Source organism: Dama dama, chromosome 32, assembly GCF_033118175.1.
Source record: "Dama dama isolate Ldn47 chromosome 32, ASM3311817v1, whole genome shotgun sequence".
NCBI lineage: Eukaryota > Metazoa > Chordata > Mammalia > Artiodactyla > Cervidae > Dama > Dama dama.
This window is the reverse complement of record NC_083712.1, coordinates 22479464-22592559: the sequence shown is the minus strand read 5'-3', so window position 1 is coordinate 22592559 and position 113096 is coordinate 22479464. Positions and strand designations below refer to the sequence as shown.

General features: G+C 41.8%; 2 protein-coding genes across 10 annotated transcripts; both read right to left on the bottom strand.

Moving 5' to 3' along the window:
- Positions 1 to 4914: 4914 nt before the first annotated feature.
- On the bottom strand, positions 4915 to 42063 carry FAM149A (family with sequence similarity 149 member A). Of its 5 annotated transcripts, none has more exons than XM_061134769.1 (15): positions 41348 to 42063; positions 23133 to 23243; positions 22691 to 22829; positions 22101 to 22235; positions 20500 to 20642; positions 19027 to 19152; positions 17466 to 17636; positions 16720 to 16910; positions 15766 to 15920; positions 13217 to 13320; positions 12593 to 12802; positions 10100 to 10220; positions 8373 to 8501; positions 8208 to 8286; positions 4915 to 5147 (listed from the first exon to the last, which is right to left on the bottom strand). In XM_061134769.1, the coding sequence occupies exons 1-15, from the start codon at positions 42046 to 42048 to the stop codon at positions 5074 to 5076; spliced, it is 2589 nt and encodes an 862-aa protein (XP_060990752.1). In that variant the 5' UTR covers positions 42049 to 42063; the 3' UTR covers positions 4915 to 5073. The 5 variants fall into 5 exon arrangements, with proteins under 5 accessions (XP_060990752.1, XP_060990753.1, XP_060990755.1 ...); XM_061134770.1 differs by having other exon boundaries at positions 4915 to 5118; XM_061134772.1 differs by lacking the exon at positions 41348 to 42063 and adding an exon at positions 28169 to 28290.
- Positions 42064 to 62630: 20567 nt separating this feature from the next.
- On the bottom strand, positions 62631 to 81512 carry TLR3 (toll like receptor 3). 5 transcript variants are annotated; one of them, XM_061134442.1, is made up of 6 exons: positions 81184 to 81512; positions 79964 to 80064; positions 78528 to 78979; positions 68783 to 68974; positions 64162 to 66011; positions 62631 to 63387 (listed from the first exon to the last, which is right to left on the bottom strand). In XM_061134442.1, the coding sequence occupies exons 3-6, from the start codon at positions 78969 to 78971 to the stop codon at positions 63159 to 63161; spliced, it is 2715 nt and encodes a 904-aa protein (XP_060990425.1). In that variant the 5' UTR covers positions 78972 to 78979; positions 79964 to 80064; positions 81184 to 81512; the 3' UTR covers positions 62631 to 63158. The 5 variants fall into 5 exon arrangements, with proteins under 5 accessions (XP_060990425.1, XP_060990426.1, XP_060990427.1 ...); XM_061134443.1 differs by having other exon boundaries at positions 81194 to 81212; XM_061134444.1 differs by lacking the exon at positions 81184 to 81512 and adding an exon at positions 80828 to 80909.
- Between the last annotated feature and the right edge of the window lie 31584 nt (positions 81513 to 113096).

The window sequence follows — 113096 nt, the reverse complement described above, 5'->3', positions numbered from 1 at the left end:
AGTCCTGACTCTCGTTTCCCTCTCTCCTCTTGATACTTCCTGGTAAAGGGGCTGAGAGGGGAGTGTGCCTCTCCTAGCAGCAGGTCCCTAAGCTGTAGGAAAACTGCCAAGGAAGGTGAAGCGTTGCGAATACCCTGCATTTTTTTTTTCTTTTTTAAATTATGAAAGTATGATAACACATTTACAGGAGACGTGAGAAATACAGAACAGAGTTACATTCAGTTCCACTATAAAAATTATTTTTAAAGTAGATAAATTAAGATTTTTACTTGGAGTTTCAATATCAAAAAGTAGATAAATGAAGATTTTTTTTTTGGTTGGAATTTCAGTATCAAACTCTCAAAAATTAATAGAATAGGCAGAAAAGTAGAAGGAGATAGTAGACCTGAAAAGCACTATGAACCAGTTCAACATAATTAAGATTTATACAATTTTCACACAACAGCAGGATGCAAAGAGAACACCCTGCATTTTTACTTTGCTTAATTGGATTAGTTTGTGAGCTACTGTATAGCGTGCTCACAGCCATTTGCAGAGAAAACCTAAGACTTTTCTCTAACTGAATTTCTTCAGGTCATCAACATATCCTGACATAGAACAATGTTTGTGAAATATTAAGTGAAAAAAAAATAAGCAAGTCGCAGAACCAAGTATATAACCTAATGCCCTCTTTGGGAGACATTTTTTCCTCTCTCTCTACCGCTAGACTGATATCTGGAAAGAAAAATACTGATCAACTTGATCATTTGGGAATGGAGAAGAAACTTGCGCTCTTATGTGATTCACGTCTATATTGTTTAAGACTTTAAACAAGTGTATCTGTGCAATATCTGTTAGTATATCTTCCTGGGCTTGCATTTCCTCCTCTCTAAAGGACTGAGGGTAGAACTTCCCGGTGGCCCCGTGATTAAGACTGCACTTCTACTTGGTCAGGAACTAAGATCCCACATGACTAAGATCTCTCCAAAAAATGGATCGAGGATGAACTACAAGGCCAGTTATACATATAAATGTTCAGGGTTTGTATATATCTGACTCTCTGCTCATCTCTGTGGACAAAACAAGGACTATAACATACAAGCGCTGCCCTCGGAAGTGGAGAAAGAGGGTGGGCGGGGAGTGGGGGTGAGTGATCCCGGGAGCAGCAAATGTGAGCCAAGAAATGTCCCCACTCAGGGGAGGATATGAGAGATTCAAAAGTCAATAGAGGGTCTCCTGTTTGCAGCACAGGTCAACTCATAGTGACAAGAGCAAGATAATTTGACTGGTGGCAGGGAGCAAGCTGAAGTAGAGTTTGACTGCCAGGTTTAAACATTTGATTTCTATTTTGAAGGCAATTTGTGAGTGAGGAAGAGGCACTGAAGTTTTTTTTTTGTTTGTTTGCTTGTTTGTTTTTAAAGGGGCAACACAATAAGAACCTTCTATTTTGTTCCTTTTCCTCTTTCCTATGGTTTCCTTGTTACCAGATGGGACCTTCTCATACTGCCTTGGAATATTGAAATTTCAGATGAAACCAGTCAAATGGCCAGGCCTGCAAAAAACGTACAACACCATCCTTCTTTCCTGGAGACAAAGTACACAGTGAGTCCACCATAAAGTGGAAGGATCCTCTGTGTAGGGAACAGTGCCCTGCCAAGGTCAAGACTATCAACCTTTGTAACCGTGTTGATTGTCAGCCTCGCAGAATGAATCCGACTGAGTAGGAAGGTGTGAACCTTCCCTCCTGAAGATTCATTTTAGATTAAAGGATGAATTCCTTCTCACTTGGAAGGTCTTTGTTTGCTACTCTCTCCAGCTTGAAATAAGTGCTGTTGACAGTTAAAGTTGTAGGCCAGAATATTTTATAAACTACAGAAGGGCTTTGTAAATGTTGACACTTGGATTTACTTAAATTTTCTGTCACTTGGAATGGTTCCCAATATGAAAAAGGTATTTTAGACTGAAAAACAAATTCTGGCTGGATACAGAACTATGGTATCTATATACTCTCACACATGAAACCATCAGTGTTAATTCCTATTGTCTTCAATTCCTCTCCATGTATTCTCTCCTGAAGCCTCTGCAGTCAAGAGTTTTGCCTTGACTATTCTAGCACAGATCTTGTCAAGATCACTAATATCTTCCATGTTCTTTTTTATTTTAAGTCACTCAGTCCTGTCTGACTCTTTGTGACCCCATGGACTATATAGTCCATGGTATTCTCCAGGCCAGAATACTGGAGTGGGTAGCTTTTCCTTCTCCAGGGCATCTTCCCAACCCAGGGAAGGAACCCAGGTCTCTCGCATGGAGAGTGGATTCTTCACCAGCTGAGCCACAAGGGAAGAATACTGGAGTGGGTAGCCTATCCCTTCTCCAGGGAATCTTCCTGACCCAGGAATCGAACCAGGGTCTCCTGCATTGCAGGAGTATTCTTTACCAACTGAGCTATGAGGGAAGCCCTATCTTCCATGTAGCTAAACCTTTAAGTCATTTCTCAGACCCTATCTAAATTGACTTATCAACAGTATTCAACATACGTGAGTGCTTATTACTTCCTTGAACCCCTGCCCCGTCTAACTTTGAGGATTCCATATTCTCTGGATTGTTTTCTCCCTCACCAGTCATTCTTTCTGCTTTGCTAGTTTCTCTTCGAACCACACACCACTAGATGTTAAAATACCTAGAGCTCGAACTCTCCCTTTTCTCTGCTTTTCCATTCTCCACTCTCGGTTAGCTCATCCATTTCAGTACTTAAATTATACCAGTATAACACACACACACACACACACACACACACACACATATCTGGGGGTATATGTATCTATATGTATATATATTACCCCAGTCTGAACCTCCTCTCTAAACCCCAGTGTAACATCTCCACTTAGACATCTAATAGGCATCAAACAGACACATCCCAACATGCTTCCAAATCTGCTTCTCTTGAATTCTTTCTGATTTTGGTAAAGGTCAACATCATCTTTCCAAGTATTAAACCGAAGCCTTGGGGTCAACCTAGATTCCTTTTGTTGTTGTTGTTACCCTCCTCATCCAATTCAACAGCAAGTCCTATTGTTTCAAATTTGAGAACACACCCAAAGTTCCTGACTTGTCACCAGCTGCCCTTCTGTCATCTAATCTGAAACATCATCTCACATCAGATTACATCACTCTGTCCTCAAAATTCTCCAATGGCTTCTGGTTTCAGGTAACTTATAACTCCCACCGCCAAAAAGAATCTTAATCCCTTGCCCCTGTTACTTTACTGATCTCATCTCTTATCATTTATCCCCTTGATAAGTCCATCCCGTGTCCCACCAGCCTCTTTACTGCTCTCTAAACCTCCAGGTATGCTCCTGTTTTAGACTGTGTGTTTTCCCCTCTGTCTGGAATTCTTTTTTTCATCTCTTTATGACTTCTTTTCTCATTTTCTTTGAGTCTTTGCTCAAATACTCTTTGCAATAAAGCCTTTCCTGATTATTCTGTCTAAACTTGCAACTCTTTCCATCCCGTCACATGGCCGTATTTTATGTTTCTTTATAGCATTTATTATTATCTGACCTTATATTTCTATTGATTTGTTTATACTGTGTCCTCCATGAGAATATAAATTCTATTAGGGCAAAGTCTTTGTCTTGTTCAGCCCAATGGTCCAGAATCTTACGCGAAGAAGGTGCTTGATAAATATTTGGTGAAGTAATAAATCCAGGATGACTGTCACACAGATGCTTAGGGCATGTATTCACATTAATATATGAAAGTATATTATTTATGAATATGCCTTTTTATCTAGCAGTATATAACTGTCTTGACTTTTTTTTGGTCTTGTTCTATTGTTAATGCCATCAAAATCCTAGTCACTAATAGATTTTACTCCCTCCTTTAGAAAAGTTGGTACAGTATGCCAGGTTGACTGATAATCAGATTGTTCTAGTCATTGTGCTTACTTTCTTTTACCCTTTTTTTACAGGCACTTTATATGCATAGACTATACTTCTCTGATAGAAAAGAAGACATTATGGCCATTTGAGATCCGAGAATATCTGAGTCCAAGGATTTCAGTCACTATTAAAGGAAAACAACAGTAGGTAGGGGGAAAAGGAGGCAAAAGATTAAGGACCCTGGAGGCTTGCCTCCAATGGATACTGCTCCAGCACCTTCTCTGTTTAGTTTTCTATATTAATATCAGGTCAGGACATGTGCTCTGAAGAAAAATAAGGCAGGGCTAGAGGGCAGAGGGTGGAGAGAGCTGCTGTTGAGACAGAGAGGTCTGGGAAGGTTTTCTGCACAGGTGACCATTTAAGCAGAGATCAGATTGTGATAAAATGAGGAAGATGCTGCTACAAATGCTTCCCACCAGTGGATGAGCACTTCTGTCGTTAATAGTAAAGATGAAACCATGTGCAATATGGTTTAAATACATTTATATTCAGCTTTTACGAAAGCAATCAATTTGGGATACTTTTATTTTAAATAGCCTGCCTGAATTTGAGCATGAAAACTAGTAAAAACAAAATTGGCTTAAGACACTTAGCCATTGACCTTCCTCCAAGTCAGCACAATGACGAGAACAATCTGAATATCAGTCAACCTACCATATTGTACCAACTTTTCTATTTTCCAAAGGAAGGAGTAATATCTATTAGTGCCTAGGATTTTGATGGCATTAATAATAGAATGAGACCAAAAGAAAAGTCAAGACATAGTTATATACTGTTAGATAAAAAGGCATATTCGTAAATAATATACTTTCATATATTAGTGTATGAATAGCCGCATTAAGCCTGTGGATGTCTGTGTATAACTGATAAAAGGATGGATTATAAACACATATTAGATTCATCTGAGCAAAGCCTAAAGAATCTGTACTGGAATGCTTCCGATAAAGGAGGAGGTTGGTAAGTTTGACTCATACTCTCTTAACAATGCAAAGTGTTCAAAATTAAATTGTTTATTTGTTTGCATTTCTCTCAGGCAGTCTAACATCTTGGACTGTCAGATACATAACATAATACTTCTTCCATTTTTCAAGTGATAAATGGTGTGCTGAGGCTTTGCATGCTTCAGATGGGTTGTAGTTCTGGTGACGTCACATCAGGAGGCCACTTGGAATCTCTTTCTTAAAGTCAGTGTTGTCCTCTGAAAAGATTTAGGTGGATACTGTGAACCTGAAACACCAAGCAAAATTCTCATTCCAATGTTCTTACAAACCCCAGCTCTCAAAAGGATCATGTTTGTATGTTCCATGCAGATGATATATATTTTTTAATTAAAAAAAAACTGTAATGTCACTTTTACACAAATCAGGGAACAGTCATATGGAGAAACTGCCATCTGGGGTGCTGAGAAGAAGGAGGGGTGCTCCTCTTAACCGGGCCTGGGTCCCAGAGAACTCTGTCAGCTGCCTTAAGAAGTCCTTCCCATTATTGGCCTCTCAGTTTCTCATTTCTTTTTTTCCTTTTTTCCTGCTACAGAACAAATGTTGGTAAGTTTATAGCCCCTGCTGCTTTTGGATCTGGGAACAAAGGTAAGCAGAAACCACATGCCTGCTTGTCAGAGAGTAAATACATCGTTAGAAATACAGGATCATCTCTCTTATGTACCTTTTGTTGCTTTTTAAAAAATCATATTACTACTTTATTTTACTTTAATTTTATTTTGGCTCTGCCTTGTCTCGGTTGTAGGATCTGGGATCTAGTTCCCTGACGAGGGATCGAACCTGGGCCCCCTGCACTGGGAGCATGGAGCTTAGCCAATGGACCACCAGGCAAGTCTCCCTTCCATCCCTTCTATAGACATGAAAGAGGGCTCCAACCAGCAATAATAATAGTTGTCAGAAAGTTATTGATAAGAGAATACAGTAACTTAGTATTTGGTGAAAAAGTAAGAGTGTAGATTTTAAACAAATTCAGAGCTTGGTTTCCTCTTCCTAACCTCTCTTCCTGTGTGCTATTCCATTTTTCCACCTAGCACACTTCGGTCAACATCTCCAAAATCAAATTCATTCAAAACTCCTCAAGCACCAACATCTGCAGAGATCACATTTATCAACCCTCACTCTCCTGTCACTCAAGTACCATGGCTGCCGTTTACAGAAATAACGACTGTCACTTAAAACGACAGCAAACACTGCTGGGGAACGTATAAGGAAAACAGCAACAAAAAGGCCTGGCAGCTTAGAGGAAATTTCAAAAGAATAAAGAATCTTTGACATCACTATGCTGGGCTGATGTAAACAGTGATAAGCCTAGACTGTCCCAATGCTTGAATTATACTAGATTTATTTTAAAATGACACTATATTAAGTATTTCCCTTAAAACAGCAAATTATCCTCGACATTTCAGATTATTTATAATATAAATGGTTCATAATTTTTGAGCGAACAATGTATCCCTGACATCTGGCTAGGTCCTTTCCATCTGTTTTTCCAATAATTACTCTATCTAGTCTATTATAAAAGAATTAAGAGCCAGAGAGGTGGTTGTCTTTGCTTAGCTGCTAAATCGTGTCAGACTCTCTTGTGACCCCATGGACTGTAGCCCACCAGGTTCCTCTGTCCATGGGATTTCCCAGGTAAGAATACTGGCGTGGGTTACCATTTCTTCCTCCCAGAGATCTTCCTGACCCAGGAATCGAACCTACCTCTCTTGCATCTCCTGCATGGCAGATAGATCCTTTATCACTGAGCCACCAAGGAAGCCCCTCAGGAGAGAGGCTGAGGCTCTCCTAAAGTGCTCAGTCAATAGGTACTAGAGTTAGGCCTTTGATTCCAGAGTGACACAGCTCATGACAACACTATGTGGTGGTGGTTTAGTCACTGAGTTGTGTCAGACACTTTGCAACCCCATGGACTGTAGCCCACCAGGCTCCTCTGTCCATGCGATTCTCCAGGCAAGGGTACTGGAGTGGGTAGCCACTCCCTTTTCCAGGGGACGATGCCATGTTACCACCTTAAATAAAAATGCTGATAATGGTTTTGGAAATTAAAACATCATTGGCCTGAGTTCAGTCTAGAAACTTCATTCTTTAAATGGCATACTAGCTGAGAATAAGTATTTATCTGTAAAACTCTACATCATAAAATAACTGGAATGTTTGTATTATTACTTTTGTGAAGCATTTTTATAATTAGATCTTCACAGAGAATCTAAAAGCAGAGTTTCATTTAGAAGAAAAGTGTAGAAACTCTACAACAGAGAAAGACATTGATTTCTCATAAGACAGCATTTTCTTTTTTACGTGGGTGAGGCCCTAAGTTATTCAGAACCTTTGGGCATTTTCCCCTTTCAGATTATGAAAAGTAATAAAAGGAAACCTCAGCCAAAGTTGGGGTCAGAGGACCAGTAGAGGGAGCTCTCTGGCCTGCTTACCACTCACCTTCAAAAAATCCCAATAGGAAGACAGCTGGTAAAGAATCTGCCTGCAAGGCAAGAGACCCAGTTCGATTCCTGGGTTGGGAAGATTCCCTGGAGAAGGGATAAGCTACCCACTCCCGTATTCTTGGGCTTCCCTGCTGCTTCAGGCAATAAAGAATCTGCCTGCAATGCGGGAGACCTGGGTCTTTTCCCTGAGTTGGGCAGATTCCCCGGGAGGAGGGCATGACAACCCACTCCTGGAGAACCCCACAGACAGAGGAGCCTGGTGGGCTACAGTCCTTGGAGTCGCAAAGAGTCAGACACGACTGAGTGACTAAGCAGAGCACAACAGGAAGAAACTATCTTGGTCTCCCAAAGCAGCCCAGCCACATTCCTACCCCGGCAGGAGGAGGGACGACTTCCTTGTTGCCTAGCAACAAGCCCAGCCAGTGGGAAACCCAGCAGCTCAGCCAGTGAGCAGCCATCATCACTTAAACCTTTCCTTTCCTCCAATGAACTTTCCTTTTTTCTTTGCTTATGACTTCCTTTCCTAGTCCTGCCTGCCTTTTACAAAAGCTGTCCATGCCCTGAAACTCCTCAGAGTATCTGTTTGCCAGATGAGATGCTACTGGATTCATGAACTGTTTAAAAAAAAAAAAACCCAGTTAGATCTTCAAATGTACTCAGATTTTTGTTATTTTAACCAACAGTAGAGAAGTGCTTGTCTTTGTATTTTGCTCTTTATAAAAATTCCTGAGATACAACCAAAGACTACAAACACTTGCTCAAAATCGTCCTCTCAAGGTAGATAATCTTGAAAACTTGAAACTTCATATACGACTTCGTTTCGTTTGTATATGGAAAACACTGACCTGTTAAAAAGCCTTGACCTGTCCACATGTGCCCAGCAAATTCCATCAGTGTCAATGAACCTTTTCGAGGTGTATCTGACTGTTAGAAGAAAAATAAAAGGAAGGATGAGTTTTATTGTTTCGAATATTTTTAAGAATCAGAGTCATGGTTTACAGAGAACCTACCCGAAATGTATGGGTGGTGCTGGGCCTTGAAAACTGCTCCATCGTTAGAGATCTTTCTCGAAGAGGTGACCGTTCTACACCATCAGGCAGTGCACTCAACCCATGGTTTTGTGGCTGTCTTCCTCTGAGCTAAATAAAGGATAATACATTCTTGTTAAAACAAATGCAGTTCATAAAAAGACAAAAGAAAATCTGTATATACTTCAGTCAGTCTCTCATTATTTGAAATTCTTTCACTTATTTGAAAAACTTTTATTTAGATCATGCTAAGTATAAGGTCTACTAAACGCAAATATCAAAATATACTTTAATTGTGTAACTAACTGTATCTTTTAATCTGATACAGCCCTAATAAGTAAATATGGATTAAAACATTAACCACATACAATTCTTAATATTAAATTATGATAGAAATGTTATTCTGCATTTGTGAAGCATCTGACTTTTTTTAAATGTGATGTTTGACTGCTTTTATGATTCCACTCTAAGCCACAATATTCTAGGGTTAAATATTAAAGCTTTGCAACTCTTGCCTTCTGGGAATGAGTTTTATTGCTGTGCCCAAGGAGGCAGAAGGAATGTGAGAGAAAGCACTGCCTCAGTTGGTTTTTCTCTCTCTAGGCTTTATGTTCCCATGGTTGGTATTCTTCTGTATTTTATCAAACAGACACAAGTTAGGGACTTCTTTGGCTGTCCAATGGTTAAGGCTCCACACTTCCAACATAGAGGGTGTGGGTTCAATGCCTGGTCAGGGAACTAAGATTCTATATGCTACATGGCCAAGAATAAATAGTCACTTATATTGGAGTGCAGTGAGCAGTCAGTATAAATCTGGGGGAAATCTGATTATGCTTCCTGCCAGCAGCATAGCTTCCTCAGGCTTTCTGTAATTGCTTGGCTGAAGAAGATGGTGCCTCTATACTGCAGTGAATATGGTAAAGATTAGCTATAAAAATGAGAGTTTAGGGCTTCTCTGGTAGTCCATGGTTAGGGACTCGGCATTTTCTCTGCCATGGCCAGGGTTCAATCCCTGGTCAGGGAACTAAGATCCCTGATGTCATGTGGCAGGGCCAAAAAAAAAAAAAGGAAAGAGAACTAGTAAAAATGGCAGAGTATTTTACTGTGCTTTTAATCTATGCCAGGCATTATTTAACATCTATAACTTCATTTAATCCTTATAGCAATTCTTTGAGGTGGGAATCATTATTGCTCTTTTATAAATAAGAAAATTAAGGGAGATTAATTTGTACCAAATCATACAGAGAGTTTGTGTGACAGGCTTCAAACACTGATCTACCTGTCCATGGGATTCTCCAGGCAAGAATATTGGAGTGGGTTGCCATGTCCTTCTCCAGGGGATTTTCCCAACCCAGGGATCGAACTCAGGTCTCCTGCATTGTAGGCAGATTCTTTACCATCTGAGCCCCCAGGGAAGCCCCTCCTGACCCAACCTTCACACTGTTTTTCCTTACTACACCATCCTGACCATCAGATATTTCCTTGACACCTGGACTCTCTGATTTAACTCAGGCCATGTTTCTTTTTCACAAAATATTGAATCAACCTTCTGACCTCCTGTAAATTCTCACAAGCCACTGACTTTCAGGAAGCAGATCAGGGAGATGTTTTATGCTACTGAGCTCTTGTGAAAGTGTTCCAATTATGCTTGCTTGCTTTCCAACAAACAGTGAAAATGGTGCACTTGAGTATTAAGAAATTTGTCTCACGGAAACAGGGCGCGATCCGGGACCTGCCACGTGGTGCTCTCCAGTCTCTGAGCCTATCGGGGGCAACCTACTCCGTGAGGTTTGAGTCGATGGGGAGCCCACACGGTCCATGCCAGTTTGCCTGTAAACACAACAACGTCACCTGAGCAGGGGCAGAGAGACGAAAGACTTTTCCACAAAGCTCTTCACCTGAACTATTGGTCACAGCCTGCCTCCAACGCCTAGCAGAACGAGCTAAGTTTCCTGAAGATGAATGTGGGTGGGGGACTGAACCCCAGCTCCAATCACTCCTGTGTTTAGCAAGGACTACCAGCCTGTGTTTAATTAGTGCTCAGCAATGCGCAGAACACACAAGTTTCTGAAGGTCTAGTTCCTCCCCTTAAGGAGATTTGTTGTTGTTTAGTCTCTAAGTTAGTCCAACCTTTTGCGACCCCGTGGACTGTAGCCCACCAGGCTGCTCTGTCCGTAGGATTTCCCAGGCAAGAATAATGGAGTGGGTTGCCATTTCCTCCTCCAGGGGATCTTCTGGACTCTGGGATTGAACCTGCATCTCCTGCCTCGGCAGGAGGATTCTCTACCACTGAGCCACCAGGGAAACCCTCAGGGAGATTACAAATCATTGAAAACAAGATGACGACACATTAAGTAATTAGATTACAAGGCAATGCAGTTGCTATAGTGCTATGTCCAGTATCTGGCTCTTACTACAACTGCTATAGAAATTTAGGGAATAGAGCAATCGATGCAGGATAAAATTAATTCTACTGTGCAGGGCTCAGGTGACGAAAACCACAAAATTTTATGTAAGGTCATAAAATCAAGAGGCAAAATAATGTCCTTTGATGGGAAAACTAAATATTGTGAAAATGTCAACTATTTATTCCTACATTTTAAATAGATTTAATGCTATGAGGTCCAATGTGATACTTTTTAAAAAATTTGACAACCAGATTGTAAAATTTATCAGGATGGATTAGAAATTTTAATAAAAGAAGAATAAGGATGATAAGACACCTTCCTTACCAGATAATAACATTGAAAAATTAAATGATCCAACTCATGCACAAGAAAAGAGATGGATACTCTAGAAATGAATTCTAATTCATTTTTCATTTGACTAATCATAAACTTATGAAAATTAAAATATGACAGGTTTTGATCCATCAGGTTTTAAAATACACACACTACCTAAAGTTTACAGGCTGTAAGGAAAGACTCTTGTCTGTTGCCAGGGGATCTATAAAACTTGGTAGAATCATTTTTAGAACTTTGAAAAATTATTTCAAGAGCCTTAAAAATATCCATAACCTTTGACCTGGTAGCTTTACTTCTACGACTCACCACCAGGAAGCAATTTTAAGACACCCTAAGATTTATGTAAGATAATATTCACTGCATAATAGTGAAAATATACAAGAAATGAAATTTTCCAGTAACAGGGCAACACATATACCCACATAATTATAGTCATTAAAATCATGCTTTCAAAAATATGTAATAACATGGAAAATATGAATAATGTTTAAGTGAAAAAGTGTATGAAAAAGTGCTATATTACAGGACTTCCCTGGTGATCCAGTGGTTAAGAATCTGCTTGCAGATGCAGGTTCGACCTTTGGCTGGGGACCTACTGATAAGATCCCATGTGCCACAATGTAACATCTTGTGTGTGGTGACCAAGACCCAAAGCAGCCAAAAATACATTTTAAAAAGCTCTAGCTGTTCTGGGAACTTCAAAGCAATCAACAAGACACTAGCTATTAACCTAAATATTGCCTGACACTTGAGTGACTGAGAAAACTATTCCTCTGTAATTCTACAATTAAAAGAAGCAACAAATGCCTTTTTAATAAGGCAGTGATTTGAAGTTGATCCCTGAGGCCAAAAGATTTTCTGAAATTCCCTACACAGAGTGAAACTTGTCCTTAGAGATAAATAAAACTAATAGGTATGTTGTTGTTGAGTCTTTAAGTTGTGTCCGACTCTTCTGTGACCTCATGGGCTGTCCATGGGATTTCCCAGGCAAGAATACTGGAGTGGGTTGCCATTTCTTTCTCCAGGGGATCTTCCCAGTCCAAGAATCGAACCCACAGCTCCTGCCACGTCTCCACATTGCAGGTAAGGTTCTTTACTGCTGAGCCACTTACTCTAATAGCTACATACATCAATTATGTTATTTAAAAGCTAATAATTAGCTAATTATTAGTTTTACTGAGTTAGTCACTGAAACCCATCCAAGACCCTCTCTCTCAAAGAGCTTCCTTTTGTTTGGCTGCCTGTGCTATAGGTACATGGCCTGACTTTATATTCTAGTATCCAACTAAGTGTACTACTTTAATTCATGTTAAATATCCAGAGTAATGAACCACTTAGAAAAATGTTCATATAAAATTTGACAGCGGATGCTCTGTCTGGAATAAATCACAAACTAACTGACAAGCATCTCTGTCCTCTGTGATCTTTGCTTTACCACCAGAGAGAAACAAGACTTACAGTTTTGTCCCCCTAAGAACTTCATCACTGTACACACTGGGGATTTTTAGTCTCTGGGAGTCTGAGGTAAGAGAAGGCAGCCTCCTGTGTGCCAGTGTTTTCTTTGCGGAGGTCTGTGGTCCACGAGCATCCGTGATCCGGGCCAGACGGTTCGGGGCTGAGGAAAGAACAGTGGATCCTACACCCAGTGGTTTGTCCTCCTGCTCACTCCTGGGGGAGAGGAAGCAACTTACTCACTCAGGTGTAAGCTCTATGAGAATAGGGCACTTACATATTTGTCCTTTACCAGACTATCTAGAGCCTGGCATGCAGAACATGGTCCCACTTGTTCAATGAATGAACAGACTAACATTTCCAGTTCAATTTTAATTTCAATGAAGGATCATCAACAGGGAAAAAAAAGATCTAAGTTTCTTCTTGTTTGCATGAAATCATATAGCCCACAAGATGCAGAATTCACAGCTACAGTGCCCTTTTCTTGTCAGCCCCAAGCTAACAGAAATTGTTTTGTGGCTGATATCAGAATATGGTCCTTTTACTTTTACACATTGACTGCATGTGGTGTTTAGTGCTAGAATGCATCCAGCACAGGGAAGAGGGTGGGTCACTATTTTTTATACGCACTGTGTTCTATCTGCAAAATAGGTAGGTCTCTGCTGAAGTGGTTTTGCTTGAATTGTCATCACACCATTCAAGTCACTATAAAAATTGTTGGAGAAGCGATGTATCTGGGGAAAGTAAACACAATAAAAATTAAAAAGTATCCAGGGTCACTGCAATTACTGTCGCCTGTCAGGAACCTGCAGGGAAAAAAGGACACCTTCAAACTGGCTAATTGGAGGTACATTTAATAAAGGGACTCTATTTTCTAAAAACATGTAGAGAGAAATTAATAAAGAATGACTGAATTTCTGAATAGTTCCCAGTCGCTCCGCAGTAAAGAATCCTCCTGCAAGGCAGGGGATGCAGGTTCTATTCCTGGTTTAGGAAGATCCTCTGAAGAAGAGAATGGCAACCCACACCAGTATTCTTGTCTGGAGAATCCCATGGACAGAGGAATCTGGCAGGCTCCAGTCCATGGGGTAACGAAGAGTCAGACACAACTGAGTGACTGACACTCACTCAGTCTTTATGTTGGTGATAACAAGTGCTACTTCGTAGAGTTATTAGGAGAATTCAATTTGATAACCTTGATGAAAGTGTGAAGTAAAGGCTAAATTATTACTAATCTCATATCTGGCCTGTAATACGACCAGTAAGATTTAAAATAATATTTAGTTTCAGGCGAACAGGGTTTCTGCAACTAGAATTCTAATTCCAGAAAAATGTGGCAACAATCCCATTTTCCTCAAATCAAATACATATAAAAATAAATGTCAGAGGCATAAATTAAGACCTACTGTGATTACCACAAAATGCTTTGCCTATTTCAGAATAAACTCTACTAGTATTTTATTTTTACTTTTAACTTTGTTGCCCATTCACTTTCTTTTACATTTATCCAAATCAAAACAGCTGTAAAAAACATTTTTAAAAACCATAAAAAGCCATAAGTACAACAAAATATCTGTTTAAAAAATTCCTTAGATTTGAAAATTTCTGTATTTCTCAAGTATATTTATGTTGCCTGATAGTTAAAGATTCTCTTCTATGTTGTCATAACTGTTCATTTGTATGTGATTCACATTTCATATTTTAATATGAAAAGTGGGAAAATATTATTGAGCCTGTCAGCAATTTAAAGAGACCAAAAAGTACATTAAGCTGGTAGCACTTTCAAAAGTTTCTCTGGAACAACACAAGCAAAGACTAAGTGGAAAGCCCTGGCACTGGAGAGTAAATTCTATTAGTTATTTCTGTTTTAATCCACGGCTCCCTGAACCTCACGCCCTATTGCTCCTAAGCTAGGTGCATATTTTTGCCTTTGCTTTGTCATCCTCCAAAGTTGTAGTCTATATCTAAACTACAACTGTCATCTACTCTAAACATATCTACTAGATTCCCTCTGTGTGTGTGTGTGTGTGCGTGCATGTGCATGCTATACTCTTTGTCATGGCTTGACTCCTTCCAACTAACTTGTAAGAACCAGGAATTTCGTCTTCTCTCTTGTCTGCTTCCCCACACCAGATGGGCTGTGCAAACATAAAGTCCAAACTCCTTAGCCCTCCTGAAGGTCTCCCATGAACAAGTGCATCCCTTCCAGCCTCACTTTGCACTAGATCTTTGAATAGGGACATCATTCAAGAAAACCGTACTGAGTTCCCAGTACATGTTTGTATGATTCTGTGCTCACAACAACCCCTTGCACAACATGTGATTGTCCTCATGCTACAGATAAAGAAACTGAAGTTTAGAAAAGTTGAACAACAGGTCCAAGATAATCCTCCTTACAGGTCTCAATTCCCAATGTCATGTCCTGCCATAATACATTAAGCCCACATTCTCTTACAACCCTTCTTTTGCACATCACTTAGAGAAGACACTGCATCTGACCTGTATCATACTTTCCACTTGACTAGTTCAGAGAATATGCTGTGATCATCTCTGTATGTCCCTAAAACACCTAATACAGTTGGTGTGTGGGTGCTCAGTTGTGTCTGACTCTTTGCAACCCCATGGACTGTATCCCACCAGGCTCCTCTGTCCATGGAATCTCTCAGCCAAGAATACTAGAGTGGGTTGCCATCTCCTATGCCAGAGGATCTTCCTGACCTGGGGATTGAATCTGAGTCTCCTGCATTGGCAGGCAGATTCTTTACCACTGAGCCACCTAAGAAGCTCCAATATAGTTCACTTAATACAAACTCAATAAATGCTGAATGAACTCAATGCATACTCATTGATCGAGTATTTTATTGCTTTGGTGGGAGGGAAGGAGAACCTTCAACCTCTCTAGAAATACTGGGGAAAGCATTTTTTCTCTTCAAAAATTGTGGTATCAGTTCTACCACTCCAAACAGCTGGAAAATCTCAAATCTGAGTGTCCCTGTTCTATCAAACAATCTGGCGATTATATTAAACTTCATAAAATATTTTAAAATTTTGGTCTTATTGGCCAATACACCCAAATATCTTGATAACAGAATTTAACACTGGACACTGTCACTCTGGACAAACTGAGGCCAGATATATAAGGACTGAAAGAAAGAGAGAGCGAGAGGCAAAGTAACTACCTGAGGTGGGTTAAGATGAGAAGCCAGGGATACACTTCGAGTTTCTGAACTTCTGGATGGCGGAACACTGGACACATCAGCGTTAATACGGGAAATGACTGTGGGTGGAGATTTACTCTCAGCTACTTGCAATTTTTCTTTCTGTTTTTTTCCTTCTGTGCCAAAGAAAAACCAATATTATTAAGAAACATTATCTAATACTGTATATGTACTTAAAATTCACTGTTCAGAGAGAGTATTTCTTCTTGATATACTTTGAGTCTGCGGTGGCCACTGAACCTTAAAGAGGACAGACCCCACAGAGTAATGGGCTTTGATACTTTTCCAAGAGTATCTAATGAAATGCCTATCCTTTCAGGGGTAGGTAAGAAAAAAAAAATCAGAATTATACACTGGGGCAAGATGATTCTTGGTATTTTATAATATCCCAATTGATCCCTTTGACCATAAAAAGTAATATTTAATTAATATGATTATGATACTGTTGTGAAAATTGGTTAACACAAGTCATTACTGTCCACCACTAACATTTCTATCATTTGTTTCTGCTCAGTTTCGAGAACATTTTGTACAGGTAAATGAAGTGATTAATAAATTAGCTTTGTTGACCTTTTATTTTCTAAATAATGTCTAGAATTAAAAACCAATATTCCATTACTAGAGATTAGTTAGGTAATTTTTTTTAAATCAGAATTTAAAAAGTGACTTCTAGCTTCTCTCTAATGTATTTCTGTATTTTTTCAGGAATACCTCAATCTTATTTTTATAGCTCAAAACATGAGAATGTCCTTTCTGAGGTGAGTAAAGGTTACCTGTGAATAAAGGCAGACAGACCCACTCCCTTCTCACCCCAGTCATGTCCTAGATTTGGCCAAGTCAAGCAAGTGGGTCAGAAAGCTGAGGAGCACGGGTTACTTTTTCTTTTCAATACATCACATTCTACAAATTAAGTACCTGTAAGGGTAATTTCCCAGTTTTTTCTGGTCAGCTTTTCCAACACCTCCACCACATTCGTCCAGACGTGGTCAAACACTTCGGCAGCCACCGCATCTCTGATACAGGCGTGCGGCGACACGGGAGGAAGTCCGCGCTTACGCCAGGTCCCGCGACGACGAGCTGGTTTTTGTTCGAGACAGTCCTCGTCACTAAGGACAAAACCCATTCTCATGACTAAGCTATCAATGGTTGAGGTTAAAAGAATGCTACTCCTCTATCTATCTGACACACATGCATATATGTATATTGGATGTATATAAACAAACAGCATTTTTTTAGTACCAATTTTTAATCAGGAGGCAAATTTTCATTATACAACACCAATAGCTTTTGTCTAAGAATCAGATACGCATTTAGAGCAGAGACTGGACCTGGACCTTTACCCCTTTGCTCTCCTGGGCAGCCGGATACAGAAACCCTAGGGGACAAAGGCCAGTAGGAGCCTTTCCACTTTCAAGAAGGCACTAAACGCAATTCTTGTTTGCTGTCGGTGCCACTTTGTCAGTAAGAAAGGGAAATACTGCTCTAACATATCTATATCCTGCCAGGAACTGAAAACCTTTGGGGAGCAGAGGGCTCTCAAAAGAATGGAAAATCTTTCAGATAAGTGAAAAATGCACAAAACATTGAATGAGCCTATAATCAACATACATGCCCAATAAATGTTATTGCACTAAGTCAATGCTGAATAAAATTCTATTTACTCTTGTTTTCTGTCAAAAGCAAAATACTCTTCAATCTTTCCATCCACATCGAAAACCTCTTCTTCCAGAGAGGAACGTGCCGTGAGGTCCACAGCCCCGGTACCATCAGGGCGCAGCAGGGAGGGGGCTGAGAGCACGGCCGGGACTATCTGTGAGCCGGAGATGCGCAGCCTGTGAGGAAAGGTAGATTCTCCATGAGGGTCAACAATACAACGTTTACATGATCAGGGTGGGCCTTTAGATTAGCCATAAAGCCACAGATTTCCACATTTTAAAAAGCACTAGACATTACATTTGACAAAAGTCATGTGCTTAAAAGCAACATTTTAAGCCAGGCATCATTAAAATTTTTAAGGGCTTCTTAAAAGTCTAAATTATTCTACAAGTTTGTGTCTTCTTTGCAATGATGAAGGAGCATCATGGCATAGTCCCTAAGATGTGTAAATGGCATAAGGGATGATTTACCAAAATCTGTTCATGAGCAAAAGAACACAGAATAGAGCTTTATTTCTTCTGCTACTGTCTTGAGGCTTAGTATCCATCACCATGAGGCAGTTTTTGCCTCTCAGAGTATTTGAAACAACAGTTTAAAAGTTAACTGTCTTGATATTTGTATTACATGCACACAGCATCATCAGTTTAGAATCAGAAGTATCTTGGATAAAAAAAAAAAATTGCTCTGTACTTGCTCTTTATTGAAATCTAAATTTCTAAGTTGGTGAAGCCAAGGATCATGTCTGAGATAGACATGAAAAAGTATAACTAAAATGCATTTGGAAATACTTTTTAGGGCTTCCCACATGGCACAGTGGCAAAGAACCCACCTGCCAATGCAGGAGACACAGGAGACTCGGGTTCCATCCCTGGATCAGGAAGGTCCCCTGGAGGAGGAAATGGCAACTCTCTCCAGTATTCTTGCCTGGAGAATTCTATGGACAGAGGAGCCTGGTGGGCTACAGTCACGGGGTCGCAAAGAGTCGGACATGACTGAGCATGAGCACATCTGCTCATAACAGTGGATGGATGTGTGTGTGTGCTAAGTTGCTTCAGTCATGGCTACAGGGGTCCCCAGTGGCTTAGCAGTGAAAAATCCACCTGCAATGCAGGAGCCACAGGAGATGTGGGTTCAACCCCTGGGTCGGGAAGATCCTTGAAGGAAGGCATGGCTACCCACCCCACTATTCTTGCCTGGAGAATCCCATAGACAGAGAAGCCTGGCAGGCTACAGTTCATAGGGTCGCAAAGAGTCAGACACAACTGAAGCAATTTAGCACATTCACACTCTGGCTATTATTCATTTAAATATATAATTTAAAATATGCTTCCCAGGTGGCTTAGTTGGTAAACAATCTGCCTGCAATGCAGGAGACCCGGATTCGATACCTGGGTCAGGAAGATCCCTTGGAGAAGGAAATGGCAACCCACTCCAGTATTGCCTGGAGAATTCCATGGACAGAGGAGCCTGGTGGGCTATGGTCCATGGGATCGCAAAGAGTCAGATATGACTGAGCGACTAACACTTTCACACTTTCACTTTCGAAAGTAACTTCTAGCAACATACTCTCTGATGTTGCTGCTGTGTCCACAGTCGTCAAGGAAGGGTCCGTGGATGGCAGAGGCAGGCCCGCTGCTCTGGAAATGCTCAACTCCTTCATCAGCCGGCGGGATGAGCTGTCTTCCTAACACTCTGAAAATGGGGGGAAAAGAAAAGGAAACTAATTTTTTGTATTGGGAAGGGGAAGATGTTCTGAAGCAGTTTTGAAGGTATGAAGCGATAAGGTAAATACTGGTACATGAGCTGTGCAACGGGATCACAGGAAACGTACGGGCTTTGAGGGGGACATACTCCACTGTTCTTGCCATTGATGGAGAGCCCTGAGCCAAAGTTTGCAGGCTCCTTGAGCCACTGATTTCATCTGTTCCATTTTGTATGCAAAGTAGAGTAATAGTTCCCTTGTAGGATTAACAAGTAGCTTAGAGACAGTATAGCTGTCTAGCTGAGAGACAGTATCACATTCAGACAACTAGGGTAATGCTAGGCACACAGAAACTCCCTATAAATGTTAACCGATACATATGCAACAAAGGAAGATAATGTGAATATATGTACTTGGTTTATGGTCCTTGCCATCTTTTCTTTTCTCTATCCTCTCTTTCATTTTTATCTTAAGTATGTAAGACAACACTGAAAGAAACAGATTTGAGCTCCTGGGTTTAGGCAAGTGCACCATGATGCCTAGGATAGTCCACGCACATTGTTAACGTCTAGTGGATACTAAGGCAAGGGCTTACAATGGCCTGGAGACGAAAAATTAAACCTACCGAGTAACGATTTTTAAAAATCTTAGTTAAGTCAGGATTTTAAAAAATCTTAGTTACTTAGTTAAGATAACCAGATTTATCAACATGTGTATGGAAGTTCTAACGTAGCCTCCCCAGATATAACCCAGAGGAACGTCAGAAAACTGACATGGATTTTTTTTTTTTTTTTTTACCATCTAAGTAGGTTTGGCTGAGTAATTGAAGGAAGACTATCTTCCCTCTTTACTCAATCTATATCCTTCGTCTTTGATATTAAAAAGAAATAGATGACCTTCTCCTACATAAGGGATCTTGATGAGATGGTCAGATTCATCCATGCCGTCACCCAGCAAATAATCTCTCTGTTCCTGCCCAGACCTCGCCCCACATGTTGCTCCTCAAGGGTGGATAGACAACAGCTGCTCACAGACTAGGGGGTGGGAAGGCAAGGATAACTCCCTCCCTTCTTCCATTCTTGCATCTGTGATACATGCAATGCCTTTCTGAGCATGAGCTCCATTTGCTTCTCACAAATTAACAGTGCACTTGGAAGGTCTCCAGATTTCCTCAGACACCATCATTTCAAAGAGAGTGATTTCTCAGTACAGCACATGTGTTCTGGGCACATATTTTGACAAGCACTTTCACTCAAAATATACCGATGTATTGAACAGGTCAACAGGGAGCAGTTCCCAACCCCCTTCTGGAGAATTGCTTTGACCAAACTCCTCACCTCAGATGCAGGGACCTGCCCGCCCATTCACAGCACTCAGCCTGGAGATTCTGGGTCTGAGGGCTTACTTTCCCTTCAAACAACATTTCCTCCACCTCCCAGAACAACTGCTGCACTTTCTGTGCACTGGCTTTGTCAAACTCCTAAAATATAGAAATGCACATTTAGTTACAGGACTAGAAGTTGTCAATAAGGGCTTCAGAATCAATGATACTTACAAATTTATACAGGAGGGAGTGTGACTGGATCGAAACCAGACATACCAGGGCTCCAATTTTTACTCTTCTGAAAAATTACATCCCAACTGAGAGTTTCCTTAACTGTTAAATAGAGATAATCTCTACCATGAGAAAGTCTCATAATCCAAGATTTTATATAAACATATTTACAGCTATGAACATACATATTGACATAGATATTGATAATGATAGAAATACACACACCATATATCCAAGCACATACACATGCACATATATGTGTGTACACAGACATGTGTCCCTCATATAGTTGTGCATTGGACACCTAATTACATTTGCAAATTACATTAATCTTTTTCTAATGAAAATATTATTTCATGGAAAGGATCATTCACTTTCTTTTAATCAAGGAAAACAGAAACACAAACAAACTAAAAACCACCTTAGGTATCCTAAAAGATGTGGTTATTAGGATGAGACCAGAGTATTCGTTTTTCCTGTCTGGCCTTAAGAGATTCTTGGGCTGTGGGCGCAGTGAACTGTCAGTGAGAAAACCCTTCAGTTTTTCTGTATATTGGAAATGATTGAGAACAGACCTAGCACCCTTACAGTCAGTGAGGAAAACATGAACAGAAGTACAATTGGAAGAACCAATTACTGGCTTACAGGGCAAGGGTCCGTTTTCTCCCAGGGCGGGTGTGTGAACTTGAAATCTAACCCATAAATTCAGCCTGACATATCTGATCCAAAATGGTCAATTCAGGCTGATTTTCACAGACTGCTATTCCATATTTTCCATGTTACTTCTTTCCCTTAGTTGATAAAAAACTAGATTCCCAGACTGCAGGGTAGCTGAATTACCTCTTTTAAAATGCAAATAAGGAGAAAACTCAGAAGAATATTTGGCTGGGGTGTGAAGAGGGCTTATTTTCATTTTTCTCTCTTTTGTATTTTGTTGCTTTTACAAATATTACCTATCGAAAAGTAAATAAACGTTTTTAAATTCAAAGCAAAACAATGTTTAGGGACTGGAGTAATTTAAACTCTATAAATGGAAGTCATAAGACTCTCTTTGGATAATTACTTGAAAATTGGTAGGAAAGGAACCCAGCATTTGGACGGTGATACTTCATAAAGCAATGGATCTCAGCCTTCTTCCCATCTGCACTCTTTTGACCAAAGAGTGTGGGGTGGGAGTGGGTGGGTGTGGACGTGGGGGTGGGGGCAGTTTATCCCAGTGACAGACTCACACCTCCTCCGAAAAGTGCTCCAGTGATTCAGGGCTGACTCCCTTTTAGCCGCCCCCGAACCCCTGCCCTGCACCCCACAACCCTCTCCCTTTGGCCCCTTTGGAGAACCGCTGCTATAAAACCATGTAACACCATCCCTGGGGAGCGGACCCACCTGCACAGTCCAGGGCGGAGCGCTGCTTTTAAAGAAAGCAAAGAAATCCAGAACACAAACAAGAAAGCAGCAGGACTTAGACCATCCAAGGAGCTGGTCTGGACTCTTCCGTGGCCACAGGAGCATCACAAAAGCCTGTGTTCCGGAATTCTCGATGTAAAATATCTGACTTAGAATATTCAGGGAAAATTCCCTAATCATGATTTTTTTTTTTTAAACAACTTTTATTTTTCCCCAATTTTTCTCTTATTCAAGTTCCTAATTGTCGGAATCTCTCCTGAATTTCCAACCACAGATATTTATGCAAGAAATCATATATACCAACCTGATGGGGGGTTTGGAGGTGGGAAAAACAGAACTGTTAACAGCTAAGATGCTGCATTGTATGGTTATAGGAGCTTTGATTTTTTTCTTAAGAGTGACTGTATTTTCAGTTTTACGTGTGACATGTCAGTGCTTTTATATTTATGTGTATGTACGGGTGGACCAGGTAATGCTTTTAATTTGGTAAAAACTTAAAAAAAAATAAGAAAGTAGATCATCATTATGAATTGTAACCATGAGATTATCTAAAATTTTGTGAGACATACATCATCTCTCCAGGAGTAAATGGAACTCCTCTCCGTAGATAAACCAGTGGTTGAACTCTGTGTCCCAGACCCAGACCAGGAGTTGGGGGCTTCTGTAGGCGTGGGGCTTCCACTTGATGAAAATGATGACCCAGATTCCCTGCAGGAAGAAATGCAAGTAACATAAATGACAGTTACTGGAAATAGGTTTTACTGGGAAGCGGCTTCGCCTCTCTGAGCTTACTTCCTCTTATTTTCTTTAAATATACTAGTTAATTTTCACAGTACACTGATTTTAAAAGATTTATGCAGTGTAACATTTCACTTGGCTAAAAATAAAGCTTTTTTTTTTTTAAACCTTGTAGAAATCCATGGCCCATCAGTGATTCTGTTTCCCATATTCATTCAGGCAAGTTTTGATTTGTGATCAGAAGCATTTAAAAGGCTAATGGCTAATTCTTACCGGCTATATTTAGCAATGGCTTTCTGTACATTTTTTGTAAAATGGGTAGGTAAAGGATCTTTGCTTTTCACAGCAAAATTCTGCTTTCCAGATCCTTCTGACAGTCCTCTTCTGAAAAAATAAAATATGAAAAGTAACTGTAATATAAGTTTACTCATTAAGATATTTAAAATTTCCTTTCATAGAAAGTTGCCCCTCTCTTCCCATCGTGTCCCCCTAAACACACACATGTATTCGCACACACACACCCCCCACACACCTCAAGACACTGAGGCTTAGTTCCCTACCATTTTTATTTTTCTTAAAATCAAGGTTGTGGGGTTGGGGGGGACCTGGGAGGGGGGTTCAGGATGGGGACACATGTGCACCCATAGCTGATTCATGTCAGTGTATGGCAAAAACCACCATAATTTTGTAAAGTAATTAGCCTTCAATTAAAATAAATTAATTAATTGAAAAAATCAAGGTTATTATTAACCTATATGCACTGTTTCATAAACTAGGAAAAAGCAGCTTCTTGTGACTCAACCAGGTTGGTCTAAAGGTTGCCCCAAACCTAGGTGGACACAGCCTCACTCCAAAACTTGGCGATGGACACATGAACTGGATTTCAGGTCCCATGCATTCCTTGACCCCAGGCACCCTTGGGCTTGCAAAAGCCAACCAGCCTTGCACCCAAAAAAAAAAAAAAAAAAAGATTGTTTTAAAATATTAAAAGTAATGGAAAACTAAAACAGAAGAAATCTCTCAATTTTAAATATGGCATTAAACCTGGCTGGTGTAGCCAAGTTAATGTTAATCATTAAAATGTCCTTTCAATGAACCTCTTAAAACATTTACTTCCCTCTAATCAAAATACCTTTCTAACTGTAAACTTTCTGTTCTTTTATCAAAGTCATATTTTCCCACATGTTTTATATTAACTTTAGATATGGTAGTTATTTGAGGAAAAAAGTCAACTTTCAATATTTCTAACAGGGACGCCACTCTAGCATTCATTTAAAAATCTGCTTTTCAAATAAATGGTATGTAATTTTCAACACTTGTGTTTCTGAATGTAAATGGAGTTTTAAAAAATATTAAGATGAGGATCAGTTTTGCCCTTTGTTATATACTAAAGAACTCTACAACAAAGAGAATTTTTAACAAGTTCATTACTGTTACTTTTAATTACTATTACTATTACTTTGTGTATTATTACTACACAAAAGTGAGCAATCATATATATATTTACAAGGGAGAATAACAGAATTATAGGATTTTTCTCCTCCCTTTATTGTTTAATAGTCATAAGTATAAGCAAGCAATCCTAAGAATAAAACTGTTAAAGAAAATGTAATGGAGAAAAGAATATAGACAAGCTTTTATGCTAATACATTGCCTTACCTCTAACCCTATCCAGTCACTTCCACATGACTCTAAAACTCTAGATAAACATAAAAATACTTATGACATAAGAGACAATAAAAAATTATATCAAATAGATCTGTGTTGAATGTTATAAAATATATACTCATGTATAAGTTAAATTTGCTTGTTATTGAGAAAGAATTTTAAACACCAGGGTGGTATATTAGATAAAATATTATTCTTTGGTAATATCTATAGAATAATAGCATGGGTTAGAATCTTGCCCTGTCACTGACAAGACTGTGTGCTTGACCAAGTTATTTCTCCAGTTGTTGAGAGACTTAAATTACATGAATATGTGAAGTGTCAACATAATCAGGCCAGATAAATCACTACTTTGTTGGCATATGCCACTCGATGAAAACACCGTGTTCTTATTTTATTTCACTTCTCCCAGCAGTTCCTATTATACATCTGTCTTGGTACTTTAGTTTTTTTTTTAATATTTATATTTATTTATTTGGCTGCACCAGGTCTTAGTTGCGGCATGTGGGATCTCTAGTTGTGGCATGTGAACTCTTTAAATTGAGGCATGTGGGATCTAATTCCCCAACCAGGGATCGAACCCAGCCCCTCGCACTGGGAGCGTGGAGTCTTAGCCACTGGACCACGAGAGAAATCCCTACTTAAGGTTTTTATTGGGATGATCCTGATACGTTATTAATATTTTCCATCTATAGCACCTAAAATACTGCCTTTCACTTAGAGATGCTCTCTGTTTACTGAAAGGATCCCTAGTTAGATATTAAATTACTACCTCAAACGAGCATGCTTTGGCCCTTTAATCACTCTGAATGTTTCTGTTTAATACAAAATGAAAGTATCCTCCACATCCAAGATATTGCTGGAGAATTCTTTATTCTTTATAAAGAAAGAAGATTCACAGTTCTTAGCATAGCTGCTATCTCCAAAAATGACTATTTATGGAGCACCTAATGCACTCAAGTCCACCTTTCTAGTTTTGAGCTCTTCTTCTGCGTTTTCTGCAATTGAAAGTTAAATTCACTAATCAGACTCATGCCAGTTTGCTTTGTTTTCAATGAACAGTAATTTCTTCTTTCAAAAAATTCACCCTTTTTCTAAGAAGAAACTTCTTAAACTAAGAAGAAAGCTGTTTACAAATTGAAGAAGGAATCCCTCTCTTCAGTTTGGTTCAGTTCAGTCACTCAGTCGTGTCCAACTCTTTGCAACCCCATGAACCGCAGCACGCCAGGCCTCCCTGTCCATCACCAACTCCCGGAGTTTACTCAAACTCATGTCCATTGAGTCGGTGATGCCATCCAACCATCTCATCCTCTGTCGTCCCCTTTTCCTCCTGCCCTCAATCTTTCCCAGCATCAGGGTCTTTTCAAATGAGTCAGCTCTTCGCATCAGGTGGCCAAAGTATTGGAGTTTCAGCTTCAACATCAGTCCTTCCAATGAACACCCAGGACTGATCTCCTTTAGAATGGACTGGCTGGATCTCCTTGCAGTCCAAGGGACTCTCAAGAGTCTTATCCAACACCACAGTTCAAAACCATCAATTTTTTGGCACTCAGCTTTCTTTATAGTCCAACTCTCACATCCATACATGACCACTGGAAAAACCATAGCCTTGACTAGATGGACCTTTTTTAACAAAGTAATGTCTCTACTTTTTAATATGCTGTCTAGGTTGGTCATAACTTTCCTTCCAAGAAGTAAGCGTCTTTTAATTTCATGGCTGCAATCAACATCTGCAGTGATTTTTGAGCCCAGAAAAATAAAGTCTGACACTGTTTCTGCTGTTTCACCATCTATTTGCCATGAAGTGATGGGACCCTTTCTTCACATCACACCATATTCTTGCTCAGATCAGCATTCCTACTCACCTCAAAGAGTAGCTGAGGACAGAAGGACTGAAAGATGCAGGGTTGCTGGGAGGGGACAGGTAGCTGGAAAACCGATGCCTGAAAATGCTAGCTACCTCCACACCATCTCCCCAACTCGTCTCTCCTCACCTCTTCCCTGCCTCATCTTCTCCAAGATCCCTGTATTTCTGTGGGACATCTTAAACATCAGAGTTCAATTGAACAGCAAATACATTTGACCACAAAGTTCAGAGGAATTCTGAAGAGGAATTTGAGCCCAACACACTCAATGACTGCTCAGAGTCATGAAGAAGAGAGGGTTGGAGCTGGTCCCGGGACCCAGGCCATCGAATCTGCATGTGTCTCCAGGAACCACAAGTTACTGATACAGTGAATGAAGGGTAAAATGTATAAAACTGGCCATGTTTCTTTTTACAGTTTATTTTGAACGTTGTGGTTTCTCTGTCCTCTAACCATGTACTGTAATAATATCAGACATAATATTGAGCATCTTTAATATCCTGTAAACTGTCGACTCCTCCGTCATCTAGAGTCCAGGAAAGTATACACAACTTAAAGTATGTCTTATAAATATCTTAAAACTTTAAAGGAGTGAGATGTCTAGTAAGTTGTATTACATGATAAACAGACATATAAGAGTTTTACACTAGTTCCTGTCCATTCTGTTTAAATTTTAGAAATAATAAAACGCTGCTAGTTGGTACATTTAAGGCTGTTGATCTGGTCACAGGATCTGGGTCTTCGGGCAGCCTGAAGGGCAACCACTGAACTCTATTGCACTAATTGGTTCCTATATGAAAGTTAAGTTAAGACTAAGGTTTGGGAAGATCCCTTGGAGAAGGGCATAGAAGCCCACTCCAGGATTCTTGCCTGGAGAACCTCACGGACAGAGGAGCCTGGTTGGCTACAATTCACCAAGTTGCAAAGAGTCGGACACAACTTCAGTGACTTAGCATGCACATGCACTCTATCTCCTTAAGTCACTCTATTCCAGGTCAAGGAAATGACTAGATAATGGACTTTTTTTTTTTTTTTTAAGTTGCCTCTTGGGAGTTACCTGGCAGTCCAGTTAACTGGACTTTCACTGCCTGGGCGGGTTCCGTCCTGGTTGGGAAGCTGATACCCAACAAGCGCCCCACAGCAGAAAGAAAAAACAAACAAACAAACCCTCGATAGCCCACAAACTAATGTCACTTTGCTCTACAGAAATTCAATTAGTAATCAGTAACCGCAGCTTTCAAAATGTATATTTCTGCTTTAAAAGGCCGTCTGAAATGTGAATGGGCTGGAATGCAGGATGATAAACCCTGATTTACACAAGCACATCCTAGAAGCAACTGAGGTTCTCTGCTCTCACGAGTGATGAAAAGTCATCTCAGACACCACGAATGCTCGTCAGACCAAGCGAGCATCTTGGCTCCGGGAGGCCGGATGATGTCAGCACGAGATTTCATGAATGGATGCCGGGGAACAGACCAGATGGATTCTGGCTTTGCAAGCAGTGGAAAAAAAAAAAAAAATCAAGCGCATGGCACAAAAATGCTATATGGAGACAACTTCATGCCTCCTACCTTCCCAGATCAGGACTTACCCAATCACCATCAACCCCAGGCCTGGGCTCGCGTCCTGTGGGCCGGGCCCGGAGCCCAGAGGCCTGGGCACCGCTGGGCGCTGCCAACCCGTGCCCGCGCCCTGCAGGCGGCGCCCCCGCGCCCCGGGGGCCTGGGGTCCCCGGCCGCCCAGGTCTGCGCCCCGGCCCGCTAGCCCTACACGTGCCTCCGCTGCGCCGCCGAGAACCGCGAGTCTCTAGGGGCGCGGCCAGGGGCGCTCCGGGCCCAGGCAGCGCGGTCCATGGGCACTGCGATCGCCGGGCGCCCAGCACTGCTCCCGCCTCCGGCTCCTCCGGCCAGATTCCGGCGCGGCGGGGCGACGCCTCCTGGCCCCGCGCCCGCCCTCCCCTCCGCCTCCGCGGCTGCCGCGCCCCTCGCAGAGGTTGGGCAGCGCCGGTGGCTGGTTCCCTGGCTGCGTTCCCCGCCTTCCAGAGACTCGCGGCGCTCCCTGCTCCCACCCGCTGCCCAGGGCCTCAGTCCGCGCCCTCTCTCCCTGGAAGAGCACGCGTGCCCCCTTCCCGCTGCCAGGGGCCACCTTTCACAATCCAGTGCCCTGAGCTTTGACCTCAGGCATCCACCGCTCCACCGCCCTCTCTGCGCCTCCAGGGCGAACCGATCTGGCCTTCACACCCCCTTCCCCCGGGTCTGTCCAGACAGGTGTCTGCCGCCCTTAACCTTTAAAAATAGAATTTTAATCAACAGGAGGAATACGGAACCATTTCACAGAGGGGGGTTTGATCCCTGGGTGGGGAAGATCCCCTGGAGTAGGAAATGGCAACCCATTCCAGTATCCCTGTCTGGAGAATTCCATGAATAGAGGAGCCTGGCCAGCTACAGTCCTTGGAGTCTCAAGAGTTTGCAAGGAGCGCGCGCGCGCGCGCGCACACACACACACACACACACACACACACACACACACAGTACTAGGTCTCATTAGGCACCAAGGTTCACTTCCTGTGCTGTCCTGCCTCTCCATCTTCAGATGCTTTCTCTCATACACCTTGTTTTGGTTTATTAATATGTGCTTGCTTCAGTCTTGAAGTCACACAATTACACCAGGACCAGAGTCACCAGAGGCTATGCTGTGAGGCAGCCAAGTGGCCAAGCTACTGTCTTCATAAACTAAAAGAAACAAGAGTGAGTGGGCTGAAGTAAGATACACTGTCAAAGCAACATGTCCAGAGGTGGGCACTACTTGGGGTGTGCCCTCTCCCACTAAGAAGTTCTTAATAATTACAGCGAATGAAGGGGATGCGGCCTGCCCTGGCCGTCCATTCCCCTGTGAGATCTGAGGCCTTCTAACCCTGAGCAGGTACGAAGAAGCCCATCTATTCCTCCTGCTGGAAGACAGAATGCCTCTCTCAGCGGGAAAAGGGTAAAAGAATCTGCAGACATCTTTACTCTGCCATCATCCTCTTTGAGTCTCTATCCGTCCCACATGCCCACTACACTCAGGCCTCTCAAGAATCCCCTAAAATATCATCACCCCAGTCCTGGCCAAGTGAGGATGAGGAGCCTCCTCCTTGGGAGCATGTCCTCTGGCTCTGAAGACCAAGAAAGAATTCTGCCGGCGGACTGCCTTTGGACTTTGAACTGCAACTAAAATTCTCCCCTGGGTCTTTAGCCTGCTGATCTACCCTGCAGGTATGGGATTTACCACCGCCTCCACAATTATGGGGGCCAAGTCCTTAAAACTGAGTTGTTTGCATGCAATACCGCCACACAAGCACTAGATGGCACTCTTCGCACTCTGAAAACCAAGCCCAATTCCATCTTAATTCCATTATGTTTTGCATAAGAAAAAGAGGAGAACAATAGAAAGGGAAAGACTAGAGTTCTCTTCAAGAAAATTAGAGATGCCAAGGGATCTCATACACGATGGGCAAAATAAAAGAGAAACGGTATGGACCTAAAAGAAGCAGAAGAGATTAAGAAGAGGTTGCAAGAATACATAGAACTCTACAAAAAAGATCTTCATGACCCAGATAACCATGATGGCGTGATCACTCACCTAGAGCCAGACACCCTGCAGTGCGAAATCAAGTGGGCCTTAGGAAGCATCACTACAAAGCTAGTGGAGGTGGTGGAATTCCAGCTGAGCTATTTCAAATCCTAAAAGATAGTGCTGTTAAAGTACTGCACATAATATGCCAGCAAATTTGGAAAACTCAGCAGTGGCCACAGGACTGGAAAAGGTCAGTTTTCATTCCAGTCCCAAAGAAGGGCAATGCCAAGCATGTTCAAACTACTGCACAATTGCACTCATTTCAGATGCTAGCAAAGTAATGCTCAAAATCCTTCAAGCTAGCCTTCAATGGTATGTGAATTGAGAACTTTCAGGTGTACAAGCTGGATTTAGAAAAGGCAGAGGAACCAGAGATCAAACTGACAACATCTGTTGGATCACAGAAAAAGAAAGAGAATTCCAGAATGATATCAACTTCTGCTTCATTGACTATGCTGAAGCCTTTGACTATGTGGCTCACAACAAACTGTGGAAAATTCTTCAAGAGATGGGAATACCGGACCACCTTATCTGCCTCCTGAGAAACCTGTATGCAGGTCGAGGAGCAACAGTTAGAACTGGACCTGGTACATGGACTGGTTCAAAATTGGGAAAGGAGTGCACCAAGGCTGTATATTGTCACCTTGCTTATTTAAATTTATATGCAGGGTACATCATGCAAAATGCTGGACTGGAATAAGCACAAGCTGGAATCAAGATTGCTAGGCAAAATATCAATAACCTCAGATATGCTGATGATACCACCAATGGCAGAAGCAAAGAGGAACTAAAGAGCCTCTTGATGAAGGTGAAAGAGGAGAGTGAAAAGGCTGGCTTATAACTCAACATTCCAAAAACTAAGATCATGGCATCTGGTCCCATCACTTTATGGTAAATAGATGGGGACACAATGAAAACAGTGACAGACTTCATTTTCTTGGGCTCCAAAATAACTGCAAATGGTGACTGCAGCCATGAAATTAAAAGACACTTGCTCCTTGGAAGAAAAGCTATAACAAACGTAGATAGCGTATTAAAAAGCAGAAAAATTACTTTGCTGACAAAGGTCTGTCTAGTCAAAGCTATGGTTTTTCTAGGAGTCATGTATGGATATGGGAGTTGGACCATGAAGAAGGCTGAGCACCAAAGAACTGATGCTTTTGAACTGTGGTGTTGCAGAAGACTCTTGAGAGTCGCTTGGACTGCAAGGAGAGCAAACCAGTCAATCCTAAAGAAAATCAACCCTGAATATTCATTGGAAGGAGTGATACTAAAGCTGAAGCTCCAATACTTTGGCCACCTGATGCAAAGAGCTGACCCACTGTAAAAGACCTTAACACTGGGAAAGACTGAAGGCAGGGGGAGAAGGGGACGACAGAGGTTGAGATAGATGGATTGGCATCATCGACTCAATGGACATGAGTTTGAGCAAACCCCGGAACATACTGAAGGACACGGAAGCCTGGCATGCTGCAGTCCATTGGGTCACAAAGAGTGGGACGTGGTTGAGTGACTGAACAACAACAATGCTTTTGCAAGATATAGTGAATTTTCATTATAGTACAGATATAGGCTTCCCTCATAGCTCAGTCGGTAAATCATCTGCCTGAAATGCAGGAGACCCAGGTTCGATTCCTGGGTTGGGAAGATCCCCTGGAGAAGGAAATAGCAACCCACTCCAGTATTCTTGCCTGGAGAATCCCATGGACAGAGGAGCCTGGTGGGCTACAGTCCACGGGGTCGCAAGAGTCGGACACGACTTAATGACTAAACTACCACCACCAACACAGATATGGAACCTAGTTAGATCAGAAACCACTGTCTCAGGGAACAATATCTAGTCTGCGCAGCGAACACAACGTGTCACCTCACTGACTCCCTCCATGGATGATGCTTTCACCTTGGCGGGTAATTAGGGTCAGGGACCTACATACATACCTTCCTCCCAAAGCTCACAACAAGCCTCAAAGGTGACTACCTTTTTGTATAGAAAAGGTAACCCTCTATTAAAAAGCAGTCTAAATGGGAAAATGATATTGTACCAGCATAATTTGTCAGATGATTAAGATTGCTATTTATCTGCTGTGGAAATACTAAGTGTGTATTTCTTTTAATTAGAAATTGCATGTACAAACTCTTCACCCATAAACATTTATATTCAACATGTCTGTATTCTTATATATAAACTGTGTCTTTGATGAACAATATATAGTTGTTGCTAACATCTTAAATACAGAAGGAATTAAATTTGGTTCTTATAGTAGACAGAGCTAGGAGCTCCAGCGAATTCAAATCATCTAAATCCAATCAGTAATTAAGAAGATTTAAAGCTGGGTTTCAGTTCCTATGAGGCTGGTCTATTTCCAGTTAACCAAAGCTTCAGTGGTTTTTTAAAGTTTATTGTCCAGCTCTTCTAGATGCACTCAGGTGGTAGTTTTCCTAAAATAACCTACTTTGTCACTGCTGGAAGTAGAATGAAGGAAATTTTTGCACTGAAATGTTGTACAACGTGTGATACAAATCTCCATTCATCTCCCCCAGGGAATCTTCAGTAAAATACACATTTTATCCCTAATTTTTTTTTTTTTTTAAATCTTTCGGCCACACTGAATGGCATGAGGGATCTTAGTTCCCTGACCAGGGATCGAACCCTCACTCCCTGCACTGGCAGCTCCGAGGATTAATCAGTGGACTACCAGGGAAGTCCCCCGTCCCTCCTGCAATTCTTTAATGCAAGAACAAGTCACTGTTACTTAATGGTGAAAACAAGATTGCTTGCTGTTTTGTAATCAGTTTGAGGCAAAAACAGAGGTTTCCAACAGGGACAGGGAGATGGCTTATGTGTATTTGGAGTTCACTCACACGCGATGCTAAACTCAAAGTGTCCATGTTAAGCAAAAGAGCCACATTAAATATATTAAATGGTAAAGAAAAGTGTTCCATTCCTAAACTGAATTTCATATTGACTTTGAATTCACAAAAATCACGAGTTCTGAAACATTAAGACACATTTCCATTAAGCACAGGCCAGTCCTTGGCTAAAATAAAGATAAAAGCACATTTTCCTCATTATAAGAAGGAAAAAAAAAAAGGTATTGTGTAGTAAGGTGTCCCACAGAGGGTTGTGTTGTTTTCATTTTTTATAACACTAAGCTGAGTTACTGTTGATAAAACTACTATACAAATTTTCTATGGAGAAAAATTTTCTTTTTAACTTTTTTATTCTTGCTTTGCTTTTATTTTAGCCAACTGCCTACTACATCCATTAATGTCAACTCTTTATATTGGGGTATAGCTGATTAACAATGTGATAGTTTCAGGTGAACATGGGAGGGACTCAGCCATACATACACATGTATCCATTCTCCCCCAAACACCCATCCATTCAGGTTTCTGCATAACATTGAGAAGAGTTCCCTGTACTATACTGTAGGTCCTGGCTGGTTATCCATTGTAAATAGAGCAGCGCGTACAAGTCCATCTCAAGCTCCCTACCTATGCCTTCCCCCATCCTTCCTTCCCCCAATCCCTTGCAAATATAAGCCTGTTCTCCAAGTCTCTGAGTCTGTTTTGTAAGTAAGAGGACAATTTCTTCTTACTCACATCTCACCTAAAATCATCGTCCTTCACCTCAGTCTCAGTTGTGTGAAATCTGAACCAAGAAATTCAGGACTAATTTTATCAGTAATTAACATCTAAAAAAATAGAGTAGGGAATCCCCAGGTGGTCCAGCGGTTAGGACCCTATGTTCTGCTGTAGAGGGCCTGGGTTTAATTCTTGGTAGGGGAGCTAAGAGCCTGCAAGGCTGGATGGTGCAGCCAAAAATTAAATTAGAAATTAACAAATAGAGTTTTATGAAGACTATTCCTTTCACCTCCATTCACATATCTTTACAGTTGTCAATATTTAATTACTAATATAAGGCTTCTTCTAAACCTTTAAGTGAAACGGCTAATTAAGAAAATGCTAATGTGTACCTTTTCCCCTTAGCAAAGGCATATCTAATTGCTTCTCCTGTTATTTTTTTCCCCAGTAAGACAATGCTTGCTAATTATCTGCCTTACTTGTACAAATAAAATATTTGATTTACTATTAAATATACACAAAATAATTTATGAGAAACACATACATAATAAAGTAAAAGAGAGATGACAATAGTTTTGCTTTAAAGAAAGGAAATGCTTTAAAGAAATTCTAGCTTTATAATAAAAATCATTTGCTATCTGTGCCTCAAAGTGGACAAAAGTACGCTTTAATTTTTGTCTCCTTATAGTATTGCTAGGAATATTATTTTGAGAAAGATAATATTAGATTACTTATTAACATGATTTATATTTGCAAACTAATTTTTATTGGAAAGAGTACAATTTCTTAGAGTCAGTTTGTTCCAGAAAAAATGCTACCGATTTCCTTAGAAGTAGATTTTAAAACTTATTACCATCCTAATTCTTTAAAAAAAATTTGGCTACACGTAAGCTTGGGTGATAAAAATTGACTGCCTGAATTTGAATCTTTCATTTCCACACATTAACCATCTGAATGAGACCATTTATAATCCTTTCTGAACCTCAATTTCTTCATATGTAAATGGAAACAAAATTCCTTCCTTGTGTATTTGTTCTGGGGATTCATGATAATGACTATAGAATATGCACACAGCATTTGGTACCTGGTAGACAAGGAAATGCTAGTTATTATTCTAAGAACCTTGGCTTCATAGAATAATACATATTTGAGAAACAGTCACAAAACTAATGCTTTAAAACAGTGAAACACTGTACCATAAGGGAGGTGCCCAGCCAGGAAGTTAATGAGGGCTGATATCTATCCAGCCCATCGTTGGAAAAGTGCTTCTTTTCTTATCCCCATGGGCCAGTGGAGCTCTGAATCAGCCTTTCAGCACCAGGGAGTTCCTAGAGGATGTCCTTCAGGAAACTGATCTAGGAGCATAAAATGCAGACCTCGGGGGCGACAGAGGCTGACCGATGATGTTATGAGGTAAGAGATCAGAGGGCGCTGATCCCCGTACACAACCTAGGTGGGCTGGTAGAAACCCAGGGAAGGCTGTGTGGTGGGGGGTTGGCACCTCCTGGAAGTCCTGTGATGGAGAATGCTAGTATGAGAGCAGTGGGCTGCCCCCCTGGGGCCTCCCAGAAGTAGCACTGAATTAAGGGGAGAGACCTCTAGCTGGAAGGGCCTTTGTGGATAAGGGCATGAGACCTGGGTTATTAAGAAGGACAAGCTTACAGACAGCTCAGTGGATTCAGAAGTAACAGAGGTTATTAAAGAACAAGTGGGCTCCTTCCCCACTGATGAATGTCCTGGTCTTACGTAAGCCCCAGAATGAGGCTCAAGTCTAATATAAAGATAAGAGCAATCCCAGGTAACTGGGTTTTCATTTCCACCAGGGGAAGAAAGTGAGTTTCAAATGTAAATTAAACTTAAAATTAAACTTAAAAAAACTTAATGGGTCATAGGATTCCCTCCTATGGGACATGATTCCCTCCCATGCAATTCAGAAGGGATTAATACATCTGATCATTTATTAGTGGTAAGTCAGGGATTCTTCCAAAGAGACTATAGATTGGCAATAAGAGAAGAAAGCACATCATGTCTGTAAATTTCCTCTTAAAAGTTCCTTTAAAAACAAAAAAACACATTATCTGTACTTGCAAGTTATGCCATATGAGAGAAACAACTGCCATCAAGGGCTGTGAATGAGCTCTGATGGGATACAGCATTGGTGTAAAACTTAAAAAAAAAAAAAAAAAAGAAAGCATTAAGTGTGAGAAACCTCCTCCTTCTGGCCACAGGTTATATCCCCACAGGCAGGGCTCCCAAAGACATTGTAACTAGAGCATATTCTTGACTCTAGATTATTTGAACAATCATTTAAAGAATTTCTTCTTTAATCAGAGGATACTGTTCAAACACTGCTTAGCCCTATATTTTAGGAAGAGTAAAATGCTATTGTGGTCATCTGGCTGTTTATTTCCCTCTTGGTGTCCTGAAAATTGCTGTTCATTGTGGTTTACAAGTGTTTAAGTAAAGTCTGCTTCAGTGCTTCTCAAGCTAACATGTTTTACATGCTTAGTCACTAAGTTGTGTCTGACTCTTTGCAACCCCAAGGACTAATGTGTCTATTAAAATTTTTTTTCCTATTCACTGTGGACGTTATAACTTTTAAGTATAATAAAAATAAATTATTAGAAAGCAAAACGGAAAAAAAGATGCACAAAATACAAAGTCCAAAAATTTTATCAGTCAATAGACAAAAAGTTACTCTGTCAATTGCTAAAAACTTTTCTAAACATTTATTCTCTCTCTTTTTTTGAAGGTTATTATTTTTTATATAATATAATTTGGAAAGGAATTTGATGCGAGACATGAATGCGCAAGTCAGGTTCATTACTATTTTTTAATGAAATTTATGGTCATCTGACTGTAATAGAAAGTAATAGTCAAATGACAATTGTCTACTGAGCTCACCATTCATCCCTATGGGAATGCAAAGTCCCAGCAGAAAGCATTACCAACTCTGGGAAAACTCCAAGACAACGGAACAGAAAGGCCCAAGACAATTATCCTTAAAGAGGGACATTAGGGACTTCCCTGGTGGCCAGTGGCTCAGACTCCAAGCTCCCAACACAGAGGGCCTGCATTCCATCCCTGGTCAGGGAACCAGATCCTACATGCCACAGCAAAGATACTGCTCTTACACGCCACAATTAAGACCCAGCACAGTCAAATAAATACTTTTTTTTTTTTTTTAAAGAGGGCTTCCTTGGCTCTCTAGAGGTTAAGAATCCGCTTTGCAATACAGGGGACACTGGTTCAATCCCTGGTTCGGGAAGATCCCACATGCCACGGGGCAACTAAGCCGGTGGGCCACAACAACCGAGTCAAAATGCTGCAACCACTGAAGCCTGTGTGCCCGCAGCCCCCTGCTCCGAGACAAGAGAAGCCATTGCAGTGAGACGCCCGTGCTCCCCGCACCTAGAGAAAAGACTGAGCAGCAACAAAGACACAGCCCAGCCATAAGTAAATAATTATTTAAAAAAGACATAAGTACATTTACATTTCCTCTGGATTTTTCTAAAGATTAGGGACATATGAAAGTGGATTTTGTAATGAAAATATTTTAACTTATTCATTTAATAAATATTAAATGCCTTTTGTGGATGTGTGCTGTCTTAAATGTCACAGGACAAAGAGTTTATAGTTTAAAAAAGGTATGATGTGCATATAAAGAACACATCACTGAGTAGGACTGGCCAGAGCTATATGAAGTATTGGCCATGAATGATTTGATTTGTGAGGCTGCTGGTTACTCTGCAGTGTCTGTAAAAATTAAAAGTTTGATCCCTGAGTGGCAAATACATTTTCTTCTAGATATTGTACAGCAAATAGTAGTAATACTAATTAAAGTAGCCTTTATTTTCTGTAAGTTTCACAGGGAAAATGATGAAAGATTAGAGTGTACTCTTATTTGTTCTGCTTAATAACTGCACTAAAAGATTCCATTTATTACAGTCAAGATGATAAAATATAAATGAACTTTTGTCAGTCTTTTCTTCTCCTGGAATGTATCCTTCAATGAAACATACTTTTCTATTTTCACTTCTGTGCCAAGAAGTAGATAAGAATCAGATGCGCTTAGTCACTCAGTCGTGTCTGATTCTTTGCAACCCCATAGAGTGTAGCCCACCAGGCTCCTCTGTCCATGGACTTCCCCAGGCAAGAATACTAGAGTGGGTTGCCACGCCTTCCTCCAGGGGATCTTCCCAACCCAGGGATCGAACCCAGGTTTCCCACATTGCAGGTGGATTCTTTACTGTCTGAGCCACCAGGGTTATACACATTTCTCTATGTTAGGCACTTAAAATATTATTTCAATGAATTTTTGGAACATCTGTATGAGAAAAGCATCATTATTATCTCCATTTTATCAAGATGGAAACTGAAGAGCTTGCCCAGAATTACATAGTGAGCAAGTAGTTTGAGATTGGAATTCAATCCTGCCTGAGTCCTGAAGGGTCACCCCAGCTCTGGACTCACATTAAGTCCCTGCATTCTTTTTCATTGGCAGTCAAGTTCACATGTGCTGCAGAGGCTATTGTGATATTTCCACACTTACAAGACTTTAACAAGGGAACTCAACCACTCACAAAAGCAATGATTATATGTTATCAGCAATAACTTAAGATAGAAATACTTTCCAACCACATGAAGTTTAAATCTACCAATCTTCACAAAAAACAATTCTCTATCTGCCTATCCTATCTACTGATAGATGTTCTTCTATTCGCGGGCAAAGGAAGAATAAGTTCTTTTACAAGGTGATAATTGTATAGATCAAACCAGAAATGCAAAAGGAGATAGTGATGAGGGGTGGGGAGATGGGAAACCAGTGTGAAGGAGGGACAATGTATATATGAAAGACACAGAGAAATGAAGGTGAAGTTGACAAGTGCTGGCTCCCACACCCAGGGGTGTTGGAGAGTGGGCTAAAGGAGACAACTCAGTTCCTCTGCCTCTGGTTTCAGCCTGTCACTGGAAAGAGCAAACCCTCTTCCGTGGGCTAGTCATTCGTTTAATCTACGAATCAGAGATCAAAATTCATGCTATTACACAGCACCTTTGTGAAAAAGAAAAATGCTCTGAATTGAAAGTTTGCATATGTCCCCACTGAAATTAATTTCAGTATTTTTAATTTTAATAAAGGCCAAGAACAGAATCAAGTCAAAGGTAAGATGCATAGATCTTCCAAAAAATATAAATTGTGAATGAGGACTTTTCTTTGTAAATTAGTGGTGGTTTTAAAATTAGATTAACTGTTTCCCAAGATTTTCTTCACATTTGTTTGACATCTATCTACATTCTCTTTAGTTATGCTTTTTCTCCCCTTTCCTCTCTTATTCCTACTTTAACCACCTTCCACTCTTCACAGACCTGGCTTAAGAAAACCAAATATATGGTCCTATTATTAGTTAAGCGGGCTAATGATTAACAGCAGCTATCTGAAAACAAATAGATAAGGTGAAAATTGTTGTGCAATTTAAATCCATTGTTGAAGGATGTTTTCTTATTCAGTGTTATAGTCACCCCAGATGTCCAGGGAGAAAAAAGTACATTTCAAGATGCAAAAGGTCTGTAAGAGCGAAAGAAAAATTTCTTTCTTTCTTTCTTCCCCCTTGTCCCTCTGTAAATTTTGTGATTGAAAAAAGAAATGAGGTATGAAAGGAAGGGAATACGACTATTTGTATATGCAAAAGAAGAAAACAACTAAGGTACTTAAAGTGTTGTAGGGTGTCCCACAGAAGGATCAAACAAGCATAATAGGAAGATCCTTGAAAAAACATATCTGTGCCTATTATTCCTCAAAGCAATGTTATAAAATTTAGTGTCTGCCCTTTCAAGACAATTGGATATCTCTGCTAATGCAGATTAGCATACTGTAAATAGTGCCAAATACAGTGTTATTCATAAAGTATCCATTGAGCATTTTTGGACAATGCTAACATAGACTAACAGAGAAGGCAATGGCACCCCACTCCAGTACTCTTGCCTGGAAAATCCCATGGACAGAGGGCCCTGGTAGGCTGCAGTCCATGGGGTCGCTAGGAGTCAGACACGACTGAGCGACTTCACTTTCACTTTTTACTTTCATGCAATGGAGAAGGAAATGGCAACCCACTCCAGTGTTCTTGCCTGGAGAATCCCAGGGACAGGGGAGCCTGGTGGGCTGCCGTCTATGGGGTCGCACAGAGTCGGACACAACTGAAGCGACTTAGCAGCAGCAGCAACATAGACTAAAGTTCAAGAAAGAAAACCACACTAGTGCTTTCACTGGCCCTACTGAATGTTTCAGTGCCTGCTGGAAAAGGACTAAGACTAGAGTTCAAGATCAGTGTGTATATCTGTTTGCTCATAAAACATTAATTGCATAAATGTTAAGGACCAGTAGCCAGTAACAAAGGTCTAATTCCTTAGGCATGCATATTCTAGCCACTTGCATGCATGCATGCTCAGTTGCTTCTGCCCAACTCTTTGTGACCCTATGTACTATAGCCCGGCAGGCTCTTCTGTCTGTGAGGATTCTCCAGGCAAGACTACTGGAGTGGGTTGCCATGCCCTCCTCCACGGATTCTAGCCATTCATCCAAATGCAACTGATTTTCCTTTAGGGGGGAAAAATCAGTTAATTCATCTATTTAATAATACAATAATTTAAGTGAAAAGAAACAACTTATTACTTAACTGCTTATTTTAACACTGAGATGAGTGTCACACAACTTTGTGAAAATAGGTATTTGAATTTTGAATGACTCAGAATCAGTCTTAATGCCAAAGTTTTCCAGTCCATTTTTGTGGGCAGAGAAGAGCTTTTCTGCTATCAGGCCTGACGGTTCCTCCTTCACTAGACTACAGGGGAGAAATCTGCGTCTAGGAACAGGGCTTCCTGGTTTGTGCTTGACCGTTTCACTATATTTGCCCTTGACTGTATCCTTTTGTGACCTTCAGAAGGCTGAACATCTTTATACCCACTTAAGAATAGCTATATCTTCTGATTAATAAAATAAAATTTGCCTGACTTCTGACGTAACATTTTACAAGAGGAATACGTGTGAGTTTGTGTGTTGAGGGAAATGTCTCCCCATTCCCATTGAGAGGGTCCCCATGAAGTCAGTCAGTGTTTCCGGAGTATCTCAACGTCTCATGTCAAGAATGCAGGAGCTCTAGGATACAAGATATAACAAATCCGTTTGTGTCAGATGATGTTATGCATACATAAATTAACTCCATGTCTCATACCAAAAAAAAAAAATCACACTTAGGGATGAGAATTGGCCCTGATCCTTGAAAAAGAGGGAGACATGAGTCTCACCATTAAAATGAGAGCTGCCAGTCTAGGTATTGGGTTACCTGCATATCTGTTAATCCTGCATCTGAGAGAAGGACTCAAAGGCTCCCTTCTAAGTCCTTAAGGAAACCAGACTCTCAAATGATCTAAGAGGGAAAGCTTCAGCGAGAAAAGAAACAAAATGTTGCGCTCCTTTCCTGCAAGCCGGGTTTCATCGTCTCGCCCTCTCTGATGGTAAACACCAGAGGATTATCTCCCAGAAAGCTGAGCACAAGCCTGTCACAGCCTGTATTTGAAAAGAACAGAAAGCCAAGGAATCAGGACCCGAGAAAAGTGCAAGGAGAGTGATCCAGGGGAGTTAGTGGAAGCAATGGCAAACAGCGTCGTTCTGTAACCAGGCGCCCAGCAAGGTGGCTGTGGCAGGTGGAGGGGTGGGGTCCCTAGAAGGACCTTCCTGGCCCCAGGAGGGCTACTCACCCTCGCCGGCCGTCCTCCGAGTCGCTGTCCGAGGCCCACTCCTCGCCGATGTCCGGCAAAGCGAAGAACAGGGTCTTGGGGCCGGGGCCAGGCCCAGGGGGCACCCGAGCGCTGGGCTCTCTCTCCCCGGGGCCGGGGAGGCGAGGGTTCCGCGGGCTCGCGGTCACACTGCTGCTGCTGCTGCCCGCCGAGCCCCCGATGGACGGATACGCCTCCCAGACCGCGCCGGGGCCCGGGGGCGGCCGCGCCACGACCACCAGGTGGGCGGGGGAGCCTGCCGAGCTAGGACCGCCGCTGGAGGGGGCGGGCGGCAGAGCCAAGGGCAGGGGCGGGGGCGAGGACCGGACTCTGGCTGCTCCCGGGCTACTGGGCAGCGAAGCAGGAGTCCCCGCCGCCTGTGCCGGGCGGCCGGCGACGGAGACTCGGGCGTGGGGGGCGGCGAGCAGGGGATGGAGCGTGGCGGGCGTCGGCTGCAGCAGGACCGACGGCCCCCGAGAGCTAGACGGGGAGTCGGGGGCCAGGGCCGGGAGAACGGTCAAGGTCCGGGCCGCGCTGAGCGAGGTGCCGGGGCGGGAGCCCGCGGCAGCAGCGCCTCGCGAGGGGCTGGAGGAGGCGACCGGCGAGGGGGCCGCAGGGGGCGCCGTCGAGGTCTTGAAGATTTTGGCAAAGAGAGACCCAAGGTCCAACAGCGCGACCTTCATGTCCTGGCCCTAGAAACGCCGTCCTGGCTGTGGCCCGAACCTCAAGTCCACGCGGAGCCCGCCTGCAGGGCTCCATCCACCGCCGCGCGCAGGGCTCGGGACGAGGCGGCCCTGGGCCGGGGTGGCGGGGCGCGGCGGGGCCCGTGGGGTCCCCTCTAGTGGCTCACCCCGGGGGGGCCTCTGATGCTCTCTGCTCGCGGAGGAAACCCTCCAGGCGCTCGGCCCCGCGACTCCTCGACGCCCGGTCAGCAGCCCGCTGCGGTCAGCAGTCCCTTCTCGGCCTTAGCGCTGCTGCGAGACCCCGAGGGCAGGGGTCCCGGTGCCCACCGGGGGCGACTCCGGCAGCCGCCAGCGCCACCGCGGGCAGAGGACTCAGACCCGGGCCTCCGGCCGCCGCAGAGACCCCGACGGGCCCCCGGGACGACGCGGGCGGTTGCTAAGCTAAACAAAAACCCGGCTTAGCTCACTGCTAATTGGGCCCCAGACTGCAGCCTGGGGCTGCGTCTACAATAGACACCTGGGTCTCCTCCTTGACCCTCTCCTTAAAGGAACACTCTCCAATTTCTCCATCACCCCTTAGAGCGTCACCAGATTCGCAGAACTCTGGGCTAAATGATACGAAGTTTGAACACAAACCTGGGAACCATAACCCTGATTCCAAAAAATCTGGGACTTAGCCAATCAAAGGCCAAAATGAACCATGGCCAGCTCTCTGATAGGAGGGAAGGTTAATAAGAAGCTGTATTCAGATCATTTCTAGAGTATGAGCTTTCAGGGTTTAGGCCCCTAATCATCGGATTGATTCTGAACACATGTAATGGAACTTGAAGGGAGAGTCAGCAAAAAGGGTCATTGCTGAGTGAAGCTTGATTCAACTCAGCCAGTTCCTTGGGAGCTGCACTTGTCTGCTGCCACCTCTCTGGGTTTCTGATTTTACAGGCCCAGGACCTTCATTCATAGCTAAGCAACCTCTTAGGATGGAGCCCCAGTAACTTAACTCATAAAATACTGATGTGTAAATCCAACTCAGATGTGTTAAGTAATAACAGCTGCAGTGCTGTCTGCTTTTTCCCTAGGAGAGGAATTCCTGTTGAGGTCAAATTAAGTTGAGCACAGAATCAAAGTAAGGGGAGTAAGTTATATATATGATATATATTTCATATACAGAGGGTAGTAACATAGGAGCAAATCACCCTTCTCCATGAACAGCAGGGAATTCACCACCTGTCTTCAGCTCTCTAGCTATTTCTGTGCATTTATTACTAACCACTTCCATTATTGCACAGGCCTTTTTTTTACGTACATGCTATTATTGTTGTATAGCTGCAAAGTCGTGTCCAACTCTTTTGTGACCCCATGGATGTAGCCCGCCAGGCTCCTCTGTCCATAGGATTTCCCAGGCAAGAATACTGGAGTGGGTTGCCCTTTTCAAGGGATCTCACCCACCCAGGGATCGAATTCGCATCTCCTGTACTGACAGGCAGATTCTTTACCACTGAGCCACCTGGGAAGACTGCTTTAAATACAGAGATACCGTTAATAAGGCCAACAGAAAAGTTCCTACTCTTTCAAGTCCCAGCGTTGAAGGTAGTTTGTCTCTGAGGTGTGTTTGCACGTACCCTCTGTTATGGGCTGAACTGTGTTCCCCACAAAGATATGATGTAGTCCTAACTGTCAGTGTGTGTATGTAACCTTATCTGGAGATATCGATAGGATCTTTACAGATAAAATCAACATAAGACAAGGTCATTAGCATGGGCTCTAATCCAATACCCTTAAGAAGAGAGATCTCTGAACACAAACACAGAAGGAGAATATCATGTAATGGCAGAGGCAGAGGTTGGAATGAGGCAGCCCAGGGGTGTCAATCTTTGAAGGCCAGCCCCCGGAAGTTAGGAAGAGGCAAGGAAGATCCTTCCCTACAGGTTTCAGAGGGGGCTTGGCTCCGCTGGCATCTGTTACCTGACTTCTAGTTTCTGAAACTGTGATAGGAAACATTTCTGTCCTTTTAAATCACCCAGTTTGTAGGACTTCCCTGGTGGTCCAGGATCCAGCTGCTGCTGCTATGAAGGGTGAAAGTGAAAGTCACTCAGTTGTGTCCCACTCTTTGCGATCCCATGGGCTACGCTGTCCATGGAATTCTCCAGGCCAGAATACTGGAGTGAGTATCCTTTCCCTTCTCCAGGGGATCTTCCCAACCCAGGGATCGAACCCAGGTCTCCCACATTGCAGGCAGATTCTTTACCAGCAGAGCCACCAGGGTATATGGGTTCAGTCCCTGGTTGAGGAGTTAGGATCCCGCATGCCACAGAGCAACTAAGCCCATGTGCCGCAACTGCTGAGGCCCACGTGCTCTGAAGCCCATGCAACTACTGAGACCACGCGCCACAGAGTCCATGCACTGCAATGCAAAGGTCCCACATGTGGCAACTAAGACCTGACGCAGCCAAAATTAATAAATATTAAAAACAAAATCACCCGGTTTGTGACACTTTGTTATAACAGCCCTAGGGAACAAATACACTATTGGGGTGGTAATTAATATTTGGGATGCTTCATAAGATCTTTCTGGTACCTCTATGAAAGTCTTCAGTGGGTGTATTTGCTCTAAAAAGCTGACTACAGATTAAAATAATTATCATAATTGTCTTAAAAAAATCCACAGGGAGGATGACAGAAAATATAAAAAGGACAGAAAAAAATATCATTGTGGTTTAAAAAATGGATGTAAGAACCTTCTGGTCAGCCAGCTTCATGAAGAAGGCACAATGGATAAATGATTGATCCTTTCGTTTGAAGGTCCTTTGAAAACGACAGATAATTGCAAACATGATTAACGATTCTACACAAGATGCTAGGTCTTTTATACCCATTGTTCATCTGTCAACAGTCTTTCAGACAGATGTTAGCGGCTACCCGGCTTTTCTGTTAATTACCAGTAGCATGTCATTCTCAAAACATGAGCCCCAGGTGATGTACCATGATGGTCTGACTCAGGCAAGAGAGTAAAGGCAGCAAATCATCCTTTCTAATTTTGCCAGTGTTGATTTTGGATAGACTTTATTTCAGATGTCAAAGCTGTGTTTTATGTGATAAAATTCCCCTGCTTAAATTGTTTAATTATTTGGTTTTCTGATGTGTATAATGATGCTTGGCTACATCACTGAGAAAGTATTAGGCAGTGATGACCATGTTGCTATGTAGAGATATTATGTTTTGGAAACCTGAAAGTTAAAACAACCTGAGGAATTAATCTATTTAGGGATTTATATCATATCAGCATGATGCCGAGGTCAAGATTCTATCAAGAAAAATACTGTCGAATCTGATTTTATAAAAGAAACAACTTAACTTCTGGGCAAGGAAAGGCATTTGTTGATTTGACAAATATTTAGCTTAGCACCTGGGTGGAGACGGTACGGTATGGAAGCCTTTGGGGCTGGACTTCCTAGGTTCACACTGTCTCTGCTACTGGCCAATATCCATGGCTCTCTGTTCCTCAGTTTCCCCAACTGTAATCCCAGGGTGATAATGGTTCCTACCTCAAATAATGGGACTTGAAGAGTTACATTGACACATGCTTGGGATGTGATATGATCCCACAGGGTAAGCTCTCAGTAGATGTTGGTTTTTCGTCACATGTGATGCCAAGTTACACCCAGAGGATCCTGTTTATCTCAACACAGATGAAGCCCAGGACTCAGGCACAGTGCCTGCAGCTGCATCGCCCTCCAGCGGAGCACAGGAAATCCGTGCGTGTGGTGGGGCTGGGGGGCTCAAGGGCTTTAGGTCTCACCAGCAGGTCTCGGTCCACTTCAAGGGTCTGCAGGTCCAAGTTTGTGCTTAAAGAGACCTGGGAGGTACATAGCAGCCTTGTACCTGAGAGTTTGATTCGGTGTAAAGCTTCAGTTTTAGCATGTAATAACTGTGAGCAAGACTAATGAAAGGGAGCAAGAACTGGTGGAGTCCCCTGGGTATAAATCCTTTCTGTGTTTGTAGGGAAAGGTTTCTTCAGCCTCCTAGAACTTCCCAGAGTTCCAAAAGGCAAATTCAAGCCCCTGCTAATCAAGGAAATAGATGGGGAGACAGTGGAAATAGTGACAGACTTTCTTTTTTGGGGCTCCAAAATCACTGTAGATGGTGACTGCAGCCATGTGCAGGGAGCGGCTTGAAAAAGCTGACTCTGGGAGCTGCCTTGATTGATTATCAAGGGTCTGTTCGCAGACATAGCTCTCTGTCCCGCCACCCCTCTGAAATTTACTATCTAAGTTAACTCCTAACAGACCATTAGTGAGCCTTGAATGTACACAAGGTGCAGATAGATGGCTTTGCACGACTGCCCTTAAGATAAGTAGGATGCCTTTGGCGCCATGAGAGAGCTCTGGTTATTGTTATCTTAAAGATGATGTACATGGGGAAGAATTTTCTTTGTGATGCCTCTCTTCTTGGTTTAGTATATATGTAACCCTGAGAAATAAAGAATCATCGTTGACTGCAGCGATCCTCTCGACCCCATCTGTTCTGTCTCCTTTTTTCTTAGCCTAAAGGAACGCGTAGTGTTGCTCGCTGAAATCTTCCGGCTGGCCCGGCAAGTGGCGCCCAACAGCGTGGAGCTCAACGAAAGTTCCTTGCGGCCGCTGCCCGTTGAAACTATTAAGGTAAGTAAGAGTGTGTGTACTTGTATATTGAGGGGCAGGAAGGAATATTGTCGAGAGTATAAACCATGGGACAAGATAATAGTCGTCAGTTGTTTGTGCATATGTTACAGATAATGTTAAAGGATCGGGGAATGCAGGTTACTAAAACAAAATTGCAGACTTTTCTTAGTTTTGTTGAGGAAGTATGTCCCTGGTTTCCACAGGAAGGGACTATGAGTTTAGAGATATGGAAAAAGATAGGGAAACAGATTCAAACCTATTATACTCTCCACAGACCTAATAAGGTTCCTGTGGAAACATTTTCATTATGGTCTTTAATAAGAGACTGCCTTGATTTTGAACATGAGGAAGGGAGTAAATTAAAACACATGCTCCCACCCGAAGAACCAATTTATGCTACTCCTAAAGTTTATGCTACTCCTAAAGGGAAAGGACCCACAACCTTTGAATTAGAATATGCAAAACCATTGAAGGAAAATGAGGGAACGCTGACTCCAGAGGATGAGGAAAGTTTAGAGGAACAGGCAGCTGCTTACCATAAGGATGATCATTGGGAATTACTTGTAACTGACAATTCGAATGTGCAGGCAGCAGCTGCCCCTCCAACAAAGGGTCTGGAGGCACTCATGCAGAAATTATTAATAACAATAAAGGAAGAAATAAAAAGGGAAGGTAGGGATGAAGGCGCTGGTGCAATCTCTACTGTGCCTCCTGCTTATGCACCCTCAACTATTGCTGGATTAGATCCTCCACCTATTTCCAAACCTGAAAATTTGTTGAATATAACTCGTGAATCACACAGTTTGTCCCCCTTGCAAAAGGCTATGCAACAGGCCCAAAGAGCTGGAGAAACTGTTCAGGGATTCTCTGCTACTTTCCCGGTATTCGAACATGAAAACCAAAGGTATTATGAAGCTTTACCTTTCAAACAACTAAAGGAATTAAAAATTGCCTGTGCTCAATATGAACCTACGGCTCCTTTTACCCAGACCATGATAGAGAGTCTAGGAGGTCAAAATTTGCCACCTAGTGATTGGAAACAAATTGCAAGAGCTTGCTTATCAGGAGGGGACTATTTATTATGGAAATCAGAATTTACAGAACAATGTGGCCATATAGCTGAACTAAACCAGTGACAAGAGATCAATACTACATATGAAATGTTGGTAGGGGAAGGGGCCTACCAAAATACCAATGCTCAATTGAACTATTTGCCTGGAGCATATGCTCAAATTTCTAATGCTGCCCGGCAGGCTTGGAAAAAGCTCCCTTGCTCTAGTAATAAGACTGAGGATCTTTCAAAAATTCGTCAGGGGCCTGATGAACCATATCAAGATTTTGTGGCTCGTCTTCTTGAAGCAGTAAGTAAGATTATAGCTGATGAGCAGGCTGGAATAGTGCTTACTAAACAATTAGCCTATGAAAATGCAAATTCTGCCTGTCAGGTTGCACTTAGACCGTACAGAAAAAAGGGGGGTCTATCAGATTACATTCGTATATGTGCTGATATCGGACCTTCCTATATGCAGGGTATTACCCTGGCTGCAGCTTTACAAGGTAAAAGCATAAAAGAAGTATTATATCAACAGCAAATGAAAAATAAACGAGGATTACCTAGTAGAGGAAATGCTGGCTGTTTTGTTTGTGGCCAGCCTGGACATCGTGCTGCCTTTTGCCCCCAACGAGCCAATTCAGGGAATAATAAAACTCCTAATTTATGCCCTAGGTGTAAAAAAGGAAAACATTGGGCAAAAGATTGTAAATCTAAAATTGATGTCCAGGGCAACCCACTTCCCTCACCATCGGGAAACTGGGTGAGGGGCCAGCCCCTGGCCCCGAAACAATGTTATAGGGCAATGCAGGGAAATCAGATGGTAGAAGGAGAGTTACAGACTTGTTCAGAGTCACCTCAGGGAGTGCAGGCTTGGACCTCTGTTCCTCCTCCTACACAGTACTCCAGGCTCTGCAACGTGTTCCTCAAAGTTTTAATTTATACTCTGACAGTCATTATGTTGTCAGAGCTCTCTCAGTCATTGAAACAGTACCCCTCATTGGAGCTGCTAAGGCCTCTATTCAAACATTGTTTTTAAAAATTCAGAATCTCATTCGAGCCCGAACTCATCCTTGCTTTTTTGGGCACATACGTGCTCACACTGCCCTTCCTGGGCCTTTAGCGGCTGGGAATGCTCTGGCTGATGAAGTCACCCGTATGGTATGTTATTCTTCCTTAACCCTTACCTCTGCAGCACAGGCCTCTCATGCAATACACCATCAGAATAGCAATTCATTACGGCTGCAATTTGGAATTTCTCGGGAAGCCGCTTGTCAAATTGTAAAAGCTTGTCCTACTTGTCCACAGTTTTTTGTGCTCCCAACATATGGAGTCAATCCTCGGGGTTTACTCCCCAATGATTTGTGGCAAATGGATGTTACACATATTTCTGATTTTGAAAAATTGAAATATGTGCATGTTACTATTGATACTTTCTCTGGGTTTATCATGGCCACACTTCAATCTGGGGAGGCTAGTAAACATTGTATTCAGCATTGCTTACGGAGTTTTTCTGCTATGGGCCTACCTAAATGCATCAAAACAGACAATGGCCCTGGATATGTTGGCCGCAATTTTCAAACCTTTTGTGCCCAGCTGCACATCGTACACAAGACTGGAATCCCATATAACCCACAGGGCCAAGGAATTGTTGAGCGGGCACATCAAACCCTTCAGCACCAACTGAAAAAATTAAAAAGGGGGAGTTTGTATGCTATTACGCCTAACAATCTTCTTAGTCATGCTTTGTTTGTTTTAAATTTTCTGAGCCTCGATAAAAATGGAAAATCAGCAGCTCAACGTTTTTGGCACTATGATAATAAAAAGGCACGGCCATTAGTCAGGTGGAAAGACCCGCTGGAAGGCAGATGGCATGGGCCGGATCCAGTTCTAATATGGGGGAGAGGTCATGTTTGTGTTTTCCCGCAGAATGCTGAAGCGCCGTGCTGGCTCCCGGAAAGGTTGGTACGCACGGCAGAGGAGATCACTGGTGGAGCGAATGAGACAGCTCACAATCCGGGAGACGGTCCTGCTGCCGACAGCTCAGCAGATACAGGCACTGTTACAGATGGCATGTGAGAATGCTTCCAACCCTTCCCCTGCCTCTCCTACTAGTATATTAATTTCATTATTACTTCTTTTAAACCAGATAAGTTCCATGGAAGCCAGTATCTTCTGGGCGTATGTTCCTGATCCCCCTCTTTTACAGCCTGTTGGATGGGAAATGAGTTCTGTTCCTGTGTATGTGAATGACACAATACTTTTGGGGGGGTTTTCTGATAAGCATATTTTTCCACAGAATGCCAGTATTTCTTATTCGGGATCCTCTTCACAATTACCAATGTGCTTTTTCCGAAATCATAATGTTTCAGGATGTCTTACTGTTACAGATGCAGAATACTTTGGTTATGATTATGACCATGACCACCGTAATTGGATAGTGGATATTCCTAGCATTACGAAATCTACAGGATATGCACGACGAGTCAATGGAACCGGACCTAAAGACATTCCATTTTGTGGCCTGGGGGTAAAAGGACGATATATAGCTGTGCCATGGAAACTTTGTAGAGATGAGACTGCTACTGTATATTCTATTACTAATGACACGCACTCACTGTGGGACTGGTCGCCAGACTCCAACAGGAACCCCGGAAAGGAAGGCGGCAGACAACTTGCAGCTAGAATTTGGAATCTTGGTGGCACCACGGTGTATCAGACTGAGATATGGAAGCTGTTGGCTGCTTTCGGAACAGATGGGTCCCTTTTACGGACTGGAGGAAAGACCAAAGGAGTACTATCCTGGAGAGCGTATTGGTGGAATGAGACTTGGAGATATCCTCGGGCCTGCGTACCCTATCCCTTTATGATCCTTGTTGGCTCTGTGACTCTTTCTAAAAATGCTGGCCTATATCATGTTCATTGTTTTAATTGTACCCTGACTAATTGTATAAGAGGTATGAAAAATAATTCTGGGGCTCTGATAGTTAAACAACCACCCTTCGTCATGATGCCTGTAAATCTTACTGAGCCCTGGTATGAAAAGTCAGGGCTTGAGCTGTGGAATAAAGTGCGTACAGCCCTTGCTAGGCCACGAAGGGGGATAGGATTAATAATTCTAGGAGTAGTAACGCTTATAACTTTAATTGCTTCTGCTACTACTGCTTCTGTATCCTTAGCTCAATCTGTACATACTGCTAATATTGTAGATGATTTAGCAAAGAACACTTCAAAAGCTTTAGGAATTCAGGAAGATATAGATAGAAAACTAGAAGATAGGCTAAATGCCCTCTATGATACCGTGAGATTTTTGGGAGAAGAAATATTAGGCTTGAAACTGAGGGCAAAAATCAGGTGTCATGCTAACTATCGTTGGATTTGTGTAACTCCAAAAATTTATAATAATACTGAGACCCCTTAGAATAAGATAAAATTACATTTAGATGGTATTTGGCATAATGAAAACATTTCCTTAGATCTATTACAACTTCATCAGGAAATTCTTGATATAGAAAATGCTCCTCGGGCTAGTATGGATTTGGCAAAAAATGCTGAAGAGTTTGTTAAAAGTTTGTTTTCCAATTTTCCTTCAATAACCTCACTTTGGCATCTTTTTTCAGGGGTCGTGGCCATGCTTCTGGTATTAGCGCTTTTTGTGTGCATTACTCCTTGTATCATAAAGAAATTTGTCAAAGAGCTGTGGGACATCAAGGCTGTCCTACACAGTAATTATTTACGCCAAAAGAATCAGGCGTGCCATTTTATTAAATAAAAGAGGGGGAGCTGCGGGGAGCGGCTTGAAAAAGCTGACTCTGGGAGCTGCCTTGATTGATTATCAAGGGTCTGTTCGCAGACATAGCTCTCTGTCCCGCCACCCCTCTGAAATTTACTATCCAAGTTAACTCCTAACAGACCATTAGTGAGCCTTGAATGTACACAAGGTGCAGATAGATGGCTTTGCACGACTGCCCTTAAGATAAGTAGGATGCCTTTGGCGCCATGAGAGAGCTCTGGTTATTGTTATCTTAAAGATGATGTACATGGGGAAGAATTTTCTTTGTGATGCCTCTCTTCTTGGTTTAGTATATATGTAACCCTGAGAAATAAAGAATCATCGTTGACTGCAGCGATCCTCTCGACCCTATCTGTTCTGTCTCCTTTTTTCTTAGCCTAAAGGAACGCGTAGTGTTGCTCGCTGAAATCTTCCGGCTGGCCCGGCAGCCATGAAATTAAAAGATGCTTGCTCCTTGGAAGAAAAGTTATGACCAACCTAGATAGCATATTAAAAAGCAGAGACATTATTTTGCCAACAAAGTTCCCTCTAGTCAAAGCTATGGTTTTTCCAGTAGTCATGTATGGATGTGAGAGTTGAACTGTGAAGAAAGCTGAGCGCCAAAGAACTGATGCTTCTTAACTGTGGTGTTGGAGAAGACTCTTCAGAGTCCCTTGGACAGCAAGGAGATCCAACCAGTCCATCCTAAAGGAAATCAGTCCTGGGTGTTCATTGGAAGGACTGATGTTGAAGCTGAAGCTCCAGTACTTTGGCCACCTGATGTGAAGAACCGACTCATTGGAAGAGACCCTGATGCTGGGAAAGACTGAAGGTGGGAGGGAGGGAAAACAGAGGATGAAATGGTTGGATGGCATCACTGACTCAATGGACTTGAGTTTGAGCAAGCTCCAGGAGTTGGTGGTGGACAGAGAGGCCTGGCGTGCTGCAGTCCATGGGGTCCCAAAGAGTCAGACATGACTGAACTGAACTGAACTGAATCAAGGAAGTGAAGGAATTTGGAAACAAAGGAGGAACAATCAAGAAACAATAGTGCAGTAATTAAAGCAGGATCCAGGTTCCTCCTCAAAGGACAGACAGACCCATATCTTTGAGTTCTTCTGAAAGAACTAAGGTCTCCAACCACGTGGAGGATGGTAACTTCCTGCTGAGTCCTGGAACATCTCTTTTATCTCGCCAGCAACCAAAGAGAAGAAAGTCACACATCCTGTAGCCCTCACCCTAAGTCTATAAAAACATTTCGCTGAAAACCATTGAGGGGTTTGAGATTTTTTGAACATGAGCCACTCGTTCTCCCTGCTTGGCCATTCAGTAAACCTCTCTCTGCTCCAAACTCTGCCCTTTCAGATTGTTTGGCCTCACTGTGCATTCACTGATCACTTGAACTTCTGTTCCATAACACTTGTCAGTCTTGCAAAATACTGATAAATTGAAAGCTGAAAACATTTGCAGAACCAAGGTAATTGCTGGGTGGCGGGGGGGGGAAAGAAGAGTAAAAATCCCTGACTCTTCATGAAAAACATTTCACAAACCAAGATGCTCCAAAAGAGGAATAGAGAGGAAACTGAAGAACTGGTTAACAGTTCTCTAAAAATAATTTGCAACTGTAGAAGAGGAAGAAAACTATTTTTCTCTCTACACCTTAGGTTCATTGGCTGGGCCCTAAATAAAAGACTGACAAAAGAAAGATTAACAAGAGTAAAGTTAAGAAGCTTCCCAGTAAGGAAATAATATTTGTACTATTTTTCTGTGACACCGGCCAAGATAATGCACCAGCAAGAGAAATTGAAAGCATCTGATAAAATACTTGTAACAAATACTTATGTACAAAAAATTCACAACTGTAGAGCACATGGCAGTTGACACTGGTACAGATTGAACCACTGACTGGGATTACAAAACACATACTGATCCAGAGGAGGAAAGTTACCTGTAGCAGAAGTTTTCAGCTGGAGTTCATCCCCTGTGGACATACACTCCAAGATGATGACAATAGTAGGAGCATAAGAGGAGAGGCTGAGCCCTGCCCAGATAAGAGATAGGGACCATATATTCTTCATTCTCAAGGTCAAGGAGAGCTTCCTGACCACACTTGTATAGAAAGGCTGGGTGGAGGTCAAAAAGAGAGTGCTGATGCCAACCTACCCATAGGCCTCTTCCCTGGAATCCATTCTTGGCTAAGAGATGCACGCCCAGTTGGAAGGACCCTGAGCTAAAGCAAACACAGACTCAGCAAGGCAAAGCAAGGTGACTGGTCAGAGGAAACCCAGAAGAAATGCCCCACTTAAGAGATTCAAAGACCATGAGGGCATGACTCTCTGCCTCTGCTCATGTGCCTGCTCACAGGCACTCTTGTTCCCCCTAATAAACACTTGGCTTGTTTCACTGCTTTCCATTGCATTGTGGGAATTCATTTCCACAAAGCTGACGGGCCAGGGGCCTTGTCACTGACCCCCCGGTCAGTGCTCTCACTCCAAGACCTCATTCCATCTCTGCTGAAAAATCAAAATCCTGCTTCAAACCGCTGCAGGCTGGAATGACTTGACATCAAGAAGACAAGGGAAAAGGACTTCACGTTTCTAGGGACAGCAAAGTGTGGGACAGTAAAAATATGGCAAAAGTAATGGAAGATACGGCTGCTTAGTGAGGTTTGTTAATGTCGACCTTTCCACAGTGTCATCTTATCTCTTCCTGCTCCTGGTTCGGGAGGTTTGGGGCGGGGGTGGGGTGGGTGGGTGGTGGTGGTGGTTTGCCTTCACATGGGGATTTCTATTCTGCTTTCATGCAGACGGTGGGGTGGGGGGTGGGGGTTCACCTTCACATGAGAATTTCTGTTCTGCTTTCATGCAGATGGTGGTGGTGGGGATAGGGATGCAGATTGCTCATCCTGGTTGTCCTTTTCCTCAATTGCCATCAGCTCAAAATGACCCTTATGCCAGTATCACCCATTTTGGAGTGGTATACAAAGCACGATGGATATAAAATATTCTTACCTTTGACTTATAACACTTTAAATGTTTAAAGTTCAGTAGATTATAAAGGACACGATGCTTATAGTTCTGACTTTTAAAGTACAGCAAGAAAAGGCCACTGTGAGGAAAACTAGTTTTAAAAAGCACAGAGATAATTCATATGATAAATTTAAATAGTTTTCAAAAACGACAGCACTGTTGGGGACTGACTCATCAATTTTCCAGGAATACAGTAAAGGACCTTCTCTCTTTGGACTCCTCCAGTGGTCATTTCTTTGTTGTTATGGTAACTGGCCATAAGCTTTCCCTGGTTGCCTAAAGCCCTGTGGCCAATGAGCACAAAATGAAAAGTGAAAGATTAAGAAGGGAGCCACAGAAAGGTGAGTTCAAGGAACGTTTTGAATATTTTATTTATTTATTTTTTAATTTGGCAATGTCACACAACATGTGGGATCTTAGTTCCCCAACCAGGGATGGACTCTGAGGGCCCTGCATTGGAAGCTTGGAGTCTTAACCACTGGACCACCAGGGAAATTCCAACATCTCCTTTTTTTTTTAAAGGTAATTTCTTATATAGCATGACAAAATGTCATAGTGTGTTAATTACTGTCCAAGCTGCATAGAAATAAATTTGCCTTTAAGATGCTTATAAATATTATAAAAATAATTATATATATAATAATATTTTATATATATACATATATATATAATACACACACACACATTAGATTAGGGCTTCCCAGGTGGCTCAGTAGTAAAGAATTGGCCTGCAATATAGGAGACACAAGAGATAAGGGTTTGATCACTGGGTCAGGAAGATTCCCCTGGAGGAGGGCATGGCAGCCAACTCCAGTATTCTTGCCTGGAGAATCCCATGTTCAGAGGAGCCCTACAGGCTATAATCCATAGGGTTGCAAAGAGTCAGACAGGACTGAAGTGACTGGGTACACACACATACATACCTTATAATAATATATAATTAGGTTGTTTGCACATTTGTGCCTTTGACTATTGTGCTGTAATGAATCTGCTAATATCTCTTTGAGATCCTGACGTTAACTCTTGGACTGCTGACCTGAAATAAATGCCAGATATTTCTCCAGCAAAAATGAGCTAATTTGAGATCAGCATAGAATTGCAATTGGGGTCCATAACCAGGGTGAGCCACGGGCAAGTTCCCACACAGCAAGAAAAGGGGACCATCTTTCTAGGGAGGAAAAAACCCAGCAAAGTAAGGAAAGCTGTAATAAACACAGTCCCTGACTTTTCATTGGCTGAGTCCTTGCCAGGAAAGAAGTCTTTCTTCTTCCTGTTTGGCTCAGCTATCCTCAAGGGTATGAGAGCGCCCTCTTCCGGTCTCTGTTTATTAATGTTTTACAGGATAAATACCCAGAAGCAGGATCGTTTGATACTTGCAGTTTTTTGAGGAATCTCCATATTATTTTCCATAGCAACTGCACCAGTGTGCAAGGGTTCCAGTTTCTCCACAGCCTCACCAACACGTGCTGTCTTTTGGTTTTTCAATAAAATCCATTTCAGCAGATGTGAGATGATATCAATTGTGGCTTTGATTTGCAATTCCCTGATGCTGAGTATCTATCCATATACCTGTTGGCCTCATCTTACACCATACATAATAATCAACTTAAATGGATGAAAAACTTAAACATAAGACCTGAAACTGTAAACCTACTAGACGAGAATACAGGGGGAAACCTTCAAGACCTTGGTATTGGCAATGATTTCACAGATATGACCACCACAGCACAAGCAAGAAAAGCAAAAATGGACGAGTGGGACTACACCAAACTAAACAGCTTCTATTCATTGCACAGCAATGAATACAATGGAAACAGTAAACAGCAACCTACAGAATGGGAAAAAACATTTGTAAGCCATACATCTGATAACAGGTTGTGATCCTGTGATCTATAGTAAGAATATGTGTTTGACCTCTGTTCATTTCTGGCACAGAGCTAAAACCCTTGAAATTCTTTCAGTGAGAAGAGCAAATGCGAGCAACTTTTGTTGTAATATTTGGTTTCTTGATCTCAGTTCCTGAAACACTTCAGAGCCATAAAAGTAAAGCTGGTGTCTTCACCTTTCACCACAACTGGTGAAAAGTCCCTTTCCACCACAACTGGCTTTAACTTAGTGAGGTGACATGGGAAGAACCTAAGGATGGGGGCTGGGTGCCAGCAGAGCTGAGCATTTGATTAGAGGTTTGGAAATTTCAGTCCCACCCCCATCTTCTGGGGAGGAGGGGACACTGAATTCAGTCAGCAGTGATCAATGATTTAATCAATCTTGCGCATGTAATGAAACCTCCATAAAACCCCCAAAGTATGAGGGTTAGAGGGCTTCTGGGTTGGCAAACACCTGTAGATTCAGGGAGAGTGGCTGAGCTCCAGGAGAGCACGGAAACTCCACACTCTTTCCCCAAACCTTTCCCTAGGCATCTTTTCCATCTGCCTGTTCCTGAGTTATATCCTTTTATAAAAAACTGGTAATCTAGTAAGTAAAATATTTCTCTGAGTTCTGCAAGCCACTCTAGCAAATTAATGGAACCCAAGGAGTTGGTACCGGGAACTCTGATCCAATCAGGTGATGACTTTGGCGTGATTTTGTGTGAAGTTGAGGGGGGGCAGTCCTGTAGGACTGAGCCCTCAACCTTTGGGGTCTGATGCTCTCTCCAGGTAGATAGTGTCAGAACTGAGTTGAGTTACAGGACACCCAGCTTGTGTCAGACGGCTGCTTGGTTGTGTGAGAACTCACCCACACCACCACACATTAAAACTGGTTTTAGAAACTTTGGGAAATTAATTTCTAAAATATATAAGGAACTACAATTCAATAGCAAAAAAAAAAAAAGTCCAATAACCCAATTTCTAAAATGGGCTAAGGGACTTCCTAGTTGAGCCAGTGATTGAGAATCTGCCAGCCAATGCAGGGGACACAGGTTCAATCCCTGGTCCGGGAAGATCCCGCATGCCATGGGCAACAAAACCTGTGGACCACAACTACTGAAGACTGTGCATCTAGAGCCTGTGCTCTGCAACTAGGGAAGCCACTGCAATGAGAAGCCTGCACACTGGAGCTAGAGAGTAGCCCCCGCTCGCCACAACTAGAGAAAGCAATGATGACCCAGCCCCAAATACATAAATAAATAAGAATAAATGATAAAAAGAACCTACTCGAAAGATTAACCAGAACTTCTGTTTCCTAACCTCAGCCCTGGACTATTCCTGAAATACCACCTTCTCTCTGTAGACTCTGCTATCCTGTCCAGAACTCGCCTGGTGCCCCTCGTAAGTGTGGATCTGGTGGTGGGCAGGGGTGTTCCTCTCCCTTCTGGGCGAGGATTGATCTTGGGAGCACACGTCCTTTCAGGCCAGGGAATGTCGTGAGCCGCCAGAGATAAGTTACATCAGGAGAGGCTGCAGAATCACTGTTTTCAGGAAGTCTAGAGGGATCCTCTGTTTCTCACCACTGCTTAGGTAACCGGGTCTCTCTGAGGAAGGACGATCTCATTTGACCCAGTGTTTATCCCAGTCAAGGCTGCTTCACACCAAAACAACCCCAGCAGAACAGTTCTTTAAATCCCCTTGCACCGAAGGGTTATCTTCAGCAAACAAGTAGAGTGGAGAAAAGTCTCTGATCTGAGAGCCCTCCTCTGAGGCCACAGCCAAGACAAAGCCCTTTCTTCTACCAGGGCGTTGGGTTTGTACAGATGCTTGCATCAGTAACAGTGGGTCCTAAGGTCGTTCCCTCCTGTGACTCCTCCCAGGCATTCCCGGTGTTTAGGAGCCTGAGCCCTTCCTATCCAAGAGTACTTGATATAAGATAAAGTTCTATAACTCATCCTATGGAGGAGGCATGGTTAGGAAGCTTGTAAGTTTCAAGGGTTAGGTCAGGTTTGAGTCAAGGGTTAGGTCTCTTTAGAGGAGATACTGGCCCTAGATAGCTGAGGTGCATATCAAAGGAATGATTTCAGTGATCCCAGATGTTTGCATCTTCCCATGCATGCTGTTTAATCGTTCAGTCATGTCTGACTCTGCAACCACATGGACTGTAGACCTCCTAGCTCCTCTGTCCACGAAATTTCCCAGGCAAGATAACTATTGTGGGTTGCCACTTCCTTCCCCAGGGGATCTTCCCAACCCAGGGAGCGAACCCTGGTCTCCTGGTTGGCAGGCAGATTCTTTACTGCTGAGCTACCTGGGAAGCCCATGTATGGAAAAGTCCTAAATTTCTTAACTTGAGATATCTGGTTTTCTTTAATTAACAAGTATCTTTTGACATTCAGACTACCCAGTCTTTGTTGTAAAACTTCTCTGAAACCTGGCTCCTCCCTTCGCCTCCTTGGAGCAGTTCTCTTGGGGTTACTTGAGGTGCTGCCTCCCAGGCTTGAAGTTCTAAAAATTCCCACCGAATAAAACACAACTCAACTTTTAGGTTGTGAATATTTTTTAACTCGACACCTGCTTCAGTTAATCTCCCTCCAGGAGTCTGTTTTCTGGGGAACTGACTTAAGATAAAAGAGAGCTAAGAATTCAGAACGGGTTTCCCAGGAATTCTCACCCGGAACTGGAAACGTTTTCCATCACTGAAAAGTGCTGTGACCCCTCCCTCATGACTGTTTGTTAAGCTGGTGGGGGGAAAGTCACAGAACCAGTTTTTCCCCTGAACAGCAATATGGATTGAAGCTTGGTTGCAAGAGCTAAGAACGGCTGACATATCACCTGGTGTACTTAGTAACTAGTGATCAATTGATTATCATTCTTTGCTATTTTAATACAGATTTATATATTTATCGGAAAAAAATGCTTCAAATCCCCTTGTGTTATGTGAGAGTAGGTCTGGCTTGTGTGGACTCTGAAGTTACAAGTTATGCTCCTCTGTTCAACCAGGTGTCATGTAAATCGAAGTCACAGACCCCAAGAGGGAATTTTATGATAATTTCTCATTTTGCCAATAGAAATCCACCAAGTTACAACTTCAAAATACCTTAAGCACTTCCCTGGTGGTTCAGGGGCTAAGACACTGAGTACCCCATGCAGGGGACCCAGGTTCCCTCCCTGCTCAGGGAACCAGATGCCCGGATGCCACAACCAAAGACCCTGTGTGCTGCAACTTAGACCAGGCATAGCTACATAAATAAATAAATATGAGAAACAAGCAAAACCAAAACAAACACAAAATACCTAGCCCCTTAAATCTAGCTCTTCTGCTATGCCCTCTGCAACATGGTTCCATCCTCTGCGTACCCTGACTATCTTCCAGCAACAAGCCACGTCTCCCTCCTTCCCTTCCATCTTACAGTTCATTCTGCCATCTTCCTTGTCACTCACCAAAATCCTTCCTTGGCCAGGTCCATCTCTGAGCATCCCTTCCTACTTCCAGCTCCTACTGCCCCGCTTCCTACAGTGCATCTCAGACCCAACTATATCCCACAGGGTTAGGCACATACTGGAGAAGGAAAGGTCAATCCACTCCAGCATTCTTGCCTGGAGAATCCCATGGACAGAGAAGCCTACACTCCATGGGGTGACTAAGTACAGGCACATGTAGCTAGCTCTTCAATGAATATGATTTTTAAATAGCTATATTAATGTTTAATTTTCATACCAAAAATTCACCTGTTTTAAGTGTATGATTCAGTGATTTTTAGTAAATTTACAGTGTTGTGCAATCACTAACCACAATTCAATTTCAGGACATTTTTACCACCCCCAAAAGATCTCTGATGCCCACTGTCTCTAGGGTTGGCAAGACACATATTTTGAGCTCTTGATTTGGAACATCTTTACATTTTCTCAGGATGGCCATCACTTACTGAGACCCTTTTACAAATAATCCAAGGTAGACATTCAAAAAAGTAAACACTGGTAAGTAAATGGCGTTGAAAACCTCTCCTTCTCACAAATGGGTTGCACTTACTTCTTACTGCAGCCTAAAAGGTGTCACTTTTAAATCTCAATACCTAGATTTATTTCAAACTCCATGTTGTTGATTCAGCTGGATTCTGTTCTGAAAGTGAAAACGGGAAGGAGTTGGGGTGAACGGTTTACACGATGACATTCTGAGCACATTCAGACAAGTCAGTTCAACTGTGGAAATTTAGGTCAGACAAACATCCTTTTCTGTACTCCCTTTGTCTTGAACCCAAGGGGGATGGACTCCTCCTGAGAACAATTAGAAAGGTCAGCCTGCAGAAGAACCAGCTGCTGCTTCCTGTGTGAGCCAAACCCAAGTCAAGGCTTATACCTTTTATTAGTTATATTTATATTCAGTTAAACTGGTCATCCCTTGTACAGCCTAACCTCATAAATATTAAGCAACGTCTAAAAAATGACATTTGAGCTCAATTTAAATTGTGCCCCGTGATCGATCACTTCATAAACAAATAAACAAGAGAGAGAAAGCAAAATAACTTCCTGCTTTGCTTTTCACAAACCGATAATATATTGATAAATTCATAATAATAATAGATAGACCTCGAAATGTTTCAGTGAGGTTGGGAGTATTGATAGATAACATACCAAGTGCATCAAGAAGAAAGCAGTTGTGATATATATTTTATGATGCCAAAATAAAACAGGATTCTTTCACAGATGGGCTTCCCTTGTGGCTCAGCTGGTAAAGAATCCACCTGCAATGCGGGAGACCTGGGTTTGATCCCTGGGTTGGGAAGATCCCCTGGAGAAGGGAAAGCCTACCCACTCCAGTATTCTGGCCTGGAGAATTCCATGGATTATATAGTCCATGGGGTCGCAAAGAGTCAGACATGACTCAGTGACTTTCACTCTCACTTTTCACAGTTAGAAAACAAATCTTAACAAAAAACAATAAAACAAACATCTCAAGTGTAAGGGTGACATATAACATGAGAGCAAAAATAAATTCTCCGTATACTCATGTTGCTGTAGAGTTCTTCAGAACCAGCAGGACAGCGAGTGTACTTTCTTTAGGATTACATGAACTTGCCCTGAGAATACAGAACTATTTAATAGTTCTGTGTGTGTGTATATATAATATATACAGTTAATATAAAACACAGAATATTTAAACCAAATCTCCAAAATGTGACATCTCACAGGCTTCCTAAATTCAGCAGACAAATGAGTGCTTCAAATACAGAAAGTATCTCAGCATGATCATTTCAACTCTCCCTTATATTTGAATATTAAAAAGCTATTCACGTCTATTTCCAATAATTAGACCCTTTTTAAACTATACAATGAAAGTAAAACAAAATAATCATAAGGAGTAACTTATACACAGGATACTTTTTAAATGGTTATAATAATATAGTCTGTGTGAATATATTATACCACAATCATCATCACTAATGATATAGGAATAGTTCAGTTCAGTTCAATAGCTCTGTTGTGTCCGACTCTTTGTGACCCCCTGGACTGCAGCATGCCAGGCCTCCCTGTCCATCACCATCTCCTGGAGTTTGCTCAAACTCTTGTCCATTGAGTCAGTGATGCCAACCAACCATGTCATCCTCTGTCATCCCCTTCTCCTCCTGCCTTCAATCTTTCCCAGCATCAGGGTCTTTTCAAATGAGTCAGGTAGGAATAGTTAAGATTTTGTTAATCACTATAATTTTCAAGATTGGCAGGCAGAAAATCCCAGTGGAACCAAGTGAATTGGCCCGTGCCATCTCCTGAGTCTGTGACCAGGGTAAGACAATATTTTGTTTCCACAAAACCAATCTACTAATTAACCTTCAGGAAGTAAGCCTTCCTGAAACACTTGTAAGTAAAAGAATTGTTTCTTCTTATGCCTCAGAATTCCAAATATCAGGAAACATAAGTATTCATTAAAATATTTATTTTATTAAGTAATCAAAATGAAGAATAAATGTTTTTTGTCCTGCATGTATGGGATTCCCAGGTGGCACAGTAGTAAAGAATCTGCCTGCCAAGTCAGGAGGTACAAGAGACATGGGTTTGTTCCCTGGGTTGGGAAGATCCCCTGGAGAAGGAAATGGCAACTCACTCCAATATTCTTGCCCGGGAAATCCCATGGACTGATGAAGTGCCCAGCCACAGGGTCGAAAAGTGTCAGACACCAACTCAGTAACTGAGCACACACACATGTTTACTAAAATGGCATTTAACATTTAATAAAATCAACAGTGCAACAGGCACCACTAAAACACAAAGTTTGCAGTTAAAAAATTGCTGTAATTAAACTTTTAAAAATATGGGTGTACATTTTAACCTTTTTCAACTGAAATAGCATTGTACCCATTAAAAGTCATATTTTATTCTGAGTGGATCCAGAAAAAGAAATAACAAATATAATTATCACAAACCCTCATATACCTCTAACTTTTCTTTAAATCGAGGACTATTTCAAAACTGTTTTCATAGGCCTCAGTAACCTAACTGTGTGTTTGTTAGTAAAAGATATTCTTATATGTTTATTTTGGATCAGATTATGTCAACTGGTAATAAAAGGCCTGAAATAGGGAGACATATTTCCATAGAAGAGACATAGTGGTGATATTCTTACTTATGAATATGAATGAACAGATTTATGCTATTGTCAAGGAAAATGTAAATTTACCATGGAACTTTTTAAAATTAGGAAACGTACTCCTTTAATTTAGTCTTTAAATAAATTTAATGTACTGAATTTCTGGACCCAAGTGCTACTTTCAATTTATGATGAAAAGCATTTACCCGTTCTTTCTGAACCGGCCAGTTCAAAATGCAATGAGATTTAAACATCCCTCTTCGCAGACAGAGTGCATGGTTCAGTTTATAATCCGGAATCTCCTCAAGAAAGATCAATATAATGGAATCCCGGTTTTGTTCAATAGCTTGCTGAACTGCATGGTGAACCTTGAATCTAAGTTAAAAACATTAAGTCATATATCAATACACAGTTTTTAACAGGCCAAAGATCTAAAATCTAACATTCTCCTTGTAATTAACTTTAGTCTTGTCACTAAAACCCAGGTTATGTTTCTTCTTAATTTTATTTTTAAAATACTTTGAGTTGTGAGTAATAATGTTAATAATATTTAAAAGCTCGATTCAGGGGCTTTCCTGGTGGTTCAGGGGCTTCCTTAAGGACTCAGCTGGTAAAGAATCCGCCTGCAACGCGGGACACCTGGGTTTGATCCCTGGGTTGAGAAGATCCTCTGGAGAAGGGAATGGCTACCCACTCCAGAATTCTGGCCTGGAGAATTCCATGGACTGTATAGTCCATGGGGTCACAAATGGTCAGACATGACTGAGCGACTTTCACTTTCACTTTCTGGTGGTCCTGAGGCTTCCCTGTTGGCTCAGTGATAAAGACTCCACCTGCCAATGCAGTGGACATGGGTTTGATCCCTGGTCGGGGAACTAAAGAGTTGGGCATGCCTGAAGTGACTGAGCAAGCACGCACGGGGGAGCTAGGATCCCACATGCTGTGGATAAACTAGGCCTGCATGCTGCCAACTCCTGAGCCCACGGACCACAACTAGAGAGCCGATGCACCCCATGATGCATGGACAATCCCGTGCCACAACTAAGAGGACACAGCCAAATCAATAAAATAAAATTTAAAAAATTAAAAAAAACCAAAAGCTCAATTTAAAGATAAGAATACATTTCAAATGTCATAGTGTTCACCTACCTTTTGCATAATGCATCTTTCAATAGATTCTGTGTTATAATAAAAATAATTTTTCTGCTCCTTCTGATGCTGTTCACAATTGCTTCAAGTTCAAAGACACCTGCCTCAAAGTCCCTTTCTTCCAAACAAAATCTGAGAGTATGATCTTCTTCCTCCATTGGGGAGAAGTGCTTCCAGACCCAATCCCTATCTTTATAGGCATGAATTATATATGCTGCATATTCAAACTGCTCTGCTCTGTCTATTTCTTTGAAACCGAGAACTCGATGCACTGAAACATTCCAATAAAAAGATATCCTCCAGCCTTCAAAATGGATGAGCAGTACAATAAAGATAAAAATCAAAAGGGTATTGGTGCTAATCATGAAAAGGAGTTCAAATGGGGCACTGTCTTTGCAGGCTGATACATCAAAAAGCACTACTGGGAAACCATGGTATTGAGGCGGAGTGTTGCAGAGGTAATGGGTCCTTAGTTCAGAGATGTTGGTGTGGGTACTATTAATCCAATTAACAAACCAGGCAATGCTTTCACAGGTACAATCAAATGGATTAAAACGCATATCTAAATCATTCAGGTTCCTGAATACTAGCCCAAAAACAGTCTTTTCAACAGATGTTATGAGGTTCTTCTGAAGGCTTAATGACTTTAGTGACACTTGATTATCAAATACAGATTGTGGAAGGATATTTAAATTATTCATTCCTAAATCAATACTCTTCAATTCACGTAAGTCCTTGAAGGCTTCCACTGGGATCTCATCAAAGCCATTAGACTCTAAGTTAAGGATGTGGAGGCGAGAAAGACCTTTTAGAAACTGAACAGGACCACCAGGGTTGGCATGCTTCCAGAGCCGAGCTAAGTTGTTATGCTGCAAATCCAGAATTTCTAGTTTCTCAAGACCCTTCAACAATTCATCATTTATGTTGGCAATGTTGTTGTTGCTTAGATCCAGAATGACCAGGTTCAGAAGAGGGTGAAAAGGCGAAGGGGAGCTATTCACATTTTTCAGGGCCACCCTTCGGAGCATCAGTCTTTGAAGGCTTGGAACTGAGGTGAAAGAGTTGGTGGTCAGCTCTAGGTATTTGTTGTAGGAAAGGTAGAGTTCGACAATATTGTCTAGGCCTTTCCATTCCTGGCCTGTGAGTTCTTGCCCAATTTCATTCAGGCCAAGGTCAAGCATCTCCAGGTGCCCCAACCAAGAAAAAGCACCACTCTGTATTTTTGAGATCTTATTTTTGGTTAGGTTGAGCAGGAGCAGAGGAGAACCAGCGAGTGATAGAAATGTCTCATTTGTTAAAGTCCGCAAACTTGAGAAGGAGTCAGATAGACTTAAAAATTTCAGCCTCACCAATCCTGTGAAAGTATTTCTTTTTATGCCTGGAAAGTTGTTATCTTCCATGTTGAGGTACTCCAAACATTTTAGCCACTGAAAGGAAAAATCGTCAATCTTGGGGAGCGAAGTCAGTGAAATGCTTTGTCTAGTAAAAGACCGTCTCAAGTTCAGGTGTCTCAAGCTGGAAAGCCCATAAAAAGAGCGAGAAGACAAATGCTCTATGTTATTATACTCCAGAAAGAGGTATTCGAGATGCGGAAGCCAGGCAAAGGAGTCATTACCCATCACACGTAAGGAGTTACGGGAAAGGTCCAGTGTGGTGAGATTTGTCTGCTTCAGTCCATTGAAGGTCATGTGGCTGATTGTGTCCAGCTGGTTGCTGCTCAGGGACAGATTCTCAATGCTTGTATTTGACAATTCCAAGCAGAGCTTCTCTATGAGACTGGGGCTCAGCTTGGCATTGTTCAGAGAGAGGCCAGATAATTTTCCAATGGCATGAAAACACCCAGGAGAGAACTAAGAGTGGGATGGAAGAAGAGGTTAATAATTAAAACACAGTAGAGTCTGTATGATGCTTGGAAAACAGGCACAGTTCTTTACTCAATTTCCTTTCCTCTTTCACCATCTCCTCTGGGTTTTCTCTCCATCCCTCTCTTTCCCAGCTCCTTCCTCTGTGCCTCGGTCACCCACCTCCTGCTCCAGCCTGTACTCCCACTGGTCACTGGCTACTACTCAGCACCCACATCTTGGCCTCCATGCCACTTCTTCAGAGGGTCTTCCCTGATCTCCCAGACTAGGTTAAGCAGCTTTCCTGGTGGCTCAGACAGTAAAGAATCTGCCTGCAATGTGGGAGCCCTGGGTTTGATCCCTGGGTAGGGAAGATCCCCTGGAGAAGGGAAGGGCTACCCACTCCAGTATTCTTGCCTGGAGAATCCCATGGACAGAGGAGCCTGGCGGGCCACAGTCCATAGGGTTACAAAGAGTTGGACATGACTAACACACACACTTAGTACTTTTACTTCACCACACTAAGTATAACTGTAATTAGTAAACTCTTTGCAAAGTAAGCTCTGGGGCAGGTGCTGTTTCTGTCTTGGTGATCGCTGCTCTCAGTGATCACCCTGGAATGAAGGAATGGATTTTATTACCACCCACTGACTGAAGTGTTCACTGACATATGCTTTCCCTTCTGTGATTCTGAGCTCCAGCGACACTCTGTCTTTCCACCAAGGTTTCTGCTGATTATTTCATTACCTTGTTTCCATCTGCCTTATTCTCTGCCCCCCAGACTCTCACCGGAAGCCTTGGCTGCCCTGGGACTCAGCGCTGGAACAAGAGGGCAGAAGGCAGGAGAGAAGGAATCCAGAGAGGATAGACCAAGTCTTCTGGGAGAACAAAGAGGCTCTGGTCACTTGTGTGACCTTAGAGCTAATGGAAAAAATGACAGAAAGGTGGAAGAAAGTGTGCTTTATCATAAGTGAGTCAAAATACAAAGCAGGAAAATGATTAGATTCAGTTCAGTTGCTCAGTCATGTCCGACTCTTTGTGACCCCATGAACCAGGCCTCCCTGTCCATCACCAACTGCCGGAGTCTACCCAAACCCATGTCCGTTGAGTCAGTGATGCCATCCAGCCATCTCATCCTCTGTCGTCCCCCTCTCCTCCTGCCCTCAATCTTTCCCAGCATCAGGGTCTTTTAATTAATTAAGGGTCAGATTAATTAAGGTAAATCTATATGATAGGGTTATTTTGCTGTCACTAAAATTAAGTTTTTGAATAACTCTTAGTGACATGGAGGATAATGACAGGATATTAATTTTAAAAGGCAGAATGCACTGTCATCAGCAACGCAGCTGGGAAGAGTACATGCCCTGATCTAACACTTCTAGAAACCCAGCTCTGTCACCAGCCCATCACCTGAGATTCTGGGTAAGTTCCTTAACTTTTCCTCATCTCAATTTACTGTTGCATCATGTGGAATCTAGTTCCTTGACCAAAGATTGAATCTGGGCCCCTCGCATCGATAGTGTTGCGTCTTAGCCACTGGATCACCGGGGGAAGTCCCTCAATTTACTCCTGTGTAAAACCATGATAAGCGTAAGTTAGCTACAGAACGGTATAAAATTAGGCTGTATTCCTTTGCTGATCACCTGAAACTATCGCAACATTGTTAATCAGCTATATCCCAATACAAAATAAAATTTAAAAAAAATAACTTGTCACAATGCCTGACACTTAAATACTGTTATGAATGTCATCTGCTGTTGTTATTTCTTTTATTAGGTGGATAAAAGCTGGATACAAACATATCCAAATTCTAACACTGGTTGCCTTGGATTATGGGGTTTTGGATGATTTTTTTCTTCTCATTACTTAACATATTTTACATTTATTTATTTATATATTTCTACAATCGATGTTCTAAACCAAAAATTCTGTTCAAAATGAACATGAATAGCTTGCATAAGATATTTAATTATTATCTCATGATAATTTCATTCACAGTCTCTTTCTTTATCTGAAAATCAACATAGCTTTATAAAAATTTGATTTTGCTTAGAATTCCCGATACTCTTCTTCTTGGCTTGTAAAGGAATAAAATACAGACATACCTGTATGCAAAAATAGTTAGCAAATTGATGGCCATAGACCCAAAAAAGAGCAGATTAGCTTTACTCCATTATAGGAAGATGTTTGTAAAAATATAATGCTAGTTATCATTTATCGAGAACTTCCTATATGCCAGAGACTGTGCTAAATTCTTTGCCACACAACCCTATGGGGAAGTGCAATTACTATATCCATTTTAGATCTAGGGAACTGGAGCAGACAGAACTTGAATCATTTGCCCGATTGCATAATTACTAACAGATAAAGCCCAGACAGGAAATCAGCTAACTCAATTCGAAAGTCTGTGCTCTTAACCATCCTACGATTATTACCTTTTCCAGGGCTTCTGTACAATAGGTAGCATTATTTCCACTTTATAGGCAAGGAAACTAGACCCAGAGAAGTATGTAGGTTCCTCAAGGCCAAAGTTCTGGTCTGTAGTGGACCTTCCACTTCTTTTTGACAGCACAGCCCCAGATTCTGGATTCTAACAGCTACCAAACTCACTTTCTTGTGAGGCTGACGTCAATGGCCCGGAGCAGTATGTATGAAGGATTTCTGGAAACCATGACGAAGGTTATCATCCCTTTCTCATTTCTAGCTTTAGATTCTCATCCATATGAGACAATTAGGGTCTGCCCACACTGAAAAGTACAACACAGGAATTTTTACCTTACCTCTTTGATTTGATTTGATGACAACTCTAATCTTTTTAAAGAAGAATTGCCAAGGAAATCAAGTTCTTCTGGTGTTAGTGAAGAAATTTTATTATTTGATAATAGAAGCTCTTGAAGGTTTTCCAGTTGGAGCTGAGTTCCTAATTTAGTAGATGATAAGCCATTATGAGAGAGGTCTAATTTGATTAAATTCTGAGGAGAAAAAAAATGTGTATGTAAGTTATAGTCTTGGCACCAAAAATGGTTCTTCTAAATGTACATGAATCTTAGAAATAACTGGACAGCAAAATAGCACATCTCAATTTTTCTCTAGAAAACTGACTGTATGAGTAGTAAGAAATTGTTGTGGTCCTTTAATGGACCGGACCTGGAGGTCCGAAGTTGACGATAAGGAAGTGAAAGAGAGAAAGAAGCTAATATTCCTTGGGTTACGCAGAGAACCAATAAAGCCCTAGGACAGGACTTGTACCACTCATGGAGGCACAGGGCACCCTCTCGAGGAGGCCTTGAAAGCCTGGGCAGGAGAGTGAGCTCAGAAGGTTTCCACGCTCCAGAAAATTAGCCGGAGTGAGAGAGAAAGAGAGAGAGAGAGAGACCCAAGTCTCTGGTGGAGCCAAACCTACAGCAATCATTATCAAGGGAACAAAGGATTAACAATGGTCATAAGGTCAGGAGACAATCCATAGCTCAAGAGAATCTTGACTAAGCAGTTTTGTCCTAAGGAGAATGTTTACTGAAGGAGATCCATGTGTGTGTTTCATCCTATGACCTTAGTCCTGGGAGCAGAGTGCCGTTCCACTCGTTCCTGTTACCAGGAACTGATACGGAACAGAGGATTTATGAGAAATAGAAAACAGCACACAGGAATCCTCCTGTTAAACGTTCCCTGACAAGAAATCCTGATTGTTACTGAAAACACCATTGCTACAAAGATGAATTTCTTAATTCAAAGAATTTACTTCTCTTCCAAAATATAAAGACAAGTTTTATTTGTCATGATGTAAAGAATATTCATAATAAGCATTTTACTTATTTATAATAAGCTTTCATTTATGATGTAGGAAATATGTGGCTTACAAACATATAGTCATGCATTAGTCTTGAATCTAAACAACAGAAAAAAAGTTGAAGAAACAGCGTCTTAAGAGGCATGAAGAGAATGTTACTGGCCATGAAATTTTAAAAGGATTTTTATATTAAGAAATATTGGTGGTTGTGTAAATTTTGCATCCTGACTAGCACAGAATACTAATTTTTATCTGTTTTGTCTGTGCTTTGGGATGTTTTACCATTTTGTGCTACTTTTGAATATGTAAACTTCCACTCAGGTAAAACATAAGGAAAAGCTGATACATGTTAGGGCAAAGTCTTACGTAATGTCTACATAAGACATAGCATAAGCCTTCAATTTATGTTTTAAAAATAAAAATAACATCTTGCCAGCAATTAACCAGATTTTGAGGTCTTTGGGTCCAAAGACATTTCATCCACGTCAACATCAGGCACAACAAGAAAGCATTTCAAATCACCAGCTATCCAGTGAATCATTTTACAAATATGTCTAAGCATATTAAATGTGTTCATTATTCTTGGTATCTAAGGCCAAGGGATGCTCAGTATTTTTGTTAGCCCACAAAATGAAGAAAACAAAGAGTTCTGAAAATAACTTTGATAGAAAAAAGCACTTAATAATTGCCTCAGATTTAAAGATACTAGCGGGGGGAGGAGCTAAGATGGCGGAGGAATAGTATGGGGAGACCACTTTCTCCCCCACAAATTCACTGAAAGAACATTTGAACACTGAGCAAACTCCACAAAACAACTTCTGATCGCTGGCAGAGGACATCAGGCACCCAGAAAAGCAGCCCATTGTCTTTGAAAGGAGGTAGGACAAAATATAAAAGATAAAAAGAGAGACAAAAGAGTTAGGGATGGATATCCATCCTGGGAAGGGAGTCTTAATAGAGAAAGTTTCCAAACACCAGGAAACTCTCTCACCAGTGGGTCTGGGGGAAGTTTTCAAATCTTGGAGGGCAACCTAACTGGGAGGAAAAATACGGACCGGTCCATCCCCTGCCAGAGGCAGGGGGTAGGCGGGTGCCAGCCAGAGACGGAAAGGGGCAAACTCGGCCCCAGAGGGCATCCCTTACCAAACTGCAAACAGGCTTCCAGTTTCTAACCAAAGACTTCCTGAGATTCTGGATGGTTGACATCTGCCTGGAGGGTCGCAGCCAGAGATCAGCTCCCCAGAACAGACACAAGGCGCACCAGACCAGGCACACCTGGAAACTGAGGCTGGGACGGGGAGGGCAGAAGTCGCGCTGCACGTGAAGAGAGTGCGCGCATCAAGCTCCTGGTTGCCTGAGCTGCTCTGACCGGGAAGGCACAAAACGCAGGCCCAACTGAGTCTGCGCCTTTGCGGAGTACCCGAGAATCTGAACCTGAGCAGCTTAGACCTGGGAAGTGCACGCAACTCAGGGCCCGCTCCTGTAGAGCAGCTGGGAGCCTGAGCAGCGTAGACGGGGAAAGCACACACGCGATGAGTGGGGGCAAACCCAGTGTGGCCGGAACACTGCGAGTGCTCCCCACACAGGCCAGTGACATTTGTCTGCAGCGCCCCTCCCTCCCCACAGCACGACTGAACAAGCAAACCTAAACAAGAGACCACCTCTGCCCACTTGTGTCAGGGCAGAAATTAGACACTGAAGAGACCTGCAAACAGAAGCCAAATAATCAAACGGAACCGCTTTAGAAGTGATAGGTGCAACAGACTAAAATCCCTGTAGTTAACACCAACTACACTGGAAGAGGCCTATAGATATTGAGAAGTATAAGCTGGAACAAGGAACTATCTGAAACTGAACTGAACCCACACTGCCCGCAACAGCTCCAGACAAATTCCTAGATATATTTTTACTATTTTTTTTTTTAATTAAAAATTTTTTTTCTTCTTCTTTTTTAAGTCCTCTATTACTCCTTTAACTTTCATTTTTATAACCCACTATTACCTTGCAAGGAAAAAAAAAAGGACCCTATTTTTTAAAGCAAACTTCATATATATTGCTCATACTTTTTGTGTTTTTGTTTTTTAATATTGTATTTTTAAGAGTCTAACCTCTACTCTAGATTTTTAATCTTTGTTTTTTAGTATTTGATATCAATTTTGTACATTTAAGAATCCAATCTTCAGTACCCATTTTTACTCAGGAGTGTGATTACTGGCTTGATCACTCTCTTCCCCTTTTGACTCTCCTTTTTCTCCCCCAGGTCACCTCTATTTCCTCCCTCTGCCTTCTTTTCTCAACCCAATTCTGTGAATCTCTGTGGGTGTTCTGGGCTTCGGAGAACACTTAGGGAACAGAGTACTGCCCAGATCTGTCTCTCTCATCTTGATTCCCCATTTTTTCTCCTCCTGCTCATCTCTATCTCTTTCCTCCCTCTCCTCTTCTTCATGTAACTCTGTGAACCTCTTTGGGTGTCCCTCATAGTGGAGAATCTTTTCATCATTAACCTAGAAGTTTTATTATCAGTGCTGTATGGAGGGAGAAGTCTTGAGGCTACTGGAAGAATAAGACTGAAAACCAGAGGCAAAGGCTTAAGCCCAAAACCTGAGAAAACTGGAGAACTCCTGAATCCAGGGAACATTAATTAATAAGAGATCATCCAAAAGCCTCCATACCTACACTGAAACCAACCACCACCCAAGAGCCAATAAGTTCCAGAACAAGACATAACACACAAATTCTTCAGCAATGCAGGAACATAGCCCTGAGCGTCAATATATAGGCTGCCCAAAGTCACACAAAACCCATAGACATTTCAAATCTCACTACTGGACATTCCATTGCACTACAGAGAGAAGAAATCCAGCTCCACCCACCAGAACACTGACACAAGCTCCCCTAACCAGGAAACCTTGACAAGTCAATGGTCCAATCCTACCCACTGGGAGGAACTTCCACAATAAAGAGGAACCACAAACTACCAGAATACAGAAAGGGCACTCCAAACACAGCAATCTAAACAAGAAGAAAAGGCAGAGAAATACTCAGCAGGTAAAGGAACATGAAAAAAGCCCACCAAACCAAACAAAAGAGGAGGAGATAGGGAATCTTCCTGAAAAAGAATTTAGAATAATGATAAAAAAAATGATCCAAAATCTTGAAAACAAAATGGAGTTACAGATAAATAGCCTGGAGACAAGGATTGAGAAGATGCAAGAAATGTTTAACAAGGACCTAGAAGAAATAAAAAAGAGTCAATTAAAAATGAATAATGCAATAAATGAGATAGAAAACACTCTGGAGGGAACCAACAGTAGAATAACGGAGGCAGAAGATAGGATAAGGGTGGCAGAAGATAGAATGGTGGAAATAAATGAAGCAGAGTGGAAAAATGAATAAAAAGAAATGAGGACAACTTCAGGGGCCTCTGGGACAATGTGAAATGCCCCAACATTTGAATCATAGGAGTCCCAGAAGAAGAAGATGAAAAGAAAGGCCATGAGAAAATACTCAAGGAGATAATAGTTGAAAACTTCCCTAAAATGGGGAAGGAAATAGTCGAACAAGTCCAAGAAACCCAGAGAGTCCCAAACAGGATAAATCCAAGGCAAAACACCCCAAGACACATATTAATAAAATTAACAAAGATCAAACACAAAGAACAAATATTAAAAGCAGCAAGGGAAAAACAACAAATAATACACAAGGGGATTCCCATAAGGATAACAGCTGATCTTTCAATAGAAACTCTTCAAGCCAGAAAGGAATGGCAGGACATACTTAAAGTAATGAAACAGAATAACCTACAGTCCAGATTACTGTACCCAGCAAGGATCTCATTCAGATATGAAGGAGAAATCAAAAGCTTTACAGACAAGCAAAAGTTGAGAGAATTCAGCACCACCAAACCAGCTCTTCAACAAATGCTAAAGGATTTTCTCTAGACAGGAAACACAGAAAGGTTGTATAAATGCGAACCCAAAACAACAAAGTAAATGGCAATGGGACCATACTTATCAATAATTACCTTAAATGTAAATGTGTTGAATGCCCCAACCAAAAGACAAAGACTGGCTGAATGGATAAAAAGCAAGACCCCTATATATGCTGTCTACAAGAGACCCACCTCAAAACAAGGGACACATACAGACTGAAAGTGAAGGGCTGGAAAAAAATATTTCACGCAAACAGAGACCAAAAGAAAGCAGGAGTTGCAATACTCATATCAGATAAAATAGACTTTAAAATAAAGGCTGTGAAAAGAGACAAAAAAGGACACTACATAATGATCAAAGGATCAATCCAAGAAGAAGACACAACAATTAAAAATATATATGCACCCAACATAGGAGCACCGCAATATATAAGGCAAATGCTAGCAAGTATGAAAGGGGAAATTAGCAATAGCACAATAATAGTGGGAGACTTTAATACCCCACTCACACATATGGATAGATAAACTAATCAGAAAATTAACAAGGAAACACAAACTTTAAATGACACAATGGACCAGCTAGACCTAATTGCTATCTATAGGACATTTCACCCCAAAACAATCAATTTCAACTTTTTCTCAAGTGCACATGGAACCTTCTCCAGAATATATCACATCCTGGGCCATAAGTCTAACTTTGGTAAATTCAAAAAAACTGAAATCATTCCAGTCATCTTTTCTGACCACAATGCAGTAAGATATGTCTCAATTACAGGAAAAAAGCTATTAAAAATTCCAACATATGGAGGCTAAATAACACGCTTCTGAATAACCAACAAATCATAGAAGAAATAAAAAAAGAAATCAAAATATGCATAGAAGTGAATGAAAATGAAAACACAGCAACCCAAAACCTATGGGACACTTTAAAAGCAGTGCTAAGGGGAAGGTTCACAGCAATACAGGCTTACCTCAAGAAACAATAAAAAAGTCAAATAAATAACCTAACTCTACACCTAAAGCAACTAGAGAAGGAAGAAATGAAGAACCCCAGGGTTAGTAGAAGGAAAGAAATCTTAAAAATTAGGGCAGAAATAAATGCAAAAGAAACAAAAGAGACCATAGCAAAAATCAATAAAACCAAAAGCTGGTTCTTTGAAAAGGTAAATAAAATTGACAAGCCATTAGCCAGACTCATCAAGAAACAAAGGGAGAAGAATCAAATCAACAAAATTAGAAATGAAAATGGAGAGATCACAACAGACAACACAGAAATACAAAGGATCATAAGAGACTACTACCAGCAGCTCTATGCCAATAAAATGGACAACTTGGAAGAAATGGACAAATTCTTAGAAAAGTATAATTTTCCAAAATTGAACCAAGAAGAAATAGAAGATCTTAACAGACCCATCACAAGCATGGAAATTGAAACTGTATTCAGAAATCTTCCAGCAAACAAAAGCCCAGGACCAGATGGCTTCACAGCTGAATTCTACCAAAAAATTTAGAGAAGAGCTAACACCTATCTTACTCAAATTCTTCCAGAAAATTGCAGAGGAAGGAAAATTTCCAAACTCATTCTATGAGGCCACCATCACCCTAATACCAGAACCAGACAAAGATGCCACAAAAAAAAAGAAAACTATAGGCCAATATCACTGATGAACATAGAAGCAAAAATCCTTAACAAAATTCTAGCAAACAGAATCCATCAACATATTAAAAAGATCATACATCATGACCAAGTGGGCTTTATCCCAGGAATGCAAGGATTCTTTAATATCTGCAAATCAATCAATGTAATACACCACATTAACAAATTGAAAGATAAAAACCATATGATTATCTCAAAAGATGCAGAAAATGCCTTTGACAAAATTCAGCATCCATTTATGATAAAAACTCTCCAGAAAGCAGGAATAGAAGGAACATACCTCAACATAATATCATATATATGACAAACCCACAGCAAACATTATTCTCAATGGTGAAAAATCGAAAGCATTCCCCTAAAGTCAGGAACAAGGCAAGGGTGCCCACTCTCACCATACTATTCAACATAGTTTTGTAAGTTTTGGCCACAGCAATCAGAGCAGAAAAAGAAATAAAAGGAATCCGGATAGGAAAAGAAGAAGTAAAACTCTCACTGTTTGCAGATGACATGATCCTCTACATAGAAAACTCTAAAGACACTACCAGAAAATTACTAGAGCTAATCAATGAATATAGTAAAGTTGCAGGCTATAAAATTAACACACAGAAATCCCTTGCATTCCTATACACTAACAATGTGAAAACAGAAAGAGAAATTAAGGAAACAATACCATTCACCATTGCAATGAAAAGAATAAAATACTTAGGAGTATATCTACCTAAAGAAACAAAAGACCTATATATAGAAAACTATAAAACACTGATGAAAGCAATCAGAGGACACAAATAGATGGAGAAATACACCGTGTTCATGGACTGGAAGAATCAATATAGTGAAAAATGAATATACTACCCAAAGCAATCTATAGATTCAATGCAATCCCTATCAAGGTACCAACGGTATTTTTCACAGAACTAGAACAAATAATTTCACAATTTGTATGGAAATACAAAAAACCTCGAATAGGCAAAGTAATCTTGAGAAAGAAGAATGGAACTGGAGGAATCAACCTGCCTGACTTCAGGCTCCACTACAAAGCCACAGTCATCAAGACAGTATGGTACTGGCACAAAGACAGAAATATAAATCAATGGAACAAAATAGAAAGCCAAGAGATAAATCCACGTGCCTATGGACACCTTATCTTTGTCAAAGGAGGCAAGAATATACAATGGAGAAAAGACAACCTCTTTAGCAAGTGGTGCTGGGAAAACTGGTCAACCACTTGTAAAAGAATGAAACTAGAACACTTTCTAACACCATACACAAAAATAAACTCAAAATGGATTAAAGATCTAAATGTAAGAGCAGAAACTATAAAACTCCTAGAGGAGAACACAGGCAAAACACTCTCCGACATAAATCACAGCAAGATCCTCTATGACCCACCTCCCAGAATATTGGAAATAAAACCAAAAATAAACAAATGGGACCTAATTAAACTTAAAAGCTTTTGCACAACAAAGGAAACTATAAGCAAGGTGAAAAGACAGCCTTCTGAATGGGAGAAAATAATAGCAAACGAAGCAACAAAGGATTAATCTCAAAAATATACAAGCAACTCCTGCAGCTCAATTCCAGAAAATAAATGACCCAATCCAAAAATGGGCCAAAGATCTAAACAGACATTTCTCCAAAGAAGACATACAGATGACTAACAAACACATGAAAAGATGCTCAACATCACTCATTATCAGAGAAATGCAAATCAAAACTACAATGAGGTACCATTTCACGCCAGTCAGAATGGCTGCTACCCAAAAGTCTACAAGAAATAAATGCTGGAGAGGGTGTGGAGAATAGGGAACCCTCTTACACTGTTGGTGGGAAAGCAAATTAGTACAGCCACTATGGAGAACAGTGTGGAGATTCCTTAAAAAACTGGAAATAGAACTGCCATATGACCCAGCAATCCCACTCCTGGGCATACACACTGAGGAAACCAGAACTGAAAGAGACACATGTACCCCAATGTTCATCACAGCACTGTTTATAATAGCCAGGACATGGAAGCAACCTAGATGCCCATCAGCAGATGAATGGATAAGAAAGCTGTGGTACATACACATGATGGAATATTACTCAGCCATTAAAAAGAATACATTTGAATCAGTTCTAATGAGGTGGGTGAAACTGGAGCCCATTATGCAGAGTGAAATAAGCCAGAAAAAAAGAACACCAATACAGTATACTAACACATATATATGGAATTTAGAAAGATGGTAACGATAACCCTATATGCAAGATGAAAAAAGAGTCACAGATATATAGAACAGACTTTTGGACTCTATGGGAGAAGGTGAGGGTGGGATGATCTGAGAGAATAGCATTGAAACATGTATATTATCAATTGTGCAACAGATCACCAGTCCAGGTCTGATACATGAGACAAGTGCTCAGGGCTGGGGCACTAGGATGACCCAGAGGGATGGGATGGGAAGGAAGGTGGGAGGGGGGTTCAGGATGGGGAATACATGTAAATCCATGGCTGATTCATATCAATGTATGGCAAAAAAACACTACAATATTGTAAAGTAATTAGCCTCCAACTAATATAAATAAACGAAAAAAAAAAAGGAAAAAAAAATAAAGACACTAGCATACATTTTGCATAGATTTGCAATTCAAGTAAAGTGCTGACAAGAAAAAGGTGGTAGCCACTGGAAAAGCAATACTGTAGAAGATTTCATAAATCAAAAGGAGGTAATTTTTCACTGAATAATTTGCTTCATCATGCAACAGTTTGTAACTTTATTTAAATCAGATTTTGGACTCGACACTTTTTCATCACTGCAGGTACTAAATCAGCAGTACTGAGAGTTTATTTGCCTTTCATCATGGGATATTCTGATTCGTCTCTGGTCTCAACATCTTATATCTAAGTTCTGTTTCAAGTGGAAGGATGTGAGAGATGAGAGTTCTTTAAAATTAAGATTGAAACTGACTTAAGACAGTATTTGCTCTTTTGAAAATATTTCCAATCATAATGGTCATATTTGAGTGTGGGGTCCCCCTCTTCCCATTTATGTAGATCAGACTTCTCATTCTTCATCTTGATAGCTACAAAGTCTAATGATGCATAAATGACTTGAAAACAACATTTGATAATATATTTTTCACTTCTTACATGAAAATGTTCATTTTTCTTACCTTCAGGTTTTTAAAGGGATCATTTTGAATTTTCTGGATTGAGTTGGACATTAGATGGAGTTCAGTCAAATTCATGCAGAAAATAAAGGTTTTATCAGAAAGCTGGGATATCTCATTGTGCTGGAGGTTCAAAACTTCCAGCCAAGGGAGACTTTGACACAGTTCTGGCTCCAGCTTTGAGATGGAGTTAAATCCCCCATCCAAGATAGTAAGTTGGCTGTATCTTGTAAAATTGGCAGGTGGCAATCTTCTGAGTTGATTATGGGTAAGATTCAACACAGTTATGTTTGTTGGGAGGTCATCAGGTATTTGAGTCAACTTCAGATGACTACAATCGGCTACTTCATGTCTAACAGTACATTTGTTGGCAGAAGAGGTACACAGTATCCAACAGGTCAACAGTCCCCAAAAAAAGTAGATATGATAAGGCAAAGGCCTGCTCATGATTTTGCCTTATGAAGAAAAACATAGAAATAATGGACAGCATTAATAACATGCAAGTTCATATTCATTGGTTTATTCCTTGTAATAATATGCAACCAAACACGACTATGTGTCTTCTTGATACTCACAACATTTATGATAAACAAGTATGTTTTATACAAGCAATACATCAAGTGGATTGAATCAGCACAAAAAAGTCACAAATGGAACCCACAAACTCTCCCCCTTCCCTGGTGACTTAGGGGTGAAGAACCCGCCTGCAATGTGGGAGACTTGGGTTTGATCCCTGGGTCGGGAAGATCTCCTGGAGGAGGGCATGGCAACCCACTCCAGTGTTCTTGCCTGGAGAATCCCCATGGACAGAGGAGTCGGGTGGGCTACAGTCAATGGGGTCACAAAGCGGCAGACACAACTGAGCGACTAAGCACAGCACACCGCACAGTTGCAACCTTCCAAGGTAAACCTCTTGACAGCTTCTACTTTTAATTCTCATGGTCCCTTCCACGAACCTGAATAATATGCTTATGTTTCTACTTCTTTATTTCCAGACTTTAGGTAGTTTCTTCACACCCCCACCCCCAAATAGGGAACCTAATTATACTCTTTCCTCATCCTCTTCACATTTCTCCTTAGTTATTTTTTATTTCATTTAGTATATTGTTATATTTCTCACTTTAAAACCTATTCCTAAGACTCTTCTCCTAGTACCGTAAGGATAGGACCTCTATTTACCAGTTCATAGGCACAGTCCCCTAAATACACTCCCCTCCTTGTCTAGGTGACATTTACCACTTCCACAAGGGCTACAGCTAGAAATTAGAATTACCAAGAAGGATTAAGCCATTTATAAAGCATGTAAGGACTGAAAGACATTCCCAGATCTGAAGATAACACTTCATCTGCTAGAAAAGATTCACCAAATGCCAGGCAGTGTGAGTGAAAAAGGAAAAATACACATATTATTATGAAACTTCAGAATTGTGATCACTCACCAAAAATATCCTAAAACTCTCTAAGGAGAACATATGATCCACTACTTCCACAGGAAAGAGATCCTGATTGCTACAAAGCTTTTCACCAGCAACATAAGTCACTAGAAAACAATAGTGATAAGTTTTCAAAACATTCATGGGGAATAATTTTGAACCTCAAATTTCATGTCAGGCTGAACAATTAAAGGTAAGGGGAAAAAGTATTTTGAAACATGCACAGACTCAGTAAGTTTATAACTAAGCAACCTGCATAAAAGACTTTAATTCTAGAATGTACTTCAGTAAAATAAACAAAAACACAGCGAGAGAATGAGATGAGAGTGAAGAGCTGATGTTTCATGAGATGTAATAGAAACAAAGAAAGGCTGAAAGAGATGAAAAGTAAATTCACTGAGCCTTGCAATTTTGGAAAACTTAGGATTACACATTTCACTTTTCTAAGTGAAAGACAATAATGTTTGGGACATGGCATCTGGAGCCAGGCTGCTTAATCCTTATTTATAGTTTGGCTTGTACAGTTTGGTTTGTAAATTCACAACATTTCCCCCTAAATGTATGCAGACACACACTAACATGTAATCCTACTTGAAAATTTGGAGCCAGCTTCCCCAAACCAGTACTGCCTGAGGCTGACCAACCCACATCTACTCATTTCTGACCTTTCTACACTTCTGGACATTTTTCCATGTCTCATCTTCTTCCGTTTTCCTTTTTAGGCCAAAGAAAGCTATTTGCTTACTCCTAGGAAAGCCTGGATGTTTTCTCATAGTCAGATTTATTAAAGAATGTCAGCCCCTATCTCCTCTCCAGCCAAAAACACTGAGAAAAGGAGATAAGTTCTTTAAAGCTCAGAGGGCTTTGTACCTTTAAGAAAAGATGTGATTTTTTGTTTGTTTCTCTTAAGAAGGCAGTTGCAGAATGATTTCTGTCACCTCCTCAGTGTGCTTTCCCACTATGGAACATCACAAAAAAAACAGAATACCACACAAGATGTTTTCTCATGTTAATTAGAAATTATTGCTGTCACTTGTCCTCTGTGTTACCATATATTTCTCCCCACTTCTTCATCCTCTCCCCTTTCCTCTGTTCTCCTTGTTGAATGATTCTGACTCCATTTCAAGCACCAGATCAAATAAAGACCAAAGAATGTTAAAACCAACGTGATTCTAGCTTTATCCAACATGAGTGCTCCTATCCCAATAAGAATGTAAAAAACATACCTTCACTTACTGTGACAACAGCTGACCATTCCTTTTTTTCATTAGTCCAAATCCAGTTCGTTTTCATCTGGGGAGTGTGCTGCAATTTTGAAAGTGAAACTGAAGTTAAAAAAAAAAAAAAGACAGCTTTTCTACTTGGCACATTCAAAAGAAAAACACCACAGTCTCAGAAGTGTTTTATATTGCTTCTTAGAAATGTCTTCTTTTTTCTTTTTCATGTACAGTCCCTTGGGTTTTATTAAAAGGGTCACAGACACTGTGACAGAGAACGTTGAAAGAATTAAGACTTCACCCTTTGATATGAGCAGAGCTAATACTCTAGAAGTTGATGAATATCTGACTCAGAGTGAATTCCTCTATTTTTTTTTTTTTCTTCAAACTGAAGTCTGATGCATGGCTGTCAGAAATCTAGTAGAATGTGATTAGAGGAACAGAAAAAATCTCTCAGTCCCTAATTAAAGCTAAGTACTTTCACTTCTGTTATCTCACTTTATCTTTTCAGCAACCTTGTAAGGCAAATAATGTAGAAATTAACCTTTTGATCAAAGAGACCAAGTTTCACATGAGAGGAAAAGCTGGCTTTGGCAAAGCCACGAGCCAGTCCTAACTCATTCTGTTCTGCTTTACATGGTCAGACTCTGTTAGGGAACAAATAGACACATCCAGAGAAAATTCAGATTCACTATTTAGTTACCAATTAGCTTTACTGACTTCAACTAGTGTAAGGAATATGCTTGTCAAAAAAAAAAGAACACTTTTTTTTCATTGTTAATGTAACATGATATGGTTGTTATTATTTTTTAATTACTCAATTTTTTTAGAGAGTTGGGAAGTAAGTTTGCTTGGGGGTAAAATGAGAAATGCAGCCCGGGAGATAGCATTTTAGATAGCTCTGAGAAACTATTCAGAGGAGGCAAGAGGAGGAACTAAGATGTATAGGAGTTTTCCAACCAAGCGCAAGTAGTCAGGAGTATCAATTAAATCATTAATTAAAGAAACCATCTAATTAAAGAAACCAGACTTCCAGGTTTCTCAGGACTTTCCTGGTGGCTCAGATGGTAAAGAATCTGCTCACAGTGCAGGAGACCCCTGGGTTGGGAAGATCCCCTGGAGAAGGGAATGGCAACCCACCCCAGTATTCTTGCCTGGAGAACTCCATGGGAGAGGAGCCTGGTGGGCTACACCCCATGGGGTCACAAGGAGTCAGACAGGACTGAGTGTCTAACACTTTTCAAGGAATTTAGCACCTTTTTATGTATAGGAAGATGCAAGAGTCTGGTTTCACTGAAATCATTCCTTTGATATACACCTTAGCTACCTGGGGCCAGTATCCTATGTTTTCACATCTTGAGTTTCCTCAGTGGCTACAGTCCGATGGCTGCTAAATGGCAGGTATTCTTTCCTTCTGTTCCCTCAGGGCTGATCAGCTCAGGTTGGAGGGCTGCAATTGCTGATAACTGTGACATCCTTGTTTACTGATATGGCAGGAAATTTTCCATTTCTCACTGTCATGTTATATAGTAAAATAGAACAATCGGCAGGAACTGTGGAGATCATTGAATCCAACTTCCTTGTTTGAGAAAGGAGGAAAATGAAACACAGCAAGAAGAGAGGTTTACCTGAGGACATAATGCAAGCTGCTGCAACACTTTATACAAACGAGGGAAGAAAACCTGGAACAGGTGAAACCTGTCGCTATCTTGACTTGACTGCAGAAATGAGAGCAAGAAATACATTTGTTTCAGGTGCAAAATGCCCTTTCCTGGGCCCCAGCATTGGGCATACCACCTTGTGGTTACATTTTTCTGAGCCTCTGTTGTCACATCTATAATAGCACAAGCTATATAGCATAGGCTATATAGCATAAGCAGCTAACTGTCCTGAGTAAATGATTTATCCACTACATCTATGCATTGGGATGTGCAGTAAAACATTCCCGGTATTCAGAAGGTTTCTCCTCTGTGAGCCACCGAAGGCAGGACAGGATGTATTCGTGTGTGACTCTCCAGTCACTCTTCCATGGTCGGTTAACACTGCCGGCTCCAATGGACCAGGCTGCCCTTCAGTATTCAGACCCTTGAGTGGGCTCCACATTGACCCTGGATTTGACCATGTGACTAGCTTTGGCCAAGGGGATATTAGTAAGCACGCAGCTAGCCAAGGCTGGATGAGCATTGGCACATGAGGACTTTCCCGCTTCCTTTCAGAACCCAGTGGCCATGCGGCGAGAAGCCCAGCCTAGCCTTGTGCAAGGTATCAGAACCAACTGTCTGGCCGGTATCTCCAACGGAGCACCCAGAAGATGGCCATTGAGGATGCCACATTGGGAGCGGATTTTCCAATCCCAGTTGAGTCACTCCAGCTGATGCCCCAGAGGGCAGAGACGAGTTGTCCCCACAAGTCCTGCCCCAACAATTTCAGAAGAACAAACATAAACAATGTGATGTACTAAATTTAAAAAGTTTGGAGTGATGTGTTAGACATCGCTACATAAAATTCACTCCTTCCATAATCCAACACGCCCATCTCTTATGCCTTATAACTTCTTGTACATATCAGGCTTTCCATAATGTTGGCTGAACTAATGAATGGCTGCCCAGGATAATTTTTATGGTGAGCTCATAATACAATTATTAGTTTAGGCATAATACCATTTCCCATCGAGATATGAATAGTCCTCAATTCATGCTGGCTTCTAAAAACAACACAGGTTAGTTTCTCTCCAGTGTATGTTTCTTAATTATGCATTAACCTATTTATCTACTATGGCAGTAGGTGCTACAGTGAAAAACTTTATTTTCCCCTTTTTAAGGGAATTAAAACTGTGATATATGTCCATATGTGGGCTTGAAAGAACCAAAACAAACAAAACAGAAACAGACTCACGGATACAGTGAAGAAACTGGTGGTTATCAGAGAGGGTGGGCAGGAGAACAGATGAGGTACAAACTTCCAGCTACAGAATAAGTCAGTCACCAGTATATAATGGATAGGGAATACAGACAATAATCTGAGAACAAGTTTGCATGGTGACAGATTATAACTTGATTTATTGTGATCAAAATGCATAAAGATACTGAATCACTATGTTGTATACCTGAAATTAATATAATATGTTAATGATGATTCCAAAACAAAATCTTCCCATCAGTTTATTATGTGATCAGTATATTATGGACCTAGATAAACAGTTAGGAGAAGGCAATGGCACCCCACTCCAGTACTCTTGCCTAGAAAATCCCAGGGACGGGGGAGCCTGATGGGCTGCCGTCTATGGGGTCACACAGAGTCGGTCACAACTGAAGCGACTTAGCAGCAGCAGCAGCAGATAAACAGTTACATTTCCCTCAAAGCAGATGACAGTTTGAACTATGCTCACTGGTCTCCTTTCACAACCACTGTTCAGAAAGGACATTCATTCTGCTCTGAGTTGTCTGAAATTCCAGAAGGCATTTCTTTTTCTTTGTGAATTCTTTCTCTAAAGTACAGGCGCATGCGCATACTGGCCCTGGTGGGCCAGTGGTTAAGAGCCACCTTGCAATGCAGAGCACACCAGTTCAATCCCTGGTCCAGGAAGATCCCACATGCCGTGGGGCAAGTAAGCCCATGCACCACAACTACTGAGTGTAGAGCCTCTGCTCCTCCGCAAGAAAAGCCATCACAATGAGAAGCCCAAGCGCTGCAACTAGAGAGTAGCCCCGACTCATTGCAACTAAAGAAAGCCTGAGTGCAGCAATGAGGACCCTGTGCAGTCAAAAATAATAAAGCAAATAAAATAAATTAAAAACACAAAAATAATAAAGTGAAAGACGCAGTTCCTCTCGCCAGCGTCATTTCCATTTCTGCTTACTGAAGTGATGGTTTAAATTAAGTTTGTTGTTGGCCAGGCAACAAACTCAGCAAGAATTTGATGAGAGGAAGTAACACTGTGCCCCTCCTGTTGCTTTCATTCACGTCTACTAAGCAAGAGTGAACCTGAACTTCCCCTCCGAAAGAAAAAAGAACACACACGCAATATTTGACACACAGAGCATATAACTTACTTTGAACTTTATTTTGTTATTTCTTGGTAATTTTACAGGGTGGTTGAAAGTGGTTAGAGCTTCACTCTCTTGTAAATCCAGGGAAGTGGGTTCGTGTGAATGGGTCTTGCGCTTCTTCACTGACAGTCTCAGGATATGGTGAAGGGCACTTCAAACTCTTTGCTTTAAATTTGGCGTTCATTTATTAATTTAAAAAATAAAATCCCAGCTCCAGTGGTTAACACTGCTCACTTCCACTGCAGGGGCAACAGGTTCTATCCCTGGTTGGGTAATTAAGATCCTGCATACCATGTGGGGTAGCAAAATAAAATAAAATAAAATTCCACTTCACTATCATCCTATACTTTATTTATTTATTTTGAAGGTGGACATTTTCTCAGTAATTATTATGAGTAAACTGGCCTTCTGGAATTATTCTACAGAGTTATGATTAAATAAATAACCCTAGGGGTGCTACCTCTGTCTATATGAAGAGCAGCTTAATTTCAAATCAAAATCTGCTGATAAGAGCATTTGTCCTTATTATTCTTACTTTTTCCCCTTTCTTTTGAACTGGAGTATAGTTGATATGCGATATTACATCATCCTACACTTTAAATGGACGTGAATTTGAGCAAACTCCAGGAGATAGTGGAGGACAGAGGAGCCTGGTGTGCTGCAGTCCATGGGGTTGCAAACAGACAGACACAACTTAGCAAGCAACAACAACAACCACATTTTAAATATCTAATTTAAATCTGAATGAATTGATGTCTACTGGGTTTCCAATGAATGGAGTTATAAATACTAGACAAAGCCATTAAACAATCACACTTAACACAAGAAAGTTCAAAGTATCAAAAGCAACTAATAATTTATTGGAATCTAATTGAAATGGTCATTGGTGAGAGCTGAATGCTCCTGCAGGTTGATTTCCACTTTATAAAGCAATTTTTGAATTTGTTATTGTTTAGTCTTTTAAGTCATGTCTGACTCCTTTGGGAATCCATGGACTGTAGGCGCCCCCCCACCCCCCTCCCCCCACCCCGCCCCCGGCTCCTCTGTCCATGGCATTTCCCAGGCAAGATAAACACAGAAAATTAAAGAGGTTGTCCAGTGTTGAAAGGATCAGTATTTGCTTTTGAACATGCTTCTTGCCTTCCCCCTAAGAGGAAGCTACACTGTATCTGGGATGATTTATAATAATATGAGAACTGGTCCTTAAAAAATGAGAAGTAAAAGCAGAAGAAAGCTGGGGGAAAGGGAGGTTTATTAGACGAAAGATTTGGAGAAAAAGTACAAAAACCTAATGCAACTCAGAAAGTTGTAATCTAGAGTCTACAGTCTGTATAAAATGTTAATCTTATTCTTTACCTAGAAATAAGCCTATATAAGAGTTAAATGTACATTTTAACATCACCAAAAGAAATGGTAATGTTTCTTTCCACTTAAACTACCTGTTATAAAGTGGTTGGATGTGAAAGGCCCTCAAAGGAAGTGAGTGAATTCCTCAAGAAGAGGGCTGACCAACCCCTGATCAGGGTCTCAAACTGGGTCAAGAGAGCATTTTTTAAAAAACTCTACTATAATCAACTCCTTGATGTTTGGATATCAGTTTTGAGTTCCATTTTTGGGGTATATTTGAGGGCCCCTAAATAATAGAGGAGATTTCTAGAGATTGGGCATAATTTGCCCTAAACTGAATAGAAAACAATTTATCATGAGGATAGAAAGGAAGAAAAGAAATACAAAGAGCCCCAAGCTCCCCATTTATGCAGCATCAGCCAAGAGTCGGACACGGCTGAGCACAGCACATAGCCAAGAAAATAGACCTGAAATTTCTGGGGTCTCTAAAAACATTCTCGTTAGAGTTAAAAAGCGTATTAAAATATGAGTTGTGTTTTTGTAACAATAATATTAGGTGTATTTCTTGAGTCAAGGTGAGGGGTCTGGCTACATTGTTGGATGGTATATTGTTATTCAGTTGCTAAGTGAGGACTGACTCACTTTGTGACCCTGTGGACTACCGCACGCCGGGCTTCCCTGTCCATCACTATCTCCCAGAGTGTGCTCAAACTCATGTCCATTGAGTTGGTGATTCCATCCAACCATCTCATCCTCTGTCACCCCCTTCTCCTCCTGCCCTACATCTTTCCCAGCATCAGGGTCTTTCCCAACGAGTTGGTTCTTCACATCAGGTGGCCAAAGTATTGGAGCTTCAGCACTAGTTCTTCCAATGAATATTCAGGGTTGATTTTCTTTAGGATTGACTTGTTTGATCTCTGTGCTGTCCAAGGGACCCTCAAGAGTCTTCTCTGACACCACAGTTCAAAATGATCAATTCTTCAGTGCTCAGCCTTCTTTATGGTCCAACTCTCACATCTGTACACAACTACTAGAAAAACTATAGCTCTGACTAGGCGGTCCTTTGTTGGCAAAATAACGTCTCTATTTAGGTTGGTCATAGCTTGCCAGTTTTGTTGGTGATAGGCAAGCTAGTGAGGTCTTTGGCCCAAATTGGATGGCAAGTGGGCTTCAGAATACATCATGCTTGGTTGAAACAAGGGCTTATTTGAAAGGCTTGTGCCTCCACAACACAAATTAATGAAAACCTCATGACCAATAGACTGGATGGAGTGCAGCTTTACTTGACAGTGTTTCATTGCCTAAGACAGAGGTCTGAGCATCCCCCGCCCCCTCGCCACCATGTATTTTTATCAAAGAGAGGTTTTCTAGTTGTATTATTATGGGGTATGATGTTGATTCCATTATTATCTCTGAAAGTGATTTGCATTTACTAAGTGGAGTTCTCTATCTCTCCTCTGGATCTTTCACTGTACAGAGGCACTGGCCCTGGAAAATTATTTTAACTCCCTAGGGAGGATCAGATGGGAAGCAAGACTGATGATCTACCTCCAATAGCCTGAAAAGAGAGGAAGATCTGGGGCACTGGAAGTTTATGCTACGGGGGCTCTTATATCCAGTGGGCAGGTGTGTGGCTCAGCGAACAATCTGGATCTAACGGATCTCAGTAGAGTGTGCTCCCTGGATCTGGCCTCAGGCCACATGGGATGGGAGCAGGATAGAAAATCTATAAAAAGAGGGTGAGACAATCTTCAATTCAGTTCAGTTCAGTCGCTCAGTCGTGTCTGACTCTTTGTGACCCCATGGACTGCAGCACGCCAGGCCTCCCTGTCTATCACCAACTCCTGGAGTTTGCTCAAACTCATGTCCATCGAGTCGGTGATGCCATCCAACCATCTCATCTTCTGTCATCCCCTTCTCCTGCCTTCAATCTTTCCCAGCAATTAGGGTCTTTTCCAATGAGTCAGTTCTTTGCATCAGGTGGCCAAAGCTTCAGCTTCAACATCAGTCCTTTCAATGAATATTCAGGATTGATTTCCTTTAGGACTGACTGGTTTGATCTCTTTGCTGTCCAAGGAACTCTCAAGAGTCTTCTCCAACACCACAGTTCAAAAGCATCAATTCTTTGGCGCTCAGCTTTCTTTATGGTCCAACTCTCACATCCTTACATGACTACTGGAAAAACATAGCTTTGACTACTTTGACTAGATGAATCTTTGTTGGCAAAGTAATGTCTTTGCTTTTTAATATGCTGTCTAGGTTGGTCATAGCTTTTCTTCCAAGGAGAAAGCATCTTTTAATTTCATGGCTGCAGTCACCATCTGCAGTGATTTTGGAGCCCAAGAAATAGTCTGTCACTGTTTCCCTTGTTTCCCCATTTATTTGCCATGAAGTGATGGGACCAGATGCCATGATCTTAGTTTTTTGAATGTTGTGTTTTCAGCCATTAAAGCCACCCTCCTCTTTCACTTTCATCAAGAGGCTCTTTAGTTCCACTTTGCTTTCTGCCATAAGGGTGGTGTCATCTGCATATCTGAGGTTATTGATATTTCTCCTGGCAATCTTGATTCCAGTTTGTGATTCATCCAGCCCAGCATTTCACATTTCACATGATGTACTCTGCATATAAGTTAAATAAGCAGGGTGACAATACGCAGTCTTGACTTACTCCTTTCCCGATTTGGAACCAGTCTGGTTCTAACTGTTGTTTCTGACCTGCATACAGGTTTCTCAAGAGGCAGGTCAGGTGGTCTGGTATTGCCATCTCTTGAAGAATTTTCCAGTTTGTTGTGATCCATATAGTCAAAGGCTTTGGCGTAGTCAACAAAGCAGAAGTAGATGTTTTTCTGGAACTCTCTTGCTTTTTCGATGATCCAACAAATGTGGGCAATCTGATCTCTGGTCTCTGCCTTTTCGAAATCCAGCTTGAACATCTGGAAGTTCTTGGTTCACATACTGTTGAAGCCTGACTTGGAGAATTTTGAGCATTACTTTGCTAGTGTGTGATATGAGTGCAATTGTGTGGTAGTTTGAACATTCTTTGGCAATTGCCTTTCTTTGGGATTGAAATGAAAACTGACCTTTTCCAGTAATGTGACCACTGCTGAGTTTTCCAAATTTGCTGGCATACTGAGGGCAGCAACATCATTTAGGACTTGAAATAGCTCAGCTGGAATTCCATCACCTCTACTAGCTTTGTTTGTAGTGATGCTTCCTAAGGCCCACTTGACTTCAGACTCCAGGATGTCTGACTCTAGGTGAGTGATCACACCATCATGGTTATCTGGGTCATTAAGATCTTTTTTGTGTAGTTCATCTGTGTATTCTTGCCACTTTTTCTTAATATCCTCTGCTCCTGTTAGGTCCATGCCATTTCTGTCTTTTATTGTGCCCATCTTTGCATAGTAAAGGACAGAGACAATCTTAAAGGGCCATATAAGTCTGTATACTTGGAGGAGAGATACTTCATCCTTTATATACAGGAAAGGGTGATGCGAAAGATTTTTAAAGTTTGTGTAAAATATGAGTCAACCAAGAGACCTTGAATTAAGAGAGATGAAGGCCCAGGGAAAGGCAGAGACCTATTTAACAGGTTATTGGTAATTTTGTAACTTGTTAACAGAAGCTGTTGAGGAATGCATTAGTTTTCTCAATTTAACCTGTTACGAGGGACCTCTTGGAGGCTGTAAATTCTGCTCAGTGCCTTTTACAGGAGACCAACGGTATTTGTTTTGAGAAGGGAAACGTGTACTTTGGTTATCATCAGTCATGTCTGCAACCCTGAAGTGTATTACTCATTGTGCTGAGTGTCTATGTCACTGCAGGATATTTTAAGGCAAAGGGTACTATGACCATGGGAAATTTAGGCAAGGCATAATTATTTTTTTCTCTTTTATATTTGATTGTTTCCCTGAGATTAAAAAGGCCACCATTCTTAAATTTACCACATCCCAGATATTGGCCAACAATTATGACTTGAGCTCCCATATTGATTAAGTCCACGAAGCTTTGTTCAATCAGTATATTTTAGCACACATTTAAGTTATTTTAGAACCTATGCAGCAGAGGCACAAGAGTCAACCCACATCCATTTAACTTTTTGTTATACACATTTTAAAAGTAAATTTTGGATTGCCAATGGGTCAAATTATGGACCTTTGTTTGAAATTTATATACTTAAGTAATACATAGAATTTATATAATAAAGTACACAATTAAACATTTCAGGTTCCCAGGCCACCTCCCAGGGCCTGGGGTGTGCACTTGGAGGCTACGGCAGGCAGCCTGACCGTGGACAGCGCAGTTAGCCCGCTTGTGCTGAGTATCAGCCCCTCTGCATGTTGATACGGGCAGCACTTTTGGAAGTCTGAGCAGAGTGGCTCAGGGTTTTGCCTTATTCAAGCAACTGGGTAACTCAGGTAGGCATTCTGGAGAGGGGGAGTCCCGAATGGGAGTAAGATATTGGTGTCCTTGTGCCAAGAGCCCCCTTTGGATTAAACATTGGGCTACTGGCCCCCAGGGATGATCACGATCCCCCAAGAGTGTGGGGAGCATGTTGGTTGGAGAGAAGTGAGGTCCACACTGCCAGGAGGACAGGCAGGGGCCAGAGCTCATCTGAGCAACATCGACATCGAGACTGGGGTGCTGGCTCTCTGCCGTTGGGGAGCCACCCAACACCTTCCTCCATGGGGTACCCAGAAAACACAGGGAAGAATAAAAGTTCTGCTCCAAATAATAATAAAGAAACACCGATGCCAAAGATGTAATGGGCCCTGGAATGAACGAGCCTCTGCCAAACACAGGCTGTGACCCGAAACCCAGGAGCATGCCCAGCACTCCTGCTGCCCTAAGGTGGGCCCACCTGGGCTAGTATCTAGAAGCCAAGTTTAGCCAGTGAGGACCACTCATTTTGAATGTTCCCCAATCTGGGACATTAGCATAAGGAGAGATGTGGCAAGTTCATCAGAGGCACAGATTTTATCCTAAGTGGCTCTCACGGGGGCTTGGAACCAATCAGTAAGACAAGCACAGCCCCATTCACAGAGCTGTTCAAGAGTCCATGCACAGCGTTCTGCTCACAGCATCAACTGTTCTATAAGATTTAAAGATTCTTTGGATGGTGAAGCAGGACACAATAGCACTCAGATGAAAGGCAGCTCCAAACCAGAGAAGGCTGCCAGGCAGGCCCAGGCAGGGTGTTGCAGTTTGGGACAGTATAGTAGTAAGCTGTGAAGAAGGCAGTGGCACCCCACTCCAGTACTCTTGCCTGGAAAATCCCAGGGACGGAGGAGCCTGGTGGGCTGCAGTCCATGGGGTCGCTAAGAGTCGGACACGACTGAGCGACTTCACTTTCACTTTTCACTTTCAAGCATTGGAGAAGGAAATGGCAACCCACTCTAGTGTTCTTGCCTGGAGAATCCCAGGGATGGGGGAGCCTGATGGGCTGCTGTCTATGGGGTCGCACAGAGTCGGACACGACTGAAGCGACTTAGCAGCAGCAGCAGTAGTGAGCTGGGCTGTGGGGAGCTTGGCTAGTTTTTGTGGCTTCCTGTGGATTGACTAATTTGAATAATTTCAGCAGAATCTGGGGCCGAGGGGCTGTCCCTATCAGTCTGGTACCGAACTCCCAGGCAACTGGGATAAATGTACACTGGCCTTTGTAAGAAAGTCCCGTAAGGGAAGTGGTTGTGGTGTGGACTTAATTGCTCAAGCTGTGGGATGTAGATTAATCGCTCAAGAACAAGTGACCAGCTTCAAGCCAGGACCTCAAAACAGAGTCAAGACAAGGTTCAGTCAGTTCAGTTCAGTCACTCAGTCATGTCCGACTCTTTGCGACCCCATGAACCGCAGCACTCCAGGCCTCCCTGTCCATCACCAACTCCCGGCATTTACTCAAACTCATGTCCATTGAGTCGGTGATGCCATCCAACCATCTCATCCTCTGTCATCCGCTTCTCCTCCTGCCTTCAATCTTTCCCAGCGTCAGGGTCTTTTCCAATGAGTCAGTTCTTCACATCAGGTGACCTTTAAGTATTGGAGTTTCAGCTTCAACATCAGTCCTTCCAATAAATATTCAAGGACTGATTTCCTTTAGGATGGACTGTTTGGATCTCCTTACTGTCCAAGGGACTCTCAAGAATCTTTTCCATAACCACAGTTCAAAAGTATCAATTCTTCAGTGCTCAGCCTTCTTTGTGGTACAACTCCCACATCCATACATGACTACTGGAAAAACCATTCCCATCTCTTGAAGAATTTTCCACAGTTTGTTGTGATCCACACAGTAAAAGGCTTTGGCATAGTCAACAACTGCACTCATCTCACATGCTAGTAAAGTATTGCTTAAAATTCTCCAAGCCAAGCTTCAGCAATACATGAACCATGAACTTCCAGATGTTCAAGCTAGTTTTAGAAAAGGCAGAGGAACCAAAGATCAAATTGCCAACATCCGATGGATCATCGAAAAAGCAAGAGAGTTCCAGAAAAATATCTATTTCTGCTTTATTGACTATGCCAAAGCCTTGGACTGTGTGGATCACAATAAACTGTGGAAAATTCTGAAAGAGATGGGAATGCCAGACCACCTGACCTGCCTCTTGAGAAACCTGTATGCAGGTCAGGAAGCAACAGTTAGAACTGGACATGGAACAACAGACTGGTTCCAAATAGGAAAAGGAGTATGTCAAGGCTGTATATTGTCACTCTGCTTATTTAACTTATATGCAGAGTACATCATGAGAAACGCTGGGCTGGATGAAGCACACGCTGGAATCAAGATTGCCAGAGAAATATCCAATAACCTTAGATAAGCAGATGACACCACCCTTATGACAGAAAGTGAAGAAGAACTAAAGAGCCTCTTGATGAAGGTGAAAGAGGAGAGTGAAAAAATTGGCTTAAAGCTCAACATTCAGAAAACTAAGATCATGGCATCCACTTCCTTCACTTCATGGCAAATAGATGGGGAAACAGTGGAAACAGTGGTTGACTTTATTTTGGGGGGCTCCAAAATCACTGCAGATGGTGACTGCAGCCATGAAATTAAAAGACACTTACTCCTTGGAAGGAAAGTTATGACCAACCTAGATAGCATATTAAAAAGCAGAGACATTACTTTGCCAACAAAGGTCCGTCTAGTCAAAGCTATGGTTTTCCAGTGGTCATGTATGGATGTGAGGTTGGACTATAAAGAAAGCTGAGTGCTTAAGAATTGATGCTTTTTAACTGTGGTGTTGAGAAGACTCTTGAGAGTCCCTTGGACTACAAGGAGATCCAACCAGTCCATCCTAAAGGAGATCAGTCCTGGGTGTTCACTGGAAGGACTGATGCTGAAGCTGAAACTCCAATACTTTGGCCACCTGATGCAAAGAACTGACACGTTTGAAAAGACTGTCATGCTGGGAAAGATTGAGGGAAGGAGCAGAAGGGGACGGCAGAGGATGAGATGGTTGGATGGCATCACCAACTCAGTGGACATGGGTTTGGGTGAACTCTGGGAGTTGGTGATGGACAGGGAGGCCTGGTGTGCTGCAGTCCATGGCGTCGCAAAGAGTTGGACACAACTGAGCAACTGAATTGAACTGAACTGAACTGATAAAGCAGAAGTAGATGTTTTTCTGGAACTCTCTTGCCTTTTCAATAATCCAACAGACATTAGCAATTTGATCTCTGGTTTATCTGTCTGTTCTAAATCCAACTTGAACATCTGGAAGTTCTTGGTTCACGTATTGTTGAAGCCTGGCTTGGAGAATTTTGAGCATTACTTTACTAGACAATGTTAGAAAACACAAAACAAACCAAAACTATATGACATCAATAAACTAGGAATAGAGGAAAACTTCCTCAACAAAATAAGACCTATTATGAAAACCCCACAGCTAATATACTCAGTGATGAAAGACTAAAAACCTTTCCCCTAATATCTGGAACAAGATAAGGATGCGCCCTTTTGTCGCTTCGATTCAACATAGTATTGGAAGTTCTTAGGAGGAAAATCAGGTGATAAAAATAAACAAGAGACCTTCAAGTTAGGAAGAAAGAAGTGAAATGACCTCTGAACAGGTATGACATGATATTATACATAGAAAACTCCAAGGATCGCACACACACAGGATCACACACACACACACACACTAAAAGAACCAATAAATTCAGCAGAGTTGCAGGATACAACGTCAACACACGAAAGTCAGTTGTGCTTCTATGCACTAACAATAAGTAATCTGAAAAGAAATTAACAAAACAATTTCATGGGAATTCCCTGGCAGTCCAGTGGTTAGGACTCCTCACTTTTACTGCCAAGGGCAGGGGTTCAGGTCCTGGTTGGGAAACTAAGATTTCTAGAATCACGTGGCCAAAAAGAAAAAAAAAGAAGGAAGAAAACAATTTCATTCACAGTAGCATCAAAAAGAGTAAAAAACTTAGGAATAAATCTAACCAATAATAAAAGTAGGTTTTCTTACCACATGTGATTTCTATATACGATTCCCAACTACTGAGAAAGGCAAATACTGTGATACTTTGGAGTCAATCAAGCCTAAGTTCAAATCATGACTCAGTCACTTACTAGCTTTATGATCTTTGGCAGTTTTTCTCATTTAAGCATGAATTTCCTCCTCAGTCAACTGGAGACAGTGTAACCAACTAACAGAATTACTGTGAATATTAGGGATGATTCAACTCAATGTTTGGCATATAGAGTGTACTCAATAAATTATAGCTATTGTTTTTTTTCTACTAACATCAATCAAGTAATTCTTTTTTTTTTTTTTTTTCAATCAAGTAATTCTTATAAAAAAGCTAGATAGGCAGTACCTCTGATTTCTGAACACTCAAAACAAATGAGCTAATTGTATACAACAGTTGTGAGCACGTAAAGGGGATTTAATCAGATTAACAATGTTGTATTTCTTGAGGAGTACCCATAGATAGTCTAGGAAAACAGGACCTGATTTTATCTGTCAAATCACCATCTGGGGGCATTCAGATACTGTTACAGCCAGGTGCCCACATGTCGCAGGGCACACCACCAGCAAATCAAAGGGGAGACTGGTTAAGGAGATGTCATTGGCATGGACCTGAAGATATGGACCTGAAGATATTAGGAGACTTAAAAGTGTATGCTTTTAAAATAACGACATGCTATTAACACTGGTAGTTATTGTTCAGTCTTCATCCAAAATGTTATACCAATCATCAAATTATATTCTTACCAAATAGATCTTGAGAGTTCCTTCTTTCATATAGTTTCAAGGATACTTAAACTTCGACAATTTGATAAATGAAAAAATAGCGTCTTTGGTGTGTGTGTGTGTGTGTGTGTGTGTGTGTGTGTGTGTACACTCAGTCATGTTCGACTCTTTGCAACCCCATGGACTGCAGCCTGCCAGGCTCCTCTGTCCATGGGATTTCCCAGGCAAGAATATTGGACTGGGTTGCCATTTCCTCCTGCAGGTGATTTTCCTGGCCCCAAGGATCAAACCTGTGTCTCCCATATTGTAGGTGGATTCTTTACCACTGGGCCATCAGGAAACTTTATTTTTTTTTTATTTATTCATTCCTTTATTTACTTATTTAAAAATTAATTTTTATTGGAGTATAGTTGATTCACAGCATTGGGTTAGTTTCTGCTGTATAGCAAAGTGAATCAATTATACATTTACATATATCTACTCTTCTTTAGATTCTATCCCCACATAGGTCATTACAGAGTATTGAGTAGAGTTCCTGTACTATACAGTAGGTTCTTATTAGTCATTTTATTTCTAGTAGCGTGTATGTATCAATCCCAATCTCCCAACTTTCCCTCTCCTTCTTTTTCTCCCTTGGTAACTGAGCGAAGCTGAGAATTTTTTCATCTTTATTTGTTTTTCACTAACATCTCTGATTATGTTAATTTTCTGGTTTTTCTACTGTTTTTGTAATTTTTCTTTGGTACTATAAGAAGTTTTTTAATACTAAGAAAATGAAACTTTTTATTATATACTCTGTCATTTTGCCTGGTTTTTTAATTTATTTTGGCCACACTGCTTATGGGATCATAGTTCTCCCACCAAAGATCAAACCTGGGCCCCCTGTAGTAGAAGCATGCAGTCCTAACCACTGAACCACCAGGGAAATTCCTGTCTTTAAATTATTTTCAGAGTTGTTTTAGGCCATGAAAAAGTTTAGTGTAATCATATTATCCATCTGCTCACAGCATCTGAATTTGTTTCTTGCTTAGAAAGGTTTTTCAACTCTATTCTCTTCCATTTAATTCAGGGAATTTAACTCCTCAATATACTCTCCAGAATGATTAAAACATAATGTTCAAAAACTTTCACTGTACTAATACAGGATTGGCCCATAACATTTGCTAACTCAATAAACAGAATATTTGCAGGGAAGTTAAAATGAGGTAGGTATATATTTACCATTTTAGAAAGGTTTTCAATTTATGTTGTTAACTGATACAGCCAAATTGCAAAACAATATATGGTATACTCCATCTCCGTAAAAAGAGAAAAAAGCACCTATATCTCTAAAGTATATTCTTTTATATTCTTAGAAAAGCTCTATAAAGTTATGTAAGACAGTGTGACTAGTAGTTACTCCCAGAGAAGGGAGAACTCTAGGTATATGTATGAAGGAAAAAGTATTTAATTTTCATAGTAAACTCTTGCATGTTTAAACTTTTATCATGCCCATACTCTGTTCTTATTAACATAATAAAGAATGAATACTAAGATGTGCAGGCTTTGAAGATATGGCAATGGCAGCAGATAAAAGCAGAATTAAAGTAGATAGAGAAATTGGATAGCAAAACCTCAAACCCATGGACTGCATCAAAAGCAAAACTAGTTGGCAAAGTATCAGAGGGTAAGTATAAGCTATCAACAGCATCATACCAGCATCCACACAGAAGAAAGCAGAGGGATATGGCATTTGGCAAATCTAAATAAACTTTCAGCTTTTGATGTGGAAGTTTACATTTAGCCAGATCTCTAAAATTCCCTCTCATATAAACCCAGGAATGTTAAAGAAATAAACCTCTTTGTATTTTCTTGCTGACTTGAATATACCAATGTCTTTATCCTTAAAATAAGAAAAAAAAAAAAAAAACCAACTGTAAAGTTCTAAAAGAGGAAGATGAGATCTTTTAACATTTCACTGCCATCAAGCTTGACCACTTTAGCAATAAACACACTTTGGTACTAAACCAAACTATTCTAAGATGCTTTGGAGACCTAAAATATGTTACTTTGGTCCAACACACCTTTACATCCATTTACAGAGGAAATTTTTGTTCCAAACTTGGGAAGTTTAATGATCCAGCATCATGGAATGATTGGTCCTTGTATAGAAAACAAAATTCTTCTCAACAGGAACATAATTAACTTAAGATAGTTTAAAGAGTGCTCATGAACTAATCAAATGCAATTTGAGAGAACATTTCTCCCATCTTTTTTGGTTTACATTTTTGGAAAGTTCCTGACGAGGCCTCGCAAAAGACACAGGACTTTGAGGAACTGGCTAATCTGCTCAGCAAGGAGAGAACTTGACCATCCTTTTTGTGTTGGGACTGCAGAACTGCCTTTGCTTCATTAAGTTAATGAGCCAAGGTTTCTGGAGAAGCCACTCATTGTAAAGCACCTGCTTCTCACATGATCAGTGTGTTGAAATGTCAATCCCTGGTACCACCAGCCCCTTAGGTAGGGAGACCTGCTCCTTGGCATTTGAAAATGAGATACGAAGTTATGAAAATCCTCTTCCTCTGCCTCACAGTTTGGGTGTGGTCCAAGTTTCAAGTGATCATTTCAGTTGTGCTGCATTTTTTGCAACATCAGATGATCACTTCTGGGTATCATTTTAAACTAGTCTAATGAAAACGATGGACAGGGAGGCCTGGCGTGCTGTAGTCCATGGGGTCACAAAGAGTCAGACACGACTGAGTGACTGAACTGAACTGAACTGAAAGAAAATGATAGGAAACAGATTGAGGAAAATAGGAAACAGACAGGAAGTTGAACTTTTAGACCTATAGTCATGAATTTAAAGCATTTCTGACAGGAAGAGGCACAGCAGTGAAAACCAGAGCTTTGCAATCAGAAAGAGTGATGTTCGCAGCACAGTTCTATCAGTTAATGACTATGAATGACCTTGGGTGGCCTTAACTTCTACATCTGAATAATGGCTTTAGTGATACCCGCCTTAGAGGACTATTGTGAGTATTAAATGAAATAGTGTATGCACATGTCTGGCATATAGTAAATATTCAATGAATGGACATTACTATTATTAGTATCTTTCAGTGATAATTTTACTTCCCTATTTAATACTTTCTAGCAATTACAATTAAATAGCCTTAAGGCTCTGTTTTACTCAATGTGTTCTTTTTTAAAAATCGGATATGGTTATACAAGTATGATATGCACTCTTCTTTCCTTCTAGAATACACATAAATCTCTATAGTGTATGATGTATCTGCTGATGCTCAAGTTAACCTGTAAGGTTATATTCTAGGCTATGTTTGTTCTCATTGTATTGGCAGCTAGAGTCATGTCTCACATCTGAACTTCTAAGTCAGTAGGGGGATCAAAATCACTGTCTCACCTTAGGTTTGGGGATTTCCGTGGCTACAATGGAAAAAATTCAACTGGTGCTTGGAATGCCTGATCTTCTGCTTCAGAGCACTTCTCAGGGTTTTTCAACAGAAGAAGCTCATCTTGCCTGGTCCCTCATTCAACTTCCGGTTCTGTGGTTGGGTAACACTGCTGCTCCTCTGGGTTGTGAGAGGTGTTAAGGAGCGTGTCATTTCAACATGCAACGCTAGATGGAGCAAAGAGATCGGGTTTTTTTTTTGTTGTTGTTGTTTTTAATGTGAAAATTCTAAATGCTGGCAAAATTACATTTCATTTTAAAATTCTGTGACCGGATAGGCTACCCAGAGATTAGAGTCATTAGACACTTGAGTTTGCTCTTTGTTCCTTCCTTTCTTCTCCATTTTCTCATTCTCCTTGTTTGGACCTGTAGCGCCTTGAGATTTGGGTTCCCTCGCAGTGGTGGAAAAAGCAGAGGGTTTTCCCTCTGGCTGGCCAGGAGTAAGCATAAAAGGTACAGGGACAATTTTCCTATGTCCATGGAAACTCAGGAGGCCGATGTCCATGTCTGCTTTACTCGAGTATGTTTTGCTGCTTGTCTTCTAAGTCTGCAGGGCTGCTAAATTGTGCCTGTGGCCCACCTCTTTCTTCAGCATCCTCCCCCGCCCCCTCACTGGGTCAAGCTCAACAGTGAGCCGCTGTCTGTATCACAGGGGTCACTCCCTCCCATTCCCTGCCCCCCGACCCCCCAGCCTTCCCTGCACATCGCTCCCTTTTTTTCTACAGCTTCATCTCTCTTATCTACATCCCTGCCTGGAAGAGCCCAACTTTTCATCAGTTCCCTCCCGACTGTAACAGACGAACTGAATCAGACTGTATACTACTACTGTCACTTCTCCAATTTAAAGAGCTCATAATTCTTGGTCGAGATCAGTTTTTTCCCTTTGGTCTTCTTCCCTTCTGTTTCCTATGTTTCATCTCTCGCACAGCCTTCTACAAAGTTTATTCTAAATAAGCCCTGGTTCAGTCAATGAACGGATGGTTCAGTGGATGAAAGGCTAGTTCCCTTGACCTCGTCCATCTCTAACACTGACTTTCCTGTTTTCTCCCCACCCGACCTCCTACCTCCCATTCTATTTACTTGTCCTGATCATTTAACTGTCCTTTGCCAGTGACTGAATGCAGGGCCCTTGCTCAGATTCCTCCCTTTCAAGTCAGTTCATCCGTGTAATCTTTCCTGTACTCTCCTATTGCTTCCCTGCTGTGTCATTTTAATTGGTGGTGTTTTGCTATTTTGTTTTCCACATTTATCTCTGGCTTACGTGCATTAGGTCTCTGCTCATTAAAATGGATTAACTGAGATATTTATTGAAGTGGCAGACTTGGATTCATCTCAGCTTGCAATGAAATGGGAATCTAACTATAAGATTGTAAAGATAAAACTGAGGTGGTGAGTTGGATCATTGGGGAGCATCAGGTAAACATAAAAAACAAGTTAGTTTTAATTCTTCAGAAGATAGTCCATGGGTCAACAGTCTTAGACGCAAATAGAAATGACAGAAATGGGCCTGCTGCTCACCTCCATGTGGGCAATTCTCAGCCTTTACCAACAGATAACTGGTGTTCTGCCAGTTATTTCTCTACTGTTTCTCATTGTTTATATTAAATGTTGGGAGCAAAGTTTCTCCCAATATGCACAGTCTGTTAAAAGAGGCATGGAGTATGTACAAAACTTCCCTGGAGACTCAGATGGTAAAGAATCTGCCTGCAATGCAGGAGGCCTGGGTTCAATTTCTGGGTCAGAAAGATGCCCTGGAGGAGAGAATGGCCACCCACTGCACTGTTCTTGCCTGGAGAATCCCATGGACAGAGGAGCCTGCCGGGCTATAGTCAACAGGGTCCCAAAGAGTTGGATATGACTCAGTAACTAACACTACTTTTCATGTACAAAAGCACATTTACTTCTTTATATTTAAAACTAAGAATGGCTGGGATTTTGATTGGTAATTATATATTTAAGAACTATTTATCAAAAAGGTAATATGTGCAAAAATAAGGGGTTTTTTTTTTTTCACACTATAAAGTATTTCATAGCAATTTAATTCTACTTGTAATAACATGAATGGGATAGAAAAGTCATCTATGCCTTGGCTTGCTGATGTCCTGTCCAAGCAGGAGAGACTGCATCTTGGGCCTGGAAATTAATTTCAGCACCAATCCTGGCTGGAAATAACTCAGGATGTTTGTTAAACTGACCTGGGCTTGACTGGAGTTCAGATGGAGGAAAACTCTGCCTCTCTGTGGGCGATTATAGGTTAGAGAGAAATTGATGTGCCCAATTTCCATTTCTTTAGAAAAAAGCCCTCTGACTGAGTACCTTGTAGTAAAAAGACAGGACCTGGTCATCAAGATGACTTTAGGTGTCACGTCTCCATTTCCTTTTGCTTCCCGCAGAACTCTTCATCAACAAAGTAGACACGCTAACTACTGGCTAACTTGAACTAAGTGACTGGGTGGCAAAACTGTCCACATTGCACTCAGGTGGGTAAAGAAAATGTAGCTTCTCAGTGTCTCTATAACCGATCACATCCCAGTCAGGAGTTTTGATCTGTTGGGGTTGGTGATGAAGATGGGGTAGGATGGTGAATCCAGATTTAGTTCAACCTGACTTTTTCATTCAACATCCCCCTTCATTAGATGCTCAGATGGCCTCTCTCAGCTTCTTCCCACCCTCTCCCAACACCAAGGGAACAGACACAACGGTTCACTCTTCCCCCCTCAGAAACTCCCCACTTTCACCACATCCTCCTAGCAGAGCAGGCAGGGTCTCCTGACCAGCCCTGCTCCCCAAAAGCTGTCTTCTCTACCATCAGGGCAGAAGTTCTGGAATCCCAGCATCTTCATACACTTAAGAGATTCATAAAATTCTTTCTCTTTTCCCCTCTCTCTTCATCTCTCTCCAGCTCCTTGTCTCTCTTTCTCCCTCCGGGTCACTCTTCTTTTCTTTCTCAACCTCTTCTCTCCAAAGTCCAGCCTTTGGTCTCACTGTCTAGCACACTGCCCACAGCAACACGATTCCAATTCTACTGTTGCCGCAAGCAGGACTCCGCGTTTCCCCAAAGCACTGAAACGAACTTCCTCAAGGCTGGGATGGCTGGCCATTGAGATTTACCAGAAATGGAAATCATGTTTGAAAGGAATTAGCTCAGAAAATACATTTCAAAAACCGTTGTGCTTATTACAAACCATCACTCATATGAAGGGAGATAAGGAACTTTCTTTTCAAGAACATTGCCATGTTTCATGTGGGGAAAAAATGAGTCCATCAGGGTTGTTAAATGGGCCAAATGACACATTTTTTTGGGGGGGGGAGAAGATCACGAGGGAAGAATTCCCATTGGAAAAAGAGAACTAGTGCAGAAAGCTGATCGTTACCCAGAAGTTCGGAGCCCCATCTGATTAACTGGCTGCACACTTGTGTGCTTGTTCATGGCTGACTCTCCTTTGAAATATGGAAGTCGGGGGCAGAGTCATCACTTGAAAGGAGCATGTCTCCAGGCCAGGTTTCTCAGAGGTAGCAGAACTTTTCCGTGTGCCCCTGAGCACTGGATGGAGCAAAGCAGGCGTCCTGTTTATTCTCCACCAGCAGCCAGAGGAGAGAGCCTGGGCCAGAGGCCCTGCTCTGAGCCCTCCCGTGCGGGCTGGGAGACCACCTCACTGTGACCTTGGGACTGACCTTGACTTTGGTTCCTTCCTAGTGAAAGAAAAGGCAAGTGGGGCCCCTGAAGCTAAGTCGTGAGAGATACCAGCAGGACCAGGAAGCTGAATGCACAGGCAGGGCCCTAAATTCTTCTCATACTAAAACCCAGAAAAATCCCCCGTGCTCTGAAACTCACATACCTTCTTTTCTTATTAATCTCCCTTTCTGGCTATTATTCAAGGACTGCGAATGAATCCCTTCTCAGGCTCTTAGGCTCTTTAAGCTGTAGAAAGAGAATGAAAAAAATGCACCCTAAGACCTAGGATTTCTTTTTCTTCCTTTTGTGTTGCCAGCGAATCCCTCTGAAAGGCGAGCTGGCACGGGTTCCAGGAATTTGTGTAAATGCCGGGTAGAGATCTACTGCCCTTTCTGCAGGCAGCCAGGCGTTTCCAAACATGGTGTGAGCTGCTGGCCTGCACTTTTAGGGCAGTGACTGGCCAGGGACCCGTGGTGCTCTCCCACCTGCCCAGAGGGCCGACGGGTTTCTAATCCGGGCTTTCTACTGGTCGAGGGGAGAGGGTGTCCCATACGTTGTAGTCACTCTGTGAGAAAAATTGCTGCATTTACAGCCAAGTGATGAAGGCACACAGGTCATCTCCATCTCCTCACTGTGCTTTCTTCCTGGGGAATCTCAGAAAGAGGGATGGAAATGTTGTGCCTGCAACTAGAAGTATTTTTCCATGGAAAGGGCCATCATTTGCTTTTGTTTAATTCTCAAAGGATCTGCTGACTTTTCTCCAATATTTACTGAGGGCCAGCTATATGCTGGGCACTGTGGTTTACAGTGAGCATACAGCTGAGGACAAGGGGGACAGTGTTCCTGCATGAGCATGTGTGTGCATACTAAGTCGCTTCAGTCGTGTCCGACTCTTTGAGACCCCATGGACTATAGCTCGCCAGGCTCCTCTGTCCAGGGGATTCTCCAGGTAAGAATATAGGAGTGGGTTGCCAAGTCCTCCTCCAGGGGATCTTCTCAACCCAGGGACTGAATCCAAGTCTCATACGTCTCTTGCATTGGCAGGCAGGTTCTTTATCACTAGCGAGTGGAACTTAGAAATGAATGAGGTAGGAGGACACCTTGAGCAAATAAAAATCAACAAGCAACCACATGTATTTTATTTTGTTCTGAGGGCCCTTGCACTAGAAGGAAATAAACAGGGTGATGGACATGCATCTAGTCTGGTGGTAAGAGCAGTAAATCTTACGGATTGGGTTTTACGACTCCTATTCCAACCCACTTACAGAATCTCTTCCTGAAGTCTAGCTACAATGCTATGTTGAACTGCAACAGCAGAAAAGCCAAAAAATAAAAAATTCAAAAGGCACTCCCCAGGCTCCCTTGTAGCGAAGGGCTGACTGTGGCCCCAAGGAGGCGACGAGCAGTGCCAGGCAGTGAAGAGCTGGACTCAGTCGCCAGTCTGGCGCAGAAGCGTTAGATTTATCCAGACGCTCGCCCAGAAACTCCTACCTGATCTCCACATTGTAGATGCCAAGCGGCAGCCGGCTGTAGTGACACCAATACAGGGACACATCGGTGCCCTCCCAGCTGCTGCCCCTGACCACAAAGCTCCCGGCAGCCTTGGCTCAAGAGCAATCCCTGCCTCTCTCCCCATGGTAACTGCCCCAGGCGGTGCAGTGGTAAGGAATCCACCTGCCAATGCAGGAGACTTCAAGAGACTCGGGTTTGATCCCTGGGCCGGGAAGATCCCTTAGAGGTGGAAACGGCAACCCACCCCAGTATTCTTGCCTGGAGAGTCCCATGGACAGAGGAGCCTGGTGGGCTACAATCCATGGGGTGGCAAAGAGTCACACATGAGTGGGCATGAGCACAAGACCTACATCGAGATAATGACCCCAAGGTGATTCCTTTCTTTTCAAAATTAAGTTATAAAGCAACCTTTGGGAGATTGTGAAGGACAGGGAGGACTGGAGTGCTGCAGTCCACGGGGTGGCAAAGAGTTGGACATGACTGGGCAACTGAACAACAATAACAAACAATATCATACTAGTTTCAGGTGTACAACATTGTAATTTGATAGTTTTCTAACATTATGAAGTGATCACAATGATTCTAGTTACCATCTGTCACCATGCAAGGCTGTTCCAATGTTCTAGACTATGTTCCCTGTGCTGTCATGACATCCTCATGACTTCATTATTTTATAGCTGGAAGTCTGTACCTGTTAATCCCCTGCACCTGTTTCGTCCATCCCCCTCACCTATACCCTCCCTTCTGGCAACTACCCATTTGTTCTCTATATCTATGGGTCTGCTTCTGTTTTGTTTCGTGTGTTTGTATTTCTGATCCCACATGTAAGTGAAATCAGATAGCATTTATTTTTCTCTATCTGACTTAGTTCACTTAGCATAATACCCTCTGAGTCCATTCATGTGGCTGCAAATGGCAAGATTTACAACTCAATGTCAAAACAAACAAACAAACAAACAAACAAAAAACCCAACATCCAACAAACAGGCAGAGGACCGGAACAGACATTTTTCCAAAGATGAGATACAGACGGCCGACAGGTGCGTGAGAAGGTGCTCAATATCACTCTTCATCAGGGGGATGCAAATGAAAACCACAATGAGATACCACCTCAGACCTGTCAGAATGGCTGTCATCAAAAAGATAATAACAAGGGCTTCCCTGGTGGCTCAGTGGTAAAGAATTCACCTGCCAATGCAGGAGACATGGGTCCGATCCTTGACTCGGGAAGATCCCACATGTGGTGGAACAGCTAAGCCTGAGCGCCACAGCTATTGAGTCTGTGCTCCAAAACCCTGGGGGCCGCAGCTACTGAAGCCCGTGGGCCTAGAGCCTGTGCTTCGCAATGACAGAAGCCACCACAATGAGAAGCCAGCGCACTGCAACTAGAGAAAGCCTGAGCCTAGCAACAGAGACCCAGCACAGCCAAAAATAAAGAAAGAAAAGATAATAACAAGCGTTGGTGAAGATGCACAGAAAAGGGAACACTTGTGCGCTGATGGTAGGAATGTAATCAGGTGCAGTCCCCACAGAAAACAGTATGGAGGTACCTCAAAAAACTAAAAATTGAACTACTATATGATCTGGCAGTTCCACTCCTGGGTATTTATCTGAAGAAAACCAAAACCCTAACTTGAACAGATACCTGCCCCGCAGTGTTCCCTACAGCACTATTTACCAATCCAAGATGATAAGATAAGATAAGAACCAATCCAAGAGCTCATCACCAGATAAATGGGTAAAGAAGATGTGGAATACTCAGTTCCGTTCAGTCGCTCAGTCGTGTCTGACTCTTTGCGACGCCATGAATCGTAGCACGCCAGGCCTCCCTGTCCATCACCAACTCCCGGAGTTTACTCAAACTCATGTCCATCGAGTCGGTGATGCCATCCAACCATCTCATCCTCTGTCATCCCCTTCTCCTCCTGCCCCCAATCCCTCCCAGCATCAAGGTCTTTTCCAATGAGTCAACTCTTCACATGAGGTGGCCAAAGTACTGGAGTTTCAGCTTCAGCATCAGTCCTTCCAATGAACCCCCAGGACTGATCTCCTTTAGGATGGACTGGTTGGATCTCCTTGCAGTCCAAGGGGCTCTCAAGAGTCTTCTCCAACACCACAGTTCAAAAGCATCAACTCTTGGGTGCTCAGCTTTCTTCATAGTCCAACTCTCACATCCATACATGACCACTGGAAAAACCATAGGCTTGACTAGATGGACCTTTGTTGGCAAAGTAATGTCTCTGCTTTTTAATATGCTATCTAGGTTGGTCATAACTTTCCTTCAAAGGAGTAAGTGTCTTTTAATTTCATGGCTGCAATAACCATCTGCAGTGATTTTGGAGCCCAAAAAAATTAAGCCTGACATTTTTTTCACTGTTTCCCCATCTATTTCCCATGAAGTGATGGAACCAGATGCCATGATCTTCCTTTTCTGAATGTTGAGCTTTAAGCCAACTTCTTCACTCTCCTCTTTCACTTTCATCAAGAGGCTTTTTAGTTGCTCTTCTCTTTCTGCCATAAGGGTAGTGTCATCTGCATATCTGAGATTATTGATATTTCTCCCGGCAATCTTGATTCCAGCTTGTGCTTCTTCCAGCCCAGTGTTTCTCATGATGTACTCTGCATATAAGTTAAATAAGCAGAGTGACAATATACAGCCTTGACATACTCCTTTTCCTATTTGGAACCAGTCTGTTGTTCCATGTCCAGTTCTAACTGTTGCTTCCTGACCTGCATACAGGTTTCTCAAGAGGCAGGTCAGGTGGTCTGGCATTCCCATCTCTTTCAGAATTTTCCACAGTTTATTGTGATCCACACAGTCCAAGGCTTTGGCATAGTCAATAAAGCAGAAATAGATGTTTTTCTGGAACTCTCTTGCTTTTTCGATGATCCATCGGATGTTGGCAATTTGATCTCTGGTTCCTCTGCCTTTTCTAAAACCAGCTTGAACATCTGGAAGTTAACGGTTCACATATTGTTGAAGCCTGGTTTGGAGAATTTTGAGCATTACTTTCCTAACGTGTGAGATGAGGGCAATTTTGTGTGGTAGTTTGAGCATTCTTTGGGATTGCCTTTCTTTGGGATTGGAATGAAAACTGACCTTTTTCAGTCCTGTGGCCATTGCTAAGTTTTCCAAATTTGCTGGCATATTGAGTGCAGCACTTTCACAGCATCATCTTTTAGGATTTGAAATAACTCAACTGGAATTCTATCACCTCCACTAGCTTTGTTCCTAGTGATGCTTTTTAGGCCCACTTGACTTCACAATCCAGGATGTCTGTCTGGCTCTAGGTGAGTGATCACACCATCATGATTATCTGGGTCGTGAAGATCTTTTTTGTATAGTTCTTCAGTGTAAGAACTGTGGAATACTACTCAGCCCTAAAAGACCATGGCTTCCTTGTGTCCTGGGGCAGGGCCCAGCACTTTCTGGCCCTTGGGGAGCCAAGGGCAGAGATCTCCCTCTGCTCTTCCCTCTGAAGTGGAGCCAGGGGCTAGGCCCGTTTCCTGCTCCGCCCTCCACCCTTCTCCTGCGCCCACAGCGGACGGCCGGTTGGAAAAGACCCGAGGGCACTTGCTCCCTGCCTCTCAGGCTCCGGACATTACCAGTCATCTCACTGGCCTGCCCTCGGCCTCTCAGCATTCCTGAAAGTTTTAGCTGTTTTCTCCCACCTGCTTTTATGGCAGCTCCATCCTCCCCCACCCTCCACGCCCGTGCTCTGCCAAAGTGAGCCTTGCCACCCACTTCCCCTCCATGGGCTTGTCAGCTTCTCAGAACTGAGTTCACTTGGTTGCTTTCTGATGTGCTCAAAAAAATGTTTATGATTCTGTAGGTTAGCTGGCCTTTTCTCACTGCTGAAGGATGCCGCGTGGGGCGGGGGAGGGGGCGGTGACATCTCCTCCAAGCTGTCCACATCCAAGCGGAAGCCGGGAGCAGAGATCTCTTTGCGGGGCGGGTGTCTGGAGTGTGATTCTCTCCCTGACCAGAGATCACAGCACCTGTGCTGCTAAAAGCTTCCGATGTGAAACGTCCGTTACTTCACCGAGCGTTTATAAAGTGTCTGCTCTTTGCACATCACCATGTAAAGAGCCGAGGACACAAAATGAATAAGGCACAGCCTTTGCCTTGCAGTTACTCACAGCCCAGGGACAGCAATGGACATAAACAAGCGTAATGAAGCCGAGTGATGAAGCCATAATAGGAGTGGAAGCAGACACCGGGAACACCGGCCTGAGGAAACAGGACGCAGGGCACCCAGGATGTGTAATTTTCTGAGTTATTTCTGAAATTTTGAGCAAGAGTTTTCCACTCAGGGTGAGGAGCATTTATGAAGTATTTACAAGAAAGTATTTTATGTAAATAAAAGCATTTACATAGAAGTATTCCTTCCATTCCTCGTTCACGAATAAGGAACTGGAAATCTGTCTTTTATTCTTATTCCAGGGTTAGCCCAGATCAGAATTCTCTTCTTGAGGTCTAGTAGGTCAACCCCATCTGAGCCACAATCAGCTCTGAGCCCTCCAGATGAGCTCAGTCTTTCTGTAAGATCAGCAGGTTCTAGGTCGACCAGACTAATAACAGGGAATCTAGTAGATGGTATTTGATTAAAACCAGTATGTTTTTCTTAAAACAGAAGTTTGAAAACTAATATCTAGGATGCTATCATTCACACTATCCTTTTTATCCTTTGGAACCTCTAGACTTGTTGTAGCCCAAGTATACAGGTGGCGCTAGTGATAAAGACTACAGATGGCATCACCTGTAGTTAGTCTGGTTGACCCAGAACCTGCTGATCTTACAGAAAGGCTGAGTTCACCTGGAGTGCTCAGAGCTGACTGTGGGTAAGATGGGGTTGACCTGCTAGACCTCAAGAAGAGAATTCAGATCCGGGCTAACCCTGGAATAAGAATAAGAGTCAGAATTTCAGTTCCTTATTCGTGAATGAGGAATGGAAGGAATACTTTTATGTAACCTGTTGTACCCCAAGTACAGGTGGCTCCAGTGATAAAGACTACAGGTGGCATCACCGACTCAGTGGACATGAGTTTGAGCAAGCTCTGGGGCTTGGTGATGGACAGGGAAGCCTGGCGTGCTGCAGTCCATGGGGTCGCAAAGAGGCAGACAACAACTGAGCCACTGAACTGGCTGAACTGAGTGATAAAGAATCCTCCTGCCAATGAGTCTTTTCCAATGAGTCAGCTCTTTAGGATGGACTGGCTGGATCTCCTTGCAGTCCAAGGGACTCTCAAGAGTCTTCTCCAACACCACAGTTCAAAAGCATCAATTCTTCGGTGCTCAGCTTTCTTTAGAGTCCAACTCTCACATCCATACATGACCACTGGAAAAACCATAGCCTTGATTAGACAGACCTTTGTTGGCAAAGTAATGTCTCTGCTTTTTAATATGCTGAGTTGGTCATGAGAAAATTAATTCCACATGCAAATTAGACAGCTGGTTCATTCTTGGTTGTCTCAGGATTGCTTTGATCTCATTTGCTGTTATTTTGGAGGAGGAAATGGCAGCATACGTCAGTATTAGGGAAATCCCATGGACAGAGGAGCCTGGCAGGCTAGAGTCCATGGGGTTGCAAAGACTTGGACACTACCAAAGCGACTAAGAATGCATGCATGCTGTTACCTTGAGGTTTCAAATAAGCGGGAAGTAAAATAGCTGTCAACCTTTGCCTGACATGACCTTCAATATCTTGAAGTCATTATAAAAGAACTCTCCACATACCCGCCAAATTACACTAAGCAATTGTTTTCCTGGTTGGAAATGTTCTTTCATATTCTATCTTCCCCAGCCCAGCAGATGAGAATGTGTCCTCTTGGTTTGCTTCTGAATCTGAGATTTTACTGAGAATATTTTTCCAGTGAAGACAAAAAAAAAAAAAAGAACATGCCACCACCCAATTTTTAACCCTAATGTAGGGGAAAATTCATCAATCCAAGCTATTACTTATGATCATGCTCTTCCTTGTATTTTAATGACCTGGAAGTGATTTAAAACAAGATCAGCTGGTGGTGACACTTAGCAGGAAGCTACTGTTACCGACCTGGGGCAACTCTCTCCTCTGTCCATTTCCTTCCACGCTGAGCATGTGTGTGTTTATAATAATGGTGGCACTACACTGTGTAAACACCACTGGGGGCATTGCTCCTTTGTCGTCTTGTTGACTACTTTAATAGTAATAAAAAGATGGGTTTAAAATGTACAGAAGTGGGAAGAAATTAGTAGAGAAGATCGCTATGAGGATCTTATAACTGACACACTTTCTTAATTTTCCTTGCATAAGCAGTGTTCACTAGATGGTTTTTGGCCTTATTCTACTGAAATAACCAACTTTATTTTCATTTTGACTTCTACCTGGCAAAGCCATTTAAAGCTATTGCCATGAATCTCACTTTGGACCTCAGCATCCTCATCTATAAAATGAGAAGTCAGATGACACAATGAGCAAGTTGTAACTCCTGAAACTTAAAGACATTAACAAAAATTCCTCTGAAAATAAGGGTTACACAATCCTTAAAGAAAATCCCTTTGGGTGAATCACAAAAGGGTAAGGATATATATCTCTCAAAGTTTAAAATCATCAATTAAACATTTTCTTCCTGGCAAGACTTTTCATTAGTAGGTCTAGAAGGCAGAAAATTGCATAGAATATAAATTGTTTTCATTACTTGTGTGTGTGTGTGTGTATGTGTGTGTATACATAAATTTTTCATTATTATGTTTTATCTGTAGGTAAAAATTCTAAAATACAGGGTGGAATTAGCGAATCTTTTTCAATGAAAATAGATAAACATGCATTTTCCTCAATAACAACATTTGGTCAGAGCTTTATACTTTTAAACTGTTTTCATATACTTTTACTTGATCCTCATCATAATGCCATGGGGATGGACAGGAGACATTATTTCCTCATTTGATGAAAAACTACATACATAATTGATAGAGACAGAGGCATCTTGGATTTGTCATTAGAAAAGCTGCATTATGAACAAAACAGACACATGACTCACTTCTCCGAAGGCTGCATCAGATCAGGCAGTCATTACCCAGACAAGTCAGACAAGACCAGAGTTATTTGGGCCTGGATTTTACCCTGTAAATTGTATGAATTGTTTCCTTCACTTTGGTAGCAGCAGATTGCTCTGGAAGTTACTGGCAGCATTAGGCAGCTAGCAGCTAGAGAAAAACAAGTGCCTCGACAGCCAATTCTCACTGTGACCACTAGAGGGCAGCGTTGCTCTCTGCACATCTTAACCAGTCTCCACTCTGATGGGAAGAAATGACTTGTTGGAAAAGACCCTGATGTTGGGAAAGATTGAAGGCAGGAGGAGAAGGGGACGACAGAGGATTAGATGGTTGGATGGCATCACCGACTCATGGACATGAGTTTGAGTAAACTCCGGAAGTTAGTGATGGACAGGGAGGCCTGGCGTGCTGCAGTCCATGGGATCGCAAAGAGTCGGAGACGACTGAGCGAATGAACACAACTCTAAAAGACTGGAAACCTACAATCAGTCCATACCACTGCTTCACAGGGTGCCCTGGCACGGTCAATGTTAGGGACGTGGCTTTGAATCCCCAGTTCTAGACAGTGTCTCATTTGCCAGCCGCAAGCACTAGCAGATGACTGGCCTCTATACCAGGTGGTGTGGTTTGGGTGGAGGGAAGGAGACAGTGTCTCTTTTCACTCACCAGTCTCCACGTGGGGGCTCCAACTAAGTCTTGAAAACCTTGAGTCCTCTTCCTAAGTGTTTAGCTATCAATGAGTAATTGTTACCATAGGCTCAAAGATTTTCAGCCCGATTCATTTCCTAGAGTGAACGGTGAATGTATTGCTTTGATCACATTATTAGGCATCAAAAAAAAAATTTATAAGGGGTAGGAGAGGAGGAGAGTTAAACAATTCTCTGTTCCTGTGATTAACTATAACATAAAAATACTATATAAAAACTACTACATAAAAAATATATTGCCGTACCTTAAGTATCACGTACTTCTCCTGATGCTTAAAATGCCTCTGTGGGTGTGTAAGGGGAGAGATGTTTCTCCCGACTGCACTACAACTGAGTGTTTCTAGGAGGATATAAAAGTAGCCTGTAAAACTTTTTACTGTGGAAAGAAATAATCCCTAACTTTGCCTGGCTTCAGGGCCAGAATGGCTGGTGCTGGTTATAATGCCGACAGCAGACATTAACTACGGGTCTGCGAAATTTCTGCAACGAAATGAAGCTACGTGTGTGCATGCTGAGTCCCTCAGTCATGTTCGACACTTTGCGACCCTATAGACGGTAGCCCGCCAGGCTCCTCTGTCTATGGAATTCTCCAGGCAAGAATACTGGAACACCGTATCTTATTTACAGGTTAAGTCTTCGCTCATATTTGGAGTTTCAAGGTCTCCTTCCTCTGAACTGAATATCTGTGTCCCTCTGGCGCTGACCTTCTGCTACCTTGTGTATTAAGCAATTTCCAGGGAGACTAGATTAAAAATTCATTTCAATTCAGGTGGAACTGACTACAAACGTCTTACAGCGCAGGCGCCGAGCTCTGAACTGAAGTGTCTTGATGTAAGAGGCTGGCTTCTACACAGCTAACCAAGCTTTGAGTTCCTCTGGCAGCCCTTTGACACCAGTGATCTGTTTTGCTGGTCCTGCTTCTTGCAGACACACCCTCTCCAGGTAGCTCCTCC

Bases quoted from the DNA above. Each gene is read 5' to 3' on its own strand.
- FAM149A (XM_061134769.1), bottom strand. From the start codon at position 42,048: ATGAAGGTCGCGCTGTTGGACCTTGGGTCTCTCTTTGCCAAAATCTTC. The intron at 23,244-41,347 runs GTGAGTAGCCCT...TTATTTTTTCAG, and splicing joins TCGGAGGACGGCCGGCGAGG to AAGAGGACTGTCAGAAGGAT. The intron at 12,803-13,216 runs GTGCGTATAAAA...CCTCTCCCCCAG, and splicing joins TATTTTGCAGATAGAACACA to GAGTGAGCAGGAGGACAAAC.
- TLR3 (XM_061134440.1), bottom strand. From the start codon at position 81,250: ATGAAAACGAACTGGATTTGGACTAATGAAAAAAAGGAATGGTCAGCT. The intron at 68,975-78,527 runs GTAAGAAAAATG...TTTTCTCCTCAG, and splicing joins ATCCCTTTAAAAACCTGAAG to AATTTAATCAAATTAGACCT. The intron at 63,388-64,161 runs GTAGGTGAACAC...TTTTTAACTTAG, and splicing joins AAAGATGCATTATGCAAAAG to ATTCAAGGTTCACCATGCAG.